The following is a 142,316-nucleotide window of genomic DNA, read 5'->3' on the forward strand; positions in this document are numbered from 1 at the left end:
AGAAGAGGAGGCAAAGCGCAAGCGAGAATCTAGAGAACAGCCTGCGCAAATATTACTCCAACACCGTGTCCACTTCCCGGACTCCGCCGAGAAGAGGCCATCACGGTAACACACTCAGTTGATTCATATTAATTAAGTTAAGGTTCAAGTTATCTACAACCGGACATTAACAAATTCCCATCTGCCCATAACCGCGGGCATGGCTTTAGAAAGTTCAAAACCCTGCAGGGGAGTCCCAACTTAGCCCATGACAAGCTCTCACGGTCAACAAAGGAATAGACCTCCTCCCAAGACGTTCCGATCAGACTCGGTATCTCGGTTACTCAAGACACTTCGACAGGTTAAAACAAGACCAGCAACACCGCCCGAATGTGCCGACAAATCCCGATAGGAGCTGCACATATCTCTTTCTTAGGGCACACTCAGATTGTCCTAGGTACGGGTAGGCCAGCCCAGAGTTGCCCCTGGTGGCCACCGGTAGCTGACAGGTGGACCAACACTCAGAGGAGCACTGGCCCGGGGGGTTTAAAATAAGATGACCCTCGGGGCTCCGGAAACCCAAGGGAAAAAGAGGCTAGGAGGCAAATGGTAAAAACCAAGGTTGGGCATTGCTGGAAAAGTTTAAATCAAGGCGAACTATCCAGGGGTTCCCATTATAACCCAACCGCGTAAGGAACGCAAAATTCGGGAACATAACACCGATATGACGGAAACTAGGACGGCAAGAGTGGAACAAAACACTAGGCGAGAGGCCGAGCCTTCCACCCTTTACCAAGTATATAGATGCATAAAGATAACAAGATAATATAATGATATCCCAGCAAGTAAATAAATGTTCCAACAAGGAACGGCCTTCAATCTTCACCTGCAACTAGCAACGCTATAAGAGGGGCTGAGCAAAGCGGTAACATAGCCAATCAACGGTTTGCTAGGACATGGAGGGTTAGAGGTTTGGCATGGAAATTTGGGAGGCTTGAAAGCAAGTGGTAGGCATCGTAGCAATGGCATAGCAAAAGAGCGAGCAATCTAGCATAGCAAAGATGGTAGTGATTTCGAGGGTATGATCATCTTGCCTGCACAGTTGTCAGAGTTGACTGGATCCTCGAAAACAAACTCAACGGGCTCCTCGATAGCAAACTCATCTCCTGGCTCTACCCAAACAAGACAAACAAGCAACAAGGACACAATCAACCACGTGCAAGGATCAAACAATATGATGCAAAGACGATATGCTATGCGGGATGCAATATGGGATGCATATGCAAGATTTGACAGGAAATGAAAGAACCTGGCCTCAACTTGGAAATCCAAGTGTGCCACTGGAAATATGAGATGAAATCGCTTGAAAACGATATAAAGAACGTCGGAATCGGAGTTACGGTTTGGAAATGGCAAGCGATTCAAATATGACACCAGTCTGCGATTTACAGCAAGTAGCCATCTAAATGCAATGAGATGAACATGCTATAGCACCCAAACATGACAACAAAATACATGGCAGGGATGCATACAAGATGCTTAACAAAAGTCTAGCACTGAGCTACGGCCAATTCATCCATTAATAGGTTCAAACAAGCATGGCAAAAATGCATATGACAAACAGATCTCAGACTTAGGGAAATTAACACTTGTCTGGAATTTCAGATCAGGTAGCACTCTTCGGAGCAACAAAACTTCATGCTACAGGACCTGAACATGGCAAAGTAAAGCATGGCATGGAGCTACTCAAAGAGCTTAACAAAAGTCCCTTAGTGACCTTGAGCCAAAAAGGACCAGAAAATACAATTGCAAGCATGTGAACATAGCAAAAACATAATCAGTTCTCAGACTTAGTGAAAACTGGAGCATGCTGAAAACAGATATCAAGTAGGCATGTTTACGAGCTCGATGCACTCACTACGGAGCAAGTCATGACCAACTAAGCATACATCTATCAAGAACACAAAAAATGCAAGCTAGACATGGCAAGAACAATAGCATAACATGCACGGATCAACTACAACAACATCGGCAAAATTGCAAACAAGTTGACAATCTGCCCAGATTCACAAAGTAGCAAAATTAGAACTCGATTGACTCAAGCTAGGGTGCTCCATAATTGCAAACAAAGACATGGATGGATAGAGCACTACAAGATTAACAAAACATCCTTACTGATCATCCTCAAAAGAGGCATGGATCACTAGGAAACAACGTGAACATATGAGCATATGAGATAAACAGCTCAAGGACTTAGTGAAAATGCTAAGTCCCTGAAATCAGAATTACCAAGTGCACCACTTTGCAAGCTTGCACTAGACACCACACACATCACAAAAATACATGGGTTGCACCTCTGGAAAGATGACAAAACCCTTAACAAAACATATGTAGCACTCAGGGGCATATCATGCACACAATAATCATGGCAAAAAAGACAAAAAGCTAAATGGAGTAGCAGATCTGACAATTATCTCAAGTAGCCCTCTTCTAACAGCATTTCGGGCATCAAGATGAACTCAAATGAAAATGATGCAATAGAATGAAATGATGTACTCTCTAAGATGAACATTTTGATATGCTATATGCATGAATCGGAGCTACGAATGCGGAGATACAAGGCTATGAACATGAGCATATGGACTAGAAAATTCCGGGGACTTAGTGAAAAAATCAACCTCTCTCAGATCTAGGGTTTGCACGGAATTCGAGGCGCGGTCGGGGCACTGTAGCCGGCCGGATCCGAAGCTCGCCGGCGACGAGACCACGTCGGAGGAAGGAGAGGCGGAGGGGGGGGCGGCCGGGGAGGACGCCGGATGGCGGCGGAGGCGGGCGCCGGACCTCCGGGGCGGTGTGGCGGCGCGAGGACGAGGCGGCGGTGGCGCGAGGCGGCCGGGGCGACGAGGTGGCGGCGGCGGCAGCGGGGCGGACCGCGGCGGCGCGACGCCGGAGTGGAGGGCGACGGCGGCGGGCGAAGGCACGAGGGCGCGGAGGAGATGGGACGCGGGGAGGGCCTCCCGCGGGCTCGGGCGGGCCTCGGGCGGCGGCGGCGATGTGGGGCTCGCCCGGGCCACGTGGCGGCGTCTGGTTGGCTGGAGGCGGCGGGCGGACAATGTCCGTCGGCGGGATTATGTCCGGTGCGCGCGATGACGAGTGGATCTAGGGTTTCGGGGGGGGGGGGGGGGAAGGAGAAGGAGATTTTCGGGGGATCTTTAAATAGGCATAGGAGGAGCTAGGAGAGTCCAAATGAGGTGCGGTTTTCGGCCACGCGATCGTGATCGAATGCTCTAGATGATAGAAGGGGTTTAGGTGGGTTTTGGGCCAACTTGGAGGGGTGTTGGTCTGCAACACACACGAGGCATTTTCGGTCCCTCGGTTAACCGTTGGAGTATCAAACGAAGTCCAAATGGTACGAAACTTGACAGGCGGTCTACGGTAGTAAACCAAGGCCGCTTGGCAAGTCTCGGTCCAATCCGGAAATGTTTAATCCCCACACACGAAAGAAAGCTAGAAATGACCACCGGAGGAGAATGAAGCGCCGGAATGCAAAACGGACAACGGGGAAAATGCTCGAATGCATGAGACGAACACGTATGCAAATGGAATGCACAAGATGACATGATATGAGATGCATGACAAGATAACAACACACGGAGACAAAAACCCGAACCCGAGCAAATAAAATAACTTAACACCGGAAACGGCAAGAGTTGGAGTACAAATTGGGAAAGTTACATCCGGGGTGTTACAGTTTACCAGAGAATAGCTCTAAACAAGACACATGACTTGGTTTGTAAAATCATGAAGAAGACCTCTAGGCATGTCACACAGAAGTACTAAGATAGTACTGAAGATCAAGGATCAAGTTGCCGACAAGCTATGTACCGGCAAGGCAAGACCAGCAAGCTCCCACTACCTCTCCACCTCAGCGACCAGCCAATCACTTGTCAATAGGCGTCGAGCAGGCATGTAGTTAGGCGAAGCTTGTCAAGGCATGTGTCAGCTCACCGCCGAAGAACCAACTTTATTGCCACCCATCCCAGAGGCGTGGCGAAGAAATATGGGGTAGCTGGACGAACGACATAGAAGGAGAGGTGTTCCTTGCCGGAGAACATCCCTAGCATGACACCTCACGACGCATTTAATGCTTTTGTCCTAATTCGGCAGGGTTAGGTATGATAGCTCTGTAGCCACTATTTACATGATGTAATTACCAATTTGCCATTGTGGTGACCCCTTAATCTATAAAAGGAGGCCCATGGCTACCTTTATAAAGGTCGACACTTTGTTCATTTACATGTGTACCTGCACTTCCCATGCATCCTTGCCGGAAAGCTGCACTCCTTTGTAACTTGAGCTCGAACACAATCAGCCCACCAAAGCATGAGTAGGGTTTTACACCTGATGGTGGCCCGAACCTGGCTAAATCTCTTTGTGTTGATTGCTGATTCTGCTCTTTGTGCTCTTCGATCCCCACAGTCAAACAACAAAGGGGCCGTTACCGGTCACATAGATCGTCATACGCACAACAGCGTTAGTGACATGTGTGCATGCAAGGGCTGAGATCATCACCTCGGGGTTGACCACGTTCAGATGCATTGTGCTCACGTGGACACTGCGACCATGGTCGGTGAAGACGGGAAGAAGGATAAGTGACAACATGTATGAGGCGCTACGTTGACATAGATAACATGGACCTCTGGAGGGGTCTTGAATCGTGCTTATTGTCATAGGAGCATGCGTTTCCTGTTCCAACAGACAGACTTGTTTGCTAGTAATGGCAGCGAGAGGCTACCATAGTAATTATAAGCTTTCCTCTAACATGGGTAAAAACAAAGTATCGAATAACTAGATTAGACACTGCATGTGTACGCCCCCTCCTCCCTGACCCCCCCCCAACACACAGAAAGTAATACAATGAATTTTTATTTAGTTTCCTTATCATAACCCATGAGTATTTCATCTAGGGGGATGGTGCAGATGGGATCCAAGGAGAGCATAGGGTGGAGGGAACCTACACCATGAGAATGCGCATCTCCTTCTCTTTGACCTTGATCTTTCGGATGATGGTGAGTAGCCTCATCTTGGTGGCGCATGAGGCTATGAATTTCCACCTCATTCCTTTGTTTTGAACTAGAATTTCCTTCTCACTCAAAGTCAACAAGAATAGAGTTGCGACTTTTTCTCACTCAAAATGGGGAAAAGGGTCCAGTGACCAACCACCTTTCATTCTGTCCTATGCTCAACTGGCCAGTCTATGTTAGGTCATGCACAAATCGAGAAAGCCCAGATATAAAAAAAATTCGAGAAGCTGAAAGACGAAGTGTTGGCATGCTTATGAAGGATGCATGTCTACTGGTTTTGTCCCACTAGGCACTCCCAAAACCTATTTAGCGCCTTTTACGCCTAGGAGTTTTGGCGCCCAAGCGCCCATAGCCATAGTTGTCTCCATTCACACTGCAACACTTGAAGCATTTTCTACTAGGGAAGCTTGGGGGACCTAAACTTGAAAAGGCTTTATATCGTGTCTGATTGCAAGGTGGTGATTGATAATATCAAGCAAAGTAGCGCAACCGTGTATGGAGCTATTATACATGAAATTATAGAGTACTATAGTGTTGGAAATATGCCCTAGAGGCAATAATAAATTGGTTATTGTTATATTTCCTTGTTCATGATAATCGTTTATTATCCATGCTAGAATTGTATTGATAGGAAACTCAGATACATGTGTGGATACATAGACAACACCATGTCCCTAGTAAGCCTCTAGTTGACTAGCTCGTTGATCGATAGATGGTTACGGTTTCCTGACCATGGACATTGGATGTCGTTGATAACGTGATCGCATCATTAGGAGAATGATGTGATGGACAAGACCCAATCCTAAGCCTAGCACAAAGATCGTGTAGTTCGTATGCTAAAGCTTTTCTAATGTCAAGTATCATTTCCTTAGACCATGAGATTGTGCAACTCCCAGATACCGTAGGAATACTTTGGGTGTGCCAAACGTCACAACGTAACTGGGTGGCTATAAAGGTACACTACAGGTATCTCCGAAAGTGTCTGTTGGGTTGGCACGAATCGAGACTGGGATTTGTCACTCCGTGTAAACGGAGAGGTATCTCTGGGCCCACTCGGTAGGACATCATCATAATGTGCACAATGTGACCAAGGAGTTGATCACGGGATGATGTGTTACGGAACGAGTAAAGAGACTTGCCGGTAACGAGATTGAACAAGGTATCGGGATACCGACGATCGAATCTCGGGCAAGTATCGTACCACTAGACAAAGGGAATTGTATACGGGATTGATTGAATCCTCGACATCGTGGTTCATCCGATGAGATCATCGTGGAACATGTGGGAGCCAACATGGGTATCCAGATCCTGCTGTTGGTTATTGGCCGGAGAGTTATCTCGGCCATGTCTGCATGACTCCCGAACCCGTAGGGTCTACACACTTAAGGTTCGATGACGCTAGGGTTATAGGGAATAGATATACGTGGTTACCGAATGTTGTTCGGAGTCCCGGATGAGATCCCGGACGTCACGAGGAGTTCCGGAATGGTCCGGAGGTAAAGATTAATATATAGGAAGTATGGTTTTGGCCACCGGAAGTGTTCCGGGCATCACCGGTAGTGTACCGGGACCACCGGAGGGGTCCGGGGGTCCACCAGGTGGGGCCACCAGCCCCGGAGGCCTACATGGGACAATAGTGGGAAGGGACCAGCCCCTAGTGGGCTGGGGCGCCTCCCCACCAAGGCCCATGCGCCTAAGGGGAAGAGGGGGCAAACCCTAAGGGCAGATGGGCCTTAAGGCCCATGCCTGGTGCGCCTCCCTCTCCCCCTCCACTTGGCCGCCACCCTAGATGGGATTGGGGCTGGCCGCCGCCCCTAGGGTGGAACCCTAGATGGGGCGCACCCTCCCTCTCCCCAATATATACTTGAGGACTTGGGGCTGCCAATAGATGAGTTCCTCTCCTTCTTGGCGCAGCCCTACCCCTCTCCTTCGTCGTCTCTTGCGGTGCTTGGCGAAGCCCTGCTGGAGTACCACGCTCCTCCACCACCACCACGCCGTCGTGCTGCTGCTGGATGGAGTCTTCCCCAACCTCTCCTTCTCCCCTTGTTGGATCAAGGCGTAGGAGACGTCACCGGGCTGTACGTGTGTTGAACACGGAGGTGCCGTCCGTTCGGCACTAGGATCTCCGGTGATTTGGATCATGACGAGTATGACTCCATCAACCCCGTTCACTTGAACGCTTCCGCTTAGCGATCTACAAGGATATGTAGATGCACTCTCCTTCCCTTCGTTGCTAGATTACTCCATAGATTGATCTTGGTGATGCGTAGAAAATTTTGAATTTCTGCTACGTTACCCATCATATAGTGCTTTTCATTTGTGTAATTTTGTTCGTGAATTTAGGATCTTGAATTTCGACGCACACAATCTAGCGAAGCATGCTATATATTTAGGAGTTGTCCATCATGCCTAGTTAGACCAACCGGGTGATCTTTTGTTCATCCCTATAAACATTCTGATGGTTCAATAAAGCTTCGCGAGATTGTCTGAAAAACTTGGTTCATTCGGTCAACGGTTGACCAATTGACCGTTCAACTGCCGACTTTTTCAAAAACGCATAAAAAAATCCCATATTGGAAAAAGTTCATGAATTCGGAAAAGTTCATGGACTTGAAAAAAGTTTGCAAAATTTGAATAAGTTCATGAATTCAAAAAGATACCGATTTTACAGAAAAAGTTCATCGATTTTGAAAAAAAGTTCATGAATTTGTAAAATGTTCATGGACTTTGAATAAGCCATAGCTTTTGAAAAAGTTCAAAGTTCACGAATTTAAAAAAAGTTCACTGATTCTGGAAAAACGGTCACGGGGTTGAAAAATGTTGTCACTTGTGAAAAAAAGGTTCAATGATTTTAAAAAGAAAGGTTCAATGATTGGAATAAAGTTCCAAACTTGAAAAGGTTCGTAATTTGAAAAAGTTAACAAAAATGAAAAACAGTTCACAAATTTGAAAAAGTTCGTAACTAGAATTTTATAAAAATTTCAGGTATATTCTCAAATTTAAAAAGGTTCATGGATTTTAGAAAACTTCATAAAAAGTTTAAAAACAAATCAGAAAAAGTTCAAGGATTTTTTAAAAGTTGAAGAATTTGATAGAACTGAAAAATGAAAAATAAATAAAAAAGTAAACTGAAACTAAAAAATAAAAATAAAAAGAGAAAAGAGGCAAAAAATCATGCTGGGAAAACCATATGAAAACCATCCGTCGGGAAAGACTATGAGTACAATCATTGGAAAGGTCTCGAAAAACCGGTGGAAAGAAAGACCAAAATGGCCCGTGCCATTTACATACATAGTGTAGTTTAGGGGTGTACTCCTTTTAGCGAATTATACTATAGCCTGCGCTTATGGCGCGGAAGAGGAACTGGGCTGGTTACAGTGCAATTGATGAACCGGTCCCCTCTCCACCTTGGGCTTCGGCCATTTGTAATTTCTTTGTCTTCGGCGCCCACAATTTTTGCTTCATTTCTGCCTCGCACGGTCTCTCATGAATGGACCCGCCCAGGTAAAGTGGTCACTGCCTTGCTTTTTCCAAATCGTGCCAACCTATATTGTGAAGCTTCCGGTTGGTTTTGGCAAGAACCTTCCGACCGTTTATTTTTGGGTTTCTTTTTGGTTTTTCCTTTTTCTCCTTTTTATTTCTTTTTTCATCTCTCTTTTAGTTGTTTCATGAAATTATCTTTCAAATGTGTGAACCTTTTCAAAATCATGAACTTTTGTTAAATCCAAGAATTATTTTTGAATGTGGGAACTTTTTTTGGAATTTGTGATTTTTTTTCGAGTCCATTGATTTTTTTGAACCCGTGAAATTTTTGAGTTGACAAACTTTTTTCAAATCCTCAAACTTATTTTAACTCATGATCTTTTTCGAATTATGCAAACTTTTTCAAGTTCGCAATTTTTTTTCAAATCCTCAAATGTTCTTTTATTTCTAAATCCATGTTTTTCTTAAATGCATGAACTTTCCATTTTTCTAAAAGTTCATATCGGTGAAACTTTTCGCAGAACTATTTTAAATCCATGATTGTTTTCTTCTAATTTTTAAGCGTCCTCCTGTCGCCTTGTTGGGCCAGACCCAGGTCTGCAATCGCGTGAGCGTCAGGGAACACAAGTGGAGCTAAACGGCTGTATTGGAGGTCTCCTACGTCAGACCATCCTAAAAAAAGGCACGTCCGACCGAAAAAAGGGCATGATTGTTTTGTGCAGGATAAGTAAAATTTTGAAATTTTCTTATGACTTTTCTTTTTTCATTTGTATTATATTCCAAAATGTTTCAAAGATATATATTTGGTATATTTATTTTTAATTTAAAATTTATAAAAGTGTTTCTTGTATTAAAAATGCCCATCGGGTATTAAGAAATGGTCAGCGTGTATTTAATTATGCTTAATGTATTTAAAATTGTTCCTCTTAAATTAGAGAAATGTTCGCTGCGTATTGAGAAGCTGTAAACTGTGATTTAAAAAATGTTCGCCTGTATAAGAATCATCGGATATTCAAAAAATTTATCTTGTATATTAAAAATGGCCATACAGTAATTCATCTTTTTTATCCTTTATTACAATTTTTCATATATTTTCTAAAACATTATGTACTTAAATTTCTTTTGCACATTTTAAAATGTTCATAACTTTTAGAAGTGTCTTCCTGCAAATTTTTAATAGTGTCCACACGTTTATTTATTTATTTATTTTTGAAAATGTTTGCATATTTATAAATGCTTATGTATTTTTCAAAAAAAAATCATACTTTTCAGAAAATGTTCACGTTGTTCATGAGAATGTTCACATGGCTAAAAGGCCTTTATATAGCTCTAGTAAAGTTAGTTTATTTTACCCCAGAGAAAAAAAAACAAAATTGGAAAAATGAGAAAATAATATGGAAAAACGAAAAGTTAAAAAACGTTGTATAGATGCAAAAGAATAGTTAGAAAAGGAACAGACGCAAGGAAAAGAAAAACAAAGAAAAAACATAAAAATCGAAATAAAAAACATAAAAAACAGGCGAATCCGAACATCAAAAACCTATATATGGGTAACCCGATCCCGAAATAACCAATGGGTCTTGGGTTTCCTTCCACCCGAATTGATTTTTAATAATATAACAAGTTAAAAAAATGTAAACATTTTTTGTAATAAACATGAGTATGCGTAATACTCACATGAAAATTTTCACGAAGGAACGACTAGCGTGGCTTTCTCTACGAAAAAATCAATACTATATAGAAGTTACTATTAACATTTTCTGGACATGTATTTGTTTTAATTTTTTCGCCTAGGATACCTTGAGAGTCATTCCTCCGCGAAACTTTCACATGAGTATTACACTAGGGCATGTTTGTTACAATTTTTTTTAAAGAAAGTTTGGACTTTATTTTTCAATTCATTTGCATTTGCCCTTATGTTCCAAAGATTTGTCACGACAAACCCAGGGGAAATCTCTACTACTTAAAAAGAACGTAAGGTTCACATTTCACCTTTTTTACTACCACCCCTTCGTCCAACCTTTCATGTATACGATAATCAATCACCTTAGTTTACTTGTCTTCTAAACCAATTCTACTTTAATTTACTTACCAAACTTCTAATCAAAATATAATGTAATTCACGGTTAAAATTTGATGAATATTTATTTACACAATCACATTATTATTGACAGGTAAATCACAAACTAACGTACTAGAATATTTATCCCGTTGCGATCATTGTTCTAGTAAACTTAAACAGGCACAAGAGAGACAAACCTCTCTATAATACAAAAAAGCATACCTTGACAGGGACTTGTTTCCCGTATAGTAAACTCGTGTCTTGTCTGATATGTGCACGACCTACTTGTGGCCTTGGAAAAAACATAAGTGCTTGTGTAATTGTTAGTACATCCGAGGGACCTAAACAATACATAAGAAAAAGTAGATACATAATTACTTTCGCATCGAAAATATTCACCCCGCCTAGTCTCTGTCTTGGTGGTGTGTCCAACATCTTTCGTAGGCGTGTGAAGGTGTGTCTCCGGCAGATTTGTCTTTGATGAATTTGCTCAGATCTGGTCTTAGTTAGTCTACATTTGTGCGTCTCAGGTTGGATACTTTCGATCTCCGCTAATCTTCAACGGTGGCGGTTGATGTTTTGGTGTGCTATAGCACGACGACTTCCCGTCTGTCTAATACAACAAGTTTTGTCCGGCTCTGGCGAGGGAGGGGTAATGCCGGCGGTGCACCTTCGGCTCGTTTCGGTGTTTGTAGTCGTCGATAGGTGGTCACGGATCTGGATGTAATTTTTATTATTTCTGATGTTCTTTTGTTTTTGCGAGAAAACTTTCGGTCCATTCAACTATCAAGATAGTACAAAGAACACCAGAAATAAAAATTACATCCAAGTCCATAGACCATCTGTACTACCAAGATTGAAGATGAATAGATAGGACCCGCAAAAGGGAAGAAGATGAATAGATAGAAGTTTTTTTTGAAAAATAGAATAAAATATTCATAAATGTTTTTTTGTCAGCTTGAGTACATAAAGCCTAAAGGCAAAATGTAGTTCGGCATCTGAAACAAAATATCACGGTGTCCAGATAAAGTCTGAAGCAATACTATTTAGGTGTAACCAAAATGGAGCAATTGTCACATGCACCTTACTTATGGTAGCTAGCTATAGCTAGCTAGTGCACTGCATTATTCCAATATTAATAGGGGAAACACGTCACCTGACATTGCATAATTGACAACCACCAGTGACAATGGCCAATGGGAAAGTGGCGCCTATATCAACTTTTTCGTACGAATTCTTACTTTTAAGTTATATTTTTTGTTATCTCATTACTTGTACAATGTCGCGCTTACGTTGGTATGTCGATGGCAGGGGTAGCCCACTTGTGAGTCGGTAAAGCTAATCATGGCGAACTACCACTCCTAACAATTCATAAAATGGCTCTAACCGTACCTGTTTTCCTTTCTTCAAAACTCATGAAAGAAATGTCAGAAGTACTCCTTTATTTCTTTAGCCACTTTCCCCACAACCTGGAGATAATTCATGTTTATTCCCAATCTCATGACCGGAGAGAGCTTTCTATGACCATGCAATCACCCGCTGCACCCGAGCGTACTATAAAGTACTCCCTCCGTCCCATAATATAAGAACGTTTTTGACATTATATTATAAGACGGAGGGAGTATATTTTACAAAAATACATACTTGATAGCTGCAACCTTAGATGTTCGCGATAACTCTGCTGAGCTAAGAAGTTTTGGAACCCTGACCACACCGTCGGTGTTTAACCAGACGAAGGAGGGGATGATGCCAATTCATCTTGCCCCTTACGCCCTCCGTGACACACATGCTATAATGTGTGGGACAAAGGGTCACAACCTTGCGAGGGTAAGCTAACTTCATAAACCCATCCCCAGTTTAGATTGCAGGCCGCATCTCGCCTGCAAAAAGCATGAATCGCTAGTTTTAGTGGATTTGACGAGATACGCTGATGGTTATGCATTTTTTATATGTATACATTATTTAGATATAGACAGGGCACTTGACCGGTTTCACAATATCTGATCATGACCCAAAGTCTCAGTTTCAAGATATTTGTCATCTGTTCAAACTTAGATTTGCTGTTTTGGTGGTATGTACATTTGACCGGCGGGTATATTTTACAGTTTGAAATGAGAAAAAATGTGAGTAGATAGGTCAATCGACCTGTATATGCCATCTTGTAGATATTCATATGACCATATCTTTCTGGAAATTTATGTTAGAACACTAAAACATAGCTAGATGCCATAACGGATGCCAAACATTTACTCGGTGGGAATGCCCAAAAGTGTTTTCTTTGAGATATATCGAGTAGGTCAATATGAAGGGCCTGTTCGGATCGAGTCCGCTCCACAGCTCTGCTCCAGAAGCGGACGGAGTGGTGCCGAACGGTACGACTCCGCGGAGTAGGGAGGGCGGAGCGGAGAAAACTGTAGCTCAATTCACGGAGTCGCTGAAACCGAGCTCCGCGAGCTGCTCCCCGCAAAACATACCGGAAGTGTGCATTTTACAAATACTAAACCAAAGAGTTAAACTTTTTCATCTTTGTTTAAATATTTGTGACATCAGATTTGCATTTAGCATTTAAAGATTTGTGTTACGACTGTCCATTTTTCAGGTGGAAAACTAACTTCTCGCTGCGGTGACTAGTCCCGCAATAGAAAACAAAAACTTCTTGTGCCTGCTAAACAAAAAAAACTAACTAGCCCTGCATGTTGAGTACGCTGTCAAAGTGATAATGACAACAAGTTAATGGTGAAAGAAAAGAGGCACGGGAGAAACGTTGCACTTCGTGAACGAATTGAAGCAGAATGTGTATATTGTATTTTTCGTTGCTGTTGAGTACATTTTTATTGAGGGCACCTCGTGACAGCAAAGGAGGGGCTACCTATATTATAATTACAGTGACTAACTGACCGGCCTCGGATTCTTACTGGAGGGCCGCAACTTGCACAGCGCGCTGTGTACAGAGCACGTGATGCATGCTGTAAACTTGTCGAGGATAATTAGATACTACCACATGCACGCGTGAGAGCATAATTGACATGGGTGCGGACGGTACCATCGCTAGGTAGCGACTGATGCTTATATTATTATCAGGCGGGCGTTTACTTTCGTGCTGGATCATCCGGACAAAAATGGCACGTCGCTTTACCCCAAAAGATCGGTCGATTCGACGGTCTGGGTGGCTGATGCCTACAGGTGACATCCAATAATGGAGTTAACAATGTGCCATATGTCTTGACTAGATGATACCTCACGCCGGTATGGATTGCAATGCATGTTGATTAGGTTTGGTTGTTTGGAATTTGGATATAATATTGGAAGCTGAAAATATATGTTATGATTTATTTTATTTTATCATTATATAGTTGTAATAGTTATAGAATATAAGTAGCATTTCATATGCATTTTTTAGGGAAAGTGATCCAGATCATTATCAAAGTTCATTGGAAGTATAAAGCACCTAAAGCATAATAAAATTACATCGAGATTCCGAGATGACCGAACGACCACTACCACCGTCAAAACGAGCCGACGATGAGCAGTTGTTGCCGCTGCCCTATCGGAGCCGGCTTGACCTTTTCGATGACAGCCGGAAAGTCTTCGTGCATGTGCCCGTAAGAACTAGCACCCTAGAGTCACAGTCGTCGTTGTTGAACTCTTGAATATGTCTGAAGTACCTGACACCAAATCTTGCCACACGACGAGAAACCCTAAACACACCGCTCCAAAGAGACAGCAGGAATCTAAGTACATCCAGATGGACAAACTGGAGGAGGATCGGAGTCCGGAAGACAAACTCGAAGAAGGAGCACGGCCATCCGCCCGAGCACTGCACCTGTGAGGACTAAAAAAAACCTACTCTAAACTACTAACAAGAGCGGAGGCACCGGGATTCCTCTCCTCGCCATTGGCCATCGGAGCGGTAGGCAGAGGGGAGGCGAATTCCCAGGCTCGCTGGTGAAACTTGGAGGGGAGAGTTTACCCTAGCCGCCAAGGGATAAGGGAGGAAAAGAGACCCTAGATTGGTTCTCACAGTCCTTTTATGTGTGGTGAGTTAGGATTTTTGTATGTTGAGAGAGAATATGAATAATATTCTACATGCATGGAAAAGACTGTGTACTATAGACCCAAGTGGTTGAACCTTTCCCGGACCCTGCGCATGCAAGTGGGAGCTACATGCACCGGGCTGCCCTTCTTCATCTACATGCATGGGGATAGAAATAATTAGTGGAGTATTGAACTCGCATGTGTGCATGTTTAGAGAAATAGAAGTAGTGGGATCAACTATTTAGCGCTATATATAGATGATACCCTGCATATTGCTACATGAATGTTTTGCCTATAGTACTAAAGAATTGAAAGCGGTTCCTGAGAGAATTCCGTCTATATTCATAATATTCAAGGCGGTTTAGTGGGAACTATCCAAGGGGTTTTTAGAATCAGCTCGAGTACTAGAAGTATTACCAACTATTTTCTAGAAATGGAACTCAAAATGGCAGGGAAATTGTGTGCGGGGGTCGGGGGGGGGGGGGGGGGTCTTAGTTAGTGTTTCCTTTTTTTTGAAATGGGAAGTGTTTCCTTTTTTGTTATATCCACCTACCTTTGTGTGCTTATGCCTTCCTTTTTTTTCTGTGCATGCAGTTGTTGTACCTTGGGACAAGATATTTTACCTTTGTTCCTTGATATAGAGGCACGACTATTTCGGCCAAGTATTCACATGACTAGGAGAAGGGGATCGTTGCAAGGAGTCCAACAAGCTACCCAACAAATTCAATTTCCCTTGTAGGTAACAGATAGTTGGTCCTATATGGCATGTGGGTTCTATGTTTGCGCACATATGAATGAGCGTGTCCATCGCAACAATTTGCGACGCACGAGCATTGTCCTAGTATAACTAAAAATCCACAAGTTATGTTTCCATCCGTTCTAACGTGTAAAGGTTGCAAGTGCTTAGCGACAAAGACAAGGTGATGCATATTAATTGTAAGTGGCTCCACATTGCACTTAATTTTGCAGAGACTTGGTGGAGTTGCAGATGAAGATAAAATACTCAGCATAGCACGAATAAGACATCAGCATCGAGCCATCGACTACATACTTAATTAATTTTCACCGCAATTCGACTAATTAAATTAAGGCATCCAAAGATCTTTCCTACTTCTTTGTCTTCTCCTTTTATCGAAGTGTCACTCTAAAGCGCGCGCGCCCGGCATGAGATTGTGATATTCACCAGGGACGAATTAGCACGAGAAATATTGTTAGCTCCAGAGATAAATGAGCTAGGTCAAATTAACACATCAAGCGTGGACATCAGCTCTTTTGTAGTTTAGTTTACCTAGCGTATTGTAGGGGGTGCAAAATATCATTTTCACCTGATTTAGGCGACATAACCAGATTTGGTTGAAAGGACTGTTTTCTCCCATGCATTATTGGCCTCTGGAAAGGGAGGAGCCATTCAGAGGCCTCTAGCATTGGAGCGACTGTCACTGCGGTGTCACTGCCCTATATCTATATAAGGCAAAACTTTCCGTTGTTTCTTTGGGTAGCGCTGCATGCTCACTAAATAATTTGGAGGGGACTTGCTAATCATAACATCTTCTGCAAGCTTAGGAAGGATTTGAGGTAAGTAGTGTACTGAGTTTGGACAAGACTCCTCTTATAGTAACGTACATACATGGATCTCTTTCTCCTTCTGTATTACATTCAGTTTGGTTTAGAAGGTTCTCGGAAACTTTTCAACCATCTATCTAGGTTAAACTGTGCTTTTTCTTTCCTAAGTAGAAGGTTCCTCTCCATTATTTGCATCCATCCAAATTAAGTAGGCAACATGGACGACTCCGCCCTGTTCATGGAATGGGCCATGGACACGCTGGAGCAGGAGCACCCAGACCCGGTGGTGGTCCACGTCAACGGCGACTCCGGCGAGGCAGCCTTTCCCTCGCTTCAGGCGCTCCGTGAGCAGCGTCTCCTCTTCGAAGAGCTGATTACGGGAGCCAATCCGGCAAACAGCGCGAGCTCCGGCGAAACTACAGACGGTAGCGGAGGTTCAGGCAATTTCTCGTCCCCGGCGGCCATGGAGCACGACGTCTGGCGCCCGTCCCCGAACTCGGCCAGGTGCGCTCCGAAGCTTTGCAGGAACGGTGGGGGCACCAGCCTTCCCGTGACGAGCTGGAATTTCTGCGCCGCCTCCGCGCTGCCGGCCAGTGACGGCACACTGGACAGCGGCAGCGCCGGGGCCGGGCCTGTCGTCCCGGAGATGGTGTACGGGTCCCAGCCGACGAGGAGGACCGCCGCAAGGAGCCCTACCAGCACCGGACCCGTGTCGTCGGGGCCGCCGTACGCGCAGGACCATATCATGGCGGAGCGGAAGCGCCGGGAGAAGATTAACCAGCGCTTCATCGAGCTCTCCACCGTCATCCCCGGCCTCAAGAAGGTGCGCGCTCCACTTTGAACACCCGCACTTAGTTCTTCTTCACCACGAAAATAAATCATCTCAGTGTAGATCCATATGATTGATTCAGATGGACAAGGCGACGATCCTTTCCGACGCGACGAGGCACGTCAAGGAGCTGCAAGAGAAGATCAAGGCCCTGGAGGCAGCCGCCGGCCGCAGCAGCAGGAGCAACGAGACCGTGGTACTCATCAAGAAGAAGCCGCGCCACGCCGACGCCGCCCTTTCAGACCAGAACGGCTTGACCTCGTCGGCGTCATCGGGGGCGCCTTCTGGGGGGAATAACCCGCTGCCGGAGATCGAGGTGCGGTTCTCGGAGACCGGCGTCATGGTGAGGATCCTCTGCCACGACGTCCAGGGGGTGGTGGTGAGGGTGCTGTCGGAGGTGGAAGAGGGGCTCCACCTCACCGTCACCCACGCCAATGTCATGCCCTTCACGGCCTGCACTGTCATCATAACCATCACGGCCAAGGCAAGTTTCATTCCTTGATTTCACATTTCCAACCAATTATTCACAGTAGGTAAATGATAGCAGCAAATATCTCCGCGGAACAAATGGATCATATATACATAAAAGTCAAGTAAGATGTTTCATCAACCCAACATATATGATGCTCCCTCCATTCACTATTATAAGATGTTTTGAATATTTCAATATAGACTATATATAGACTGAAATGAATGAACAAACACACTGCGTTTATATACATCTGAATCAGAAAAAAGTTAGAACATCTAGTTAACGGAGGGAGTATATTCCATTGATAATCAACCATTGTTACACTCGCTTCATAATGAGGTATTCTCAATATTAGCAATTATAATTATTTTGAATATAGTTGCCGGGCACGGAATTTCTAGACCCATTTCTACATGTATCTCAACATGTGGACATCAAACGGCTTAATTAGAGCATCGTCTTAGATATAGGACAATCTCAGATGACTTAGATTTAGCTAAACCGAAGTGATTAGCAACTTGGACCAAAAAGACATTCATGTTTCGAAGACAATGTGATTCCAATGCTCGAAAGTTTTGTTTTAAACTGGGCTATTTACACTAAAACTTATATTCATTGTTTTAAGCTGAATAGTTCGAACCATTCAACAAAATAAATATTGGCCCCGGCAAAACTTAAAAATTGGATATCGATCATACCGTCATAGTTGTACTACGATGGCCTTAACTAATGTTCTGTACAAAATACATAATCTATCCCGCATTGTGAGGAAGCTTCTTAATTTGCAAGGCATGGTCAACATGCTTAGAAAATTCCACAAACGTACTATCGTAGAGCCTACATATATATATTTGATGACGAGTAAAGCTACATTTACGGGGAATTTCTTATGGACTGTACGGACGAGCTGATATCGTGAGATTTGGTTGGAGAATAAAAGGGTAGGGGCCCTAACCCAGTGAAATTCAGGGCGGAGGGGGTATTTAATATTGAGTTTGGAAGGTTCCGTAGAATGTTTGTAAATGGTGTAGCACTTTCGTGTGATGACCATTAATTTTTATTGAACAAAAACATAATTGTCAATCTAGGCAATCATGCATGTTCCCCCGGGAAAAAGAGCTAATCATGTTTGTTCATACGTATTATATTCATCTGAATGAAGTAGGAGAATACAATGCTGGTCAATAGCTAGTTCGCATTTTGTTTTCAGGTGGATGAGGGCTTCACCGTTACGGCAGAGGAGATCGTAGGAAGACTCAACTCTGTGCTGCAATTGCATAGCAGCTGCACTTCTACCGATGAAAAATGAAACAAGAAAATATAACATGTCATATGTATAGTACGGAACACATTATCCTGTATAATTATATTTGGAAGTGGTGAGAGAGAGGGCATGCAGGCAGGCATGCATGTTTCTGACGAGAATGTCTAGCTGAACCATGCATTCGCATGTATCTGTTGGTGCAAGCTTGCTGAAATATCAAGCCAAGTAGACGATTCCAAACGAAAATGACTGGCGTCTGGCTGCATGCAAATTGTGGACATTGCTTTCTGAATATTCTGATAATAATATCCATTCATAAGGCGTGTACTATATATGTATACACTACCATAGGGAATCCTAGTTTTTCGGTCAGTCCATAGAGTTAGTTTTGGACGAAAAATTCAGCCAACACAAAATAACATGCATTCGCATGTATCTGTTGGTGCAACAACACCAACGGCAAAAGCTTGCTGAAATATCAAGCCAAGTAGACGATTCCAAACGAAAATGACTGGCGTCTGGCTGCATGCAAATTGTGGACATTGCTTTCTGAATATTCTGGTAATAATATCCATTCATAAGGCGTGTACTATATATGTATACACTACCACATGGAATCCTAGTTTTTCGGTCAGTCCATAGAGTTGGTTTTGGAGGAAAAATTCAGCCAACACAAAATAACATGCATTCGCATGTATCTGTTGGTGCAACAACACCAACGGCAAAAGCTTGCTGAAATATCAAGCCAAGTAGACGATTCCAAACGAAAATGACTGGCGTCTGGCTGCATGCAAATTGTGGACATTGCTTTCTGAATATTCTGATAATAATATCCATTCATAAGGCGTGTACTATATATGTATACACTACCACAGGGAATCCTAGTTTTTCGGTCAGTCCATAGAGTTGGTTTTGGAGAAAAAATTCAGCCAACACAAAATAACATGCATTCGCATGTATCTGTTGGTGCAACAACACCAACGGCAAAAGCTTGCTGAAATATCAAGCCAAGTAGACGATTCCAAACGAAAATGACTGGCGTCTGGCTGCATGCAAATTGTGGACATTGCTTTCTGAATATTCTGGTAATAATATCCATTCATAAGGCGTGTACTATATATGTATACACTACCACAGGGAATCCTAATTTTTCGGTCAGTCCATAGAGTTGGTTTTGGAGGAAAAATTCAGCCAACACAAAATAACATGCATTCGCATGTATCTGTTGGTGCAACAACACCAACGGCAAAAGCTTGCTGAAATATCAAGCCAAGTAGACGATTCCAAACGAAAATGACTGGCGTCTGGCTGCATGCAAATTGTGGACATTGCTTTCTGAATATTCTGGTAATAATATCCATTCATAAGGCGTGTACTATATATGTATACACTACCACAGGGAATCCTAGTTTATCGGTCAGTTCATAGAGTTGGTTTTGGAGGAAAAATTCAGCCAACACAAAATAACATGCATTCGCATGTATCTGTTGGTGCAACAACACCAACGGCAAAAGCTTGCTGAAATATCAAGCCAAGTAGACGATTCCAAACGAAAATGACTGGCGTCTGGCTGCATGCAAATTGTGGACATTGCTTTCTGAATATTCTGGTAATAATATCCATTCATAAGGCGTGTACTATATATGTATACACTACCACAGGGAATCCTAATTTTTCGGTCAGTCCATAGAGTTGGTTTTGGACGAAAAATTCAGCCAACACAAAATAATTACAAAAATCATTGGTTACGGATCTATGGGAAAACCGACTCAAAGAGTTCTTTCTTTAGGTTGGCTTGAAGAAACCAACTCAACAATTATTTAATTGCAAGTTGTAGAAAAAACTCAAGTGGTTTCTTATCCAACCATCTAGGATAATCCATGCCCAAAAAGCCAAACAACAAGGAAACCAATTATCCTCCCTCTCAAACCAAAACCCTAGTGTCATCTTCTCCCCTCCTGTCTCCCCAGCGACACAAACGAGCCCCTGTGCATCTGCATCTGCGATCCCATGCCTCCACCGTTAAAAGCCTCCATATAAAGTAATTTTGGCCCTCCAACAACACAATCTCAAGAATTATTCAAGACATCGTAGATGCATGCATGCAATGAAATTGGTTATTTTAAGGGAAAAACGTACATGACACCAAAATGCCATGCTGGAGTGGCCAATGGCACGAACCAAGGCATTAACATCAACCACCGTCCTTGACAACACCCAACTACGACAAATGTCATCCGACCAGTTAAGTTCAGATGAAAGATTTTCACCATGACGTAGCTCTGGTGAACCGGATTCGACTCCGACAAGCCCAAGCGGTAAGGTTGGTTCCTTATAAAAATGGAAGGTTATTGAGTTTCCGGATTTTTAAGTTGCATACGCTCACATGTGTTTTGGAGGACAACACATTGCTGCTCCTCCTACGTGTACTTCTACATTGTAATCGGAGTTTTAAAAAAGTCCACCTGGCCGGCGGCCGCCAAGAAATGGTGAGAAAAGAATGAAAAAACTAGTGGTACTGCAGTTGGAGGACAACACCGACACTTTCCCATTGTTGCATGAGCGGACTGATCAGTCAAGTTGTGATTTTGAAGGTTCAAACTTGTAAGTATCAGCTGACGTGACGGAAAGAACACTATTGCTACAACCAGGCCGCACAGGAAGTGCATTTGGTGCGCTCGCCCGGTTGGGCTGCATTTGCATGGCCCCTACCATACCCACCCACGTGGCCTTGTCCGTAATATGTCGAATACTATTACGCTAGTACGTAGTTAATTAACGCCGACCCCGTGTTTGCCACCTCGCTAGGGGAGCAGACCAACCCTTTTTCTGCACAGACCTGTAGGCTGTAGCCTGCAGCGTATAGTGTACCATGGTTTTCCGCAGGCATGCTCATAAGAGCATGTACAGCTGGCGGTGACAAATATGATTCCTCGAACGTCCGCGTTCGCGGACGCGTCGGCCGGTAATTGATCGGACATTTTTTTTTTGCGCATGTGCACTGCTCAAATAAACACAACTGCACCATGCATCCCATGCTAGATTTTCAAATCCATACAAAAACATGTAAACTTAGAAACCTACATACTAAGTAGATCATCTAGCTACTCCTAGTCGGAGATGTTGACAATCTTTGAGCACAGCTCGGTACATGGGCGGCAGCTGCAGCTCCGACGCCTTCGGTTGTTCCACTCTGGCCTCCTCCTCCTTCTCTATCTCCGCGTCGAGTTCGGCGGAGAGCGCGTCGGACGTCGCCTGCCCCTGGCGGAGGAACTGCTGGTTGGCCTCCACACATGCCTCATCCTGGATGGACTCCAGAATGGCCTGCTGCTCTGCCATCTCCGTGGCTTTGGCGACGGCCAACTTCGCCTCCGCGTCCGCCATGTTGAACCCCGCAGCAGGCTGCTCCGCCTCCTCCTCCTTCGGATACGCCACCTCCATCGGCTCCGGTAGCTGCCCTTCTTCCTCCTCCTCCGACTATTGCTGCTCCTCCTTTTCCAGCTCTAGCGAGTCTGTAGGCCGCCCAGCAGCGATGCGGGCAGCACGCCTCGCCTGGATCTACGCGATCTGCCTCCGGTGCTCCGGCTTCAGCATAGCGTATGCCGTGATCTTGCGCCGGACCATGACGATGCCGGAGAGCGTGGGAGAGCGGGAAAAAGGAGGCAGGCGAGCTCGGGTAGCGGCACAGAAAGGGAGGAGGTGGATGGGCTAGGGTTGGGGAACGCCGGCCAGCTTAAACAGCCGGATTTGTCTTCTGGCGGCGAGCTAGAGCGGTGTTACGTGATGTTCACACCGCGGTGACGGAGGAGGTGTCTGTCGGACCGTCGGGTTTTCGGACGATTCCGTGTGGGACCCCATCGTTAGTCCTGCGTGGCGGGCGCCCCCATATACCTCCCGTATTTGGGCTGGATATGAGGGTGTGGGTCAGCCCGAACGTTTCAGGCCAGTTTGAGGTGCCCGTCTGGGTCAGATTTTGGTGACCGAGCGGGCCGCCCAGACGTTTGAGGCCGGTTTGGTACGCCCGGCTATAGATGCTCTAAGTTGCTTTGGCTACACTGTGATGGTACTTGTTTCATCAAACTAGGGATGCAAGTGGAGCGTGTCGTATCCTCCATGGAGGCGCCGTCTTGGGAGGCTTAGGTGTTGTGGGGAGAGTTATCATGGGTGGTGGGCTCGGTGTGGCAGCTCCAGTCACGGCGACGGTGTGGAGGTTAGCAGGAGGAGCGGCGTTGGATCTACCGCGTCGACGACGACGAGTATTGGTGGCATGGTGCGGTTGAATCTCGATGACAGATGCGTCTGGATGGACGAGCGCATGGCGGTGACGCTGTTTGGCACCGTGGCGGCGTCGACGGCAGGCCTGGCAAGGTCATTACATGAGTGTCCACTCTGAAGATAGATTGGTGGAGGACGGCGGCGATGACCCATGAAAGTGCGTCAGACTAATTTGTGCCCTAGACCCGGTATGTGGCTTGGTTGAGGCCTCCGGTTTTAGATGTTAGGCATTTGGGCGATGTCTGTTTGGTATTAGGCTTAGACTATCAGCATCCCTTCATCAAATGAATAGAAATAGTGATAGATATTGCTAAGATGATGGCTTCGGACTATCCAACGTACTATTTTATAAAATCTTTATGAATAATTAATAAAATGACTGCATGCATCGCTCTAACACAGATAGCAAGGGTAATCTTCTTTTTCTAAAAAAAAGTGAACCGTGTCCCCGTACGTCCGCCCGCGACGGCCGGATACGAATTGATGATGTTCAAATTACACCCCTACGGATGTGTGCGCACACTGTCCGCCTGCATCCCTACATCAAACACACACTACTTGAGGAATCATGTAAAAAGGATGAGTTGGGAAAGAAAAGTTAATGCAATTTATCCTTCTTCTGATCACAATTAGTTTTATCCAATATATTTGGTCACAATTAGTTTTATCACACCTCACCATACATGGCACCTCATCAACCACACTACTTGTGTTTCTCCTTACATGTATGGGAAATGCTACTTACGGTATTTCTCTCAACATGCATGTTGTTGGGCTATATTCAAACTTTTCTTACTTTGAGTTCAAATATGTAGATTCGCGAGGTGAAAATATGCAGTGTGTGAAAGATAGACTTGTTATACAAACAATTTTTATTTTCTACAAATATGTTCCTATAAATATTAATGAGAACGATGTAAATATATAAACGGTGTTTATTGAAAAGATGGAGTAAATATTACATCATGTGAAGGGACAAGAATACTATCTAACTGACAATATCCCTGCTCCTTTTATGTAATCTTAGCATAATATAGCACTTTGCCGGTAGAGAAATACTTAGTATTTTGTTGTTGCCTTATAAAAAGTTGGAGTGGATCAATTTTCGAGCCGTTGGATTTTGATCGAACGGTTGGCATGCCTCTTCTTACTCAGCCTATCTTCCTCCAATGCCAGCCATACCATCGGCACAAACATGGCATCCCCCATCCGCACTGTCGCCCCGACCTGCCCCAGCCGTTGCCCCCGCCCAGCAATGCTCTTGACCTTCCCTATAAAGTCTAAACCTCACCATGATCTCCGGTGTGCAACGATCTGCACACCTCGTACTTGCACAGTAAAGTCTTGAACAACTGGGAAAATATCTGGTGCACCGGAGCTTGTGGTGCTAACGGTGCACCAAGCTCATATTGTGCTTTTAAAATATTCAAGAAATTCTGAAAAAATAGCACACTCACACAATATCAATGTAGGTTGTCACAATAATTCAAGTCGAAATTCGAAACATAACTCGAAAAACAAAAATGACAAATTCCACACTGAATAGTACATAACATAACTTGAGCTTTAGATTTGGCCCATTATCACAGTGATGTCAAATTTGTCATTTTTATATCTCAAAAAATATTTCAATTTTTTATATGAAATTTTGTGACATCATACATTGATATTGCATTAACATTGAATTTCAGATTTTTTAAAAATTTTTATGGCATCTGGTGAACCTCGGTAGCAAAGCAAGTGCGGGTGCACCGGATACATCCCCCACTTCAACTGGCTATGCGGTCTCCCGGCCGATCATTTTTTTTATGTGCGGGTCGTCAGGGCGGGTGCAGATGAGCTCGGGAGCATAAACGCCGCACCCATGTAACTCTCGTTTCATTTGGCACATTCAAAATCAGCAACTGTAGTTTGAAATGTGTGTGTGTGTTGGGGGGGGGGGGGGGGGGGGGGGGGCGTTACGTATGCATCACTATTTGCTTGGGCAACATGATTGCAAATGTTCTCGGTGCTGTGTGTTTGTGTCGACACAGCCTGATTCTGATCCAGTACTAACTTTTGTCCGGTGTTTCCGATCAAGAAAGATTCTGCTGATCTGAAATTAGTAGCGTGCGCTCGGTCGGTCTAAGATTGGTGCACACGGATGGCTATCTTCGGAAGATTAATTATTTTATTAGTTGCAAATTAGCATAGCACGTACTGTTCCAGATCTCCATACCTAATACTATCATGTCCGCCCAATTTGCTTGGCTTGCATGGAGATTTGCACGTTAGGTTATCCATCAGTGGCTTTAGCTGAATCAGTGACGTTGATTAGTACATGATATTGGGACAAGGTGCGGCCACATCATCGTATCATGGGTTGCTTGTATCTGCTGATCTGTGGGGTTAAGCGTATCTTTTTGGTGCGACTAGGCCGTATAATCGCTATCCCATGAAATATTTTTGTATTCCCTTTTGGTGGCCTTTGGAGAGAATGGGAAATTAATGAGCCTTCTTGTTTTGATTTTGAGTGAGCATCTAGAAAGTGTATTTGTTGTTGTTGGCGGAAAACAACGGTGGTTTGTCTTTTGTTGTGAAGAAGGGTTTGAATCTATTACAAAAATTCATAATACGTGCAAAGCAGCCTCAACGTAATAAAATTACGTCAAGGTCCTTGGATAACCAAACGACCGCTCTCCTGCTGGAGCCGGCGGAGTGGGTGGCGACACTTTTTCATGCCTTGCTCCTCGAGCTCCTTCTTCAACAAGCAACAACCAGCCAACTTTACTGCCGTTGGCGAGCTTGCGAGGTTAGGTCTCCCCGGATCTATCTAGATGGATTCAGAGTGGCCGTCCAACCTTCTTCTCCGAGACGCGAACTATTTCTCATATTATTGTTGTCGGTGTCTTCTAGTTTCGATCGTTGACTTCTCGGCTGCGACAACACTTCCCTTACTCCGATCATGTTTCAGAGGTCCAGAGATGGCGTCTAGCTTCACTCATGATGCATAGCTGGCGAGTGCAGAAGGAAGACTTCGTCGATTTTCCCAAGGATCTCTGTGTAACTTTTAATTTCTACAATGATGCTCTTGTAAGCGCTGATCGACGATAATATATGACGTTTGACCTTTAAAAAATCTCATGACGGCCGTAACTTGGCTAATTTTGTGACATATTAGGATTAAAAACACCGAGAAAAAAACAGTAAAGGTTAAGCATGCATAGGTTGTTTTCCTGTACCCGTAACATTTTCCGTCAAGCTCAGCCACTTGATAAACAATAGGGTCTGATGACCTTGTCTGCTTGTGATTGTACAAAAGGAATAATAAGGGAGCCTACTCACGCACTGATCGCATTTACAGTGACTAGTCTACCTCTGTCCTTTTTTCCATGAAAAAAGTACGCTATTTGACGTCCAGAATAGTAGTGCATGTGCACGCGGCCCCTCTATCTTTGCCACGATCGAGTGCATTTTGATATAAAAGCAAGCCGTTGTACGGAGAACTTGCAACTTGTCAGGAGCTAGCATAATCAGTCTTGCTAAACCTCGGTGGACTTAGACTTGATTACGTGTCAGCCGATGCTATATTCATAATATCTTACAAAATAGTATGTGAATTATTTTTCATTCTTATATGTTATGTCACTTAACTGAAACCTAGCATAACGACATCAATCACATTGACAATGGGGCATCGCATCGACATGAGAACCAATACGTGGTCCGATGGTTAGAAGGGCGATTGTATCCCATGTCTATCAGGGATCAAATCATATGTTTTAATATGTGTGTTGCATCAAGGCGGAGTATTCTTTAAATCCATAGCCTACCGATGTTTGTGGTGAATTCGTCAATCTCCATGAGAAAGTACCTTGTCCACATGTCCTATTGATGAAAATAGCTACCGAATTTTTTATAACTTTTTTGCGGGTAAAATTAACAACATGTATGCGAACCAACCTGTGATTGGATGGTTAGAGGGACTATGATATTCCCAGCCCATTAGGGTTCAAATCCCGATGCTCGCATTTATTTCTGGATTTATTTCAGGATTTCCGGCGATGCGCATTCAGTGGGAGGAGACGTTCCCGTCAATGACAAGGTGCCTACGGTGACTTTGTAAATTTCAAGATGATATGCCGGCTCAGTCTTTCGAAGGTGTTCATAGGGGTGAGTGTATGCGCGTGTATATGAGCGTTTGTGTCTGTACTGATATTAAAAAAAAATTAACAACATGTATGCAAATTAGATAAGACGTGGCGATGACCTGGCTCTACCACGACCTGCTGGAGCTATCTATAAATGTGACACGCCATAACATACATCCATGGAGAACGGCATAAAAGCGTGAGGCTGGATTGGGACAGGACGCGCCCAAATCTCAGCTGATTCGGATGGCTTGCTCTTGCTACGTCTCCATGCAATCATTTGCTCGCAGCCGGGCTCCCCGTCTTCTTCTCGCGAGGTAATTGTCTGCGGTTGCCGCTCCGTCGTCTTCTTGCACCGCCCTCCCCTGCCTTTTGAGCTCGCAGCAAGTGGCCGCCGGTCGCGTCCGGCTACCCCTAGATAAATAGAGCTGTCCAAGCTCTGCATTTTCATGTGATTTCTTTGGTGCGCGCAGCTCCTTCAGGTGCTAGCTACAAGCAGTATGTATCATCTGGAGACCATGGACGACTCCAGCTTGTTCATGCAGTGGGCCGTGGACACGCTGCAGCACGAGCACCCGCCGCTCGCCGCTGCCTACGCCGCCGGCGACAACTTCCCATCACTGGAAGAGCTCCGCCGCTCGGCGTTGCAGCACGGCACGGCTCCGGCGGGAATGGCGGTGCAAGATGGCCACCGTCACTTAGCCACCGATAGCTGGAGCTCTGGCGACAGCGGCCATGAAAACACGTCTGCCGCGGTCGTGGAGAACGACGCCAACTGCGCGACGACCTGCAGCGTCGGCAGCAGCAACAACTACCTGCCCATGAGCTGGAACTTCACCTCGGCCGTGGCGCAGCCGAGCAACGAGGCGGCGCCAAGCCCCGCCACCGCTCCCTCAGCTAGAGCGCTCGACGGCCCCGGCGTGGTGGAGCAGGCCCACGTGTCGCCGCCGTCGAGGAGAGCCTCCGCCAAGAGCGCCGCCAGGGCCGGGCACGCGCCGTACGCGCAGGACCACATCATGGCGGAGCGGAAGCGCCGGGAGAAGATCAACCGGCGGTTCATCGAGCTCTCCACCGTCATCCCCGGCCTCAAGAAGGTCCGCGTCCGCGCCTCTTCTTCCACATCCATACAGTATCCAACAAGGGAAATTTGTCAACTGATTCATTGGCCAACTAATTAACTCGCTCAGATGGACAAGGCGACGATCCTGTCGGACGCCGTGAGGTACGTCAAGGAGCAGCAGGAGAAGCTCAGGGCGCTCGAGGACCGCAACCGCAGGAGCGCCGCCGTCGACTCGGTGGTGCTCGTCAAGAAGTCGCGCGCCGCCGTGCCGGAAGACGATGACGTCGGCGGCTGCTGCCCGTCACCATCTGCAGGGGCGGTAGCCGGAAGCACGACGGCGACGACGACCGGGAGCGCGCTGCCGGAGATCGAGGCGAGGATCTCGGAGAGCGACGTGATGGTGAGGATCCACTGCGAGGACGCCAAGGGGGTGCTCGTCAGGCTGCTCGCCGAGGTGGAGGGGCTACACCTGAGCATCACCCACGCCAATGCCATCCCGTTCCCCGCTTGCACTCTGATCATAACAGTTACTGCAAAGGCAAGTTACTCCCAACAATCTGCTGCCCACGAGGAAATTTCGTTCTACCGTTGCGGCTTCGATTACATCGTCTTTGGACAGAAGTTCTTTTACTGTATTTTACACAATTCTCTACCAGCAATTGTTTCACTGAGTTTCTAGTGAGTGTTCTGTATTTTCTGCTTGTTTTTTTCTGGGACGCCGATAAATCCCAAGCATTCGAGATTTGCCGATTGCAAATGAAATGTTTTCTATGACAATTGATATACGCGAGGGGTGACAAATTTAGTTGACAAACACGGCAATTCCGAACGCTCGGGATTTATCATTTTGTTTTTCTTTCATGGTTTGTACTCCTAGACTGACATTGTGGTTTCAGTTAAATAAAATAGGAGAAGCAAAGCATGTTTTTTTTGTGTGGCAAAAGCAAAGCATGTTTTTTTTGCGGCAAAAGCAAATCATGTTTATCCTTACATTAAACAAATAGTTGTGGTTGAAATGCAACAGAACTGAACTGAGAAAACTTTATTTGGACACCAACTGACGGATGGAACGACATTGTTATCTTGTCAGGTGGACGACGGCTTCAGCGTCACGGCGGAGGACATTGTTGGCAAGCTAGAGGCGGCGTTGCCTGCAGCCACGTGATAGGGGCTCCGGGAGAGGTCAAGGTGCAAGACACACGAAGCGCTTCGTTCAAACATGCTGGAAGAGTGTCCGTCACGGCAAATTTCGTGCAGAGATCACGGCAAATTTCGTGCAGGGATCACGGCAAAACTGTCTCGCCATGCAAATAAATTACTTCTCGTCACGCGCGCATGATGCAACGAGTGCATCAGGCCATAGAATAATGAGAAAAGTGTGTTTTTGTTCCGACAAGTTCCCAAAAGTATAGACTTTGCCCCTCAAGATATCTTGATAGACATTTGGTCCTTCATCAAGTCTCGAAACAGGATAAATTTCGTCCAAAACCATATTTTGAACATGTTGACCGGATATGACCACCACGTAATCTGCTCTTGGTGAACAGAATCTGAATTGTTTTGGTATCCGATATCTTCAAGTGTGCAAGGTGCGTGCAAAATCTCATGGTCTTTGGACACTCGAGGACCTCATGGCAAAAAGATCTAGTCTAGATGAAGAATAAATTCAAAAAAATATGGAAAGACAGAAAAAAGAAAACATCTTAATAATTTTTGCATTCAAGATGCTCCAATGCACATTTCCTCGTGTTTGGAAATTCGAGAAGCTAGTGGCAAAAAAGAGAGCAAATTTGAGCCAACTTTTTTTTGCTAGAGCTCCTTGAATATTTGACAACAAAAAATTGCACGGGCATAGCACACCTAGTATCTTGGGTTCCAAAATGTTTTAGATTTTCTTAAAAATGGTTTGCATTTTTTAAAATTCACTGTTCACCTAAGTAGATTTATTGTTTTTTGGCCATGAGCTCCTTGAGTTTCCAGACACTACGAAATTTTGCACACACCTTGCCCAACCGTATTAGATGCCAAAAAAATAGATTTTTGTATTTTCTTATCTATTTTCTTTTCAAATTTACTCTTCATCAAGGGCAGATTACGTGGCGGTCAAACTGGCCACATGGTCAAAATCTGGTTTTGGATGAAACTTACCTGGTTTTTCGACTTCCTTCCCACACTGGCGGTCAGGCTTTGGAGCAAATTTCATACTCGATATTTCCGGCCTACAAAATTGAAGGCTACGAGGTCGTTGATGAAGCGAGCTCCATAAAGTATGGCGATCGGAAGCCATTGCGCTAAAGTATAATTTTAGACCGACATCATCATATTAATGGTTATTATGGTGATGTGATGGGCAAGCATGCCAAGCGTGCCGGTGACCGACGTGAATCTCGATTTGAATGTGATGTATTATGTCGGAACAGAAGCATACACAGTATGTGTACTTGCACACCGCTCAAATAATTGATCGCTTGGACGAAAATGACCGGTTATACGGAGTATAATATACACCTGCAAGTTGCGAGTTTCCATGCAAGTTGATCGCATGCTTAATTCAAGCAAGGACGGAACAAATACACTTTTGTTTGCTATGCGAGCGGCTTGTGTATCATCCACGTCGGCTAGCTAGACTTGATTAACGCTAAATTCAGATTGATCAGTACTCCCTTCGTCCCATAATATAAGAACGTTTTTAATATTGCTGTAATGTTAAAAACGTTCTTATATTTTGGGACAGAGGGAGTACTAATTGTGATCGGTTAGTGATTTGATGTTGTGTCTCGGCTTTTTACTGAGAGGGGATGTAAGTTGGCACGTGCTGTATCCGTATGCATCATCTCCTGCTACTGACATATCTTACCAAACCACGGAATATGCATGTTTTAGTATGCATGAGCTTACGTATAACTACGCGCCCTCTCCAAGTTGATTGGACACGCAAAGATATGACACCCCAATCCGATAATGGGTATACTGAGTTCTGTACGACCATATTTATAACAATAGTAACCCCGCAAAAAATTATAACATGGTATACGCAGATCAGGGAAAGGCGAGTAGGTAGAGTTTACCGGGTAGAGAAAAGTAATACTCAAAAGGGTATCTTAGGGCATCTCCAACGACCACCCGTAATTTTCCTCCTGCATCCATCCACGCACAGGGAGGACCAGTCCGCGGATCGAATGTTGGAGGGTCGTCATCCAACACTAGCCGCATACATTTCAAAAAAAAAATCAACAAACCGGATGAAATTGCAAAGTCGACGGATTTCATATAAACATGACGGGTTTCATACAAACCGGACGAAAACGGTTACATTTTAAACATATTTTCAACTAAAAACAAACCGGACTACGGCAGGTCTCCAACGTCGTCTCCATGACCGGCAGCGGTGAGCACCGAAGGTATAAGCTTCAACGCAAAGGAAGGCTCGCTTTCCCACCGCTCATCGGAGTGGAACCGTCGCCTGATGCTTCTGTCGAAGGGGAAGGGTCCCTACGCTGCACGGACCAAAGTTGGTTCTTGGGTAAGGGGACGTCGGTAGCCGGCGAGAAGGCAAGACACCGGTTGTGTACGCCGGCGGTGCCTCGACGGTGGCCTTCCTGGGACCCAAGCAATGGCGGCCTCCCGTGTTCTACTATTTCTCGATGATGGCGGCGAACACGGACGCGCTGGCCAGTGACTCGTCGACCTCTGCGCACCTAGATTATGTCCCTGCCTGCATGGCGCGGCCGCAAACACGGGAGACGCGGGACGACGGCAGCGAACGATGCTCGTACCGCCGTGCTAGCGTGGAGCAACTCGCCACTCCTCCTCGAGCTGGCCTGTAGCTACGAGTTGCTGAACCACGCGCCGACTTGGGGCGGCAACTGGCTCCATTAGACTAGGCGAGGGAGGTAGAGCAGCGAGTTTCCTCACTCGTATCCGGCAGGCTCGGCGGGCCATCCAGCCGGCTTTTATGCCGGAGAGCTACTCTTCATGCTCGTCAGAAGCCATTGAAAGAGTGAAGAAAATGATGGAAGGAGAAGATGGGGAGCGGCGAACTTGATGGTACGATTTTTGTCCGGCGTTTGACCTCGTTTAAATGGAGGGCTAAAGGAAGAAGCTTGCCCGGCGTTGCGTTTGCGTTTAATGCTGGCCCGATCGTAAACGGACGCGTAACCAGAGTAGGTTCCTCAGCTTTTACACGGGTTTAACAAAAATGTTTCAATGCGGTGATGAGACGATGGTCAGTCGAGCATGCAGCTGCGATGCGCGTGCAGCAGCGATGCCCTCGGCCAACACACCGCTCCAGTGACGGAGACAGTGAGAGGTCGGTCCTCACGGAGCATAGACAAATGTACACTTTCGAAAGTCCAGCATAGACAAATGATTCTCCAATCCCGAACGAGCAAATGTACGTAGTATACAACCCTGTGCATGCGTGTAATGAGGTAAATAATGGTGATGCGATGGGCAAAGGTAGCGTGCCGGTGACCGACGCGAATCTCGGCGCCACATCTTGAATGCAGGGTGTTGTGTCGGAGCAGAAGCATGCATGCACGGTGTGTGTAGTACTTGCACAGGCTCAAGATAATAATAATTGATCTGCAGATCGCTCGTACTCTACTTGCACAGCTCAAGATATAGTACTCCATATAGCAAGGACATGCACTACAAATACACTTTTGTTTGTTATGCATGCGAGCGGCCGTGCATCATACACGTCGACTAGCTAGACTTGATTAGTCCTAGATTGAGATTGATTAGTACTAAACGATATTTCTGCATTGCTAGTCAGATGCATCTTGGTACATCTCTCGGTTTTTCTAACTGAGAGAGGGTGTCAGTTGCACATACTGTATCCATCCGTATGTATGCATCATCTCCGGCCCGGCTGTGTAGGGACTGACATATCTTGTTCTTACCAAACGAAGAACTGGTGTGTGTTTATGATGCATGAGCTTACGTAACTACGCACTCTAAGAACTGGTGTGTGTTTATGATGCATGAGCTTACGTAAATATACTATATAACAATAGTACGCGAATCAGGGAGCACATTTGAGTGTAGTTGGTAGAGCCAGTGGCGGAGCTAGATGCAGACTACGTCTGGGGCTGTGCTATGTTGAGTGATAAACTTCTATGGTTTTCTATGCTTTGTATGAAGAAATTATAAAGGAAGTTGTTTCTAGGCCTGGGGCTATAGCCCTAACTGTCCCATGCCTGTCTCCGTCACTGGGTAGAGCTCACCGGAGACCTTTTTCTGCAAGGAAAAGACACTCAAAAGACCTCTTGAATCTGATATTTATCAAGAAAAACAGTGCTTTGTCCGGATGGATGGGAATATAAGCCGGACACGAGTTTCCAGGGCTTTGATTTTTCCGTGAAACTTTATGTAGACAAATAAAATATGAAGACGTATCCGTGCAACCATTTTCAGATTTTTTTTTTAGCATTTAGAATTATGTTTTCTGAAGTGGGTTCATATGTATCCGGTTCATTCATGCACTTTCCTAAAAATATCTCCTTACATTTGCCCTTGTTTTGAGGGAATCTTGTTACATTTCCCTATTCTACACTCTAAGCGATAAACTGCTGCCAAAACGCACACGCAAAAGCGTCAGGGCCCGGCCTGCTTCGCGGGCTACGAGTGTTAGCCGGTTCTGCTGTTCTTTTCCTTTTGCGGTTTTCTCTATTTTCTATCAGGCTTACAACGGTTTCCTAAGGCAAAAATATATATTAAGAAATGAAAACATGTACTATTTGAGGAAATGTTTCTCCCAAAATTTAAAGAGTATTCACTTATTTTAAAAGGTGTTCATTATTTTTGGAAAAAGTTCGCGATTATAAAAAAGGTCGCGAATTTGAGAATTTTTTTTGTGAACTTTAAAATTGTTTGCGAATTCTAACAAATGCTCACAGATTTTTAAAAGCGTTCAATTTTCTAACATGTTCACAATACTTTAAAAATATTTTTGTTTTTAAATGTTCACAAATATTAATTATGTTCATTATTTCGGAAAACAAATATATGGCTTTATAAAAGAAATTAAAACGAAAATACACACTAGCAGAAGGAAATATATGCAATAACATGGTAAGTACACATTGTGATACGATAAGTGCACCGGATAATATTGGAAGCACATGTAGTTGAAAAATTAGAGATGAAATAAGGTTCTCCCTGTGTAGCCCTCGTTTCGATGATGCTTTTAGTGACATCTGAGGGCGTGTGGAGGTTTGTCTCGGGCGGATCTCGCGGGATTCGTTCGGCGTTTGTCTTTGGTAGATCCGCTTGGATCCGATCTCCGTCCGTCTACGTTTGTGTGTCTACAGGTTGGATCATTCCGATCTACGCTTCTCTTCATCGACAGCGGTTGCTGCTTTGGTGTGTTGGTCCTCTAAGGTCTTAGCATGACGACTTTACGACTGTCTATTAAAAAATGTTTGTCTGGCTCCGGTGATGGAGGGCGATGACAGCGCCGCGCCTTTGTCTTGCTCCAGTGCTTGTGATCGTCGCTAGATGGTTTATGGACATGAATGTAATTTCTACTTCTGGCTTTTTATACGACTTTGACAGTTGATGAATAGATCTGAAGTTTTTCTGTAAAAAAATAGACTAAAAAACATGTAGTTAAAAAATACTGAAATCTATATAGGCATGGGATTTAGTTCCTAAGATATCAAAGCGAGGATTACAAGTGTGAAAACGGTTCATAATTCACACGGACGTTTCAAAATATATTGAGCATTCTATTTTACCAACTTGTCGACATTATTCCACATCAGTTAAAGCTTCAGTCCGCGTTGCACCGGCGTCAGTCATATCGACAAACAATACTACTAGTAGAGGTCAGTAAAAACGACTACATGAGGTCATTATGAAGTGTCTAACTGTCTATCAGTGTGAACGCTGAAGAGAAGAAGGAAAAAAGATCAATGGATGCCGCGCGGATTTTGTACTTGCGGCACTTGCAGGCATGCATGCATCCACCGTGAGTGAGTGAAACTAATTAAAATGCAGATGGGAAGGACGTGAAGTTTTTGCACCAGACCTCAAATGAGCTTGGGTGAAAAATAAAATCGATAAATGTCAAAAAACATGATCAAAAAAATCCGAATTTTTTATGGCAAACTTTGACGAATGTCCTACGAGCTCGGAAAGTTTCATCATGAAATTACATTTGTGGAAGTCATGAAGAAAAAAACGATACTCTGAAAATGCTATTTTCAAACTCATTTTGAAGCACTGATTTCCCCCCAACATTTTAGAGTGCGGATTCACTCATTTTGCTCCGTGTATAGTCCATATTGAAATCTTTAAAAGGACTTATATTTAGGAATTAAGGGAGCAGATTTAAGTCTATTTTAAGGAAAAAGGTACCTTTTGCCAACATTTTTGAAATTACTCTCTTCTCCATTTCATATTAGTTGCCGCTGATTTAGTATAAAGTACTTCCGCAAAAAAGGAGTATAAAGTAATCAATCAGCGCTTGGAACTGAAACTTTGACCGGTTTGCCTGCTGGCCGGGCACAAACAGAATCCATCGTACGTACTCTCCCTGCAAGTTGCTACTATAGCGAGGCACTGCACTGCACTCCTTGACTGATGCGCCCGACGTCCGTGTATTCTTACCCACCAACTAGACCGATCTCATTTAGTAGACTAATGAGAACTATTGAGTTGGTACTATGCATTACGCCCATGTTGCTATGCCATCTGTCAGATCTTTCTTGCCATCTTTGGGGGAAGATACTGTGTATGCATCCAGGATCGAGATATCTTACCAGCTGAAGGACGCACACATTTTCTTTGAGCAAAGAAATAGTTCATTTGCATCCCCGAGGCCGAGGGTGGACCGTCCATCTTGACCCTAGGTTAACCCTCGTTTAAGTTGCCGGCATCGTCATTTGATCTGGCATAGGCCGGAGGTGGACTCACTGTGGACACTGCAGAGGCGGTCATGCTAACACCTTTAGCTCCAAGTAACATAAAGTGCTCGACCATTGCTTTATATATGTTGGTAGGAAGTTACGAAATCTTATTCATCATCAATTTTGAATAATTTGCTTTGGAACTTGTGGAAACACAACAAACTTTTTTGGTGTGGGGGAAATAGTTATGCTCATAGAAAACGCAAAATCACTTTGTTTTGCTTTCATTGGGAGTTCAATTAAGAAAAAATATGCTCGTCGAAATGAAAAAAGGTAGATATAGGCCGGAGGTGGACTCACTGTGGACACTGCAGAGGCGGTCATGCTAACACCTTTAGCTCCAAGTAACATAAAGTGCTCGACCATTGCTTTATATATGTTGGTAGGAAGTTACGAAATCTTATTCATCATCAATTTTGAATAATTTGCTTTGGAACTTGTGGAAACACAACAAACTTTTTTGGTGTGGGGGAAATAGTTATGCTCATAGAAAACGCAAAATCACTTTGTTTTGCTTTCATTGGGAGTTCAATTAAGAAAAAATATGCTCGTCGAAATGAAAAAAGGTAGATATAGGCCGGAGGTGGACTCACTGTGGACACTGCAGAGGCGGTCATGCTAACACCTTTAGCTCCAAGTAACATAAAGTGCTCGACCATTGCTTTATATATGTTGGTAGGAAGTTACGAAATCTTATTCATCATCAATTTTGAATAATTTGCTTTGGAACTTGTGGAAACACAACAAACTTTTTTGGTGTGGGGGAAATAGTTATGCTCATAGAAAACGCAAAATCACTTTGTTTTGCTTTCATTGGGAGTTCAATTAAGAAAAAATATGCTCGTCGAAATGAAAAAAGGTAGATATATTTTCTTTCATTGAGAGTTGAACTCAAGACCTCCCGCTTACTAAGCGGGTGCTCTAACCAACTGATCTATGAAAGCTTCTTGCAAATAATTTTATTTGGCGAAACATGTGATCAATTTAGGCAGATACTAACCCCACCCACCCACCCACCCCAAAGTCACCATAGATGTGTTGCTATCGACATAAATGTCATCTCCTATGGAGATAATATCCCAGTTTAATAAGGTCGTCTTATACTAGAGGTAAGTTGAATACATAGCCGTCGTCTTCTTAGGGCGGCGAGGTTATGATTTCTTGTCTTGTGTGCACAACGGCAAGATCTGCCATCAGGTGCTTCGGAACGGTTCAAGGGTTCAACGATGACGCCTGCGATTCTAGGGCGGGTACTGTTCTTAGGGGCACGTGCACGAAGACTTCCCGATTGTCAAGGTCAAGCCGGCTTCAGCATGGGAGCAGCGACAACGGCGTGCCGATGGCTCGTTCTAGTGGCAGTACTGGTCGTTGGATAGTCCAGAGACCTCGACGTAAATTTTATTATGTTTGAGTTGCGTTGTACTTTCGGTGAACCTTTATAATAGACCTGCGTGTTTCGCATGAAAAAAATATATTCTTATTATGGAAAATCACAATATTTCAAGCAGATCCTAGTAGTTGGCATTGTGCTCTATGGGTGTTCTCGCAACAGAGATCACTCGACTTATGTCGTACAGAAGAAAACAATAGTCATTACTCGTGGAAATATGTGAAGTATGTAGGGGGGAAATGCTATGCTCGTATCAAACACCAAAAAAAATTATGTTGGTGGAAAATGCAAAGTCACTTTGATTTGCTTTCATTGAGAGCTCAAAATGGAAAATAAATTTGTTATGCCTCATGGGAAACTTTGGGGATGAAATATTTGTGCTGGTGGAAATGTAAAATCACTTTAATTTGCTTTCATTGAGAGCTCAACATGGGAAAATATGCCCCACTGAAAACTTTGGGGGTTGAAATTTTTATGTTGGTGGAAAATGAAAAATCACTTTGTTTTGCTTTCAGTTAAGAGCTCAACGTGGGAAACAAATTTGTTATGCCTAGTCAAAAACTATTGGGGTGAAATATTTATAATATTTATGTTGTGCAAATGCAAAATCACTTTGATTTGCTTTCATTGAGAGCTTAGTATGGGGGGGGGATGCTATGCTCACTGAAAACTTTGGGGGTGAAATATTTGTGCTGGTGGAAAATGCAAGATCACTTTGATTTGCTTTCATTTGGGGTGAAATATTTATGTTGTGCAAATGCAAAATCACTTTTATTTGCTGCTATGATCATTGAAAACTTTGGGGGTGAAATATTTGTGCTGGTGCAAAATGCAAGATCACTTTGATTTTCTTTCATTTGGGGTGAAATATTTATGTTGTGGAAATGCAAAATCACTTTGATTTGCTGCTATGATCATTGAAAACTTTGGGGGTGAAATATTTGTGCTGGTGGAAAATGCAAGATCATTTTGATTTGCTTTCATTGAGAGCTCAACATGGGGAACAAATAAAAGGAGCAAAAAAAATACAGAAATTGAAAACTTTGGGGGTGAAATATTTGTGCTGGTGCAAAATGCAAGATCACTTTGATTTTCTTTCATTTGGGGTGAAATATTTATGTTGTGGAAATGCAAAATCACTTTGATTTGCTGCTGTGATCATTGAAAACTTTGGGGGTGAAATATTTGTGCTGGTGGAAAATGCAAGATCATTTTGATTTGCTTTCATTGAGAGCTCAACATGGGGAACAAATAAAAGGAGCAAAAAAAATACAAAAATTGCTTTCATTGAGAGTTGAACTCAAGACCTCCCGCTTACTAAACGGGTGCTCTAACCAACTGAGCTATGAAAGCTTCTTGCAAATAATTTTATTTGGCGAAACATGTGATCAATTTAGGCAGATCCTAACCCCACCCCTCCCCCCAAGGTCACGATAGACGTGTTGCTATCGACAGAATGTCATCTCCTATGGACATAATATCTCAGTTTAATAAGGTCCCCTTATACTAGAGGTAAGTTGAATACATAGTCGTCGTCTTCTTAGGGCGGCGAGGTTAGGATTTCTTGTCTTGTGTGCACAACGGCAAGATCTGTCATCAGGTGCTTCGGAACGGTTCAAGGGTTCAACGATGACGCCTGCGATTCTAGGGCGGGTACTGTTCTTAGGGGCACGTGCACGAAGACTTCCCGACTGTCAAGGTCAAGCCGGCTTCAGCATGGGAGCAGCGACAACGGCGTGCCGATGGCTCGTTCTAGTGGCAGTACTGGTCGCTGGATAGTCCAGAGACCTCGACGCAAATTTTATTATGTTTGAGTTGCGTTGTACTTTCAGTGAACCTTTATAATAGACCTGCGTGTTTCGCATGAAAAAAATATATTCTTATTATGGAAAATCACAATATTTCAAGCAGATCCTAGTAGTTGGCATTGTGCTCTATGGGTGTTCTCGCAACAGAGATCACTCGACTTATGTCGTACAGAAGAAAACAATAGTCATTACTCGTGGAAATATGTGAAGTATGTAGGGGGGAAATGCTATGCTCGTATCAAACACCAAAAAAAATTATGTTGGTGGAAAATGCAAAGTCACTTTGATTTGCTTTCATTGAGAGCTCAAAATGGAAAATAAATTTGTTATGCCTCATGGGAAACTTTGGGGATGAAATATTTGTGCTGGTGGAAATGTAAAATCACTTTAATTTGCTTTCATTGAGAGCTCAACATGGGAAAATATGCCCCACTGAAAACTTTGGGGGTTGAAATTTTTATGTTGGTGGAAAATGAAAAATCACTTTGTTTTGCTTTGAGTTAAGAGCTCAACGTGGGAAACAAATTTGTTATGCCTAGTCAAAAACTATTGGGGTGAAATATTTATAATATTTATGTTGTGCAAATGCAAAATCACTTTGATTTGCTTTCATTGAGAGCTTAGTATGCGGGGGGGGGGGGATGCTATGCTCACTGAAAACTTTGGGGGTGAAATATTTGTGCTGGTGGAAAATGCAAGATCACTTTGATTTGCTTTCATTTGGGGTGAAATATTTATGTTGTGCAAATGCAAAATCACTTTTATTTGCTGCTATGATCATTGAAAACTTTGGGGTGAAATATTTGTGCTGGTGCAAAATGCAAGATCACTTTGATTTTCTTTCATTTGGGGTGAAATATTTATGTTGTGGAAATGCAAAATCACTTTGATTTGCTGCTATGATCATTGAAAACTTTGGGGGTGAAATATTTGTGCTGGTGGAAAATGCAAGATCATTTTGATTTGCTTTCATTGAGAGCTCAACATGGGGAACAAATAAAAGGAGCAAAAAAAATACAGAAATTGAAAACTTTGGGGGTGAAATATTTGTGCTGGTGCAAAATGCAAGATCACTTTGATTTTCTTTCATTTGGGGTGAAATATTTATGTTGTGGAAATGCAAAATCACTTTGATTTGCTGCTATGATCATTGAAAACTTTGGGGGTGAAATATTTGTGCTGGTGGAAAATGCAAGATCATTTTGATTTGCTTTCATTGAGAGCTCAACATGGGGAACAAATAAAAGGAGCAAAAAAAATACAGAAATTGAAAACTTTGGGGGTGAAATATTTGTGCTGGTGCAAAATGCAAGATCACTTTGATTTTCTTTCATTTGGGGTGAAATATTTATGTTGTGGAAATGCAAAATCACTTTGATTTGCTGCTGTGATCATTGAAAACTTTGGGGGTGAAATATTTGTGCTGGTGGAAAATGCAAGATCATTTTGATTTGCTTTCATTGAGAGCTCAACATGGGGAACAAATAAAAGGAGCAAAAAAAATACAAAAATTGCTTTCATTGAGAGTTGAACTCAAGACCTCCCGCTTACTAAACGGGTGCTCTAACCAACTGAGCTATGAAAGCTTCTTGCAAATAATTTTATTTGGCGAAACATGTGATCAATTTAGGCAGATCCTAACCCCACCCCTCCCCCCAAGGTCACGATAGACGTGTTGCTATCGACAGAATGTCATCTCCTATGGACATAATATCTCAGTTTAATAAGGTCCCCTTATACTAGAGGTAAGTTGAATACATAGTCGTCGTCTTCTTAGGGCGGCGAGGTTAGGATTTCTTGTCTTGTGTGCACAACGACAAGATCTGTCATCAGGTGCTTCGGAACGGTTCAAGGGTTCAACGATGACGCCTGCGATTCTAGGGCGGGTACTGTTCTTAGGGGCACGTGCACGAAGACTTCCCGACTGTCAAGGTCAAGCCGGCTTCAGCATGGGAGCAGCGACAACGGCGTGCCGATGGCTCGTTCTAGTGGCAGTACTGGTCGCTGGATAGTCCAGAGACCTCGACGCAAATTTTATTATGTTTGAGTTGCGTTGTACTTTCAGTGAACCTTTATAATAGACCTGCGTGTTTCGCATGAAAAAAATATATTCTTATTATGGAAAATCACAATATTTCAAGCAGATCCTAGTAGTTGGCATTGTGCTCTATGGGTGTTCTCGCAACAGAGATCACTCGACTTATGTCGTACAGAAGAAAACAATAGTCATTACTCGTGGAAATATGTGAAGTATGTAGGGGGGAAATGCTATGCTCGTATCAAACACCAAAAAAAATTATGTTGGTGGAAAATGCAAAGTCACTTTGATTTGCTTTCATTGAGAGCTCAAAATGGAAAATAAATTTGTTATGCCTCATGGGAAACTTTGGGGATGAAATATTTGTGCTGGTGGAAATGTAAAATCACTTTAATTTGCTTTCATTGAGAGCTCAACATGGGAAAATATGCCCCACTGAAAACTTTGGGGGTTGAAATTTTTATGTTGGTGGAAAATGAAAAATCACTTTGTTTTGCTTTCAGTTAAGAGCTCAACGTGGGAAAAAAATTTGTTATGCCTAGTCAAAAACTATTGGGGTGAAATATTTATAATATTTATGTTGTGCAAATGCAAAATCACTTTGATTTGCTTTCATTGAGAGCTTAGTATGGGGGGGGGGATGCTATGCTCACTGAAAACTTTGGGGGTGAAATATTTGTGCTGGTGGAAAATGCAAGATCACTTTGATTTGCTTTCATTTGGGGTGAAATATTTATGTTGTGCAAATGCAAAATCACTTTTATTTGCTGCTATGATCATTGAAAACTTTGGGGGTGAAATATTTGTGCTGGTGCAAAATGCAAGATCACTTTGATTTTCTTTCATTTGGGGTGAAATATTTATGTTGTGGAAATGCAAAATCACTTTGATTTGCTGCTATGATCATTGAAAACTTTGGGGGTGAAATATTTGTGCTGGTGGAAAATGCAAGATCATTTTGATTTGCTTTCATTGAGAGCTCAACATGGGGAACAAATAAAAGGAGCAAAAAAAATACAGAAATTGAAAACTTTGGGGGTGAAATATTTGTGCTGGTGCAAAATGCAAGATCACTTTGATTTTCTTTCATTTGGGGTGAAATATTTATGTTGTGGAAATGCAAAATCACTTTGATTTGCTGCTGTGATCATTGAAAACTTTGGGGGTGAAATATTTGTGCTGGTGGAAAATGCAAGATCATTTTGATTTGCTTTCATTGAGAGCTCAACATGGGGAACAAATAAAAGGAGCAAAAAAAATACAAAAATTGCTTTCATTGAGAGTTGAACTCAAGACCTCCCGCTTACTAAACGGGTGCTCTAACCAACTGAGCTATGAAAGCTTCTTGCAAATAATTTTATTTGGCGAAACATGTGATCAATTTAGGCAGATCCTAACCCCACCCCTCCCCCCAAGGTCACGATAGACGTGTTGCTATCGACAGAATGTCATCTCCTATGGACATAATATCTCAGTTTAATAAGGTCCCCTTATACTAGAGGTAAGTTGAATACATAGTCGTCGTCTTCTTAGGGCGGCGAGGTTAGGATTTCTTGTCTTGTGTGCACAACGGCAAGATCTGTCATCAGGTGCTTCGGAACGGTTCAAGGGTTCAACGATGACGCCTGCGATTCTAGGGCGGGTACTGTTCTTAGGGGCACGTGCACGAAGACTTCCCGACTGTCAAGGTCAAGCCGGCTTCAGCATGGGAGCAGCGACAACGGCGTGCCGATGGCTCGTTCTAGTGGCAGTACTGGTCGCTGGATAGTCCAGAGACCTCGACGCAAATTTTATTATGTTTGAGTTGCGTTGTACTTTCAGTGAACCTTTATAATAGACCTGCGTGTTTCGCATGAAAAAAATATATTCTTATTATGGAAAATCACAATATTTCAAGCAGATCCTAGTAGTTGGCATTGTGCTCTATGGGTGTTCTCGCAACAGAGATCACTCGACTTATGTCGTACAGAAGAAAACAATAGTCATTACTCGTGGAAATATGTGAAGTATGTAGGGGGGAAATGCTATGCTCGTATCAAACACCAAAAAAAATTATGTTGGTGGAAAATGCAAAGTCACTTTGATTTGCTTTCATTGAGAGCTCAAAATGGAAAATAAATTTGTTATGCCTCATGGGAAACTTTGGGGATGAAATATTTGTGCTGGTGGAAATGTAAAATCACTTTAATTTGCTTTCATTGAGAGCTCAACATGGGAAAATATGCCCCACTGAAAACTTTGGGGGTTGAAATTTTTATGTTGGTGGAAAATGAAAAATCACTTTGTTTTGCTTTCAGTTAAGAGCTCAACGTGGGAAACAAATTTGTTATGCCTAGTCAAAAACTATTGGGGTGAAATATTTATAATATTTATGTTGTGCAAATGCAAAATCACTTTGATTTGCTTTCATTGAGAGCTTAGTATGCGGGGGGGGGGGATGCTATGCTCACTGAAAACTTTGGGGGTGAAATATTTGTGCTGGTGGAAAATGCAAGATCACTTTGATTTGCTTTCATTTGGGGTGAAATATTTATGTTGTGCAAATGCAAAATCACTTTTATTTGCTGCTATGATCATTGAAAACTTTGGGGTGAAATATTTGTGCTGGTGCAAAATGCAAGATCACTTTGATTTTCTTTCATTTGGGGTGAAATATTTATGTTGTGGAAATGCAAAATCACTTTGATTTGCTGCTATGATCATTGAAAACTTTGGGGGTGAAATATTTGTGCTGGTGGAAAATGCAAGATCATTTTGATTTGCTTTCATTGAGAGCTCAACATGGGGAACAAATAAAAGGAGCAAAAAAAATACAGAAATTGAAAACTTTGGGGGTGAAATATTTGTGCTGGTGCAAAATGCAAGATCACTTTGATTTTCTTTCATTTGGGGTGAAATATTTATGTTGTGGAAATGCAAAATCACTTTGATTTGCTGCTATGATCATTGAAAACTTTGGGGGTGAAATATTTGTGCTGGTGGAAAATGCAAGATCATTTTGATTTGCTTTCATTGAGAGCTCAACATGGGGAACAAATAAAAGGAGCAAAAAAAATACAGAAATTGAAAACTTTGGGGGTGAAATATTTGTGCTGGTGCAAAATGCAAGATCACTTTGATTTTCTTTCATTTGGGGTGAAATATTTATGTTGTGGAAATGCAAAATCACTTTGATTTGCTGCTGTGATCATTGAAAACTTTGGGGGTGAAATATTTGTGCTGGTGGAAAATGCAAGATCATTTTGATTTGCTTTCATTGAGAGCTCAACATGGGGAACAAATAAAAGGAGCAAAAAAAATACAAAAATTGCTTTCATTGAGAGTTGAACTCAAGACCTCCCGCTTACTAAACGGGTGCTCTAACCAACTGAGCTATGAAAGCTTCTTGCAAATAATTTTATTTGGCGAAACATGTGATCAATTTAGGCAGATCCTAACCCCACCCCTCCCCCCAAGGTCACGATAGACGTGTTGCTATCGACAGAATGTCATCTCCTATGGACATAATATCTCAGTTTAATAAGGTCCCCTTATACTAGAGGTAAGTTGAATACATAGTCGTCGTCTTCTTAGGGCGGCGAGGTTAGGATTTCTTGTCTTGTGTGCACAACGGCAAGATCTGTCATCAGGTGCTTCGGAACGGTTCAAGGGTTCAACGATGACGCCTGCGATTCTAGGGCGGGTACTGTTCTTAGGGGCACGTGCACGAAGACTTCCCGACTGTCAAGGTCAAGCCGGCTTCAGCATGGGAGCAGCGACAACGGCGTGCCGATGGCTCGTTCTAGTGGCAGTACTGGTCGCTGGATAGTCCAGAGACCTCGACGCAAATTTTATTATGTTTGAGTTGCGTTGTACTTTCAGTGAACCTTTATAATAGACCTGCGTGTTTCGCATGAAAAAAATATATTCTTATTATGGAAAATCACAATATTTCAAGCAGATCCTAGTAGTTGGCATTGTGCTCTATGGGTGTTCTCGCAACAGAGATCACTCGACTTATGTCGTACAGAAGAAAACAATAGTCATTACTCGTGGAAATATGTGAAGTATGTAGGGGGGAAATGCTATGCTCGTATCAAACACCAAAAAAAATTATGTTGGTGGAAAATGCAAAGTCACTTTGATTTGCTTTCATTGAGAGCTCAAAATGGAAAATAAATTTGTTATGCCTCATGGGAAACTTTGGGGATGAAATATTTGTGCTGGTGGAAATGTAAAATCACTTTAATTTGCTTTCATTGAGAGCTCAACATGGGAAAATATGCCCCACTGAAAACTTTGGGGGTTGAAATTTTTATGTTGGTGGAAAATGAAAAATCACTTTGTTTTGCTTTCAGTTAAGAGCTCAACGTGGGAAACAAATTTGTTATGCCTAGTCAAAAACTATTGGGGTGAAATATTTATAATATTTATGTTGTGCAAATGCAAAATCACTTTGATTTGCTTTCATTGAGAGCTTAGTATGCGGGGGGGGGATGCTATGCTCACTGAAAACTTTGGGGGTGAAATATTTGTGCTGGTGGAAAATGCAAGATCACTTTGATTTGCTTTCATTTGGGGTGAAATATTTATGTTGTGCAAATGCAAAATCACTTTTATTTGCTGCTATGATCATTGAAAACTTTGGGGTGAAATATTTGTGCTGGTGCAAAATGCAAGATCACTTTGATTTTCTTTCATTTGGGGTGAAATATTTATGTTGTGGAAATGCAAAATCACTTTGATTTGCTGCTATGATCATTGAAAACTTTGGGGGTGAAATATTTGTGCTGGTGGAAAATGCAAGATCATTTTGATTTGCTTTCATTGAGAGCTCAACATGGGGAACAAATAAAAGGAGCAAAAAAAATTACAGAAATTGAAAACTTTGGGGGTGAAATATTTGTGCTGGTGCAAAATGCAAGATCACTTTGATTTTCTTTCATTTGGGGTGAAATATTTATGTTGTGGAAATGCAAAATCACTTTCATTTGCTGCTATGATCATTGAAAACTTTGGGGGTGAAATATTTGTGCTGGTGGAAAATGCAAGATCATTTTGATTTGCTTTCATTGAGAGCTCAACATGGGGAACAAATAAAAGGAGCAAAAAAATACAGAAATTGAAAACTTTGGGAGTTGAACTCAAGACCTCCCGCTTACTAAACGGGTGCTCTAACCAACTGAGCTATGAAAGCTTCTTGCAAATAATTTTAATTGGCAGAACATGTGATCAATTTAGGCAGATACTAACCCCACCCACCCACCCACCCCAAAGTCACCATAGATGTGTTGCTATCGACATAAATGTCATCTCCTATGGAGATAATATCCCAGTTTAATAAGGTCGTCTTATACTAGAGGTAAGTTGAATACATAGCCGTCGTCTTCTTAGGGCGGCGAGGTTATGATTTCTTGTCTTGTGTGCACAACGGCAAGATCTGTCATCAGGTGCTTCGGAACGGTTCAAGGGTTCAACGATGACGCCTGCGATTCTAGGGCGGGTACTGTTCTTAGGGGCACGTGCACGAAGACTTCCCGACTGTCAAGGTCAAGCCGGCTTCAGCATGGGAGCAGCGACAACGGCGTGCCGATGGCTCGTTCTAGTGGCAGTACTGGTCGCTGGATAGTCCAGAGACCTCGACGCAAATTTTATTATGTTTGAGTTGCGTTGTACTTTCGGTGAACCTTTATAATAGACCTGCGTGTTTCGCATGAAAAAAATATATTCTTATTATGGAAAATCACAATATTTCAAGCAGATCCTAGTAGTTGGCATTGTGCTCTATGGGTGTTCTCGCAACAGAGATCACTCGACTTATGTCGTACAGAAGAAAACAATAGTCATTACTCGTGGAAATATGTGAAGTATGTAGGGGGGAAATGCTATGCTCGTATCAAACACCAAAAAAAATTATGTTGGTGGAAAATGCAAAGTCACTTTGATTTGCTTTCATTGAGAGCTCAAAATGGAAAATAAATTTGTTATGCCTCATGGGAAACTTTGGGGATGAAATATTTGTGCTGGTGGAAATGTAAAATCACTTTAATTTGCTTTCATTGAGAGCTCAACATGGGAAAATATGCCCCACTGAAAACTTTGGGGGTTGAAATTTTTATGATGGTGGAAAATGAAAAATCACTTTGTTTTGCTTTCAGTTAAGAGCTGAACGTGGGAAACAAATTTGTTATGCCTAGTCAAAAACTATTGGGGTGAAATATTTATAATATTTATGTTGTGCAAATGCAAAATCACTTTGATTTGCTTTCATTGAGAGCTTAGTATGCGGGGGGGGGATGCTATGCTCACTGAAAACTTTGGGGGTGAAATATTTGTGCTGGTGGAAAATGCAAGATCACTTTGATTTGCTTTCATTTGGGGTGAAATATTTATGTTGTGCAAATGCAAAATCACTTTTATTTGCTGCTATGATCATTGAAAACTTTGGGGTGAAATATTTGTGCTGGTGCAAAATGCAAGATCACTTTGATTTTCTTTCATTTGGGGTGAAATATTTATGTTGTGGAAATGCAAAATCACTTTGATTTGCTGCTATGATCATTGAAAACTTTGGGGGTGAAATATTTGTGCTGGTGGAAAATGCAAGATCATTTTGGTTTGCTTTCATTGAGAGCTCAACATGGGGAACAAATAAAAGGAGCAAAAAAATACAGAAATTGAAAACTTTGGGGGTGAAATATTTGTGCTGGTGCAAAATGCAAGATCACTTTGATTTTCTTTCATTTGGGGTAAAGTATTTATGTTGTGGAAATACAAAATCACTTTGATTTGCTGCTATGATCATTGACAACTTTGGGGGTGAAATATTTGTGCTGGTGGAAAATGCAAGATCATTTTGGTTTGCTTTCATTGAGAGCTCAACATGGGGAACAAATAAAAGGAGCAAAAAAATACAGAAATTGAAAACTTTGGGGGTGAAATATTTGTGCTGGTGCAAAATGCAAGATCACTTTGATTTTCTTTCATTTGGGGTGAAATATTTATGTTGTGGAAATACAAAATCACTTTGATTTGCTGATCATTGACAACTTTGGGGGTGAAATATTTGTGCTGGTGGAAAATGCAAGATCATTTTGATTTGCTTTCATTGAGAGCTCAACATGGGGAACAAATAAAAGGAGCAAAAAAAATACAGAAATTGAAAACTTTGGGAGTTGAACTCAAGACCTCCCGCTTACTAAACGGGTGCTCTAACCAACTGAGCTATGAAAGCTTCTTGCAAATAATTTTAATTGGCAGAACATGTGATCAATTTAGGCAGATACTAACCCCACCCACCCACCCACCCCAAAGTCACCATAGATGTGTTGCTATCGACATAAATGTCATCTCCTATGGAGATAATATCCCAGTTTAATAAGGTCGTCTTATACTAGAGGTAAGTTGAATACATAGCCGTCGTCTTCTTAGGGCGGCGAGGTTAGGATTTCTTGTCTTGTGTGCACAACGGCAAGATCTGTCATCAGGTGCTTCGGAACGGTTCAAGGGTTCAACGATGACGCCTGCGATTCTAGGGCGGGTACTGTTCTTAGGGGCACGTGCACGAAGACTTCCCGACTGTCAAGGTCTAGCCGGCTTCAGCATGGGAGCAGCGACAACGGCGTGCCGATGGCTCATTCTAGTGGCAGTACTGGTCGCTGGATAGTCCAGAGACCTCGACGCAAATTTTATTATGTTTGAGTTGCGTTGTACTTTCGGTGAACCTTTATAATAGACCTGCGTGTTTCGCATGAAAAAAATATATTCTTATTATGGAAAATCACAATATTTCAAGCAGATCCTAGTAGTTGGCATTGTGCTCTATGGGTGTTCTCGCAACAGAGATCACTCGACTTATGTCGTACAGAAGAAAACAATAGTCATTACTCGTGGAAATATGTGAAGTATGTAGGGGGGAAATGCTATGCTCGTATCAAACACCAAAAAAAATTATGTTGGTGGAAAATGCAAAGTCACTTTGATTTGCTTTCATTGAGAGCTCAAAATGGAAAATAAATTTGTTATGCCTCATGGGAAACTTTGGGGATGAAATATTTGTGCTGGTGGAAATGTAAAATCACTTTAATTTGCTTTCATTGAGAGCTCAACATGGGAAAATATGCCCCACTGAAAACTTTGGGGGTTGAAATTTTTATGTTGGTGGAAAATGAAAAATCACTTTGTTTTGCTTTGAGTTAAGAGCTCAACGTGGGAAACAAATTTGTTATGCCTAGTCAAAAACTATTGGGGTGAAATATTTATAATATTTATGTTGTGCAAATGCAAAATCACTTTGATTTGCTTTCATTGAGAGCTTAGTATGCGGGGGGGGGGGATGCTATGCTCACTGAAAACTTTGGGGGTGAAATATTTGTGCTGGTGGAAAATGCAAGATCACTTTGATTTGCTTTCATTTGGGGTGAAATATTTATGTTGTGCAAATGCAAAATCACTTTTATTTGCTGCTATGATCATTGAAAACTTTGGGGTGAAATATTTGTGCTGGTGCAAAATGCAAGATCACTTTGATTTTCTTTCATTTGGGGTGAAATATTTATGTTGTGGAAATGCAAAATCACTTTGATTTGCTGCTATGATCATTGAAAACTTTGGGGGTGAAATATTTGTGCTGGTGGAAAATGCAAGATCATTTTGATTTGCTTTCATTGAGAGCTCAACATGGGGAACAAATAAAAGGAACAAAAAAATACAGAAATTGAAAACTTTGGGGGTGAAATATTTGTGCTGGTGCAAAATGCAAGATCACTTTGATTTTCTTTCATTTGGGGTGAAATATTTATGTTGTGGAAATGCAAAATCACTTTGATTTGCTGCTATGATCATTGAAAACTTTGGGGGTGAAATATTTGTGCTGGTGGAAAATGCAAGATCATTTTGATTTGCTTTCATTGAGAGCTCAACATGGGGAACAAATAAAAGGAGCAAAAAAAATACAGAAATTGAAAACTTTGGGGGTGAAATATTTGTGCTGGTGCAAAATGCAAGATCACTTTGATTTTCTTTCATTTGGGGTGAAATATTTATGTTGTGGAAATGCAAAATCACTTTGATTTGCTGCTATGATCATTGAAAACTTTGGGGGTGAAATATTTGTGCTGGTGGAAAATGCAAGATCATTTTGATTTGCTTTCATTGAGAGCTCAACATGGGGAACAAATAAAAGGAGCAAAAAAATACAGAAATTGAAAACTTTGGGGGTGAAATATTTGTGCTGGTGCAAAATGCAAGATCACTTTGATTTTCTTTCATTTGGGGTGAAATATTTATGTTGTGGAAATGCAAAATCACTTTGATTTGCTGCTATGATCATTGAAAACTTTGGGGGTGAAATATTTGTGCTGGTGGAAAATGCAAGATCATTTTGATTTGCTTTCATTGAGAGCTCATCATGGGGAACAAATAAAAGGAGCAAAAAAATACAGAAATTGCTTTCATTGAGAGTTGAACTCAAGACCTCCCGCTTACTAAACGGGTGCTCTAACCAACTGAGCTATGAAAGCTTCTTGCAAATAATTTTATTTGGCGAAACATGTGATCAATTTAGGCAGATCCTAACCCCACCCCCTCCCCCCAAAGTCACGATAGACGTGTTGCTATCGACAGAATGTCATCTCCTATGGACATAATATCTCAGTTTAATAAGGTCCCCTTATACTAGAGGTAAGTTGAATACATAGTGGTCGTCTCCTTGGGACGACGAGGTTAGGATTTCTTCTCTTGCTTGCACAATCGCGAGATCTGTTATCATGTGCTTCAGAATGGTTCAAGGGTTCAACGATGACACCTACTACTCTAGTGCGGGTATTGTTCTTAGGGGCACGTACACGAAGACTTCCCGGTTGTCAAGGTCAGGCCGGCTCCAGCATGGGAGCAGCAACAACGACGTGTCGATGGCTCGTTCTAGCGACAGTACTGGTCGGCCGATAGTCCAGAGACCTCGACGTAAATTTTATTATGTTTGAGATGCTTTGTACTTTCGATGAACCTTTATAATAGATCTGTGTGTTTCGCACGAAAAAACATATTCTTACTATGGAAAATCACAATATTTCAAGCAGAGCTAGTAATTATCATTGTGCTCTATGGGTGTTCTGGCAACAGAGATCACTCGACTTATGTCGTACAGAAGAAAACAATAGTCCTTACTCGTGGAAACATGTGAAGTATGCAGGGAAAAAAATGCTATGCTCGTAACAAACACCAAAAAAATCATGTTGGTGGAAAATGCAAAGTCACTTTGATTTGCTTTCATTGAGAGCTCAACATCCAGGAGAGGGGGGGGGTGCTATGCTCATTGAAAACTTTGGGGAAGAAATATTTGTGCTGGTGGAAAATACAAAATCACTTTGATTTTGCTTTCATTGAGAGCCCAACATGGGGAACAAATAAAAGGAGCAAAAAAAATTAATAAATTGCTTTCATTGAGAGCTCAACATCCAGGAGAGGGGGGGGTGCTATGCTCATTGAAAACTTTGGGGAAGAAATATTTGTGCTGGTGGAAAATACAAAATCACTTTGATTTTGCTTTCATTGAGAGCCCAACATGGGGAACAAATAAAAGGAGCAAAAAAAATTAATAAATTGCTTTCATTGAGAGCTCAACATCCAGGAGAGGGGGGGGGTGCTATGCTCATTGAAAACTTTGGGGAAGAAATATTTGTGCTGGTGGAAAATACAAAATCACTTTGATTTTGCTTTCATTGAGAGCCCAACATGGGGAACAAATAAAAGGAGCAAAAAAAATTAATAAATTGCTTTCATTGAGAGTTGAACTCAAGACCTCCCGCTTACTAAACGGGTGCTCTAACCAACTGAGCTATGAAAGCTTGTTATTCAAGATATTCTTTTCCTTTTCTTGTCCAAGTATTTCCTGCCCTTTCGTGCCCAAATACTTCGGTGCCTAACCCGCCGAAGTAGTCCTTCGTTGTGTAGTGCTAGATGATGGAAAAGTTTGAATGCACGCAACATCTTGTATTTTGAAACGAACAACAAAACGAAAGGCAGATCCTAGCTTAGTCGTCCACAAGTTTTTGTTGGAACTATGAATTGCAGAGATGTTTTAGAATATATCGAAAACAAGGCTCTTAACTCATAGTGATTACTGTATTAGTTTGCTCACAGTAATTTAGTTTATGTCAGTACGTAGTCGTGCCCTTAGTACTGAAATTCATCTTTAAAAAAATGTAGCACTAATATGCCAAGAATTTGCGCTTAATACACTTCCCTGAATGAATTGGGCCATCTGAGGCAGTACGCAGATCAAACAAATACTTCTACCTTCAAAAAGAACCCCCAAAAAACACATACGAAAGTGGAAGGCAGTAACAGTTATCAACATGATCATATATCCCACACTGGACAGCGAAAACACGTAATGCATGCACAAATACACAAACTGTTCTTCACTCCAGCACATTTGCCGTAACCTTGGTATAGTTACAGCTAGCCTAGTCCACCAATCGGACCTGAATGGATTGGTACACTGATGATGTGGCAGCAGCACAAAGTTGGTTCAGATCCGAGTCGGCCACGACCAAGACGGAGTCCCCAGGTTTCACCGAGCCCTTGGACTTCAGGAGCTTGATGGTCTGCTTGAAGTTGTCGTCCATGCTATTCAACAGCGGGAGCTGGAGCGGGATCACCCCCCAGTAAAGGTTCATGCTCTTTCTCGTGTTGGCGTCGTCGGTGAACGCAAAGATGGGAGGGTTGGGTCGGTTGCGTGACAGGAGCGACGCCATGTGGCCATGCTTTGTGTAAACGAAGATGGCGTCCACGGCAAGGTTGTTTGCTGCATGGAGCCATGGAGTATATACAACAGGTGAGTTTTGCTGGAACGATAAAAATTGGATATGGAGTTTGCACAGGAAAACAAAATAGCCATTACCCATTTCCACAGCACTGCTGCATATTTGCTCCGAAATCCGGTCAGGCAGAGCTATCGCAAGCTGATACTGTGGAAGAAGTCTTTGCATGTTTTCCTCGCGGCTCCATGATTCCATCCTCTCACTAGCAGCACGTAGGACAGACAGAGCTTTCTCGGGATATGCACCTATGGCAGACTCGGCTGACAGCATTATCGCATCTGCGTATTGCCGCACTGCTTCAGAAACATCTGCCACCTTCATACAGGCAACGGGAGTTCATCAAGTGAATGCGAGAATAAGAGGGTAAAGTAGATGAAATATAATTCAATTTTCAGAAATAAGATTTCATAAAAAATAGTTCAGGTTACCTCTGCACGAGTAGGCGTTGGGTATTCAACCATTGATTCCAGAAGCTGCGAAGCAACTATCACAGGCTTGTTCAGGTTTCTACATAATTCAACAATCGCCTCTTGGATGGCTGGGATTTGTTCTAGAGGAACCTGAACTCCAAGATCACCACGCGCAACCATGACTCCATCTGATGCCTCTATGATGTCTTTAAGGTTCTTGAGAGATTCCAGACTCTCGATCTTTGCAAATATCTTAATGTGTCTGTTATACAAGTAGATTGTATTACGATATCAGGTACCCCCCAAAAAAAGAACAGTAATGTAACTCTCAAGTCCTAATGAATATGTATACCATCTTTTAATGGATAGAATTGTATCATTTGCTAAGTTTGGCGTATATCATATCACAGGCAAAAGTCCTAAAGTGCCATTTTAGTTGGATAAATAACAGACTCCCACTTCATATGCTCTATCGTCAAACAATGGAGTCAATTTCTATTGCTACGCCATTCCACATTTTCCAAGTTAGATATAGCAAATAGCATGCTCTAAACTACAAAAGGATCCTGCACTTATTGGAAGCTGTACAACAGCAGTCAGAGACTCAGAAGTCAGAACCCTGCTGCTGGTAATTTCTATGATCGAAGTTCTAACTTGAACAATCCTAGACACTACAGACACCTCTGGGGAACAAATATGTGTATCACCAACTTATGTTTAGGTCCTTTAAGAATTGCAGTTCTGCTCACTCTAATGATCTTCTGGAGAGGTAAGTTTTCAGGGACTTAATGTCATTAGCATCCTTTACAAATGAAAGAGCAATACAATCGACTCCTTCAGTTATGCCAAATTCAATGTCAGCCCAATCCTACAATACAATATAGGCAGTTAGCAAGCAAGAAGATACTAGTTTCAGTAAGTAATATAAGAATAAAAAATTAAGAATATTAGCCAAAAAAATTGTCATGCCATCAAACTGATAATTACAAAAAATATGGTTTGTTCTTAATGAGTGAGAAAATTAAAATGGAACTATCAAAAATGAAATACAAGAGCTACAAGAATAATAAGTGTGCATTATAAGTTAACCTTTGTCGATAATGTAGGAAGCCCAAAGTTCCTTTCAACTAATTTTCCGTCCCTCCAGAATGACAACTTGGCTCGAGGAAGAAGCAAACCTGGATCTGTGCACTTACAGCGCAGATCACTCCCGATCTTCTCTGTAACTTGAAATGTCGCCATTCCACCATCTATGACAAGCTCATCACCAACTAGAATGCCTGTACAGTGCCGTAATTACATTGTGAATAAGGCAATAAGCTGTTTTTAAAAGTCATATTATGGACAACCAACAAGCAACTCATGTTCATCTTCAGACCTTCAGAAAACTTATCAAAGTTCACGTGCATTGTAAATGGGTGAGCTTTATCTGTTTTTTTACTGGTAAATAACCATTCAGAGCAATCCTGCAATGTACCATCAAAGGAAGAAAAGATATCAGGATCTCCATCTTCGATGAAAGACAAGGCATAGAGGACTAAAACATATAATTATACAGATCACGGGCGATGTCAAACTCTCAGACTGGCCTGTCATCTAGTACAATTCACTTGTTTTCGTCAGGAGCTCAAAATCAAACACTCCCACTTATAGTAAAACACCCAGTCAATCTAAGTCAGCATGAAAACAGTGTGCTGTTCAATGTATGAGTAGCACAACTGATTGATACTCCAGTCTAATCAAATCACATATTGTCACTGTGGGATTCCACTGTTAGAAAATAATGTGATCAAATGACTAAGTTAACTATGACCTAAAAGGCACCATAAGTAATTGTGAGATTAAAAATCTCATTAGGGATTAATTAATTAACGAGCATGTAATGGGCGCTACACACAAATCCATGTAAATAGAGGGTGCGGCCCTGGACATGATTAACCACAAAACTAATCAAGGTTACGAGTGCTCCCAATCTTGCATCAATCCAAACCAATCTGGATAGCACACCGTCAGCAAACCCACCAGGTTCATGATCGACTCTGCTTCTTCTACTACATTGACTACAAAGATGGCTTCACCACCACCACCACCACCACCACCACCAACAACAACAACAACAACAACAAAGCCTTTAGTCCCAAACAAGTTGGGGTAGGCTAGAGGTGAAACCCATAAGATCTCGCAACCAACTCATGACTCGGGCACATGGATAGCAAGCTTCCACGCACCCCTGTCCATAGCTAGCTCTCTTCACCAAACTCAGGTTAGTCTAGTTAATTCCGCTGTAATTGCATTTGTGATGCGGTTAGTCTAGTTAGTTTGTATGTGCATGCAGCCATACGCCCATTATTATGACCCTCATTACAGTTTGTTTCTCTTAGACGCTTAGTAGTCATCATGTGCAATTAATGAGTGAAACGAAGTTTCTTATTTCCGTAGTCAAATTTTGAGAATCTCGTTATCAAAAGTAATTAAGTATCCAACGACCAATAGTTATAGGATTCCCATTAGACCCATGCCAGCAATATGTGTTCGAAAGAGACTTGCTATTGCAAGCAACCTTCAGTGAGGAGATCAGCAAGAATAGACATAGTGCTTGTATACTCAATGTCAATTGCTTGATCTTGGAGTCTTTTTTTCACACAATGATTGTTACTGCCAATGTATGTGTTTGGCGACACATGAGTTGTTGTACAAAAAGGAAACTACGGCTTGGTTATCGCACAATATTGTCAGTCGCTTAGCGATGTTGTCTACCAAACTGAGTCACGATTTCTCGTGGATCGAATAGAACTTTTTACTTCTGGTTACTGCATGATCTCTGATCAGACTACCCCACAGCAGAAAGTCAAACTCAGTACAAACCACGAAACCAGCACACCCATATGTAGCGCCCGAATCTGATGGGCGCAAATTTGTTTATCATTACAGTTTCTTATGGCCCTCATTACAGTTTGTTTCTCTTATTAGTCATCATGTGCACTTACCACCTAGTGAGTGACACAAACTTATTACCATAATGAAATTTTGAGAATCTAGCGATGTTGTTGCAGAATATTGTCAGTGGCTTAGTGATGCTATCTACTACCAAAATGAGTCCCAATTCCCCAGACAAAACTAGAGATTAATATGAGATCGAGTAGAATTTTTTACTTCTGGTCACTGCATGATCCCTGATCAGACTACTCCACAGCAGCGCAAAAGTCAAACACCGTACAAACCACGACCCGACCACACCCATGTGTAGCGCCTGAATCTGACCGACGCAATTGCAGAAAACAGCATACATGCCCGGCAGACACACCTCGGCCTTGACGGATGCGGCGCCGCCGTGGTCGGCGAAGAGGAGCTGGGAGCCCTCGGTGTCGACCATGAGGGAGACGCAGAAGCCCTCCTCGTCGTTGAGCCTGCGCACCTCGCGCATGGCGGCGCGGTGCCAGTCGCGGCCGCCGTGGCAGAGGTTGACCCGCGCCACGCCCATCCCGCCGCGCGCCAGCGCCGGCAGCGCGTCCACGCACGCCGGCCCCACCGTGCACACGAGCTTCGTCTTGCGCATGCCCATGAACCCCTTCTCCCTGAGCTCCGCCTCCGACACCACGTCCATCACCCCCTCCGCCGCCGCCCGGGCCGGACGGGCCCCGCTGCGGCGGGAGGCGTGGGCCGGGACAAGGTAGGAGGGGAACGAGCTGGCGGCGGCGGAGGTGGCCATCGGGGCTAGGGTTTTCGAGCCGGCGGCGGCGGCGGCGGCGGCGATGGTGGTGGGCGGACGATGCGAGGGAGGGAGACTCCTTCCTGCGGAGGGTGGTGGCGCACAGTGACAGGTGGGTCCCACTCCCACCTGGCAAGTGGACGACGGATTGGGCGAGCTGTCCCTGACAAGTGGGGCCGGCCGGCCGAACTAATGTTTGAGTTTTTTTCCCGCCCCTGATTGGTACCCGCTTTCCCCAAATTATCCTTTTTCACGAGTTGTTGTTTTTATCATTTCTTTGTACTAGCGATCGGTGTGTGATAAAAGAAGTTCATGAATTATGTTTATCATTTCATTTTGTATTCGACATGTTGTCTGTAGGTTATACACCATTTTTTGTACAGTCATTTTTAAACGATATTACATAGGCACACGGAAATGTACTGAATATGAAGTTGATGTCCGTTTGGGTTCATGTGTGTGTGTGTGTGTTCTATTGGCACTTTGAAATAAATTCAACAGCCATATATCATTTTGTGGATCAATACTGGATTATGTAAGCACATGAACAAAATGCACCGAGCAGCTATATCAAAGTCCAACTCATTAACTATTTGTGGAGTCTCATAAGATAAAAACAATTTTATTTTGCAATAGTGAGAAATAGAAAAGGGAAAGACAAACCAACTATTAAGTTGGCGTTCTACAAAAACATAGAAGTGTCAAACAATGCAATAGTCATTTCTTTATCGTACACACGTGAAACCTTCTTTTTTGCGGGTATATTAGAAACTTTGCTGATGCACAGATCCAAAGCGTTGAAATCCTCTGGAAGTGAGGCAAAATAGATGACAGACAGACCACCAGTAAAACAAAATATGTCAAGCACAACAATATCAACCTGAAATTTTATTTGGCATGTCAGGCAAACTACAGCCCATCTGCTTCTATGCTTGAAAATCAGTGCTTTGTATTTCACAAATGAGAAGTACAAGATGAGATATCCATTTGACAATGCTAAGTTAGCTGGTTGGTCTAGAAAACTGACATTAGAACCAAAAAAAAAGGTAATATCAATATAGAAGGGCTAAACATAAGTTCAAATCTGTGAGTTCATAACCGACGATCAATTGTACCAACTGATCTAGGTCCGCTGGTACACAGCGCCATAGAACAGAGTATCATCCTCCAAGTACTAGAAATGACAAGAATTATCCAAGTTCTCCATGTACTGGACCCATCATTTCACATACATATGGACAAACAAAGTCACAAAGCAAGAATGTTGTTAGCAATAGATGAGATGTCTTGTCCACATCCATAAAAAATCGAATCTATTGGGATCAACTCTCAGTATGGAACATAACAGCAGAGGTTCACAAGATTCATCATCTCAATCAGAGAACAATACAAGGTGTCCACAATCACTCGTGCAGTTTCAAAAGCAATCTCAAACTACAAACATAAATCCTCCTAATAATCAATTGCGCAGAACATAACAGCAGAAAGCTGTCGGTTATCAATCATCATATCTGTCGGAGCACTAACTAGACTCGGCCTCGGGTGATTTGACACTCCGCAGCCTGCTGGAGCGCCGGACCGGGGTCATCGCCTCATCATCCTTGTTCCTCTGCAAAAACAAGTTCACAAGCTATAAGTTACATGCATATATCACATTTGAAATTGACTGAGCCGAGAAGATGGACAAGAAGAATCAAAGCTTACGTTCTTGGCAGCGATCTTCTCATAGGTCGTGAAGCTGCCATAGGATGATGTGGAGTATGACATGGACTCCCTCTTGGACGCGGGCTCGAGGCCGACGTTCTCTTCCTCCTTGGTCTTCCCCCTGCCATGGCCATGGCCAGACGACAAGCTGCTGCTGTACTGAGAGAAACCAGAGTCACCAAATCGCTCAGTTTCTTCTGCCACAGAACCTTTGACAACACGATGGCCCTCACTGCTTGCTGAACCAGATCGAGTCTCAGCCTCCTCGGCTTGACCCTGCTCAGCTGGTACATTGGCACCTGTGGCAACCTGAGCTTGCTTCTTCCACATGGAAAGGGCGGCAACGCCTGCTGAAAGAATGACCACAACGAGAGCAACACCTACTGCTGCAGCAGGCTTTGAGATTCTGTCCAAGTAGCTTGGCGACATGCTCGAGTCCGACTCAAGGCCAAGATGCGGCTCCTGGCCCTCCTTGCCACTGCCGTGGTTGTCCTCGGGCTCTTCACTCTCAACATCCTGTTCATGCTGCTCAGCAGGTTGAGATGGGGTGCCCAAATCCTGACTGATCTCTTCGCCACTGATGCTACCTGGAGCTGCTTCTGATGCCCCAACATCAAGCTCATCTACTGCCTTGGAGTAGTCTGCATCAGATTCTTCTACCACTGCAGCAACACCCTCTGATTCTGCAATCAAGTCAGCACTGCTTGCTTCAGAAACTGCATCCTGGATCTTCAACTGCTCCTCCAGGACACTGGCACCATAGCTGCTACCAGGAGCTTCTTCTGGCATTCCAACATCAAGCTCAACTACCACCATGTCGTAGTAGTCTGATGCATCATATTTTTCTCCCACTCCAGCATCATCAACTGATTCTTCTTCCGGCTCTGCAGTCAAGGCATTGGCACTGCTAATAGGCTCTTCACTCGGCACTGGCCATGCCTCAGCAAAGTTGTAGTAGAAATCAGCAGCAGCAGCATGGTTGTCACCATCGGCAGCCGCCGCACTCCAGTTGGCTGCAAAGTGCGGACCAAAGTACTCTTGCTTTTGCGTGGATGTAGAGGCCAAGGCCTCCCAGTAAGACGTGATCGAATCCAACGAACTGCTTGACCATTGCTTGAGCCAAGCAGCCAACTCCACAGGGTGTGATTCTTGAACTGAAAGAAAGCCTGACGCCTTCGACAAGGCGGTGTTTGACATGATCGGCGAATCCGGTTGCAGCAGCACGCACACGGAAGCAGCGGACATGAGCAGAACGAAAGCAAGGGGAAGCAGGAACCTCAACGAGGACCCCTTCTTCGCTGGAGCTCGCACCCCATGCTCCGGCTCCGGCGTCAGTGCACGAGCTCGCGGAGGAGTCGCCCTAGGCTCCGGTGCAGAGACGCGAGCCGGCTCGGGCGTCACCGCAGCAGCCTCTGATGGCAGCAGCAGAGCAGCCCGCGGTGAACCCGGCGTGGGATCTGGCGCCAGGACGCAAGCCTCGGCGGCTTCGGATGGAGCGGCGAGAGCTGGCTGCTCCCGTGGCAGGTGATTCTGCTGTGCTTGCTCTTGCTCCTCCTCCGTGAGGTCGTCCTCCGTGGTGGCAGTGGCGTCGGTTTCGTCGCTGCTCTCGGAGGCGGAGGCGGAGGCGAAGCCGTCCTCGAGGCGCCTGACGCCAGCGCGGCCGTGGCGGTAGATGTCGACGCGGGGGTTGGGCTTGTAGTGGAGGAAGCGCGGCCTCGGCGAAGTGTAGTTGGTCTTGGGGTCGTACAGGGCCGCCCGGGACGGCTCCGCGTCCACCGGATCGGCCGCCGCGTGCGGGTGGTTCACGCCCACGGGATCCTCCAACCCCGCGTCGTCGTCATCTCCAGCGAGCGGGCCGTGCCATGCGGCGGCCGCGGGAGGGGGCTCGAACGAGTGCCGCAGGCTGCGCTCCGCGCCCACCGTCTCGGCCGCCGCGCGCACGGGAATCTCCGTCCCCGCGTCGTCATCTCCAGCGGGAGCGAGAGGGGCGTCGAAGGAGAGGCGCAGGCGGCGCGGGTCGGGGGTTCCTCCCGCCTTGGGCTTGTGCGCGAGGTTGGCGGGGGAGAAGGGCGCGAGGTGAGGCGTGTCGTGGTTCCGCTCCCCGAGCACCTTGCTGGTGTTCCTGGGCGAGGCGGCCTTGGACGCGGCGGAGATGGTGAGCGCCATGAAGTTCTTCGGGCCGCCTGTGCGCGCCGCGGGCTTGGGGGTGCGGTCCCGCGGCTCGTTCTCCTTCTCCCCGAAGGAGGAGGAGAGGGGCCTCCGCCGCGGCGAGGGCGAGGAGGCGTGGTGGCACCCGCACCCGCCGCCAACGCCCTTGGAGCTGGCGCTCCTCTGCGAGGGGCAATCTGCAGACCAGGGACGGGGATTCAGCCAGAGCTCGTAGTCGAACAAACGCGACGAGAGAAGAAATCCAACGGAAATTAAGGGAAACCAGCGGAGGGGAGGGGAATTACCTGCGGGCTTGAAGGGGTTGGAGTCGGCGCTCCTCCGCATGGCGGGGCAGGGCCTGGCCGCGGCCGGCGACGGCGACGGGGACCTGGCCACCGCTGCCATCTCGGGGGAGGGAGAGCAGAGAGGATCACGGCGCGGCGGAGAGGGGGTCTCTTTTTTTCCCCGTTCGTTCTCTGGCTGATTTCGAAATCCGTTTGTTCTCTTCGCTTCTCGGGGGAATGGAATGAAAATGAAATGTGCGGAGAGTGGGGCGGGGATGGGCGCGGGTGGAGTTAAGAGGAGGGGGAGCGGTTTCTGTTGGGTGCAATGGCTAGATTTCGGGGAGGAAGCCGTTGGCGAGGTGTTCATTATTACCGCCCCCACCGACGGCCCCGCCTGGAAGAGGGATGGAGCCCGATGGATTCTCTCTTCTGCCCGTTGCCTTCAGGCTCCAGCTCACCCAGCCGACCGTTGCCACAGCTTTGTGGTGCCATTTTGAAACCGAGCCGCCGCGCTTGCCTCCTCCTCCTTCTCCTCATAGCAACTCTAGCATTTTCCCGACCTGCATGGAGACAGTTATGCAGGCCAAAATTTACGGCGGCAGATTAGAAACCGCAAACAAACCATTAAACTTTAAAAAAAGTTGTTTCGTGCGAGGAATTTAAGCAACAGCTCGCCGGAGCTCGCTCGCATAGATGGTTCTTCTTCGCATATAAGTTCATACAAGCCACATACATGCATAAAGGTTAGATATGATAGACAGGGCCTACACTGCCGCACCACTGCAACAAAATTGAGCTCACCGGAGCTCCTGCGGTAGCTGCCCACCGGCGGCGATCAGTCGGAGTCGGAGTCGAGGTCGACGAAGAGCTTCTCCTGCTCCTCCTTCATCACGCGCAGGTCGGCCTCCTTCTATGCGTGCTCCTGCGATGCCGTGAGGCCCGTCTCGAGGAAGAGCCGCTTGTACTCGAGCTCGCGCCGGATGCGCTCTTCCATCTCCTCCTGATCCCTCGCCGACCACTCGAGGAGCTCCTCCTGCCCCGGTGGGAGGTAGTCCTCGGGTCCGATGACGCCTCGGCGCGGCGACGCATCGGGCACGGCCTCCTCCGGCTCCCTCTTCACCGGAACGAGCCGCGAGCTCGATGCGCTCGCGGATGAGCACCCCGCGGAGACGTGGCCGGATGAGCTCCCCGCGGACCAGTTGCCGAAGGAGGCACGACGGCGACGGGCGCGCTCGAGCTCGAACTCGTCGAGCTCGCGCCGGTCGAATGCCGGCGACGGCCGGGCACCATGGTTGAGCCACCTACGTGCCACCCGCTTGCGCGCGGCGTCAGATCTGGCACGGCGGCGGCGGGAGGATGGGTTTCGACCCGCATCTGCCCCGCAAACCCGCAGTTATAGTGGCTCGGGGGTTGCATTTGCGGGCTGCGGCAAAAAAATTTACGGGTCGGACACCGATGCGGGCTCTGGTCTAATCAGAAAAATAGGTCAAGCCCGTATAATCTGCGGAATTATGCGGGTTTGCGCTGGATGCGGGGTCTGCTAAAGTTGCTCTCACAAGTCACAGCCCACGTCGTGACATCCAACAGCTCGTGCGGACAAGGCCCATCCAGCTCTACAAGACCTTGAATGCCGGTCTAATTTTTTTTACAGGTTTTGTCATCTCTGTTTTTTTTACGCCAGACAGAGTTTCGGGGAACTTCATCAATCAAGATGCAAACCGTCGAGCTAAAGATGACGGCGTGAAAATTTCCACCAGGAACTCCTTTTTAGTGTTTCTTTAGCATGAAACAACGGGGGATGGCCCCTATTGCGACTCATTTTTTTTTATTTTGCATAAAGATCAATGTTCCATCCTGTACCAGGAGATAACCCGAAGTTCTGGTTCAAGTCACGGTTGAAGAAAATGTGTGGGAGGCCTTGAGTGGCAAGGACACCAAAAGGATGAAATTTTGCATGATTTAAATGAAACTAATTCGGGCTGATGTTATTTTTAGCAGAATTGTCATAGTATTATTTTTGTGCGGAAATAAAACTGCTCGAAATTGGACAGGGATTCTTGGACAATTATTTCAGAAATATATGAAGATTTATGGAATGAAGATGGACCAGAGGGAGCCCACCAGGCCGTGAGGCCACCCCCTGCCCGCGCCCCTTGTGACGCTCTCGATTCAATCGTACACTAATCATACACGCAAATGTGTACGATCAAGATCAAGGACTCACGGAAAGATATCACAACACAACTCTAGACATAAATGAAAATAATACAAGCTTTATATTACAAGCCAGGGGCCTCGAGGGCTCAAATACATAAGCTCGAAGACACAAGAGTCAGCGGAAACAACAATATCTGAGTACATACATAAGTTAGACAAGATTGCCTTAAGAAGGCTAGCACAAAAAAGCAACAATGATCGAAAAGGCAAGGCCTCCTGCCTGGGAGCCTCCTAACTACTCCAAATCGTCAGTGGTCTTCACGTAGTAGTAGGCATCCTCCGGGTAGTAGTAGTCATCGGTGGCGTCATCTGGCTCCTGGGATCCGTCATCTGGTCGCAACAATCAGGTATGGGGGGAAAAGAAGTAGCAAAGCAACCGTGAGTACTCATCCAAAGTACTCGCAAGACTTACTTCAGATCTAAACTAAGTATGCATCTGTATCAAACGAATGGGTTGTATCTGTGGACTAAACTGCAGAATGCCAGAATAGAGAGAAGGCCTAGTCCTATCGAAGACTAGCATCTTCTGGAAACCACCATCTTGCAGCAACAAGAGAAAGTAGTGTAGTATAAAGTAAAGTAGCAGAAATGTTATCAACCTCGGCCAGAGATCCTTTCTCGACTCCCTGCGAGAAAGCAATCCCAGAGCCATACTATCCAGTCATCATCTCATATCCAAGTCTCATCTCCAGTACTTATCCAAAGTATCCAGTTCTAGTTGTATCGATCGGGATACAACTTCAAGTGTCCGTTACCATAGGACAGGCTATCGATAGTTGTTTTCTTTCCTGCAGGGGTGCACCAACTTACCCACCACGCTCGATTAACTCCGGCCGGACACACTTTCCTGGGTCATGCCCGGCCTCGGAAGATCAACACGTCGCAGCCCTACCTAGGCATAACAGAGAGGTCAGCACGCCGGTCTAAATCCTATGGCGCAGGGGTCTGGGCCCATCGCCCTTTGCACACCTGCACATTGCGAACGCGGCCGGAAGCAGAACTAGCCCCCTTAATACAAGAGCAGGCTTACGGTCCAATCCGGCGCGCGCCGCTCAGTCGCTGACGTCACGAAGGCTTCGGCTGATACCACGACGTCGAGTGCCCATAACTGTCCCCACGTAGATGGTTAGTGCGTATAGGCCAGAGGCCCCTCAGATCAAATATCCAAATCGTAGTGGATTAGGAACGCGCGGTAACGAGCAGAGACTCACGATCGATGTGACCCCGTCGCCCCGTCTCGAGTACTTGCGGCAAGGGCTAAGAATGCCCGGCCACGCCTCGTAAGTATCTCGCAGGCACCTTCCAGGTCAACCCGACTCCACATCACTCGTAATTAAGCTCGCGCGGGTACCACTCAGGGTCAACCCGTCTTTAGTCACATGGTTCAGTGCAAAGTCATAGTGACCATAGTAACTGTGTGTCTAACACCAAGGGGAAAAACCGAGGAATCACCCCCGGTGAATTCCACTCAATGTTGTCATCAAGGTGAACGTAAGAGGATCCACCCTCGAGGTTCACGTTTGATGGGTTGCACAATAGAGCCGTAACGGAAGTGGTTAAGGAGGAAATCACCCTCGATGACCTCGACCGTAAAGCTACACTACGGAGATCTCATCAGGAGTGATGTAAGAGGTTCCACCCTCGACACTCGATGGTAACTCTGCAGAGTCGTACAACTAAGGGGGGGTGATGTGCGGTGTCAGGGCCTGGGCGTCGATCACGTTGATCGAGTCATCGAACATAAAGCGGGGCAACTGGGACAAGGTGGGGGTCACTGATGGATCACTAACCATCCTATTCTAAGCAGTTTAGGATAAGCAGGTAAGGTATGAAAGCAGGTAACAACAACAGGCTATGCATCAAAGTAGGATCATACAGAAAACAATAGCAGTTCTAATGCAAGCATGAGAGGGAAAGAAATGGGCGATATCGGAATGCTCATGGGGGTTTGCTTGCCTGGTTGCTCTGGCAAGGAGGGGTCATCGTCGACGTAGTCGATCACAAGGGCAGCATCGGTCTCGGGGTCTACCGGAGAGAAGAGGGGGAAGAAACAGTAAATATAACGCAAACATAGCACCACAAAGCATAACATGGCAATAAGATGTGCCGGGTGTGACCTAACGCGGTAGGAGGTGATACCGGCGAAGGGGGAAAACATCCGGGAAAGTATCCCCGGTGTTTCGCGTTTTCGGACAGATGAACCGAAGGGGAAAAGTTGCGTGTTCGCTATGCTAAGAATGTGTGGCGGACGAACGGGCTGCGTATCCGGGTTCGTCTCGTCGTTCTGAGCAACTTTCATGTACAAAGCTTTTTTCATCCGAACTGCGGTTTATTTTATAATGATTTTTTTAAAGTTTAATTGAATTCTTGGGATTATTATATTTAACTTAAACCGAATCGACTAAGTTAATTTTGACTAGTCAAAGGGCAGGTGTGGCCCACATGTCATAGACTATTTACCTAAATAAATCTAACTTATTTAAAAGGGCCTACATGTCATCTACTACTAGACTAACTTAACACTAATTAAACCTAGTACTCCCTCCGTCCGAAAAAAGTTGTCACCATGTACATTTTGCAAAAAACACCCTCAGCTTCCCCCGACACAATCCGCACTCCAGCCGCCCATTCTTCCCCTCGCTACCCCATTCTTTCACTGCTTGCTCGCCGGCGACGCCGTGACATCGCGCTGCCTCGATCCCTTCCTCCCCCTCCCGCCCCACGTCGCCTTGCCCCTCCCTCCCCACCTCTGCCCACGCCAGTGCCACCTTCTTCCCCCATGCCTTGTTTGAAGCTTGGAATTTTGCCCGAAGGTTGGATTTTTGTGCGGCGGCCTAGCGAGGTGTCCATCCCCGAGGACCACTAGCCATGGCGGCCGCCGTCCATGTCTACCTCCTCCGTCAGCCTCCTCCTCGAGTGCCCCCTCCTCCGTCTGCCGCCTCGTCAACCCGGTCTCTTCTCCTCGCCGTGGCGCTCCCCCCTCTCCGCTCCTCCCTCCGCGTCGGCACCTGCCAACTACCCAGCGACCCCTGCTGGCCCTCTCGTCCGACCACCTGCTCGCTGTCAACCATGAAGCCCTCCCCCTCCATGGACGTCGTCGACCCAAGCACTGGGAAGCACGGGTGGTCAAGGTGGAGGAGCTCGCCGGAGCACTACGCGCTCAAGGTGTCCACAACACCTCCACGTGCTCAAGTCCAGAGCTCGCCGGAGCTTCAGATCCAGAGTAAACTCAAGTTCATGCTATAGTTCTGAACTGAAGTTTATTTGTACTGATAGATGTTGAAGACAGTAGACAATTAGCAAATGTTGAAGACAGTAGACAGATTTGGACTGAATTTTGCTCAATGAATATGGAAAATTATGGTGCACCAGCATAGGGAAAATTTAGCTACTACCTGAGCTTTTGTGTAATCTTGGTCAATGTTGAAGACAGTAGACAGATTTGGACTGATTTTTTCTTTAGTAATCTTGGTCAATGTCAAAACTTTGAAAACTGAAAACAAATTCAGCAATCTTGGTCAATGTCAATGAGAAACCAGTAACTATGGAAGTCAAAATTCAGTAATTTTGATCTTTTACTACTGGAAAGTATGATTTTTGATCTTTTATGCTGCATTGCTGAAAATTGACAGTAATTTTTCATGTACTGAAGTGAAGGCTCAATGCTGCATTGTTGACTGGCACATCAGGGGCAACCAGCAGACCATAAAATTACAAATGATTTCTCCGCGGAGCGGAAGATTGGTGGAGGTCCATTCGGAAACGTTTATAAGGTTTGGTTATTTTCCTTTAACATCTTCTATCCTTTCCACCAATGTCCATTCGGAGTACTCATATCTTTGTATCTATGGGATTAATAATACAGCGTGTTGTGCCAGATGATGGCAGAGTGATTGCGGGGAAGAAACATCAGCAAAACGCACCGATGCCGCCTGACAAGACATTCAACAATGAGGTTCAGAACATTAGGGCATTGCCTTTAGATTTTTCTACACTTCCATGTTTGGAGCTAGGACATTTTGATCTCCAAATGCTAGTTTGACATTTCACTAGCAATTCTGAAATACTCATGCTAAAGATTGCAGGAAAATGCTTTTCTCTCTATAGTTTGAGCCACATCTATAGTGTGATCCTTTAAATTCAGATCATGTATTCCTGGGAGTTGTCTGAATTTTTTTGTTAGAACTTGGGAGTCGTACATGACCTATAGAACATCTAAAGTTCCGTTAGAAGATTCTGTAGTTCAAGGTTTGGTCCTCGGCCGTCTGTTTCTGCTATCTCCAAATATTAAATGTGTGTAGTTTGCTCCACGGCAACTACACATACTGTCAAAACTGACAAGATGTTATACTATTGTCAAAACTGAAAACTGCTGTCATTTTAACTGAATTTCTCTAAAGACATAATTGAAGTGGCAAGTCCTGGATATTGGTGAGAATCAGTCTTGTGGTTGAAATTCTACACACACTAGAGTCACTACTGATGTGTAAATTTTGAAGTAACTCGAGAAAAGTGAGCTAGAAAATTTAGTACAAGATCATTGAAATTTTGAAAATTCAGTTTCGAAGCTTCAGTTTTGCATCTCAAGTCTGATTGCCACTAAATTGAGTACAAGATCACTGAAATTTTGTTTGAAGCTTCAGTGTAAATGTTCTATTTTTAGAGTACAAGATCACTAAATACAGTTTCTCGGGGTCCTATTTTTCAGTGTAAAATTTTGTTTAGAAGGGCCCCTTATTTTTTCAGATTCTTCTATGATCATGCAGAGACTAATGAAGATAATGGATAGTGCAAAGGAGTCTATTTGGATAATGGAAGGGGAATCAGATTGCCTCGGGGGACAAATTTGACTAAGGTAATTTATGTTGAGCATATCACTGATGTTGTTAGTCTTCTCCTGGCTCTCCTCCCTCTGCTCCTAGTCAGAGAGAATGCCAATGTGATATGGTTTCAGTCAAAGAGCATCTGAAAATTCTCTTTCTGAATTACAGTTTCTCAGATATGCCAGCCAAGCAAATTCATGTTGTTAAATTCACTGAAAATTTAGCTAATTTGACTTTATTGAAACTAAATTCAGTTAACTCCTTACAGTAAATTCAGTTAACTCCTTACAATAATTTGAAATTTGACAGCAAGAATGTTCCAATGAAACATTTTTTAGATGACCCATAAGACTAACTGGAAATATTTGGAAATATACTCCAGCCTTGAGTAATCTGGTGGAATCATATTAATTGTTTCCAAAATAAATTGATAGATTGTGGACTGAAATTATTTGGAAATAAGATAGCAATTGATCTAGCTGATTATATCTATCAACTTTCAGAAATGCCTGTTTAGGAAAGAGGATTGTTTTGTTGTTATGTTATCTAGAAATGTCTGAGCTAATCTAAACATGTGACCACTATAATTTGTTCATCATTCAGTAGCAGTGCAATACTTGAAACCACTATACATGTTTCTCAGCAGCAATGTCTGAACTAATCTGACCACTATAATCTGTTCATCATTCAGCCTTAGTTGTTGTTGCTGCTACAATTTCAGCAAGCAAGCATTTCATCAAAGACACACATACACAAACATAAATGCAGTCTTGTGGATCCACACAGGCTGCTGCAGTTGAAGACCACACTGGAATTTGGACTTCAGTTTAAATTTTAGCTTCAAGTTCATCAGAAGTTGGGAGCACATGCAGCATCACTGAATTTAAATGTGTACACTGAACTTTTACAGGCAGCAGCACTGAACTTTAACTCTTGCGGCACAGGCGGGCAGCAGCGGCGAGGGGTGGGGCGGCAAAAGGCAGCGGTGGCGGGGCTCGATCAGGCACCCGGTCGTCTCGCCGGTGGGCAGGCCCGCGTGGCCCTGCCTGCCGGAGTCGCCAGAGAGAGGAGCGGTGGCCGCGGGCGCGAGGAAGCAGCCTGGGACGTGAGCAGCAGCATGCACTCCTGGTCCAGGCGATCGACACCCAGGAGCACGCAGAGCTCGAGGAGGACGACCTCAACCGGATCACAGTGGGAGGCTCCGGCGACGCTCGGGGGGGGGGGGGGGGGGGGGGGGATCTTGGCAGGAGGGGAACGCGCAGAGGGGATCGTGGCTGGAGGGGAACGCGTGGAGGTGGTCGTGGAGTGAGGGGAATGCGTCGGCGCGGTTCCTCAGCAGCAGCGGAGCAGTTCCTGGCCGGCGCACGTCCTGGCCAGCGCAGGTGAAGAATCCTACGACGGCACCTTTGGCGACGCGCGGAATCGTGCAGGTGCAGATGGGTGGCGGCGGTGGAATCAGAGGCGCAGGTGGCGGGCGGGCGGCGGAATCAGAGGCGCAAGTGGGCTCGTGCTAGTGGACGGCAGTGAAATCAGCTGGTTGCGCCTGGCCAGGCGATGCACGGGGACGACCGAGGAAGAAGATGGAGACATGAATCTATTTGAGATAGTTTTAAAACTCGGAGGGCTTTTTTGCAAAAACACCAGTACACTTCGCGTTGGACAACTTTTTCCGGACGGAGGGAGTAGTACTAATCTAAGCTAGGGCCGGCCACTAATGGGCATAGCCCAACCGGCCACACGCATGATGCACACATACACACACAGGAGCACACGGCCATGGCCAACTGTACGCACACACACTATGCAGAACACACACTCACCCACAAATAGCTCTGTTTTCTGCTAACAAAAGATAGCATTTTGTGATTTTCATCAAATTTAATCTATGCACTAAAAGGATTTGGTCCAATGGAAACATTTGAGCATTGTCAAGTGTACTACCTCCCCATAATTTTTTTAGTCCTGTTAGTAGCTGTTTAGCCTGAGTTTAGGGGCTGTTTAGGGGCTTAGTCAACGTAGAAATCCAAAAGCTAACTAGTAGCAGCTACAGTAGGTAGTAGTAGTACAATAGAGCAGCGAGCAGCATGGGCAGTGGCATGGCTCGGGCGCCATACGCGTTCGGGCGCGGCAGCCGCAACGGCAGGCGAGGCCATACTCGGGCGGGCGCGGGGTGCGGCTCAATGGGCGCGGTGAGGCTGGCCGACAGCAGCAGGCACGGCCGTGGGCGAGCAGGCGGCAGCACACAGTGCCATCAGGGGCGAGCAGCGAGGACGCAACAGCAGCAAAGCATCAGCAGCAGCCGAGCAAGTGCGGGGATGGCTCGGGCGCGGCCGGCGCGAGGACTGGGCGGCAGCGGCAGGCGCGGGCCACAGCAGCAGCAGCGTCGCAAGCAAAGCAGCGCAGCAGCTGCACGCATGTACGCGTACGCGAGAGTTCGAGCACGACGGTGATGGCGGCCTACGGCATGCAAACGAAGGGGAGGGACAGAGGGATTGGACGGGCGGCTCACTGGGATCCCGTAGGGGTGCAAAGGCGGGCTCAGGGAGGATCGACAGCGCCGGAGTCGTTGACGAACGGCGACGTCCGAAGGAGGAAGGAGAGCTCGATCCCCGCGATGTGGGGCTCTCCATCTTGGTCTCGTGGATCCAGGCGACGAAGCAGACCACGGCGGGGCGGAGGGACATGTCCTTAGGCATCGGGGAGGAGGGTAGCCATGCCGGCGAGGGCAACCCTGGCGACGACGGCGTCGGACGCGGTTGGATCTGGAGGAGGGGGTGTAGCGAGAGGGGGGAGAGGAGGAGGGGGAGCGCGAGGGCAAGTGGGAAGGGCTCGGCGCAGCTATATAGGGCAGGGGAGCCGGGGATGCTCGACGCGTGCGGCGCCGGCCATGGAGATGGCGCCACGGCTGCCCTGGCTGCTCCTGTAGCTGGTAAGAGAGGATTGGGGGTGGGTTGGGCCAAAACTACTACCTTAAGGCCCAGAGGCATAGTGATAGGTTTCCCTTTTTTTCAGTTTACTTTACTGTTTGCCTTTGCTCCTGTTTTGCATTATTTTGTGATACTAAATGATTTTTGTAAAAGATGAAATTTGACACATAATTACTTGGCAATATACTGAGTTGGCTCAAAAAGGTTGAGGCTGGTTGGAAACCATTTAAATTTCCTTTAAATAGAAAAGGGGTTAAAAGTTGTTGTTTTGACATTGTTTTAAAGAGGTTAGGGGCAATTTAATAATTCAAATAATATCGGTTTCTACATGAAAATTACTTAGTAATTATTTTCAACCTAACCAACAATTTTTTTTAAAGTTGCAGAAACAATAAATTTGACTTGAGAATTTAATTGGAATTTGACTTCAGAGTTGATCAAGTGATAGCTAGCTCAGTAAAGCATGGTTACATGGCATCATTAACAGAGGGTTACTGTACCATGACACTAGGGGTGTTACACCCCTGGCCGTGTGGGTCCCTCGGGCACCGCCTTACGATGATTCCACTGCCCAAAAATCGTAATATATATATATATACTAGAAAAAATCACAGAAAATCATCGGCGTGTTTTATGACACAGAGCCACCGCCACCTCCTCTTCTTCCTCTGGAGATCTGGTCTGAAGTCCGTTTTTGGCTCTAGAGAGGGGGATTCTTCGCCATCGTCATCATCAATCCTTCTCCAACAACAATTTCATGATGCTCTCATCCATGTGTGAGTAATTCATCTGCAAGCACATGGAGGTAGATGGGAATTGGATGAGATTTGCTATGTAATAGATGTCAGATTTGTTAGGGCTTGACGCCTAATATCCATTATGTTCTGAGGCTGATGTTGCTATGACTTTGTTATGCCCAATGCTTGTCATTAGAGTCCGAGTGCCATGATTTCACATCTAAACTCTCTTTGTTTTTCTGAATATATTTACGTTCTTGATTTTATCTACAAGTTGTATGCACCTGTTATTGTTCTAAAGTCTGGCCTTCGAAGTGACAATAACTGAGATATTAACAAGGATGACTTTACCTCGAGGATTACATGTATTCACCGTATGTTAATGTTTTGATCTGTCTCTCTATTAAAAGGAGTGTCTTAATTATCCTTGGTTTCCGTTAGGATCTCACTGCCACGGGAGGGTAGGACTAAAGATGTTGTGCATGTTGTGGAAGTTCTTATCGCAAGCACGTACAACTAGTTATGAAATGCATGCCTATATATAATTGATGAATTGGAGCTAGTTTACTAATGCTCTATGTTATGACTTTTACATAATGAATCTCATCTGAAGAAAAAAAAACCACTATCTAATTCCATGCATGCGCTTTTCATTATTGTTGCTTCTTTTAAAGTTACTGATGTTGCACCCTGGTACTACTCTATGTAATACTGCTACTTGTTAGTCTTATTGTTGTTGTAACTATATCACTACAACCATCATAGAACTATGCTACTAATACATTGTTGCAAGCAAGTTATCTGTCTAGGTGTGGTTGAATTGACATCTCAACTGCTAAGGATTATAAATATTCGTTGACTTCCTTTGTGTCAAATCAAAAAATGGGTTGAAATGCTTCGCTCGAAGACTGTTGTGATCCCCAACACTTGTGGGTCATCAACGGCGTGGTCTTCTTGCAGCACCGACCACCACCGGTCCCAGCATCAGTGACCGTCGGTACCAGCTATGGTGATCGTCAGTTGTAGCTACCAGCGTTGCGGTTGTATCTCTGCCAGAGCCACCATCGTCGGGGAGAAGGGGTTGGGCGACAGCCACGACACCACGGGTCAAAGGGGGGAGGTCAGCAGCGATGCGTGTGTGGTTCTCTGAGAGTCCGAGGAGGTTGTAGCCGCTACATCGTCTGTGTGCTAGCTATTCGCGGCACCCACGACCATCACACGAGCGACGCCCTCGCCTCTCGCAAGGAAGCGCGGCTGTGTACACGAGGGCGGCGCGCGAGCGCTATTGGGTAGGAAGGGAGGAAGAAGCACGCGAAGGTGCGCGGGGCGTTGTGTGTGTGTGTGTGTGTGGTGGGGGGGGGGGGGGGGGGAGGAGCACGCGGGGTGCGTCCGGAGGTAGGAGATGTGTGTGTGCGCTCGCGCACGCGAGAGAGAGAGAGGATTGCATGAAGAAAAAGGGGCAATGTTGACATTTGCTGGGGCGGGTGGCAATTGGAAACATTTTGACGGCAATATATATTGTTGCATGGATGTTAATTTTAATTTGTAAGCACGGCAATTTTTACCAGCGGAAAACAAAACTATAGCAGACTGCAGTTGCCATGCTCGCTAGCAAAAATTGCCATCCTCGGCCAGCACAAAATGCAATAAAAAACGTTCGCAAGTGTCATCAACTGAGTGAATGTTCGCTGATTATAGTGGTTCCCCATTCGATGTAGCGTGCAACAGGACTGAAGCGAGATGATAGCCGGTCAGCCAATTTTGTACTTTTTCCTAATCCCATATAGCCTAACATTACAGCGCAGACTGAACTAAGTTTTAAGTTGTCCATCGACCATTGCAAGTCAGTTTTCAAGGGTGGACGTGATGACGTAGGTGTGTTTACAAGGGTGGACCCGGAATTTCCATTGAGACGGTTCCAATGAGACGATACTTATTTGATATCCACTCTCTTATATTTCAAATGCAAGTGTATTATTTTTTTCAAGTTTAATTTCTCTAACTTTGACTATATTTTTTAAACCTTGGCTAAAATTCTATCGAGAATCAACGTGTACAATAGCAAATCATTATTTTTAAATTCATATGGAACATATTTATATATTTTATTTATCTACTAGTTTAGATGTTGATATACTTTACTACCCCTTCAATCCAAATAAGTGTCACAGTTTTGAAACAAGGTTAGTTAAACCTTAGTAAAAAACTGTGACACTTACCATTTATTATGGATCAGAGGGAGTACTAAAAACTTGGTCAAATATAGAAACTTTTAAACTTTTGGAAAACTACTCTAACTTTTTTTTTTGAAAAATGAAAGAAGTGGAACAGACGGTTTTATTTGACCGTTTTAGCATAAACTTATTTCTACGAGGTAATTTACGAGCGCTAGTAAATTCGTTCTAGTAATTACCGGTGGCGTGCAGCACTATGGTCTCAACGGAAATTCCCGGTCCGAGCCCCAGTAGCACACCCAGGCCGTCACGTCCAACCCCAAGCTCTCCGCGGCGTCGCCGTATCTCGTCGAGCACAAAGATCACCGTCGGCCCAGACATGTTCCCGTACTCGCTCAGCACATGGCGGCTTGCCGCCAGCTTCTCGGAGTCCAGCCGGAGCACCGCCTCCACGCCGTCCAAGATTGCTCGCCCCCCTGGATGCACCGCCCAGAAGAGACGGTTCCAGCCACCGCTCAGGCCGAGCGGCGCCAGCGCCTCTACCAGGCACTGCTCGACGTTCTCGCGAATCAGCGTTGTCATCTCAACGGCGGGGCGGAAGAGGAGCCCGTCTTCGCCGAGCCGTCCGGCCGCGGCGCGCTCAGACTCCGGTATCACGGCCTGCGACGCGGCCACCATCTCGAAGAGCGGGCACTCGACAGAGCCGCGGTTCACGTCTGCGCCGACGATCACGGCGGCCGCTCCGTCACCGAACAGGGCCTGCATGATGAGCGTGGCCTTGTCGGCCTCGTCCTCGGGGGCGCGGAGCAGGATGAGAGTGAGCTCGGCGCAGACCACGAGGACGCGCGCGCCGCGGTTGTTCTCGGCGATGTCCTTGGCGACCCGGAGCGCGGTGGCGCCGCTGTTGCAGCCGTTGAGGTAGAGCATGGTGCGGCGGACGGAGGGGGCGAGGCCGAGGAGGGAAGCCAGCCGGACGTCGGCGCCCGGCATGTGCGCGCCGCAGTAGGTGCCGACGATGAGGTGGGTCACGTCGGTGGCCGGGCGCCCCCACTCCGCCATAGCCTTGGTCGCGGCAGCTGCCGCGAGCTCGGGAACGGCGGTGGTGGCTATGCCCATCCGGGTGTCCAGGGATGGCAATGTCCGGTCTATGAGCTCAGGATGGTCTCGCAGCATCTCGTCGGTGTGGTAGAAGTAACGCTTCTTGATGGCCGAGCTTTTACCTGAATATAGAACACGCTACGATGAACAGTTTGCCAAGTCTCAATCGATACTATATTCGTAAGATATTATATTAAGATTCACATAAAAAATTAGTTTTTTCTTTTTCTCTTTTGCATATTATGTCATTTGACTGAGACTTGATTATATCTCAATCGACTGACTAAAACTAGTTACATCTTATCATGAATGAATAGAAGTAAGCAAAACAGAACCGAGGGGAAGAGCTTAATAATTACTCCCTTCGTTACAAATTACTCATCGCAGAAATGAATGTATTTAAAACTAAAATACATCTAGATATATCCATATCTGTGACAAGTAATTTGAAATGAAGGAAGTACATACAGATTCTGTGAAGCTTGGATTTGAGCTTGGTGTCGTGCTCTGCGTTGGTGACCCGGAAGTAGTAGTCGGCGTACTCTTGCTGCAGCACGCAGTTGGCCGGGTTGGCCGTGCCGATGGCGAGCACGGACGCAGGGCCGTCTGCGCGCTGCGCCTGCCGGATGACGGCGGCCGCCGGACTTGCCGTGAGGTTCCCGAGCAGCACCATCTTGGTCTCGGCTGGGAGAACTGCTCTGCTGTCCAGCTTGTACAGTGAAGACGGAAAGAGTACGGGTATTAAGTACAGAGACAAGATGGTCACGTTTTTTTTTTTTTAGCAAAGATGGTCACGTTTTGGACCCGAGAATTGGCAGCGAAACCGACGAGCACGAGCCTGTCACGTGAATTCCATGTACGTAGTATGCTGTTTAGTTGGAAGTTGGCCAGCATTGTTCAGCTTCCAATTCGTTGTGGTATTAAACTTGGTTTGGAGGAGGGATTACGTACACACAACCCCCGCACTTGAGCTACTCCCGGTGCACTCACGTTTTTTAGCATCCCTAAATAGGTAATTAGAAGTGTGGAAAAAAATACTCAATGCTTATGTATCTCATGTTACAAAAATTGAAAACTTTTCGACCGGCTGATCTCTCTCTCCTACAAACCGTCTCCTCCGTTTGACACATGCCTCCCATGGGGCCCGCCAACAGCCCACCGCATCCACTCCCAGCCTTATCCTCTCAGACCCCAACCGCTCGTTGTTTCCTTTCTCTCGAATCCAGCCATGACGTCTTCTTCCCCTCTCTCTCTCTCTCTCTCTCTCTCTCTCTCTCTCTCTCTCCCCTCTCGCCATCCGCTCGAGAGGAGACGATTCCATGGCGACGCCGGACACCCCCTGTTGCGAACCGACAGAAACAACAACAACCATCGCCTGCTACTCCCCCACTGCAGCAGCTGTTGTTGCTGCAAATGAAGGGCTCAACACCGGTAATCCGCGTTGCTGCGTGGTGAAGTCCATGTACGCACACCGTCGTGGTGATGTACCCCGTGGATGCAAAACACAAATTGCTGCGAGGAGGGCAGCGTACGCAACTCGCCGGCGGTGCTACACAATTTGTCGTTGTTGCTGCTCAAATCGCCGCCCGCCGCGGCCGCCGTCACAACAACTTCTGTGGCGCTGCGTGGCTACAATGGAGCGCTCGTCGGACGCACCCTACCGGCGCTGCATTGGACCGCTCACCGGCGCTCCCTCCCGGCGCTGCAATGGAGCACTCACCCGCGCTTCCTCCTAGAGTTGCAACGAAGAGCTCACATGCGCTTCAATGGAGCGCTCATCGGCGCTCCAGACGCTGCAATGGAGCAGTGACTAGCGGTCTCGGTCTGCGATGTAGCTCTCGGCGGTACAATGAAGGCTCGCTGGTGTTGCTTAGCAGCATCTAGCGGAGGATGCAGCCAGCAGCACCGGCGGCGCTGGTGCTGCAATCAGGGGGAAGCGGGTGGCTAGCTGATGATACGAACAGAGACCAATGCTTGGGAGGGGGTGTGCGCTGCAAGAGAGCTATTCAGGATCCACGAGAGGGCAAAGTGACGGCTGCGATTGTGCATATCAAAGGGTTGTGGAGGCGGCTTATGTTTACCACAAATCAATCCTGTGGTGACTGACGACCACACTGTGCATGTTATTGTTACTTTTCCCTTTTTTTGTTCCTTTTATTTTTATTTTTATTCATTTTCCTGTTAATTTTCCCCATTTCAAACCCATGAAAATTTTCGGTTTTGTTGCAACTTTTTTCTTCAAATTCGTGAACTTTTTTCCAAATCCCTGGTAAGATACCATGAACAATGAATTATTTTTTTTCAAATCCGGAAACTTCTTTCAAATCTTTGCTTTTTAAAAAAAATTATATAATTTGTTTTCAAAATCTATAAGCTTTTTTTAAAGTACCTGAACTTTGTTAATAAATTGATGAACCTTTTTCAAAATCAATAATTGTTTTTTCAAATTCAGCAAACTTTTTCCAAATTGGATAAACATTTATAAATACATTTGATTTTTATCAAATTTATGAAATTATTTAGAATTTGATGAATATTTTATCAAAATATTTTTTTTACTAATTTGTGAACATTCTTTCAAAATTAGATTACCTTTTTCCAAAATTAAAGATCTTTTTTTAAAATTCATGAACTATTTTAAGTTTGTGATTTTTTTTAAAAAATCATGAACATATTTGAATTCATGATTTTTATATATTTTTATTACTTTTTAAGAGTCAACAGTTGACCCGTTAACTAGTCAACCATCGATCGGTCAAATGTGAGCAAGCAAACTTTTTTTTTTGAGAAAACTAGGCGACATGTGAGCAAGGGAACTAGGCGTCATGGGACGAGCAAACAGTGCTACTAGGCCGGCCCAGATAAGCGCCGACTTGGAGGTCTGAGCAGAATGCCCAGTTGGGCAAATCTTTAATGGCGCCTTAAGCACCCGTTCCTTGCTTTCTCGCAAAGGGCGCAGACCCTTTCCTCCGCGCTGGCCAGCCCATCTTCCCTTTTTTCTCTTTTTTTAACACCAAAAAACTGCGAGACATTTGAGTTTAGAACACAAAAATCGATGAAGTTTTCCAAAAAATATCGATGACCTTTTAAAAAAATTGAACAATTTTTTTCCAAAATCAATGACTTTTTAATAATCTGTTAATTTTTTCAAAATCAATGAACATTTTTTGAAAATCAATGATTTTTTCAAAATCAATGAAAGTATTACAAAAACATTGTTTTTTGGGGATAAGAGAACCTTGAAAAATATCATGACATGCTGTGTTATTCTTCATAATATGATTCTTGAAGATGAGAGAAGAATGAACTTGGAATCTTCTACGACAATGTGGGTAGCCGTGTCAAACCAGCTAGAGACCCTAACCACATTAGAGCTTTTCTTCAGACATACAAGGAGATTGAAAAGGCAAACACACACTTCCAATTTCAGGAGGATCTTATTGAGCACCATTGGCAAAGAGCTGGACAGTGACTCATTTTTGTATTCATTTGTATTTGCATTCATCATAAGTTTTGTATTGCATTATTTAACTTTGCTTCGGTAATTTGAATAATTATTTGTAATGTGGATGATTGTTGTATTATGTTGGATTTGAATAATTATTTAGTTTGCTTCCGTTTGTTGTATTATGTTGCATTTGATATTTGCGGCCGATGAGATGCGGGATGTAGCGATGCAAGAGCAGACACCGCAAAGCCGACCCGTATAAAAGCATATTCCACGAATATACTTTTATACGGGTCCGTTTGAGGATTTGTATCTGCGGCCGTCCTTGCTGGCCCGCAAAGATCATTTTTCACGAACTGCAAACGCGTTTTGCGGGCCGGCGGGATGTCGGGTGTGCCAGAGTTTCTCTAAAGAAGTTGGTTTGGAGGAGTGAGTACGTACACACAACCCCCGCACTTGATCTACTCCCGGTGCACTCACGCTTTTTAGCATCCCTAAAAAAGTAATTAGAAGTGTGGAAAAATACTCAATGCTAATGTATCTCATGTTACAAAAATGGAAAACTTTTCGACCGGCTGATCTCTCTCTCCTACAAACCGCCTCGTGCGTTTGACACATGCCTCCTGAGGGGCCCGCCCACAGCCCACCGCGTCCACTCCCAGCCTTATCCTCTTAGACCACAACCGTTCGTTGTTTCCTTTCTCTCGCGGTGTCTTCTTCCTCTCATCTCTCTTCCCTATCGCCCTCCGCTCAAGAGGAGACGATTCCATGGCGAAGCCATCCACCCCCAGCGGTGTTGCGAACCACAGAAACAATGGCGACCATTGCTTGCTACTCTCCCACTTCAGCAGTTGTTGTTGCTCCAAATGAAGGGCTCAACACCGGTCATCCGCGTTGCTGCGTGGTGAAGTCCATGTACGCACACCGTCGTGGTGATGTACCCTGTGGATACAGAACATAATTTGCTGCAAGCGGGGCAGCGTATGCAACTCGCCGCCGGTGCTGCACAATTTGTCGTCGCTGCTGCTCAAGTCACCGCCCGCCGCGGCCGCCGTCACAACAACTTTTGCTGCGTTGCGTGGCTACAATGGAGCGTTCATTAGACGCACCCTACCGGCGCTGCAATGGTGATGAGGACATTAATACCATTGTTACACCCACAACCCTGCTGCTATACATACTGAACCAAGTACTAGAGCTCGCGCACGCCAATGGAATTATCAGGTACTTTCGTTTCTTGGTAACGATTCTAATGTTCATGAGAATATGATGCTGCCTAAATTGGATACATTTGTTTTGCTTACAAATGAAGGGCCTAGCTTGGACAAAAATATGAACCTTGGAGCAAGTTCAAGCATGGAGATGATGGCATGCGCAAGGGGATCAAGAACGGAGTTACAAGTGATGATTTCAGGACTTTGAAGCCACCATAAGGAGTGCATGAAGCCTTGGACGAAATATACAAGATGCCACTTCATAAATTTCGTCCAGAGGCTATTTTAGGTGCTGCGTCACCTTATTATTAGGCCAGGCCCATGTATTTTTCGAAATACTTAAGTATAGGCTATTTTTAGAGTCCATATGTGTGGGGAAACAAGAGTTAGGGTTGTTTCCGAACCCTCCTCCAAGGGCCACGAAATCCCCCATCTTCCTCCATATATACAACCCTTAGGGCGTCGTTTAGACTTTGGGTTTTGTTTAGATTAAAAGTTCGCCATAGCTGCAACTTCGCGTACTTCGTTTGTGTCCAGCGACCAGACCAAGACGTCACAGAACCCCACCTTGATCAATAAAGCTTTCATCTTATATTCGCAATATCCAGATTGCAATCTTAGTTTCTTGCTTATTCTTCGTTTGCTCGCAGGAAACAAGCCCTCATGGTCAGGTTGATCATGCTCCAGCGTGGTCAATAACCCCCCGGAGTTGGTTTAGCGATTGCTAAGGCGTGGCGTCCTCGCACGTTCGTAGTCGGATCATCAAAGTCTACTTCCTCTAAAACGATAGCCACCATCTCATTGAAAGACGGGACACCTTTGCCTCTATCAAGTGGTATCAGATTTCCAGGTTGCTCGGTGAGATTTTACAGTTTTTTGTAGTTTAGATCGAGTCTGTTCTTCATACCTATAGTCCACGAAAAAGCCAAAAAAATTAGGGTTAGTTCATCCTGTCCGAACCAATCTGAGCCTTTGCATAATCTTTTCTGTATTTGCTTTGTTGAATTTGCGGTTGCATCGTCGTGTCAAGTTACTGGTCTTAGCGTCTAGTCCTTTAGAGTTTCGAGTTCTGTTCACAGGTTGTCACGTCGCCGCTACCATATATCACCACCGCATCATCATCATCACTGCTGCCATATACCACCACCGCACCAACTTCATCGCCGCTGCCATATACCACCACCACATAATCACACCAGTTCGAGTCCACCTGCAACATATATCTGCCACCAGTCTGAGTTACACCAGATTCATCTCCGCCACCAGTCCAAAATTCCACCAGATTCATCTCCATCACCAGTCCTAGTCCGAGTCTAGTAATTGTTGCTTTGTTTTCGATTTCCAGATTACACGATACTCCGAGTCGTGACAAAGTAGGACTCCCCAACTTCCGAGCCATCCGCAGAAGAAAAATAATTCCAAACTAAAAAAACTAAGTCTGGAAAATTCTGGCTAGGCAGTTCTTAGGACATATGTAGACTTTTTCGAAAAAAAATTGTTGCGGAGCAAAAAAAGGAAAAAAGTGCAAAAAAGGAAAAAAAAATCAGAGAGTGCTCCTCCCTTGTTTACGTGTCGCACGGTGATTTTGTTCATGTTCTAGGCTCGCGTCTCTAGTACGGTCTAGCCTAGGACCAGCACAGTACCGTCGTTGAGCGTTTATTCAACTTTGCATCTCTGAATTGATTATTGCTGACATTTTTGCTACCATATCATAAGCCTTCCCAGCTCCACATACATCTACATCGTGCGTTTGACACCTCCTAGCAATGGCTCTATCCAATCTTTGAGAGTTTTGACTACGACGGTTGCCGATCACCACCCGCTGTTGGGTAAGAATTGGTAAGAATTTGAGATTCGCTTGCCGAATTTGTCCTACACCACCACCACCACTTCCTAGTAGTTTGTAGGATCATATTCTTGTGTGTTTCTATTGCTGCTAACCATGGTAGGATCACAAGCCGATGAGACAGATTGGGAGAACATGACGAACGAAGAGCTACATGATAAATTTCAGCAAATGATGAGTGGACAGGTGCAAGATGTGCTAAACAGAGTTGAAGAGGCCATGGAGAAGATAGATGGCATGGAGAAGACGTTCGAAACAAATCTCGATAACAAGTTTAATGAATTGCTCGCGCGTCTTCCACCACCACCACCAGCTACACCTAACGCACCTCTACAACAACAACAACAACAACAACAACAACAACAACATCGCCTTCCAAATCAAGTGGGACGGGCACTGCGCATTCCCCTTGAGCCTGGTCAAAATTCTGGTGCCGCTGTTGATGCTTCTGTAGCTCCTGCTGCTACTGCAGAGGTGGAGGACCATTACGAGGATGAGGTTGATCAAAATCAGAACTACGTGCAACCACCAGCACCACCACCACCAGGTCGTCCTCAAGCATATCATCGCAATGGTAGGGCTACACAACCACCTCAGGTACGTGATCATGACCATCTCCCTAAACTGAAATTGAACATTCCACCGTTTGAGGGTAGATATGTTCCTGATATATATCTTACTTGGGAGTTAGAAACTGAATAACGATTTACATGTTTACAATATCCTGAGGAGAGACGTGTTCCTGCTGCTGTTTGTGGTTTCACTAGCTTTGCATGTGTTTGGTGGTCTGAACATTGTAGATCATATCCTATTCCAGCTACTTGGGCTGCTTTGAAAACTGCTATGCGTACTCGTTGGGTTTCACCATATTATCAACGTGAATTACTTCAAAAATTGCAGCGTTTAAGACAAGGAATTTTTTTTGTAGAAGAATATTATCAAGAATTACATACTGGCATGATTAGATGTGGTATTGTTGAGGAGAATGAAGCTATGATTGCACGTTTTATGGGTGGATTAAATAGAGAGATTCAGACCATTATAGAGTATAAGAAGTATACTAATATCACTCGTTTATTCCATCTTGCTTGTAAAGCTGAACGTGAAGTGCAGGATCGACAGGCATTGGCGCGAACTAACTTTTCTGCAGGTCGATCTTCATCATGGACACCACGTGCATCCTCTATTTCCACTGCACAAGCACCTCCATCAGGTGCCACTGCTATCTCTTGAGCACTGCGTTAGATTTCCCCGAAGAGGAGAGGATGATGCAGCAAAGTAGCGTAAGTATTTCCCTCAGTTTTTTAGAACCAAGGTATCAATCCAGTAGGAGGCTACACGTGAGTCCCTCGTACCTACACAAAAACAATAGCTCAACGCAACCAACGCGCTTAGGGGTTGTTAATCCCTTCACGGTCACTTACGAAAGTGAGATCTGATAGAGATGATAAATAATATTTTTGGTATTTTTGGTATAGAGATGCAAAGTAAAAAGTAAAAGGCAAAGTAAAAGCAAAGCAATAATAAAGTGATGGAGATTGATATGATGAGAAAGAGACCCGGGGGCCATAGGTTTCACTAGTGGCTTATCTCAAGAGCATAAGTATTCTATGGTGGATGAACAAATTACTATTGAGCAATTGACAGAATTGAGCATAGTTATGAGAATATCTAGGTATGATCATGTATATAGGCATCACGTCCGAGACAAGTAGACCGACTCCTGCCTGCATCTACTACTATTACTCCACTCATCGACCACTATCCAGCATGCATCTAGAGTATTAAGTTAAAAACAGAGTAACGCCTTAAGCAAGATGACATGATGTAGAGGGATAGTTTCATGCAATATGATAAAAAACCCATCTTGTTATCCTCGATGGCAATGATACAATACGTGCCTTGCTGCCCATTCTGTCACTGGGAAAGGACACCGCAAGATCGAACCCAAAGCTAAGCACTTCTCCCATGGCAAGAACAACCAATCTAGTAGGCCAAACCAAACTGATAATTCAAAGAGACTTGCAAAGATAACCAATCATACATAAAAGAATTCAGAGAAGATTCAAATATTATTCATAGATAGACTGGATCATAAACCCACAATTCATCGGTCTCAACAAACACACCGCAAAAAGAAGATTACATCGAATAGATCTCCACAAGAGAGGGGGAGAACATTGTATTGAGATCCAAAAAGAGAGAAGAAGCCATCTAGCTACTAACTATGGACCCGTAGGTCTGAAATAAACTACTCACACTTCATCGGAGGGGCTTGGATGATGATGTAGAAGCCCTCTGTGATCGATGCCCCCTCCGGCGGAGCTCCGGAACAGGCCCCAAGATGGGATCTCGTGGATACATAAAGTTGCGGCGGTGGAATTAGGTTTTTGGCTCCGTCCCCGATCGTTTGGGGGTACGTGGATATATATGGGAGGAAGAAGTACGTCGATGGAGCTTCGAGGGGCCCACAAGGCAGGGGGCGCGCCCTGGGGGGGGGGGGCGCCCTCCACCCTCGTGGTCGCCTCGTGGCTTTCTTGACGAAGGGTCCAAGTCTCTTGGATCTTATCTGATGAGAAAATCACGTTTCCGAAGGTTTCATTCCGTTTGGACTCTGTTTGATATTCTGTTTCTCCGAAACACCGAAATAGGCAAAAAACAACAATTCTGGGCTGGGCCTCCGGTTAATAGGTTAGTCCCAAAAATAATATATAAGTGGAAAATAAAGCCCAATATAGTCCAAAACAGTAGATAATATAGCATGGAGCAATCAAAAATTATAGATACGTTGGAGACGTATCAAGCATCCCCAAGCTTAATTCCTGCTCGTCCTCGAGTAGGTAAATGATAAAAACAGAATTTTTGATGCGGAGTGCTACTTGGCATAATTTTAATGTAATTCTTCTTAATTGTGGTATGAATATTTAGATCTGAAAGATTCAAGACAAAAGTTCATATTGACATAAAAATGATAATACTTCAAGCATACTAACTAAGCAATTATGTCTTCTCAAAATAACATGGCCAAAGAAAGTTCATCCCTACAAAATCATATAGTTTAGTCATGTTTCATTTTCATCACACAAGAATGCTCTCATCATGCACAACCCCGATGACAAGCCAAGCAATTGTTTCATACTTTAGTAATCTCAAACCTATAAAAACTTTCACGCAATATATGAGCGCGAGCCATGGACATAGCACTATAGGTGGAATAGAATATAATGAGGGGGTTATGTGGAGAATACAAAAAGGGAGAAAGTCTCACATCAACGAGGCTAATCAATGGGCTATGGAGATGCCCACCGATTGATGTTAATGCAAGGAGTAGGGATTGCCATGCAACGGATGCACTAGAGCTATAAATGTATGAAAGCTCAACAAAAGAAACTAGTGGGTGTGCATCCAACTTGCTTGCTCACGAATACCTAGGGCACTTGAGGAGGCCCATTGTTAGAATATACAAGCCAAGTTCTATAATGAAAAATTCCCACTAGTATATGAAAGTGATAACATGAGAGACTCTCTACTATGAAGATCATGGTGCTACTTTGAAGCACAAGTATGGTAAAAGGATAGTAACATTGTCCCTTCTCTCTTTTTCTCTCATTTTTTGGGCCTTTTCTTTTTTTATGGCCTTTCTCTTTTTTTGGGCCTTCTCTTTTTTATGGCCTTTCTCTCTTTTTTGGGCCTTCTCTTTTTTATGGCCTTTCTCTCTTTTTTTATATTCCTCACTTGGAACAATGCTCTAATAATGATGATCATCACACTTCTATTTATTTACAACTCAATGATTACAACTCGATACTAGAACAAAGATGACTCTATATGAATGCCTCCGGCGGTGTACCGGGATATGCAATGAACCAAGAGTGACATGTGTGAAAGAATTATGAACGGTGGCTTTGCCACAGATACTATGTCAACTACATGATCATGCTAAGCAATATGACAATGATGAATGTGTCATGATGAACGGAATGATGGAAAGTTGCATGGCAATATATCTCGGAATGGCTATGGAAATGCCATAATAGGTAGGTATGGTGGCTGTTTTGAGGAAGATATAAGGAGGTTTATGTGTGAAAGAGCGGATCATATCACGGGGTTTGGATGCACCGGCGAAGTTTGCGCCAACTCTCAATGTGAGAAAGGGCAATGCACGATACCGAAGAGGCTAGCAAGGATGGAAGGGTGAGAGTGCGTATAATCCATGGACTCAACATTAGTCATAAAGAACTCACATACTTATTGCAAAAATCTACAAGTCATCAAAAACCTCGGCACTACGCGCATGCTCCTAGGGGGATAGATTGGTAGGAAAAGACCATCGCTCGTCCCCGACCGCCACTCATAAGGAAGACAATCAAATAACACCTCATGTTTCAAATTTGTTGCATAACGTTTACCATACGTGCATGCTACGGGACTTGCAAACCTCAACACAAGTATTTCTCAATTTCACAACTACTCAACTAGCATGACTTTGATATTATTATCTCCATATCTCAAAACAATCATCAATCATCAAACTTTTCTTAGTATTCAACACACTCATACAATTTTTTTATTATTAATCTTGCATACCAAGCATATTAGGATTTTAAGCAACTTACCATGCTATTTAGACTCTCAAAATAATCTAAGTGAAGCATGAGAGATCAATAGTTTCTATAAAACAAATCCACCACCGTGCTCTAAAAGATATAAGTGAAGCACTAGAGCAAAACTATAAAGCTCAAAAGATATAAGTGAAGCACATAGAGTATTCTATCAAATTCCAAATCATATATGGCTCTCTGAAAAGGTGTGTACAGCAAGGATGATTGTGGTAGACTAACAAGCAAAGACTCAAATCATAAAAGACGCTCTAAGCAAAACACATATCATGTGGTGAATAAAAATATAGCTCCAAGTAAAGTTACCGATAGAAGTAGACGAAAGAGGGGATGCCTTCCGGGGCATCCCCAAGCTTTGGCTCTTAGGTGTCCTTAGATTATCTTGGGGGTGCCATGGGCACCCCCAAGCTTAGGCTCTTGCGAACTTCACAACACAAAACTTAAAGTAGAAAACTCGTGAGCTCCGTTAGCAAAAGAAAACAAAAGACCACTTCAAGGTACTGTAATGAACTCATTCTTTATTTATACTAGATGATGCCCCGCACGTTGTTGCGGGAATATTTTGCAATATTTCAATGAGGTTTTTGATTACACGAAACATCAATATTTGAAATAATAGTTTTTGAAAGTATATAAGAATTTGATGTAAATAGCATAATAGAATGGAATTTTACATGCACGCATGGGTGCATGGTGAAGTGGATTTTTAATATGTACAGTTGCATGTTGAGGTGGGCCTTTTTTATGCATGTTGAATGATGAGGTGTCATGCTTGCATGTTGAGAGAAATATGTTAGTGGGGGCTAGCTATTTAGATATAGAATATTGGTGTTAAACCTACTGTATTCCAACTTCTCTATGGATTGTAAACTATTTTACTAGCCATAGATTCATCAAAAGAAGCAAACAACACACGGAAAACAGAATCTGTCAAAAACAGAACAGTCTGTAGTAATCTGTAGCTAGCGCAAGATCTGGAACCCCAAAAATTCTAAAATAAATTTCTGGACGTGAGGAATTTATCTATGAATCATATTAAAAAATAATTAACTAAATACTACTTTCCAAATAAAAATGACAGCAGTTCTCATGAGCGCTAAAGTTTCTGTTTTTTACAGCAAGTTCAACAAGACTTTCCCCAAGTCTTCCCAATGGTTCTACTTGGCACAAACACTAATTAAACACAAATAACACAACCAAAACAGAGGCTAGATAATTTATTTATTACTAAACAGTAGCAAAAAGCAAGGAATAAAAATAAAATTGGGTTGCCTCCCAACAAGCGCTATCGTTTAACGCCCCTAGCTAGGCATAACAAGCAAGAATAGATCTAGGTATTGCCATCTTTGGTAGGCAATCCATAAGTGGCTCTCATGATAGATTCATATGGTAATTCTATTTTCTTTCTAGGGAAGTGTTCCATGCCCTTTTTTAATGGAAATTGAAATCTAATATTCCCTTCCTTCATATCAATAACTGCACCAACCGTTCTAAGGAAAGGTCTACCGAGAATAATAGGGCAAGAAGGATTGCAATCTATATCAAGAACGATAAAATCTACGGTCACATAATCCCTATTTGCAACAATAAGAACATCATTAATTCTTCCCATAGGTTTCTTAATAGTGGAATCCTCAAGATGCAAGTTTAGAGAGCAATCATCAAAATCACGGAAATCTAGCAAATCACACAAAGTTTTGGGAATAGTAGAGACAGGAGCACCCAAATCACACAAAGCATAAAACTCATAATTTTTAATTTTAATTTTAATAGTAGGTTCCCACTCATCATAAAGTTTTCTAGGGATAGAAACTTTCAACTCAAGTTTTTCTTCATAAGATTGCATCAAGGCATCAACGATATGTTCGGTAAAGGCTTTATTTTGACTATAAGCATGAGGAGATCTTACCAAGGATTGCAACAAGGAAATACAATCAATTAAAGAGCAATTTTCATAATTAAATTCCTTGAAATCCAATATAGTGGGTTTCGCATCATCTAGGGTTTTATTTCTTTTAATCCCACTTCTATCAATTTCATCATCAAGATCTAAATACTCCGAATTTTTAGAACACCTTCTAGGTAAAGGTGGATCATATTCAGTCCCATTATTATCAAGATTAATATTGCAAAACAAAGATTTAATAGGGGACACATCAATAAATTTTAGATCTTCATCATTATTTTCATAGGAATCCGGTTTAGCGGCCATCTTATTTACTAAGGTAGCTTGCATATCCGAAATTTCAGCAGTTAATTTTTCAAGATGAGCAATTTGGGATCTTATACCATCAAATTCTTTAGACATATCATCGAGTTCTTTATTCATATAATTCATGAAACCTTTTTGTTCCTTAAGCTCATTTCTAAAGAAATTATTATGCTCAAATTGCAAAACCATAAACTTCCCGACGTTGTTTTCGATCTCCTCTAACCTTTTAAGGTGAACATCACCAAATTGAGGTAGAGCCATCACGACAAACAAGCAATCGAACACACGAGCAAACAAAAAGAAAACGGGTGAGTCCCTCGTACCTACACAAAAACAATAGCTCAACGCAACCAACGTGCTTAGGGGTTGTCAATCCCTTCACGGTCACTTACGAAAGTGAGATCTGATAGAGATGATAAATAATATTTTTGGTATTTTGGTATAGAGATGCAAAGTAAAAAGAAAGGCAAAGTAAAAGCAAAGCAATAATAAAGTGATGGAGATTGACATGATGAGAAAGAGACCCGGGGGCCATAGGTTTCACTAGTGGCTTCTCTCAAGAGCATAAGTATTCTACGGTGGGTGAACAAATTACTGTTGAGCAATTGACAGAACTGAGCATAGTTATGAGAATATCTAGGTATGATCATGTATATATGCATCACGTCTGAGAAAAGTAGACCGACTCCTGCCTGCATCTACTACTATTACTCCACTCATCGACCGCTATCCAGCATGCATCTAGAGTATTAAGTTAAAAACATAGTAACGCCTTAAGCAAGATGACATGATGTAGAGGGATAGTTTCATGCAATATGATAAAAACCCCATCTTGTTATCCTCGATGGCAACGATACAATACGTGCCTTGCTGCCCCTTCTGTCATGGGAAAGGACACCGCTGTTGTAAATATGCCCTAGAGGCAATAATAAATTGGTTATTATTATATTTCCTTGTTCATGATAATTGTTTATTATCCATGCTAGAATTGTATTGATAGGAAACTTAGATACATGTGTGGATACATACAACACCATGTCCCTAGTAATCCTCTAGTTGACTAGCTCGTTGATCAATAGATGGTTACGGTTTCATGACCATGGACATTGGATGTCGTTGATAACGGGATCACATCATTAGGAGAATGATGTGATGGACAAGACCCGATCCTAAGCCTAGCACAAGATCGTGTAGTTCGTATGCTAAAGCTGTTCTAATGTCAAGTATCATTTCCTTAGACCATGAGATTGTGCAACTCCCGGATACCGTAGGAATGCTTTGGGTGTACCAAATGTCACAACATAACTAGGTGGCTATAAAGGTGCACTACAGGTATCTCTGAAAGTGTTTGTTGGGTTGGCACGAATCGAGACTGGGATTTGTCACTCCGTGTAACGGAGAGGTATCTCTGGGCCCACTCGGTAGGACATCATCATAATGTGCACAATGTGACCAAGGAGTTGATCACAGGATGATGTGTTACGAAAAGAGTAAAGAGACTTGCCGGTAACGAGATTGAACAAGGTATTGGGATACCGACGATCGAATCTTGGGCAAGTATCATACCAGTAAACAAAGGGAATTGTATACGGGATTGATTGAATCCTTGACATCGTGGTTCATCCGATGAGATCATCGTGGAACATGTGGGAGCCAACATGGGTATCCAGATCCCGTTGTTGGTTATTGACTAGTGAGATGTCTCGGTCATGTATGCACGATTCCCGAGCCCGTAGGGTCTACACACTTAAGGTTCGATGACGCTAGGGTTATAGGGAAAGTATGTACGCGGTTACTGAATGTTGTTCGGAGTCCCAGATGAGATCCCGGACGTCACGAGGAGTTCCGGAATGGTCCGGAGGTAAAGATTGATATATAGGAAGTGTGGATTTGGCCAGCGGAAGTGTTCCGGGCATCACCGGTAATGTGCCGGGACCACCGGAAGGATTTCGGGGGTCCACCGGGAGGTGCCACCAGCCCCGGAGGCTTGCATGGGCCAAGAGTGGGAAGGGACCAGCCCCTAGGTGGGCTGGGGCGCCTCCCACCAAGGCCCAAGGCGCCCTCAAGAGGAGAGGGGGCAAACCCTAGGGGCAGATGGGCCCTAAGGCCCACCCTAGGTGCGCCCCCTCTCTCTCCCCCTTGGCCGCCACCCAGATGGGATCTGGGGGATGCCGCCACCCCTAGGGAGGGAACCCTAGGTGGGGGCGCAGTCCCTCCCCTCCCCTATATATAGTGGAGGTTTTGTGGTTGCCCAACACGCGAGTCTCTCTCCCAAGGCGCAGCCATACCTCTCTCCCTCCTCGTCTCTCGTAGTGCTTGGCGAAGCCCTGCTGGAGTACCGCGCTCCTCCACCACCACCACGCCGTCGTGCTACTGCTGGACGGAGTCTTCCCCAACCTCTCCCTCTCTCCTTGCTGGATCAAGGCATGGGAGACGTCACTGGGATGCACGTGTGTTGAACGCGAAGGCGCCGTTATTCGGTGCTTAGATCGGAATTGACCGCGATCTGAATCGCCACGAGTACGACTACCTCATCCGCGTTCTTGCAACGCTTCCGCTTAGCGATCTACAAGGGTATGTAGATGCACTCCCCTTCCCCTCGTTGCTAGATTACTCCATAGATTGATCTTGGTGATGCGTAGAAAATTTTAAATTTCTGCTATGATCCCCAACAGTGGTATCAGAGCTAGTCTATGCGTAGTTTCTATGCACGAGTAGAACACAAGTTGTTGTGGGCGCCGATTTTGTCAATTTACTTGCCGTTACTAGTCTTATCTTGATTCGACGACATCGTGGGATGAAGCGGCCCGGACTGACCTTACACGTACTCTTGCGTGAGACAGGTTCCACCGACTGACATGCACTAGTTGCATAAGGTGGCTAGCGGGTGTTTGTCTCTCCCACTTTAGTCGGATCGGATTCGATGAAAAGGGTCCTTATGAAGGGTAAATAGAAATTGGCATATCACGTTGTGGTTTTGGCGTAGGTAAGAAACGTTCTTGCTAAGAAACCTATAGCAGCCACGTAAAATTTGCAACAACAATTAGAGGACGTCTAACTTGTCTTTGCAGCATATGCCGTGTGATGTGATATGGCCAAAAGGATGTGATGAATGATATATGTGATGTATGAGATTGATCATGTTCTTGTAATAGGAATCACGACTTGCATGTCGATCAGTATGACAACCGGCAGGAGCCATAGGAGTTGTCTTAATTTATTTATGACCTGCGTGTCAACATAAACGTCATGTAATTACTTTACTTTATTGCTAACCGTTAGCCGTAGTAGTAGAAGTAATAGTTGGCGAGACAACTTCACGAAGACACAATGATGTATATCATGATGATGGAGATCATGGTGTCATGCCGGTGACAACGATGATCATGGCGCCCCGAAGATGGAGATCAAAAGGAGCAAAATGATATTGGCCATATCATGTCACTATTTCATTGCATGTGATGTTTATCATGTTTTACATCTTATCTGCTTAGAACGACGGTAGCATAAATAAGATGATCCCTCGCAATAATTTCAAGAAAGTGTTCCCCCTGACTGTGCACCGTTGCGAAGGTTCGTTGTTTCGAAGCACCACGTGAAGATCGGGTGTGATAGATTCTAACGTTCGAATACAACGGGTGTTGACGAGCCTAGCATGTACAGACATGGCCTCGAGACACATGCGAAACACTTAGGTTGACTTGACGAGCCTAGCATGTACAGACATGGCCTCGGAACACGGAAGACCGAAAGGTCGAACATGAGTCGTATAGAAGATACGATCAACATGAGATGTTCACCATTGATGACTAGTCCGTCTCACGTGATGATCGGACACGGCCTAGTCGATTCGGATCATGTTTCACTTAGATGACTAGAGGGATGTCTATCTGAGTGGGAGTTCATTAAATAATTTGATTAGATGAACTCAATTATCATGAACATAGTCTAAATTGTCTTTGCAAATATGTTGTAGATAAATAGCTCACGTTGTAGCTCCCTATTTCAATACGTTCCTAGAGAAAGATTAAGTTGAAAGATATTGTAAGCAATGATGCGGACTAGGTCCGTAGTCCGAGGAGTGTCCTCACTGCTACACAGAAGGCTTACGTCTTTGATGCACCGCTCGATGTGCAAACCCCTACAACGTCGTCTGTGGATGTTGTGAACACCTGACATACACATCCTGATGACTACTTGATAGTTTAGTGCACCATACTTTACGGCTTAGAATCGGGATTCCAATGACGTTTTGAACGCCATAGAACATATGAGATGTTCCAAGAGCTGAAATTGGGATTTCAGGCTCATGCCCGTGTTGAGAGGTATGAGACCTCTGACAAGTTCTTTGCCTACAAGATGGAGGAGAATAGCTCAGCTAGTGAGCATGTGCTCAGAATGTCTGGGTGCTACAATCACTTAAATCAAGTGGGAGTTAAACTTCCAGATAAGATAGTGATTGATAGAGTTCTCTAGTCACTATCACTAAGCTACTAGATCTTCGTGATGAACTATGACATGCAAGGGATGGAGACGATCCCGGAGCTGTTCGCGGTGCTTAAGACCGCAAAAGGTAGAAATCAAGAAGGAGCATCAAGTGTTGATGGTTTAACAAGACCACTGGTTTCAAGAAGGGCAAGGGCTAGAAGGGAAACTTCATGAATGGCAAACCAGATGCCGCTCCAGTAAAGGAACCCAAGGTTGAACCCAAACCCGAGACTAAGTGCTTCTATTGTAAGGGGAACGGTCACTGGTAGCGGAATTACCCCAAATGCATGGTAGATAAGAAGGTTGGCAACTTCAACAAAGTATATACGTGTTATTAATGTGTACCTTGCTAGTACTCCTGGTAGCACCTGGGTATTGGATACCGGTTCAGTTGCTATTATTGGTGACTTGAAGCAAAAGCTACGGACTAAACGGAGACTGGCTAAGGGCGAGGTGACGATGTGTGTTGGAAATGTTTCCAAAGTTGATGAGATCACCATCGCACGCTCCATTTGCCTTCGGGATTAGTATTGAACCTAGATAAATATTATCAGGTGTCTACGTTGAGCATGAATATGATTAGATCATGTTCATTGCAATACGGTTATTCATTTAAGTTAGAGAATAATGGTTATTCTGTTTACATGAATAATACCTTTCAAGGTCATGCACCCTATGTAAATGGTTCATTGAATCTCGGTCGTGGTAATACACATGTTCACGCCAAAAGATGTAGAGTTAATAATGATAGTACCACTTTCTTGTGGCACTGCCGCTTAGGTCATATTGGCGTAAGTTGCATGAAGAAAGTCCATGTCGATGGATGTTTGGAGTCACTTGATTTTGAATTGCTTGACACATGTGAGCCATGCCTCATGGGGAGGATGACTAAGACCCCGTTTTCAGGTACAATGAAATGGGCAAGTGACTTGTTGGAAATCGTACATGCTGATGTGTGTGATCCAATAAGAATTGAGGCGTGCGGTGGACATCGCTATTTTCTCATCTTCACTGACGATTTGAGTAGATATGGGTATATTTACTTAATGAAGCACAAGTCTGAAACGTTTGAAAAGTTCAAGCAATTTCAGAGTGAAGTTAAGAACCATCATAACAATAAGATCAAATTCCTATGATTTGATCGATGGAGAATTTCTGAGTTATGAGTTTGGCAATCACTTAACACATTGTGAAATTGTTTCATAGTTGACACCACCTGGAACACCACAGCGTAATGGCGTGTCCGGACGTCGTAATCAAACCTTATGAGATATGGTGCGATCTATGATGTCTCTTACCGATCTACCGCAATCATTGTGAGGTTATGCGTTAGAGACAGTTGCATTCACTTTAGATAGGGCACCATCTAAGTCCGTTGAGACGACTTCGTATGAACATTGGTTTGGCAAGAAACCAAAGTTGTCGTTTCTTAATATTTGGTGCTGCGATGCTTAAGGCTTCAGCCGAAAAAGCTCGAACCGAAAGCGGACAAATACATCTTCATAGGATACCCAAAGGTAATAGTTGGGTATACCTTCTATCTTAGATCCGATGGCAAAGTGTTTTTCGCTAAGAACGGGTCCTTTCTCGAGAAGGAGTTTCTCTCGAAAGAATTGAGTGGGAGGAAGATAGAACTTGATGAGGTTGTTGAACCTCTACTTCCGGAAAGTGGTGCAACACAGAAAGATGTTTCTGTGGCGCCTACGTCTGTTGAAGAGGAAGTTAGTGATAGTGATCATGAAGCTTCGGATCAAGTTGCTATCGAACCTCGTAGGTCGACAAGGATATGTACTACTCCTGAGTGGTACGGTAATCCTGTCTTAGATATCATGTTGTTAGACAACAATGAACCTACGAGCTATGGAGAAGCGATGGTGGGCCTGTATTCCGACAAATGGTTAGAAGCCATGAAATCCGAGATAGGATCCATGTATCAGAACAAAGTATGGACTTTGGTGGACTTGCCCGTTGATCGGCAAGCCATTGAAATAAATGGATCTTTAAGAAGAAGATGGACGTGGACGGTAATGTTACCGTTTATGAAGCTCGACTTGTGGCAAAGAGTCTTTTCACAAGTTCAAGGAGTTGACTACGGTGAGATTTTCTCACCTGTAGCGATGCTTAAGTCCGTCGGAATCATGTTAGCATTAGCTATATTTTTCGATTATGAAATCTGACAGATGGAAGTAAAAACAAGTTTTCTTACCAGTTTTCATAAGAAAAAGTTGTATGTGATACAATAAAAGGTTTTGTCGATCCTAAGGATGCTAAAAGGTATGCTGGCTCTAGCAATCCTTCTATGGACTAGAGCAAGCATCTCGGAGTCGGAATATATGCTTTGACAGAGTGATCAAAGCTTTTAGGTTTATACAATGTTTGCTAGAAACTTGTATTTACAAGAAAGTGAGTGGGAGCACTACAACATTTCTGATAAGCATATGTGGATGACATATTGTTGATCTGAAATAATGTAGAATTTCTGGAAAGCATAAACGGTTGTTTGAAGAGTGATTTTCAAAGGAAGACCTGGATAAAGCTGCTTACATATTGGGCATCAAGATCTATAGAGATAGATCAAAACGCCTGATGATACTTTCAAAGAACGCACACCTTGACATGATTTTGAAGGAGTTCAAAATAGATCAGTCAAAGAAGGGGATTCTTACCTGAGTTGTAAGGTGTGAAGTTGAGTAAGACTCAAAGCTTGACCACGGCAGAAGAAAGAGGAATGACGAAGGTCGTCCCCTATGCTTTTTCATAGGCTCTATACGGCATGCCATGCTGAGTACCGCACCTGATTTGTTCCTTGCCACATGTCTGGCAAGAGGGTACAAATGTGATCCAGGAGTGGATAACTGGACAGTGGTCAAAATTATCCTTAGAGGAATAAGGAAATATTTCTCGGTTATGGAGGTGATAAAGAGTTCGACGTTAAGAGTTACGTCGATGCAAAGCTTTATCACCTATCCGGATGACTATGAGTAGAAAAACCGGATACGTATAATGGAGCAACCATTTGGAATAGCTCCAAGTGGAACGTGGTAGCAGCATCTACGATATGACATAAAGTTTTGCGAAGTACATGCGGATTTGATTGTTGCAGACCCGTTAACTATAACCTCTCTCACAAGCATAACATGAATGATGTGAACTGGATTATTGACTCTAGTAAACTCTTGGGTGTTAGTCACATGGCGATGTGACCTATGAGTGTTAATCACATAGCGATGTGAACTAGATTATTGACTCTAGTGCAAGTGGGAGATTGTTGGAAATATGCCCTAGAGGCAATAATAAATTGGTTATTATTATATTTCCTTGTTCATTATAATCGTTTATTATCCATGCTAGAATTGTATTGATAGGAAACTCAGATACATGTGTGGATACATAGACAACACCATGTCCCTAGGAAGCCTCTAGTTGACTAGCTCGTTGATCAATAGATGGTTACGGTTTCCTGACCATGGACATTGGATGTCGTTGATAACGGGATCACATCATTAGGAAAATGATGTGATGGACAAGACCCAATCCTAAGCCTAGCAAAAGATCGTGTAGTTCGTATGCTAAAGCTTTTCTAATGTCAAGTATCATTTCCTTAGACCATGAGATTGTGCAACTCCCGGATACCGTAGGAATGCTTTGGGTGTACCAAACGTCACAAAGTAACTAGGTGGATATAAAGGTGCACTACGGGTATCTCCGAAAGTGTCTGTTGGGTTGGTACGAATCGAGACTGGGATTTATCACTCCATGTAACGGAGAGGTATCTCTGGGCCCACTCGGTAGGACATCATCATAATGTGCACAATATGACCAAGGAGTTGATCATGGGATGATGTGTTACGGAAAGAGTAAAGAGACTTGCCGGTATCGAGATTGAACAAGGTATCGGGATACCGACGATCGAATCTCGGGCAAGTATCATACCAGTAAACAAAGGGAATTGTATACGGGATTGATTGAATCCTTGACATCGTGGTTCATCCGATGAGATCATCATGGAACATGTGGGAGCCAACATGGGTACCCAGATCCCGTTGTTGGTTATTGACCAGATAGATGTCTCGGTCTTGTCACTAGTAGAAAACAGGGCTATGGTCACGGGGCAATTTTCACATTAGTCCCGGTTCAGTCACGAACCGGGACTAATGTGAGCATTTATCCCGGTTCGTACGGCTAAGTCATTAGTCCCGGTTCACCTGGGCCCTTTAGTCCCGGTTCGTGCCACGAACCGGGACTAAAGGGTGTGATGCCCATTAGTCCCGGTTGGTGGCACCAACCGGGACTAAACGTTAGACCTTTAGTCCCGGTTTGAGGCACGAACCGGGACTAATGGGGTTGAGACCTTTAGTCCCGGTTCGTGCCACGAACTGATACTAAATGTCCCATTTTCAAACTCTACCCCCCTGTGGATCGCCTTTTCAGTTTTTTAAAAAATAAAAGAAAATGATGGAAATGTCAAAAAAATAAAAGAAAATAAGTTTCCCATGTGATATGTGGTCTAGTTATTGGGAAAAATCTGCAAATGTGAATTTTGACTTTATTTGCAAAATCTCTCTGAAATTTGTAAAAATGGGCATAACTTTTGCATACTAACTCGGATGAAAAAGTTTTTTATATGAAAAATCATCTACTCGGATGAAAAATTAGTCCCGGTTCACCTGGGCCCTTTAGTCCCGGTTCGTGCCACGAACCGGGACTAAAGGGTGTGATGCCCATTAGTCCCGGTTGGTGGCACCAACCGGGACTAAAGGTTAGACCTTTAGTCCCGGTTTGAGGCACGAACCGGGACTAATGGGGTTGAGACCTTTAGTCCAGGTTCGTGCCACGAACCGGTACTAAAGGTCCCATTTTCAAACTCTACCCCCCCCAGTGGATCGCCTTTTCAGTTTTTTAAAAAATAAAAGAAAATGATGGAAATGTCAAAAAAATAAAAGAAAATAAGTTTCCCATGTGATATGTGGTCTAGTTGTTGGGAAAATTTGCAAATGTGAATTTTGACTTTATTTGCAAAATCTCTCTGAAATTTGTAAAAATGGGCATAACTTTTGCATACTAACTCGGATGAAAAAGTTTTTTATATGAAAAATCATCTACTCGGATGAAAAATTAGTCCCGGTTCACCTGGGCCCTTTAGTCCCGGCTCGTGCCACGAACCGGGACTAAAGGGTGTGATGCCCATTAGTCCCGGTTGGTGGCACCAACCGGGACTAAAGGTCTAACCTTTAGTCCCGGTTTGAGGCATGAACCGGGACTAATGGGGTTGAGTCCTTTAGTCCCGGTTCGTGCCACGAACCGGCACTAAAGGTCCCATTTTCAAACTCTACCCACCCCCCCGCCGTGGATCGCCTTTTCAGTTTTTTAAAAAATAAAAGAAAATGATGGAAATGTCAAAAAAATAAAAGAAAATAAGTTTCCCATGTGATATGTGGTCTAGTTATTGGGAAAAATCTGCAAATGTGAATTTTGACTTTATTTGCAAAATCTCTCTGAAATTTGTAAAAATGGGCATAACTTTTGCAAACTAACTCGGATGAAAAAGTTTTTTATATGAAAAATCATCTACTCGGATGAAAAATTAGTCCCGGTTCACCTGGGCCCTTTAGTCCCGGTTCGTGCCACGAACCGGGACTAAAGGGTGTGATTCCCATTAGTCCCGGTTGGTGGCACCAACCGGGACTAAAGGTTGAGGCACGAACCGGGACTAATGGGGTTGAGACCTTAAGTCCCGGTTCGTGCCACGAACCAGTACTAAAGGTCCCATTTTCAAACTCTACACCCCCCCTGTGGATCGCCTTTTCAGTTTTTAAAAAAATAAAAAAAAATGATGGAAATGTCAAAAAAATAAAAGAAAATAAGTTTCCCATGTGATATGTGGTCTAGTTGTTGGGAAAATTTGCAAATGTGAATTTTGACTTTATTTTCAAAATCTCTCTGAAATTTGTAAAAATGGGCATAACTTTTGCATACTAACTCGGATGAAAAAGTTTTTTATATGAAAAATCATCTACTCGGATGAAAAATTAGTCCCGGTTCACCTGGGCCCTTTAGTCCCGGTTCGTGCCACGAACCGGGACTAAAGGGTGTGATGCCCATTAGTCCCGGTTGGTGGCACCAACCGGGACTAAAGGTTAGACCTTTAGTCCCGGTTTGAGGCACGAACCGGGACTAATGGGGTTGAGACCTTTAGTCCAGGTTCGTGCCACGAACCGGTACTAAAGGTCCCATTTTCAAACTCTACCCCCCCCCCCCCCCGTGGATCGCCTTTTCAGTTTAAAAAATAAATAAAAGAAAATGATGGAAATGTCAAAAAAATAAAAGAAAATAAGTTTCCCATGTGATATGTGGTCTAGTTGTTGGGAAAATTTGCAAATGTGAATTTTGACTTTATTTGCAAAATCTCTCTGAAATTTGTAAAAATGGGCATAACTTTTGCATACTAACTCGGATGAAAAAGTTTTTTATATGAAAAATCATCTACTCGGATGAAAAATTAGTCCCGGTTCACCTGGGCCCTTTAGTCCCGGTTCGTGCCACGAACCGGGAGTAAAGGGTGTGATGCCCATTAGTCCCGGTTGGTGGCACCAACCGGGACTAAATGTTAGACCTTTAGTCCCGGTTTGAGGCACGAACCGGGACTAAAGGTTAGACCTTTAGTCCCGGTTTGAGGCACGAACCGGGACTAATGGGGTTGAGACCTTTAGTCCCGGTTCGTGCCACGAACCGGTACTAAAGGTCCCATTTTCAAACTCTACCCCCCCGGTAGATCGCCTTTTTTGTTTTAAAAAAAATAAAAGAAAATGATGGAAATGTCAAAAAAATAAAAGAAAATAAGTTTCCCATGTGATATGTGGTCTAGTTGTTGGGAAAATTTGGAAATGTGAATTTTGACTTTATTTGCAAAATCTCTCTGAAATTTGTAAAAATGGGCATAACTTTTGCATACTTACTCGGATGAAAAAGTTTTTTATATGAAAAATCATCTACTCGGATGAAAAATTAGTCCCGGTTCGTGCCACGAACCGGGACTAAAGGGTGTGATGCCCATTAGTCCCAGTTGGTGGCACCAACCGGGACTAAAGGTTAGACCTTTAGTCCCGGTTTGAGGCACGAACCGGGACTAATGGGGTTCAGACCTTTAGTCCCGGTTCGTGCCACGAACCGGTACTAAAGGTCCCATTTTCAAACTCTACCCCCCCTGTGGATCGCCTTTTCAGTTTTAAAAAAAATAAAAGAAAATGATGGAAATGTCAAAAAATAATAGAAAATAAGTTTCCCATGTGATATGTGGTCTAGTTGTTGGGAAAATTTGCAAATGTGAATTTTGACTTTATTTGCAAAATCTCTCTGAAATTTGTAAAAATGGGCATAGCTTTTGCATACTAACTCGGATGGAAAAGTTTTTTATATGAAAAATCATCTAGTCGGATGAAAAATTAGTCCCGGTTCACCTGGGCCCTTTAGTCCCGGCTCGTGCCACGAACCGGGACTAAAGGGTGTGATGCCCATTAGTCCCGGTTGGTGGCACCAACCGGGACTAAAGGTTAGACCTTTAGTCCCGGTTTGAGGCACGAACCGGGACTAATGGGTTGAGACCTTTAGTCCCGGTTCGTGCCACGAACCGGTACTAAAGGTCCCATTTTCAAACTCTACCCCCCCCCCCCCCGTGGATCGGGCTTTTAGTTTAAAAAATAAATAAAAGAAAATGATGGAAATGTCAAAAAAATAAAAGAAAATAAGTTTCCCATGTGATATGTGGTCTAGTTGTTGGGAAAATTTGCAAATGTGAATTTTGACTTTATTTGCAAAATCTCTCTGAAATTTGTAAAAATGGGCATAACTTTTGCATACTAACTCGGATGAAAAAGTTTTTATGAAAAATCATCTACTCGGATGAAAAATTAGTCCCGGTTCACCTGGGCCCTTTAGTCCCGGTTCGTGCCACGAACCGGGACTAAAGGGTGTGATGCCCATTAGTCCCGGTTGCTGGCACCAACCGGGACTAAAGGTTAGACCTTTAGTCCCGGTTTGAGGCACGAACCGGGACTAAAGGTTAGACCTTCAGTCCCGGTTTGAGGCACGAACCGGGACTAATGGGGTTGAGACCTTTAGTCCCGGTTCGTGCCACGAACCGGTACTAAAGGTCCCATTTTCAAACTCTACCCCCCCTGTAGATCGCCTTTTTTGTTTTAAAAAAAATAAAAGAAAATGATGGAAATGTCAAAAAAAATAAAAGAAAATAAGTTTCCCATGTGATATGTGGTCTAGTTGTTGGGAAAATTTGCAAATATGAATTTTGACTTTATGTTCAAAATCTCTCTGAAATTTGTAAAAATGGGCATAACTTTTGCATACTAACTCGGATGAAAAAGTTTTTTATGTGAAAAATCATCTACTCGGATGAAAAATTAGTCCCGGTTCGTGCCACGAACCGGGACTAAAGGGTGTGATGCCCATTAGTCCCAGTTGGTGGCACCAACCGGGACTAAAGGTTAGACCTTTAGTCCCGGTTTGAGGCACGAACCGGGACTAATGGGGTTCAGACCTTTAGTCCCGGTTCGTGCCACGAACCGGTACTAAAGGTCCCATTTTCAAACTCTACCCCCCCTGTGGATCGCCTTTTCAGTTTTAAAAAAAATAAAAGAAAATGATGGAAATGTCAAAAAATAATAGAAAATAAGTTTCCCATGTGATATGTGGTCTAGTTGTTGGGAAAATTTGCAAATGTGAATTTTGACTTTATTTGCAAAATCTCTCTGAAATTTGTAAAAATGGGCATAGCTTTTGCATACTAACTCGGATGGAAAAGTTTTTTATATGAAAAATCATCTAGTCGGATGAAAAATTAGTCCCGGTTCACCTGGGCCCTTTAGTCCCGGCTCGTGCCACGAACCGGGACTAAAGGGTGTGATGCCCATTAGTCCCGGTTGGTGGCACCAACCGGGACTAAAGGTTAGACCTTTAGTCCCGGTTTGAGGCACGAACCGGGACTAATGGGTTGAGACCTTTAGTCCCGGTTCGTGCCACGAACCGGTACTAAAGGTCCCATTTTCAAACTCTACCCCCCCCCCCCCGTGGATCGGGCTTTTAGTTTAAAAAATAAATAAAAGAAAATGATGGAAATGTCAAAAAAATAAAAGAAAATAAGTTTCCCATGTGATATGTGGTCTAGTTGTTGGGAAAATTTGCAAATGTGAATTTTGACTTTATTTGCAAAATCTCTCTGAAATTTGTAAAAATGGGCATAACTTTTGCATACTAACTCGGATGAAAAAGTTTTTATGAAAAATCATCTACTCGGATGAAAAATTAGTCCCGGTTCACCTGGGCCCTTTAGTCCCGGTTCGTGCCACGAACCGGGACTAAAGGGTGTGATGCCCATTAGTCCCGGTTGCTGGCACCAACCGGGACTAAAGGTTAGACCTTTAGTCCCGGTTTGAGGCACGAACCGGGACTAAAGGTTAGACCTTCAGTCCCGGTTTGAGGCACGAACCGGGACTAATGGGGTTGAGACCTTTAGTCCCGGTTCGTGCCACGAACCGGTACTAAAGGTCCCATTTTCAAACTCTACCCCCCCTGTAGATCGCCTTTTTTGTTTTAAAAAAAATAAAAGAAAATGATGGAAATGTCAAAAAAAATAAAAGAAAATAAGTTTCCCATGTGATATGTGGTCTAGTTGTTGGGAAAATTTGCAAATATGAATTTTGACTTTATGTTCAAAATCTCTCTGAAATTTGTAAAAATGGGCATAACTTTTGCATACTAACTCGGATGAAAAAGTTTTTTATGTGAAAAATCATCTACTCGGATGAAAAATTAGTCCCGGTTCACCTGGGCCCTTTAGTCCCGGTTCGTGCCACGAACCGGGACTAAAGGGTGTGATGCCCATTAGTCCCGGTTGGTGGCACCAACCGGGACTAGTCCCGGTTTGAGGCACGAACCGGGACTAATGGGGTTGAGACCTTTAGTCCCGGTTCGTGCCACGAACCGGTACTAAAGGTCCCATTTTCAAACTCTACCCCCCCCCCCGTGGATCGCCTTTTCAGTTTAAAAAATAAATAAAAGAAAATGATGGAAATGTCAAAAAAATAAAAGAAAATAAGTTTCCCATGTGATATGTGGTCTAGTTGTTGGGAAAATTTGCAAATGTGAATTTTGACTTTATTTGCAAAATCTCTCTGAAATTTGTAAAAATGGGCATAACTTTTGCATACTAACTCGGATGAAAAAGTTTTTTATATGAAAAATCATCTACTCGGATGAAAAATTAGTCCCGGTTCACCTGGTGATGCCCATTAGTCCCGGTTGCTGGCACCAACCGGGACTAAAGGTTAGACCTTTAGTCCCGGTTTGAGGCACGAACCGGGACTAATGGGGTTGAGACCTTTAGTCCCGGTTCGTGCCACGAACCAGTACTAAAGGTGCCATTTTCAAACTCTACCCCCCCTGTAGATCGCCTTTTTTGTTTTAAAAAAAAATAAAAGAAAATGATGGAAATTTCAAAAAAAATAAAAGAAAATAAGTTTCCCATGTGATATGTGGTCTAGTTGTTGGGAAAATTTGCAAATGTGAATTTTGCCTTTATTTGCAAAATCTCTCTGAAATTTGTAAAAATGGGCATAACTTTTGCATACTTACTCGGATGAAAAAGTTTTTTATATGAAAAATCATCTACTCGGATGAAAAATTAGTCCCGGTTCACCTGGGCCCTTTAGTCCCGGTTCGTGCCACGAACCGGGACTAAAGGGTGTGATGCCCATTAGTCCCGGTTCCTGGCACCAACCGGGACTAAAGGTTAGACCTTTAGTCCCGGTTTGAGGCACGAACCGGGACTAAAGGTTAGACCTTTAGTCCCGGTTTGAGGCACGAACCGGGACTAATGGGGTTGAGACCTTTAGTCCCGGTTCGTGCCACGAACCGGTACTAAAGGTCCCATTTTCAAACTCTACCACCCCTGTAGATCGCCTTTTTTGTTTTAAAAAAATAAAAGAAAATGATGGAAATGTCAAAAAAAATAAAAGAAAATAAGTTTCCCATGTGATATGTGGTCTAGTTGTTGGGAAAATTTGCAAATGTGAATTTTGACTTTATTTGCAAAATCTCTCTGAAATTTGTAAAAATGGGCATAACTTTTGCATACTAACTCGGATGAAAAAGTTTTTATGAAAAATCATCTACTCGGATGAAAAATTAGTCCCGGTTCACCTGGGCCATTTAGTCCCGGTTCGTGCCACGAACCGGGACTAAAGGGTGTGATGCCCATTAGTCCCGGTTGCTGGCACCAACCGGGACTAAAGGTTAGACCTTTAGTCCCGGTTTGAGGCACGAACCGGGACTAAAGGTTAGACCTTCAGTCCCGGTTTGAGGCACGAACCGGGACTAATGGGGTTGAGACCTTTAGTCCCGGTTCGTGCCACGAACCGGTACTAAAGGTCCCATTTTCAAACTCTACCCCCCCTGTAGATCGCCTTTTTTGTTTTAAAAAAAATAAAAGAAAATGATGGAAATGTCAAAAAAAATAAAAGAAAATAAGTTTCCCATGTGATATGTGGTCTAGTTGTTGGGAAAATTTGCAAATATGAATTTTGACTTTATGTTCAAAATCTCTCTGAAATTTGTAAAAATGGGCATAACTTTTGCATACTAACTCGGATGAAAAAGTTTTTTATATGAAAAATCATCTACTCGGATGAAAAATTAGTCCCGGTTCACCTGGGCCCTTTAGTCCCGGTTCGTGCCACGAACCGGGACTAAAGGGTGTGATGCCCATTAGTCCCGGTTGGTGGCACCAACCGGGACTAGTCCCGGTTTGAGGCACGAACCGGGACTAATGGGGTTGAGACCTTTAGTCCCGGTTCGTGCCACGAACCGGTACTAAAGGTCCCATTTTCAAACTCTACCCCCCCCCCCCCCCGTGGATCGCCTTTTCAGTTTAAAAAATAAATAAAAGAAAATGATGGAAATGTCAAAAAAATAAAAGAAAATAAGTTTCCCATGTGATATGTGGTCTAGTTGTTGGGAAAATTTGCAAATGTGAATTTTGACTTTATTTGCAAAATCTCTCTGAAATTTGTAAAAATGGGCATAACTTTTGCATACTAACTCGGATGAAAAAGTTTTTTATATGAAAAATCATCTACTCGGATGAAAAATTAGTCCCGGTTCACCTGGTGATGCCCATTAGTCCCGGTTGGTGGCACCAACCGAGACTAAAGGTTAGACCTTTATTCCGGTTTGAGGCACGAACCGGGACTAATGGGGTTGAGACCTTTAGTCCCGGTTCGTGCCACGAACCGGGACTAAAGGTCCCATTTTCAAACACTACCCCCCCCCACCCGTGGATCGCCTTTTCAGTTTAAAAAATAAATAAAAGAAAATGATGGAAATGTCAAAAAAATAAAAGAAAATAAGTTTCCTATGTGATATGTGGTCTAGTTGTTGGGAAAATTTGCAAATGTGAATTTTGACTTTATTTGCAAAATCTCTCTGAAATTTGTAAAAATGGGCATAACTTTTGCATACTAACTCGGATGAAAAAGTTTTTTATATGAAAAATCATCTACTCGGATGAAAAATTAGTCCCGGTTCACCTGGGCCCTTTAGTCCCGGTTCGTGCCACGAACCGGGACTAAAGGGTGTGATGCCCATTAGTCCCGGTTGCTGGCACCAACCAGGACTAAAGGTTAGACCTTTAGTCCCGGTTTGAGGCACGAACCGGGACTAAAGGTTAGACCTTTAGTCCCGGTTTGAGGCACGAACCGGGACTAATGGGTTGAGAACTTTAGTCCCGGTTCGTGCCACGAACAGGTACTAAAGGTCCCATTTTCAAACTCTACCCCCCTGTAGATCGCCTTTTCTGTTTTTAAAAAAAATAAAAGAAAATGATGGAAATGTCAAAAAAATAAAAGAAAATAAGTTTCCCATGCGATATGTGGTCTAGTTGTTGGGAAAATTTGCAAATGTGAATTTTGACTTTATTTGCAAAATCTCTCTGAAATTTGTAAAAATGGGCATAACTTTTGCATACTCACTCGGATGAAAAAGTTTTTTATATGAAAAATCATCTACTTGGATGAAAAATTAGTCCCGGTTCACCTGGGCCCTTTAGTCCCGGTTCGTGCCATGAACCGGGACTAAAGGGTGTGATGCCCATTAGTCCCGGTTGGTGGCACCAACCGGGACTAAAGGTTAGACCTTTAGTCCCTGTTTGAGGCACGAACCGGGACTAATGGGGTTGAGACCTTTAGTCCCGGTTCGTGCCACGAACCGGTACTAAAGGTCTCATTTTCAAACTCTTCCCACCCCCCCTGTGGATCGCCTTTTCAGTTTTAAAAAAAATAAAAAAAAATGATGGAAATGTCAAAAAATAAAAGAAAATAAGTTTCCCATGAGATTTGTGGTCTAGTTGTTGGGAAAATTTGCAAATGTGAATTTTGACTTTATTTGCAAAATCTGTGTGAAATTTGTAAAAATGGGCATAACTTTTGCATACTAACTCGGATGAAAAAGTTTTTTATATGAAAAATCATCTACTCGGATGAAAAATTAGTCCCGGTTCACCTGGGCCCCTTAGTCCCGGTTCGTGCCACGAACCGGGACTAAAGGGTGTGATGCCCATTAGTCCCGCTTGGTGGCACCAACCGGGACTAAAGGTTAGACCTTTAGTCCCGGTTTGAGGCACGAACCGGGACTAATGGGGTTGAGACCTTTAGTCCCGGTTCGTGCCACGAACCGATACTTAAGGTCCCATTTTCAAACTCTACCCCCCCCCCCCGCCCCGTGGATCGCCTTTTCAGTTAAAAAAATAAAAGAAAATGATGGAAATGTCAAAAAAATAAAAGAAAATAAGTTTCCCATGTGATATGTGGTCTAGTTGTTGGGAAAATTTGCAAATGTGAATTTTGACTTTATTTGCAAAATCTCTCTGAAATTTGTAAAAATGGGCATAACTTTTGCATACTAACTCGGACGAAAAAGTTTTTTATATGAAAAATCATCTACTCGGATGAAAAATGAGTCCCGGTTCACCTGGGCCCTTTAGTCCCGGTTCGTGCCACGAACCGGTACTAAAGGTCCCATTTTCAAACTCTACCCCCCGGTAGCTCGCCTTTTCAGTTGAAAAAAAAAGAAAATGATGGAAATGTCAAAAAAATAAAAGAAAATAAGTTTCCCATGTGATATGTGGTCTAGTTGTTGGGAAAATTTGCAAATGTGAATTTTCACTTTATTTGCAAAATCTCTCTGAAATTTGTAAAAATGGGCATAACTTTTGCATACTAACTCGGATGAAAAAGTTTTTTATATGAAAAATCATCTACTCAGATGAAAAATTAGTCCCGGTTCACCTGGGCCCTTTAGTCCCGGTTCGTGCCACGAACCGGGAGTAAAGGGTGTGATGCCCATTAGTCCCGGTTGGTGGCACCAACCGGGACTAAAGGTTAGACCTTTAGTCCCGGTTTGAGGCACGAACCGGGACTAATGGGGTTGAGACCTTTAGTCCCGGTTCGTACCACGAACCGGTACTAAAGGTCCCATTTTCAAACTCTACCCCCCCCCCCCCCCCGTGGATTGCCTTTTCAGTTTAAAAAATAAATAAAAGAAAATGATGGAAATGTCAAAAAAATAAAAGAAAATAAGTTTCCCATGTGATATGTGGTCTAGTTGTTGGGAAAATTTGCAAATGTGAATTTTGACTTTATTTGCAAAATCTCTCTGAAATTTGTAAAAATGGGCATAACTTTTGCATACTAACTCGGATGAAAAAGTTTTTTATATGAAAAATCATCTACTCGGATGAAAAATTAGTCCCGGTTCACCTGGGCCCTTTAGTCCCGGTTCGTGCCACGAACCGGGAGTAAAGGGTGTGATGCCCATTAGTCCCGGTTGGTGGCACCAACCGGGACTAAAGGTTAGACCTTTAGTCCCGGTTTGAGGCACGAACCGGGACTAATGGGGTTGAGACCTTTAGTCCCGGTTCGTACCACGAACCAGTACTAAAGGTCCCATTTTCAAACTCTACCCCCCCTGTGGATCGCCTTTTCAATTTAAAAAATAAATAAAAGAAAATGATGTAAATGTCAAAAAAATAAAAGAAAATAAGTTTCCCATGTGATATGTGGTCTAGTTGTTGGGAAAATTTGCAAATGTGAATTTTGACTTTATTTGCAAAATCTTTGTGAAATTTGTAAAAATGGGCATAACTTTTGCATACTAACTCGGATGAAAAAGTTTTTTATATGAAAAATCATCTACTCGGATGAAAAATTAGTCCCGGTTCACCTGGGCCCTTTAGTCCCGGTTCGTGCCACGAACCGGGACTAAAGGGTGTGATGCCCATTAGTCCCGGTTGGTGGCACCAACCGGGACTAAATGTTAGACCTTTAGTCCCGGTTTGAGGCACGAACCGGGACTAATGGGGTTGAGACCTTTAGTCCCGGTTCATGCCACGAACCGGTACTAAAGGTCCCATTTTCAAACTCTACCCCCCCTTTGGATCGCCTTTTCAGTTTTAAAAAAATAAAAGAAAATGATGGAAATGTCAAAAAAATAAAAGAAAATAAGTTTCCCATGTGATATGTGGTCTAGTTGTTGGGAAAATTTGCAAATGTGAATTTTGACTTTATTTGCAAAATCTCTCTGAAATTTGTAAAAATGGGCATAACTTTTGCATACTAACTCGGATGAAAAAGTTTTTTTATATGAAAAATCATCTACTCGAAAAGTTACATCCGAATAGTGGAGGTTTTGTGGTTGCCCAACACGCGAGTCTCTCTTTCCTAAGGCGCAGCCCTACCTCTCTCCCTCCTCGTCTCTCATAGTGCTTGGCGAAGCCCTGCTGGTGTACCGCGCTCCTCCACCACCACCACGCCGTCGTGCTGCTGCTGGACAGAGTTTTCCCCAACGTCTCCCTCTCTCCTTGCTGGATCAAGGCATGGGAGACGTCACCAGGCTGCACGTGTGTTGAATGCGGAGGCGCCATTGTTCGAAGCTTAGATCGGAATCGACCGCGATCTGAATCGCCACGAGTACGACTATCTCATCCGCGTTCTTGCAACGCTTCCGCTTAACGATCTACAAGGGTATGTAGATGAACTCCCCTTCCCCTGTTGCTAGATTACTCCATAGATTGATCTTGGTGATGCGTAGAAAATTTTAAATTTCTGCTACGATCCTCAACAACAGCAAGATCGAACCCAAAGCTAAGCACTTCTCCCATGGCAAGAACAACCAATCTAGTAGGCCAAACCAAACTGATAATTCGAAGATACTTGCAAAGATAACCATCATACATAAAAGAATTCAGAGAAGATTCAAATATTATTCATAGATAGACTGGATCATAAACCCACAATTCATCGGTCTCAACAAACACACCGCAAAAAGAAGATTACATCGAATAGATCTCCACAAGAGAGGGGGAGAACATTGTATTGAGATACAAAAAGAGAGAAGAATCCATCTAGCTACTAACTATGGACCCGTAGGTCTGAAATAAACTACTCACACTTCATCGAAGGGGCTTGGATGATGATGTAGAAGCCCTCCGTGATCGATGCCCCCTCCGGCGGAGCTCCGGAACAGGACCCAAGATGGGATCTCGTGGATATAGAAAGTTGCGGCGGTGGAATTAGGTTTTTGGCTCCGTCCCCGATCGTTTGGGGGTACGTGGATATATATGGGAGGAAGAAGTACGTCGGTGGAGCTTCAAGGGGCCCACGAGGCAGGGGGGCGCCCCCCTCGTGGCCGCCTCATGGCTTTCTTGACGGAGGGTCCAAGTCTCTTGGATCTTATCTTATGAGAAAATCACGTTTCCGAAGGTTTCATTCTGTTTGGACTCCGTTTGTTATTCTGTTTCTCCGAAACACTGAAATAGGCAAAAAACAACAATTCTGGGCTGGGCCTCCGGTGAATAGGTTAGTCCCAAAAATAATATAAAAGTGGAAAATAAAGCCCAATATAGTCCAAAACAGTAGATAATATAGCATGGAGCAATAAAAAATTATAGATACGTTGGAGACGTATCAGCCACCTCCAGTCGTGATACAAGAAAGCAAGCACAACCACCACTATCTGCCAAGAGCACACCTGCTGGGCCTGCACAGAGTTCTCCTTCTTCCATGGCATCAACAGGGCACACAAGTGATATTATTTGTCGTCGTTGTAAGGGAAGAGGACATTTTGCGAGAGAATGCAAATCTCAGCGTGTGATGATTGTTACTGAGGATGGTGGGTATGAGTCCGCTAGTGACTATGATGAGGAGACTTTGGCTGTTATTACACATGGAGAACACGGTGGAGAAGCTACCTCTCACCACAAGACCACATCCACATCCTTACTACATCCAATGGTTCAACAACAGCGGCAAGGTTAAGGTAACACGTACTGTTCGTGTGCATTTTAGTATCTCTACATATGCAGATTATGTTGATTGTGATGTGGTACCTATGCAAGCATGTTCCTTATTACTTGGTAGACCATGACAATTTGATAAAAAATTTGTACACCATGGTAGAAACAATCAGTATACTCTTGTTCATAAGGATAAAAATACTACTTTGCTTCCTATGAATCCTGATTCCATTTTGAAAGATGATATTAATAGAGCTAATAAAGCAAAACAGGAGAAAAATAAGAGTGAAAATCAGATTGTGACAAAAGAATTTGAGCAACAAATGAAGCCTAATAATAAACCATCTAGTGTTGTTTCTGAAATTAAATTTAAAAGTGCATGTTTACTTGCCACCAAATCTGATATTGATGATCTAGATTTTAGCAAATCTATTTTCTATGCTTTTGTGTGCAAAGAGGCATTATTTTCATTCGAGGACGTGCCTTCCTCTTTGCCTCCTGCTGTCACTAACATTTTGCAGGAGTTCGTTGATGTCTTTCCATAAGACGTGCCACCGGGATTACCACCTATTAGAGGGATTGAGCATCAAATTAACTTAATTCCCGATGCATCATTACCCAACCATGCACCATACCGTACCAATCCAGAGGAGACGAAGGAGATTATGCGTCAAGTACAAGAACTGCTCGACAAAGGTTATATACGCGAATCCCTTAGTCCTTGTGTTGTTCCTATCATTTTAGTGCTGAAAAAGGATGGTGTGTCGCGCATGTGCGTTGATTGTAGAGGCATTAATAATATTACTATTTGTTATCATCATCCTATTCCTAGGCTAGATGATATGCTTGATGAATTGAGTGGCTCTACAATATTCTCCAAAGTTGATTTGCGTAGTGGATACCATCAAATTCGTATGAAATTGGGAGATGAATGGAAAACAACATTTAAAACTAAGTTTGGATTATATGAGTGGTTAGTCATGCCTTTTGGGTTAACTAATGCACCTAGTACTTTCATGAGATTAATGAACAAAGTTTTACGTGCTTTCATTGGACGATTTGTGGTAGTTTACTTTGATGACATTTTGATTTATAGCAAATCTTTGGAGGAACATTTGGAACATTTACGTGTTGTTTTCATTGCTCTATGTGATGCAAGTTTGTTTGGTAACCTTGGAAAGTGCACCTTTTGCACCGACCGAGTATCTTTTCTTGGCTATGTTGTTACTCCACAGGGAATTGAAGTTGATAAAGCCAAGATTGAAGCTATTGAGAGTTGGCCACAGCCCAAAACGGTCACACTAGTGAGGAGTTTCCTTGGTCTTGCCGGATTCTATAGGCGTTTTGTGAGAGATTTCAGCACCATTGCTGCACCTCTCAACGAGCTTACAAAGAAGGGTGTGCCTTTTGTTTGGGGTACCGCACAGGAAGAAGCCTTCACGGTATTGAAAGATAAGTTGACACATGCTCCTTTACTCTAACTTCCTGATGTTAATAAGACTTTTGAGCTTGAATGTGATGCTAGTGGAATTGGATTAGGAGGTGTGTTATTACAAGATGGCAAACCTGTTGCATACTTTTCTGAAAAAATGAGTGGGCCTAGTCTGAAATATTCTACTTATGATAAAGAATTATATGCTCTTGTTCGGACCTTAGAAACATGGCAACATTATTTTTGGCCCAAGGAATTTGTTATACATTCTGATCATGAATCTTTGAAACACATTAAAAGTCAAGCAAAACTGAACCGTAGACATGCTAAATGGGTTGAATTCATTGAGACTTTCCCTTATGTCATTTTACACAAGAAGGGTAAAGAAAATGTTATTGTTGATGCTTTGTATCGTCGTTATACTATGCTTTCACAACTTGACTTTAAAATATTTGGTTTGGAGACCATCAAAGATCAATATGTGCATGATGCTAAATTTAAAGATGTATTGCAGAATTGTAAGGAAGGGAGAACTTGTAACAAGTTCATTCTTAATGATGGATTTGTGTTTTGTGCTAACAAGCTATGCATTCCAGCTAGCTCCGTTCATCTTTTGTTGTTGCAGGAGGCGCATGGAGGAGGATTAATGTGACACTTTGGAGTCAAGAAGATGGAGGATATACTTGCTACACATTTCTTTTGGCCAAAGATGAGACGGGATGTTGAGCGTTTTGTTGCTCGCTGCACTACATGTCAAAAAGCTAAGTCATGACTCAATCCTCATGGTTTATATATGCCTTTGCCTGTACCTAGTGTTCCTTGGGAGGATATATCTATGGACTTTGTTTTAGGTTTAACTCGAACAAAGAAGGGGAGGGATAGCATATTTGTTGTCGTGGATAGGTTCTCGAAAATGGCACACTTTATACCATGCCATAAAAGCGATGATGTTGTTAATGTTGCTGATTTGTTCTTTCGTGAAATTATTCGCTTGCATGGTGTGCCAAATACTATTGTTTCAGATCATGATACTAAATTTCTTAGCCACTTTTGGAGATGTTTATGGGCTAATTTGGGGACTAAACTGCTTTTTAGTACAACTTGTCACCCCCAAACTGATGGACAAACTGAAGTAGTCAATAGAACATTGTCTACTATGCTTAGGGCTCTTTTGAAGAATAACAAGAAAATGTGGGAAGAATGCTTGCCTCATATTGAATTTGCTTATAATCGTTCATTGCATTCTACTACTAAGATGTGCCCTTTTGAAATTGTGTATAGTTTCCTACCTCGTGCACCTATTGATTTGTTGCCTCTTCCATCTTCGGAGAAGGTTAATTTTGATGCTAAAGAACGTGCTGAATTGATTTTAAAAATGCATGAGTTAACTAAGGAAAACATTGAGCATATGAATGCTAAATATAAACTTGCTGGAGATAAGGGTAGAAAACATGTTGTGTTTGCACCTGGAGATCTTGTTTGGCTACATTTGCGTAAGGATAGATTTCCTAATTTGCGCAAATCAAAGCTAATGCCACGTGCTGATGGTCCTTTTAAGGTGTTAGAGAAAATAAATGATAATGCATATAAACTTGAGATGCCTGTAGATTTTGGTGCTAGTCCCACTTTTAACATTGCAGATTTGAATCCTTATTTGGGTGAGGACGATGAACTTTCATCGAGGACGACTTCATTTCAAGAAGGGGAGGATGATGAGGACATCAATACCATTGTTACACCCACAGCCCCTGCTGCTATACATACTGGACCAATTACTAGAGCTCGCGCACGCTAATTGAATTATCAGGTACTTTTGTTTCTTGGTAACGATTCTAATGTTCATGATAATATGATGTTGCCTAAATTGGATACATTTGTTTTGCTTACAAATGAAGGGCCTAGCTTGGACAAGAAAGATGAACCTTGTGAAGGAAATATGCCCTAGAGGCAATAATAAAGTTATTATTTATTTCCTTATATCATGATAAATGTTTATTATTCATGCTAGAATTGTATTAACCGGAAACATAATACATGTGTGAATACATAGACAAACAGAGTGTCACTAGTATGCCTCTACTTGACTAGCTCGTTGATCAAAGATGGTTATGTTTCCTAACCATAGACATGAGTTGTCATTTGATTAACGGGATCTCATCATTAGGAGAATGATGTGATTGACTTGACCCATTCCGTTAGCTTAGCACTTGATCGTTTAGTTTGTTGCTATTGCTTTATTCATAACTTATACATGTTCCTATGACTATGAGATTATGCAACTCCCGTTTACCGGAGGAACACTTTGTATGCTACCAAACGTCACAACGTAACTAGGTGATTATAAAGGTGCTCTACAGGTGTTTCCGAAGGTACTTGTTGGGTTGGCGTATTTCGAGATTAGGATTTGTCACTCCGATTGTCGGAGAGGTATCTCTGGGCCCTCTCGGTAATGCACATCACTCAAGCCTTGCAAGCATTGCAACTAATAAGTTAGTTGCAGGATGATGTATTACGGAACGAGTAAAGAGACTTGCCAGTAACGAGATTGAACCTGGTATTGAGATACCGACGATCGAATCTCGGGCAAGTAACATACCGATGATAAAGGGAACAACGTATGTTGTTATGCGGTCTGACCGATAAAGATCTTCGTAGAATATGTAGGAGCCAATATGAGCATCCAGGTTCCGCTATTGGTTATTGACCGGAGACGTGTCTCGGTCATGTCTACATAGTTCTCGAACCCGTAGGGTCCGCACGCTTAAAGTTCGGTGACGATCGTAATTAGGGTTTTTGTGTTTTGATGTACCGAAGGTTTTTCGGAGTCCCGGATGTGATCACGGACATGACGAGGAGTCTCGAAATGGTCGAGACATAAATATTGATATATTGGAAGCCTATATTTGGATATCGGAAACGTTCCGGATGAAATCGGGATTTTACCGGAGTACTGGGGGGTTACCGGAACCCCCCGGGGTTATTGGGCCTACATGGGCCATAAGGGATTAGTTTTGGACCTAAATCATTGTTATTTGGTACCAGCGTTGAGCATGAACATTATATCTGGATCTTGTTTGATGCGAGACGGTTATTCATTTAAATCAGAGAATAATGGTTGTTCTATTTATATGAGTAATATCTTTTATGGTCATGCACCCTTGAAGAGTGGTCTATTTTTGATGAATCTCGATAGTAGTGATACACATATTCATAATGTTGAAATCAAAAGATGCAGAGTTGATAATGATAGTGCAACTTATTTGTGGCACTGCCGTTTAGGTCATATCGGTGTAAAGCGCATGAAGATACTCCATACTGATGGACTTTTGGAATTACTTGATTATGAATCAGTTGATGCTTGCGAACCATGCCTCATGGGAAAGATGACTAAGACTCCGTTCTCCAGAACAATGGAGTGAGCAACAGATTTGTTGGAAATCATACATACTGATGTGTGTGGTCCGACGAATATTGAGGCTCACGGCAGGTATCATTATTTTCTGATCTTCATAGATGATCTGAGCAGATATGAGTATATCTACTTGATGAAACACAGTCTGAAACATTTGAAAAGTTCAAAGAATTTCAGAGTGAAGTGGAGAATCATCGTAACAAAAATAAAAAGTTTCTACGATATGATCGCAGAAGTAAAATATTTGAGTTACGAGTTTGGCCTTCAGTTAAAAACAATGTGAAATAGTTTCACTACTCACGCCACCTGGAACACCACAGTGTAATGGTGTGTCCGAACGTCGTAACCGTACTTTATTAAATATGGTGCGATCTATGATGTCTCTTACCGATTTACCACTATCGTTTTGGGGTTATGCATTAGAGACAGCTACATTCACGTTAAATAGGGCACCATCTAAATTCGTTGAGACGACACCGTATGAACTATGGTTTGGCAAGAAACCTAAGCTGTTGTTTCTTAAAGTTTGAGGTTGCAATGCTTATGTGAAAAAGTTTCAACCTAATAAGCTCAAACCCAAATCGGAGAAGTGCGTCTTCATAGGATACCCAAAAAGAAATATTGGGTACACCTTCTATCACAGATCCGAAGGCAAGACATTCGTTGCTAAGAATGGATCCTTTCTAGAGAAGGAGTTTCTCTCGAAAGAAGTGAGTGGGAGGAAAGTAGAACTTGATGAGGTAACTGTACCTGCTCCCTTATTGGAAAGTAGTTCATCACAGAAATCTGTTCCTATGACTACTACACCAATTAGTGAGGAAGCTAATGATGAAGATCATGTAACTTCAGATCAAGTTACTACCGAAACCTCATAGGTAAACCAGAGTGAGATCCGCACCAGAATGGTACGGTAATCCTGTTCTGGAGGTCATGTTACTTGACCATGACGAGCCTACGTACTATGAGGAAGCGATGATGAGCCCAGATTCCGCGAAATGGCTTGAGGCCATGAAATCTGAGATAAGATCCATGTATGAGAACAAAGTATGGACTTTGATTGACTTGCCCAATGATCGGCGAGCCATTGAGATTAAATGGATCTTCAAGAGGAAGACAGACACTGATAGTAGTGTTACTATCTACAAAGCTAGAATTGTCGCAAAAAGGTTTTCGACAAGTTCAAGGTGTTGACTACGATGAGAGTTTCTCACTCGTATCTATGCTTAAGTCTGTCCGAATCATGTTAGCAATTGCCGTATTTTATGAAATCTGGCAAATGGATAAACAAAACTACATTCCTTAATGGATTTATTAAAGAAGAGTTGTATATGATGCAACCAGAAGGTTTTGTCAATCCTAAAGGTACTAACAAAATATGCAAGCCCCAGCGATCCATCTATGGACTGGTGCAAGCATCTCGGAGTTGGAATATACGCTTTCATAAGTTAATCAAAGCATATAGTTTTATACAGACTTGCGGTGAAGCCTGTATTTACAAGAAAGTGAGTGGGAGCACTACAACATTTCTGATAAGTATATGTGTATGACATATTGTTGATCGGAAATAATGTAGAATTATTCTGCAAAGCATAAAGGAGTGTTTGAAAGGAGTTTTTTCAAAGAAAGACCTCAGTGAAGCTGCTTACATATTGAGCATCAAGATCTATAGAGATAGATCAAGACGCTTGATAAGTTTTTCAATGAGTACATACCTTGACAAGATTTTGAACTAGTTCAAAATGGAACAGTCAAAAAGGAGTTCTTGCCTGTGTTACAAGGTGTGAAGTTGAGTAAGACTCAAAACCCGACCACGGCAGAAGATAGAGAGAGAATGAAAGCCATTCCCTATGCCTCAGCCATAGGTTCTATAAAGTATGCCATGCTGTGTACCAGACCTATTGTATACCCTGCCCTGAGTTTGGCAAGGGAGTACAATAGTGATCTAGGAGTAGATCATTGGACATTGGTCAACATTATCCTTAGTGGAATAGGGATATGTTTCTCGATCATGGAGGTGACAAAAGGTTCATTTTAAAGGGTTACGTCGATGCAAGTTTTGACACTGATCCAGATGACTCTAAGTCTCAAACTGGATAAATATTGAAAGTGGGAGCAATTAGCTAGAGTATATCCATGCAGAGCATTGTTGACATAGAAATTTGCAAAATACTTACGGATCTGAATGTGGCAGACCCATTGACTAAACTTCTCTCACAAGCAAAACATGATCACACCTCAGTACTCTTTGGGTGTTAATCACATAGCGATGTGAACTAGATTATTGACTCTAGTAAACCCTTTGGGTGTTGGTCACATGTCGATGTGAACTATGGGTGTTAATCACATGGTGATGTGAACAATTGATGTTAAATCACATGGCGATGTGAACTAGATTATTGACTCTAGTGCAAGTGGGAGACTGAAGGAAATATGCCCTAGAGGCAATAATAAAGTTATTATTTATTTCCTTATATCATGATAAATGTTTATTATTCATGCTAGAATTGTATTAACCGGAAACATAATACATGTGTGAATACATAGACAAACAGAGTGTCACTAGTATGCCTCTACTTGACTAGCTCGTTGATCAAAGATGGTTATGTTTCCTAACCATAGACATGAGTTGTCATTTGATTAACGGGATCTCATCATTAGGAGAATGATGTGATTGACTTAACCCATTCCGTTAGCTTAGCACTTGATTGTTTAGTTTGTTGCTATTGCTTTCTTCATAACTTATACATGTTCCTATGACTATGAGATTATGCAACTCCCGTTTACCGGAGGAACACTTTGTGTGCTACCAAACTTCACAACGTAACTAGGTGATTATAAAGGTGCTCTACAGGTGTCTCCGAAGGTACTTGTTGGGTTGGCGTATTTCGAGATTAGGATTTGTCACTCCGATTGTCGGAGAGGTATCTCTGGGCCCTCTCGGTAATGCACATCACTCAAGCCTTGCAAGCATTGCAACTAATAAGTTAGTTGCAGGATGATGTATTACGGAACGAGTAAAGAGACTTGCCGGTAACGAGATTGAACTAGGTATTGAGATACCGACGATCGAATCTCGGGCAAGTAACATACCGATGACAAAGGGAACAACGTATGTTGTTATGCGGTCTGACCGATAAAGATCTTCGTAGAATATGTAGGAGCCAATATGAGCATCCAGGTTCCGCTATTGGTTATTGACCGGAGACGTGTCTCGGTCATGTCTACATAGTTCTCGAACCCGTAGGGTCCGCACGCTTAAAGTTCGGTGACGATCGTAATTAGGGTTTTTGTGTTTTGATGTACCGAAGGTTTTTCGGAGTCCCGGATGTGATCACGGACATGACGAGGAGTCTCGAAATGGTCGAGACATAAATATTGATATATTGGAAGCCTATATTTGGATATCGGAAACGTTCCGGGTGAAATCGGGATTTTACCTGAGTACCGGAACCCCCCGCCCCCCGGGGGGGTTTATTGGGCCTACATGGGCCATAAGGGAGAAGAGGAGGGCAGGCCGCGCGGCCCCTCCCCCCTAATCCGAATAGGACAAGGAGGGGGGCGGCGCCCCCCTTTCCTCTTTCTCCCTTCCTCCTTCCTTTTCCAACAAGGCAAGAGGGGGGAGTCCTACTCCCGGTTGGAGTAGGACTCCTCCAGGCGCACCCATAGGGCCGGCCGCACCTCCCCCTCTCCCTCCTTTATATACTGAGGCAAGGGGGCACCCCATGACACACAAGTTGATCCTTGTGATCGTTCCTTAGCCGTGTGCGGTGCCCCCTTCCACCATATTCACCTCGGTCATATCGTAGCGGTGCTTAGGCGAAGTCCTACGTCAGTAGAACATCATCACCGTCATCACGCCATCGTACTGACGAAACTCTCCCTCAACGTTTTGCTGGATAGGAACTCGAGGGACGTCACCGAGTTGAACGTGTGCAGAACTCGGAGGTGTCGTACGTTCGGTACTTGGATCGGTCGGATCGGGAAGACGTACGACTACTTCCTCTATGTTGTGTCAACACTTCCGTTGCCGGTCTATGAGGGTACATAGACAATACTCTCCCCTCTCGTTGCTATGCATCACCATGATCTTGTGTGTGCGTAGGAATTTTTTTGAAATTACTACGTTCCCCAACACCTTGGAGCAAGTTCAAGCTTGGAGATGAAGGAAATATGCCCTAGAGGCAATAATAAAGTTATTATTTATTTCCTTATTTCATGATAAATGTTTATTATTCATGCTAGAATTGTATTAACCGGAAACATGATACATGTGTGAATACATAGACAAACAGAGTGTCACTAGTATGCCTCTACTTGACTAGCTCGTTGATCAAAGATGGTTATGTTTCCTAGCCATAGACATGAGTTGTCATTTGATTAACGGCATCACATCATTAGGAGAATGATGTGATTGACATGACCCATTCCGTTAGCTTAGCACCTAATCGTTTAGTATGTTGCTATTGCTTTCTTCATGACTTATACATGTTCCTATGACTATGAGATTATGCAACTCCTGTTTACCGGAGGAACACTTTGTGTGCTACCAAACGTCACAACGTAACTGGGTGATTATAAAGGAGCTCTACAGGTGTCTCCAAAGGTACATGTTGGGTTGGTGTATTTCGAGATTAGGATTTGTCACTCCGATTGTCGGAGAGGTATCTCTGGGCCCTCTCGGTAATGCACATCACATAAGCCTTGCAAGCATTGTAACTAATGAGTTAGTTGCGAGATGATGTATTACTAAACGAGTAAAGAGACTTTCCGGTAACGAGATTGAACTAGGTATTGAGATACCGACGATCGAATCTCGGGCAAGTAACATACCGATGACAAAGGGAACAAAGTATGTTGTTATGCGGTCTGGCCGATAAAAGATCTTCGTAGAATATGTGGGAGCCAATATGAGCATCCAGGTTCCGCTATTGGTTATTGACCGGAGACATGTCTTGGTCATGTCTACATTTTTCTCGAACCCGTAGGGTCCGCACGCTTAAAGTTACGATGACAGTTTCATTATGAGTTTATATATTTTGATGTACCGAAGTTTTTTCGGAGTCCCGGATGTGATCACGGACATGACGAGGAGTCTCGAAATGGTCGAGACATAAAAATTGATATATTGGACGGCTATATTCGGACACCGGAAGTGTTCCGGGTGATTTCGGAGAAAACCGGAGTGCCGGAGGATTACCGGAACCCCCCCGGGAGAAGTAATGGGCCTTATGGGCCCTAGTGGAGATAGAGAGGGGCGGCCAGGGTGGGCCGCGCGCCCCCTTCCCCTCTGGTCCGAATTGGACTAGGAGAGGGGGGGCGGCACCCCCTTTCCTTCTCCCTCTCCCCCTTCCTTTCCCCCTCCTAGTAGGAGAAGGAAAGAGGGGAGTCCTACTCCTACTAGGAGGAGGACTCCTCCTCCTTGGCGCGCCCAAGGGCCGGCCAGCCTCCCCCCTTGCTCCTTTATATACGAGGGCAGGGGGCACCTCTAGACACACAAGTTGATCCTCATGATCGTTTCTTAGCCGTGTGCGGTGCCCCCCTCCACCATACTCCTCGATAATATTGTAGCGGTGCTTAGGCGAAGCCCTGCGACGGTAGAACATCAAGATCGTCACCACGCCGTCGTGCTGACGGAACTCTTCCCCGACACTTTACTGGATCGGAGTCCGGGGATCGTCATCGAGCTGGACGTGTGCTAAAACTCGGAGGTGTCGTAGTTTCGGTGCTTGATCGGTCGGGCCGTGAAGACGTACGACTACATCAACCGTGTTGTCATAACATTTCCGCTGTCGGTCTACGAGGGTACGTAGACTACACTCTCCCCTCTCGTTGCTATGCATCACCATGATCTTGCGTGTGCGTAGGAATTTTTTTGAAATTACTACGTTCCCCAACAGTGGCATCCGAGCCTAGGTTTTATATGTTGATGTTATATGCACGAGTAGAACACAAGTGAGTTGTGGGTGATATAAGTCATACTGCTTACCAGCATGTCATACTTTGGTTCAGCGGTATTGTTGGATGAAGCGGCCCGGACCGACATTACGTGTACGCTTACGTGAGACTGGTTCTACCGACGTGCTTTGCACACAGGTGGCTGGCGGGTGTCAGTTTCTCCAACTTTAGTTGAACCGAGTGTGGCTACGCCCGGTCCTTGCGAAGGTTAAAACAGCACCAACTTGACAAACTATCGTTGTGGTTTTGATGCGTAGGTAAGAACGATTCTTGCTAAGCCCGTAGCAGCCACGTAAAACTTGCAACAACAAAGTAGAGGACGTCTAACTTGTTTTGCAGGGCATGTTGTGATGTGATATGGTCAAGACGTGATGAGATATAAGTTGTTGTATAAGATGATCATGATTTGTTGAAGTTATCGGCAACTGGCAAAAGCCTTATGGTTGTCTCTCTATTGCATAAGATGCAAGCGCCAAATAATTGCTTTACTTTATCGCTATGCGATAGCAATAGTTGCAAGAGCAATTGTTGGCGAGACGACCATGTGACGACACATTGATATAGATCAAGATGATGGAGATCATGGTGTCATGCCGGTGACGATGGAGATCATGACGGTACTTTGGAGATGGAGATCAAAGGCGCAAGATGATCATGGCCATATCATGTCACATATTTTTTTGATTGCATGTGATGTTTATCATTTATACATCTTATTTTGCTTAGTTCGACGGTAGCTTTATAAGATGATATCTCACCAAATTATCAAGGTATAAGTGTTCTCCTTGAGTATGCACCGTTGCGAAAGTTCTTCGTGCTGAGACACCACGTGATGATCGGGTGTGATAGGCTCTACATTCAAATACAATGGGTGCAAAACAGTTGCACACGCGGAATACTCAGGTTAAACTTGACAAGCCTAGCATATAACAGATTTGGCCTCGGAACACGGAGACCGAAAGGTCGGGCGTGGATCATATAGTAGATATGATCAACATAGTGATGTTCACCGTTGAAACTACTCCATCTCACGTGATGATCGGACATGGTTTAGTTGATATGGATCACGTGATCACTTAGAAGATTAGAGGGATGTCTATCTAAGTGGGAGTTCTTAAGTAATATGATTAACTGAACTTAAATTTATCATGAACTTAGTCCTGATAGTATTTTGCAAATTATGTTGTAGATCAATAGCTTGTGTTGTTGCTTCCCTATGTTTATTTTGATATGTTCCTAGAGAAAAAATATGTTGAAAGATGTTAGTAGCAATGATGCGGATTGGATCCGTGATCTAAGGTTTATCCTCATTGCTGCACAGAAGAATTATGTCCTTGATGCACCGCTAGGTGACAGACCTATTGCATGAGCAAATGCAGACGTTATGAACGTCTGGCTACCTCAATATGATGACTACTAGATAGTTTAGTGCACCATGCTTAACGGCTTAGAATCGGGACTTCAAAGACGTTTTGAACGTCATGGACCATATGAGATGTTCCAAGAAGTTAAAGTTAATATTTCAAGCAAATACCCGAGTTGAGAGATATGAAGTCTCCAACAAGTTCTATAGCTAAAAGATGGAGGAGAATAGCTCAAGCAGTGAGCATGTGCTCAGATTGTCTGGGTACTACAATCGCTTGAATCAAGTGGGAGTTAATCTTCCAGATAAAATAGTGACTGGCAAAATTCTCTAGTCACCATCACCAAGTTAGTAGAACTTCGTGATGAACTATAGTATGCAAGGGATGACGAAAACAATTCCCAAGCTCTTCGCAATGCTAAAATCAGCGAAGGTAGAAATCAAGAAAAACATCAAGTGTTGATGGTTGACAAGACCACTAGTTTCAAGAAAGGGGCAAAGGGAAGAAGGGGAACTTCAAGAAGAACGGCAAGCAAGTTGCTGCTCAAGTGAAGAAGCCCAAGTCTGGAACCAAGCCTGAGACTGAGTGCTTCTACTGCAAAGGGACTGGTCACTAGAAGCAGAACTACCCCAAGTAATTGGTGGATAAGAAGGATGGCAAAGTGAACAAAGGTATATTCGATATACATGTTATTGATGTGTACTTTACTAGTGTTTATAGCAACCCCTCGGTATTTGATACTGGTTCAGTTGCTAAAAATAGTAACTCGAAACGGGAGTTGCAGAATAAACAGAAACTAGTAAAAGTCGAGGTGACGATGTGTGTTGGAAGTAGTTCCAAGATTGATATGATCATCATCGCACTCCCCCTATACTTTCGGGATTAGTGTTGAAACTAAATAAGTGTTATTTGGTGTTTGCGTTGAGCATGAATATGATTTGATCATGTTTATTGCAATACAGTTATTCATTTAAGTTAGAGAACAATTGTTGTTCTGTTTACATGAATAAAACCTTCTATGGTCATACACACCAACGAAAATGATTTGTTGGATCTCGATCGTAGTGATACACATATTCATAATATTGAAGCCAAAAGATGCAAAGTTAATAATGATAATGCAACTTATTTGTGGCACTGCCGTTTAGGTCATATCAGTGTAAAGCGCATGAAGAAACTCCATACTGATGGACTTTTGGAACCACTTGATTATGAATCACTTGGTACTTGCGAACCGTGCCTTATGGGCAAGATGACCAGAACACCGTTCTCCGGTACTATGAAGAGAGCAATAGATTTGTTGGAAATCATACATACAGATGTATGTGGTCCGATGAATGTTGAGGCTCGTGGCGGATATCGTTATTTTCTCACCTTCACAGATGACTTAAGCAGATATGGGTATATCTACTTAATGAAACATAAGTCTGAAACATTTGAAAAGTTCAAAGAATTTCAGAGTGAAGTTGAAAATCATCGTAACAAGAAAATAAAATTCCTACGATCTGATCGTGCAGGAGAATATTTGAGTTACGAGTTTGGTGTACATTTGAAACAATGCGGAATAGTTTCGCAACTCACGCCACCCGGAACACCACAGCGTAATGGTGTGTCCGAACGTCGTAATCGTACTTTACTAGATATGGTGCGATCTATGATGTCTCTTACTGATTTACCGCTATCATTTTGGGGTTATGCTTTAGAGACGACCGCATTCACGTTAAATAGGGCACCATCAAAATCCGTTGAGACAACGCCTTATGAACTGTGGTTTGGCAAGCAACCAAAGTTGTCGTTTCTTAAAGTTTGGGATTGCGATGCTTATAAGAAAAAGTTTCATCATGATAAGCTCAAACCCAAATCGGAGAAATGTGTCTTCATAGGATATCCAAAGGAAACTATTGGATACACCTTCTATCACAGATCCGAAGGCAATACATTTGTTGCTATATTCGGAAACTTTCTAGAGAAGGAGTTTCTCTCGAAAGAAGTGAGTGGGTGGAAAGTAGAACTTGATGAGGTAACTGTACCTGCTCCCTTATTGGAAAGTAGTACATCACAGAAACCGGTTTCTGTGACACCTACACCAATTAGTGAGGAAGCTAATGATGGTGATCATGAAACTTCAGAACAAGATACTACTAAACCTCGTAGATCAACCAAAGTAAGATCCGCACCAGAGTGGTACGGTAATCCTGTTCTGGAAGTCATGCTACTAGATCATGATGAACCTACGAACTATGGAGAAGCGATGGTGAGCCCAGATTTCGCAAAATGGCTTGAAGCCATGAAATCTGAGATGGGATCCATGTATGAGAACAAAGTGTGGACTTTGGTTGACTTGCCCAAAGATCGGCAAGCAATTGAGAATAAATGGATCTTCAAGAAGAAGACTGACGCTGACGGTAATGTTACTGTCTACAAAGCTCGACTTGTCGCAAAAGGTTTTCGACAAGTTCAAGGGATTGACTACGATGAGACCTTCTCACCCGTAGCGATGCTTAAGTCTGTCCGAATCATGTTAGCAATTGCCGCATTTTATGAAATCTGGCAAATGGATAAACAAAACTGCATTCCTTAATGGATTTATTAAAGAAGAGTTGTATATGATGAAACCAGAAGGTTTTGTCAATCCTAAAGGTGTTAACAAAATGTGTGAGCTCCAGCGATCCATCTATGGACTGGTGCAAGCATCTCAGAGTTGGAATATATGCTTTGATAAGTTGATCAAAGCATATAGTTTTATACAGACTTGCGGTGAAGCCTGTATTTACAAGAAAGTGAGTGGGAGCACTACAACATTTCTGATAAGTATATGTGAATGACATATTGTTGATCGGAAATAATGTAGAATTATTCTGCAAAGCATAAAGGAGTGTTTGAAAGGAGTTTTTCAATGAAAGACCTCGGTGAAGCTGCTTACATATTGAGCATCAAGATCTATAGAGATAGATCAAAACGCTTGATAAGTTTTTTCAATGAGTACATACCTTGACAAGATTTTGAAGTAAGTTCAAAATGGAACAGTCAAAGAAAGAGTTCTTGCCTATGTTACAAGGTGTGAAATTGAGTAAGACTCAAAGCCCGACCACGGCAGAAGATAGAAAGAGAATGAAAGTCATTCCCTATGCCTTGGCCATAGGGTCTATAAAGTATGCCATGCTGTGTACCAGATCTATTGTATACCCTACACTGATTTTGGCAAGGGAGTACAGTAGTGATCTAGGAGTAGATCACTGGACAGCGGTCAAAATTATCCTTAGTGGAATAGGGATATGTTTCTCGATTATGGAAGCGACAAAAAGGTTCGTCGTAAAGGGTTACGTCGATGCAAGTTTTGACACTGATCCAGATGACTCTAAGTCTCAATCTGGATACATATTGAAAGTGGGAGCAATTAGCTAGAGTAGCTCCGTGCAGAGCATTGTTGACATAGAAATTTGCAAAATACATACGGATCTGAATGTGGCAGACCCATTGACTAAACTTCTCTCACAAGCAAAACATGATCACACCTTAGTACTCTTTGGGTTTTAATCACATAGCGATGTGAACTAGATTATTGACTCTAGTAAACCCTTTGGGTGTTGGTCACATGTCGGTGTGAACTCTGGGTGTTAACCACATAAAGATGTGAACTATTGATGTTAAATCACATGGCGATGTGAACTAGATTATTGACTCTAGTGCAAGTGGGAGACTGAAGGAAATATGCCCTAGAGGCAATAATAAAGTTATTATTTATTTCCTTATTTCATGATAAATGTTTATTATTCATGCTAGAATTGTATTAACTCGAAACATGATACATGTGTGAATACATAGACAAACAGAGTGTCACTAGTATGCCTCTACTTGACTAGCTCGTTGATCAAAGATGGTTATGTTTCCTAGCCATAGACATGAGTTGTCATTTGATTAATGGGATCACATCATTAGGAGAATGATGTGATTGACATGACCCATTCCGTTAGCTTAGCACCTGATCATTTAGTATGTTGCTATTGCTTTCTTCATGACTTATACATGTTCCTATGACTATGAGATTATGCAACTCCCGTTTACCGAAGGAACACTTTGTGTGCTACCAAACGTCACAACGTAACTGGGTGATTATAAAGGAGCTCTACAGGTGTCTCCAAAGGTACATGTTGGGTTGGCGTATTTCGAGATTAGGATTTGTCACTCTGATTGTCGGAGAGGTATCTCTGGGCCCTCTCGGTAATGCACATCACATAAGCCTTGCAAGCATTGCAACTAATGAGTTAGTTGCGAGATGATGTATTACGAAACGAGTAAAGAGACTTGCCGGTAACGAGATTGAACTAGGTATTGAGATACCGACGATCGAATCTCGGGCAAGTAACATACCGATGACAAAGGGAACAAAGTATGTTGTTATGCGGTCTGACCGATAAAAGATCTTCGTAGAGTATGTGGGAGCCAATATGAGCATCCAGGTTCCGCTATTGGTTATTGACCGGAGACATGTCTCGGTCATGTCTACATTGTGCTCGAACCCGTAGGGTCCGCACGCTTAACATTACGATGACAGTTTCATTATGAGTTTATATATTTTGATGTACCAAAGTTTGTTCGGAGTCCCGGATGTGATCACGGACATGACGAGGAGTCTCAAAATGGTCGAGACATAAAGATTGATATATTGGACGGCTATATTCGGACACCAGAAGTGTTCCGGGTGATTTCGGAGAAAACCGGAGTGCCGGAGGGTTACCGGAACCCCCCCCCCCCCCGGGAGAAGTAATGGGCCTTATGGGCCCTAGTGGAGAGAGAGAGGGGCGGCCAGGGTGGGCCGCGCGCCCCCTTCCCCTCTGGTCCGAATTGGACTAGGAGAGGGGGGGCGCGGCGCCCCCCTTTCCTTCTCCCTCTCCCCCTTCCTTTCCCCCTCCTAGTAGGAGTAGGAAAGAGGGGAGTCCTACTCCTACTAGGAGGAGGACTCCTCCTCCTTGGCGCGCCCAAGGGCCGGCCGGCCTCCCCCCTTGCTCCTTTATATACGGGGGCAGGGGGCACCTCTAGACACACAAGTTGATCCTCGTGATCATTTTCTTAGCCGTGTGCGGTGCCCCCCTCCACCATACTCCTCGATAATATTGTAGCGGTGCTTAGGCGAAGCCCTGCGACGGTAGAACATCAAGATCGTCACCACGCTGTCGTGCTGACGGAACTCTTCCCCGACACTTTGCTGGATCGGAGTCCGGGGATCGTCATCGAGCTGAACGTGTGCTAAAACTCGGAGGTGCCGTAGTTTCGGTGCTTGATCGGTCGGGCCGTGAAGACGTACGACTACATCAACCGCGTTGTCATAACGCTTCCGCTGTCGGTCTACGAGGGTACGTAGACTACACTCTCCCCTCTTGTTGCTATGCATCACCATGATCTTGCGTGTGCGTAGGAATTTTTTTGAAATTACTACGTTCCCCAACAGGAGATGATGGCATGCGCAAGGGGATCAAGAACGGAGTTACAAGTGATGATTTCAGGACTTTGAAGCCACCATAAGGAGTGCATGAAGCCTTGGATGAAATATACAAGATGCCACTTCATAAATTTTGTCCAGAGGCTATTTTAGGTGTTGCATCACCTTATTATTGGGCCAGACCCATGTATTTTCGATATACTTAAGTATATGCTGTTTTTAGAGTCCGGATGTGTGGGGAAACAAGAGTTAGGGTTGGTTTCGGACCCCTCCTCCAAGGGCCACGAAATCCCCCCCTCTTCCTCCATATATACAGCCCTTAGGGCGTCGTTTAGACTTTTGGTTTTGTTTAGATTAAAAGTTCGCCATAGCTGCAACTTCGCGTACTTCGTTTATGTCCAGCGACCAGACCAAGACATCACAGAACCCCACCTTGATCAATAAATCTTTCATCTTATATTCGCAATATCCAGATTGCAATCTCAGTTTCTTGCTTGTTCTTCGTTTGCTCGCAGGAAACAGACCCTCGTGGTCAGGTTGATCGTGCTCCGGCGTGGTCAATAACCCCTCGGAGTTGGATTAGCGATTGCTAAGGCGCGACGTCCTCGCACGTTCGTAGTCGGATCGTCAAAGTCGACTTCCTCTAAAACGATAGCCACCATCTCATCGAAAAACGGGACACCTTTGCCTCTATCAAATGGACCGCTCATCGGCGCTCCCTCCCGGCGCTGCAATGGAGCACTCGCCGGCGCTCCCTCCTAGCGCTGCAACGAAGAGCTCACACGCGCTTCAATGGAGCGCTCGTCGGCGCTCCAGATGCTGCAATGGAGCGCTGACTAGCGGTCGCGGTCTGTGGTGTAGCTCCCGGCGGTACAATGGAGGCTCGTCGGTGTTGCTTTGCAGCATCTAGCGGAGGATGCGGCCAGTAGCACCGGCGGCGTCGGTGCTGCAATCAGGGGCAAGCGGGTGGCTGGTTGCTGATACGAACAGAGACCGATGCTTGGGAGGGGGCGTGTGTTGCAGGAGATCTATTCAGGATCCACGAGAGGCCAAAGTGACGGTTGCGATTGTGCATATCAAAGGATTGTGGAGGCGGCTTATGTTTACCACAAATCAATCCTGTGGTGACTCACGACCACACCGTGCCTGTTACTGTTACTTTTCCCTTTTTCTTGTTTGTTCCTTTTATTTTTATTTTTATTCCCTTTTCCTGTTACTTTTCCCAATTTCAAACCCATTAACTTTTTCGGTTTTGTTGCAACTTTTTTCTTCAAATTCGTGAACTTTTTTTCAAATCCTTGGTAAAAAACATAAACAATGAATTACTTTTTTCAAATCCGCAAACTTCTTTCAAATCTCAGTTTTTTTCTAAAAAAATTGATAATATGTTTTCAAAATCGATAAGCTTTATTTAAAGTATGTGAACTTTGTTAATAAATTGATGAACCTTTTTCAAAATCAATAATTGTTTTTTTCAAATTCGGTAAACATTTTCCAAATTGGATAAACATTTATAATTATATTTGTTTTTTTTCAAATTTATGAAATTCTTTACAATTTGATGAATATTTTGTCAAAATAGATTTTTTTACTAATTTGTGAACATTCTTTCAAAATTAGATTAACTTTTCCCAAAATTAAAGATTTTTTTAAATTCATGAACTTTTTTAAGTTTGCGGTTTTTTTTAAAAATTCATGAAAATATTTGAATTCATGATTTTTTATTACTTTTTAAAAGTCAATAGTTGACCGTGAACTAGTCAACCATCGATAGGTCAAATTTGAGCAAGCGAACTAGGAGAGCAACTAGTTAACGAGCGCTCCTGCGGGAGCGTTGCAACGATCAGCGTCACTTGGCGCGGTCTCAACCGCCCGCCACGTGTCGCGTTGTGGACGCTCCCTTCGGATTTTATTTTTTTATTTTTTCGCACAAATTTTTGGCTTTTTGAATGGGGTTTTTTCCGTTTTGTTTTACGTTTCAGTTTTCCACCTATCTTCCTTAGCTTTTGGGTCATAAAAAATTTAAAAAAAATCACGAAAAAACACGTTTTTTTTTCATGAGTCACGGTTTTGCTTCCGTGAAAAGCACGGTTGTGCTTTCACTAGTGTCACAGCCGTGCCTTTCGAAAACGAAAAAACGCATTTTCTGTTTTTTTCCTTTCGCAAGAGGCACAGTTTTGCTTCCGCGAGAGGCACTGTTGTGCTTTCGCGAGAGTCACGGACGTGCCTTTCGAAAAAGAAAAAAAAATTCTGTTTTTCTCTTTCGCGATAGGCACGGTTTTGCTTCCGCGAGAGGCACGGTTGTGCTTTCGCGAGAGTCACGGCCGTGCCTCTCGGAAACTAAAAAAACACGTTTTCTATTTTTTCCTTCTACGAGAGGTTCGGTTGTGCTTTCGCGAGAGTCACAACCGTGTCTTTCGGAAAGACAAAAAAAGTGTTTTCTAATTTTTTTCTTCCGCGAGAGGCACGGTTTTGCTTCCGCATGAGGTAAGGTTGTGTTTTCGCGAGAGTCAAGGCCGTGCCTCTCGGAAACGGAAAAAAATACGTTTTCTGTTTTTTCCTTCCGCGAGATGCACGGTTTTGCTTCCGCGAGACGCATGGTTGTGCTTTCGCGGGAGGCACGGGCGTGCTTCTTTCGTAAAGGGGGAAAACTCATACTCCCAGTTCAATTTTTTCGTCTGGTTTATTTCATCCGTTTTTTGGTGAAAAAAAAGTTCGTTAAATCGTATCAACATGGGATCTAGTTTTGAAGATCTCGACACGAGCAATTCAATGGTGAAAATGGTTCGAGATTTGGATGCACGGTTTAAGAGATAAAACGTTTTGAATAAACAGATCTACGAAAAAAGGGAAAATTCATAGGTTGCAACAAGTGGCACACATGTAGCACATCACTTGTCGCAACCTGAAGAGGTGAGAGTGATCTTTATAACAAGTACTCCTCAACTAGTTATTTCGGCATCCTAAAAAAACTAGTTATGTCGGCGAACTATGCGACATAGGACGAGCAAACAGTGCTACCGGGCCGGCCCAGATAAGCGCCGACTAGGAGGTCCAAGCAGAACCCCCAGTTGGGCAAATCTTTAATGGCGCGTTAGGCTGAAATTACTAATTGAGGAGTACTCGTTGCAAAGATAACTCCAATTCCTCTGGTTGCGACAAGTGGCGCATATGCAGCACGTCACTTGTCGTAACCTGTGAGTTTTCTCTTTTTTCGTAGATTCGTTTATTCAAAATATTTTATCTCTCAAACCGTGCGTCTAAATCTCCTCGCGTCGAGATCTTCAAAACTAGATCCCATGTTGATAGGTTTTGATGAACTTTTTTCATGAAAAAAAACAAACGAAAAAACCGGGTGAAAAAACCGAACCAGGACCACGGGTTTTTTCCCTTTCCGAAAGAGGCACACCCGTGCCTCTCACGAAATCATAACTGTGTCTCTCGCAGAAGCAAAACCGTGACTCTCGCGGAAGGAAAAAAGAAAGAGAAAGCACGTTTTTTTCGTTTTCGATGAGGCACGGCCGTGACTCCCGTGAAAGCACAACTGTACCCCTTGCGGAAGCAAAACCATGACTCTCATGAAAGAAAAAAAAATAGAAAACGCTTTTTTCCCTTTCTGAAAGGCACAGCCGTGACTCTCACGAAAGCACAACCGTGCCTCCCGCGGAAGCAAAACCGTGACTCTCGCGAAAGAAAAAAAAATAGAAAACACATTTTTTTTGTTTCCGAGAGGCACGGCCGTGACTCTCGCGAAAGCACATCCGTGCCTCTCGCGGAAGGAAAACCATGACTTTCGCGAAAGAAAAAAAAACAGAAAATGCATTTTTTACGTTATCGAGAGGCACGGCCGTGACTCTCGCGAAAGCAAAACCGTGCCTCTCGCGGAAGCAAAACCATGACTCTCGCAAAAGGAAAAAAACACGTTTTTTCGCGCAATTTTTTTTAAATTTTTTTATTGAGAAGTTAGGGAAGACCGGTGAAAATTCAAAAACGTCAAAAAAACCCAGGAAAATACCGTTTAAAAAGCCAAAAATGCATGCCAAGAAATAAAAAAACAAAATCCGGAGGGAGCACCCAGAGCGCGACACATGACGAATGGCTGATAGCACGCCAAGTGACGCTGATCGTTGCAAGGCTCCCGAAGGAGCACTCGTTAACTAGTTGCTCCCGCCTTAAGCACCCGTTCCTTGCTTTCTCACAAACGGGCGCTGACCCTTTCCTCCGTGCTGGCCAGCCCATCTTCCCTTTTTTCTTTCTTTTTTAACACCAAAAAACTACGTGACATTTGAGTTTGGAACACAAAAATCGATGAAGTTTTCCAAAAAAAGATCAATGAACTTTTTAAAAAATTGGACGATTTTTTTTCAAAATCAATGTTTTTTAATAATCTGTTAATATTTTTCAAAATCAATGAACATTTTTTGAAAATCAATGATTGTTTTCAAAATCAATGAAAGTATTAAAAAATCATTGTTTTTTTAAAATTGATGCCTTTTCTCCAAAAATGACGAGCTTTTCTCAAAATCAATGTACTTTTGAAAATTCACGTTTTTCTAAATAATTTAAAAATCTAAGTGATGCAGTATAAATAGCGTGTACACAGTAGTTCTAATATTATTGGCGCTATTTTTCAGTTTGTGCAATTGAGTAGATCTAGTTTTTTTGTGAGGCAAATTGAGTAGATCTAGTGGTTAACAAAATTTGTACAAGAGTCCAACGGTGCGATTTGGAATCCTGGACAAAGGCAAATTGTTTGCGCTTTTTCCGCGCTGTAAACTTGCTACACTCGCGTCTTGTGGGTCGGCCCAACTGTGTGCTGCAGTGAGCACCAGTTGGTTCCCTGGCGCAGAGGGCACCCTATAAGAGCTCCTGCCCAGTTGTGCATGCCCAGGCTGCCAGCAACTGAGCCAGCCGTCAACCTTTTGCTTTTGAGATAAGGCCAGACCGTCCTAAGCTATTGTGCTCATGGGCAAAGAGGAAAAAAGAATTGTTTGACACTAAAAAGGAAAAAAACAATTGATTTTGACTTTAGATGTATGCTTAACTTTGAACAAGTTCTTTCCTTAGTCTATGAAGAATGTTCTTTCCTTAGTCAAAAGTTCTCTTCTGTTACTTTTAATCATTGTTCTAGAGAGGCCAATATGGTGGCGAACGTTTTAGCCAGCAAGGCGGGGTGCGATCGATCGATCCATTGTTTGACAATCGGAGTCTCCAGATTTTCTTGTTGATGTTTTAGCATACGATGTATTCATATTCTGGCATGAAATATAAATCGTCATGATGGTGTATTCCCCTAAAAAAACTTTGAACGCGTTCGAAATAGAAGGAATGAACTATAGAAAAAAGAGTAGAGAGAGATAGTAAAATCATTGAGTATAATAACTCTCTATTTTCTTAATGTTATTCCGCATTTTGCCCCTTGCTTTGATCAATCTTTTTTCCACTCAATTTTCTATCCGCATGATATGACCACACTGAATGAATGACCCGCTAAGCACAATGCACAATGGGATGCACACGACCGATACGTTCAATAGAATAAAAAAAAGAGGTGAAGCTAGGCAACAGCCGACTGGCGCAATGTTCGATCGGTCGCCCATAAGGAACGTTTCCAAAAAAAGTCAATAAAGCATGTTTTACTACATAAATGTTGTGGTGGTGGGAACATATCCTATCCTAATCTTCACTATCTTATTTACGTTGACATGCAACATATCCAGTTCATCAAATAGGTCCATCATGTAAAAATATTTTCCCACTAACTCTGCATGCACATACTCCCAGTGACCCTTCATGCGCATGCAACCTACCACAAATAACCATTAACGATCTTTTTCATGTACTCTCAATCAACCATGCATGTCATCCAAGATTTCTTTTACTATTTGTATATTTTTTGTTGTCATCGGATCCACTCCTGACATCCAACACGAGTCACGTTCAACCATTCATGAGTCCTTGTCCAACCAGTCGGTTAGACTTCTTCTGTTGTTAATGCGATCATCTGATTCTGAAAGCCCAAACCATCGGCTTTTCTCATTTCAATTCTCCTGAGATTCTTGTCCATGCCACTTTTCTCCCCATAGGCCACATAGTTGCATTGGGAGCCTTCGTTCCTTCGAACCGCCGGTGTTCCAAGTAACCTTTTGATCCCAATTAATTCCGTTGTGTACAGTGATGTTGCTCATCAAGTTTATTTTTATTTTTTAACAATCCATTGTCCCCATGCAACCTTTTAATTTCAATTTGGTTCATTGTATACACTCAAGTAGCTAATAAGGTTTTTTTTATGATAGAACTAATCTTCCACTATTGCGGAAGCATGCATGGTTTCACACCAGACAAGACAAGCAAAAAGAATTAGAGCTACATTAGTATATTATGGTGAATGGCTGTAGACCTGTAGTACACTCACATGGTTGATCCGGTGTGAGAAGCATGATTTACTCGAGAGTGGGCCTTTTGATTTAAAAGCAACTTTCTTTTTTGTGGAAAATCAAATTATGAGTGAACTCGTGTTTTATTATTTTGTGTGAGCTATGTTTCTTCATGAATGCACATCTGTAATTGCTATCGTAGTTTTATGTTTAGCGAATGGTTGAGATGCCTCTACTTTATCTAATGAATAATATTTTCATCTCATATCGTCTCGCTCATATATTGTAAGGCAATAAATTAACAGAACAAAATTCAGACTCATATTTGGCTTTTTCATCAAATTTTCTGTAGATGCTCACTCTAAATAATATTTTTTCAAACAAAATTTGTTATCATCAACTTATGGTATTATTTTTCATAAACTTTGTCATCTTTTTAAACATTTAAACATCAAATTATTTGTTAACAGTCCCGCGGCAACGGGCAGGATAACATCTAGTTCATACAAGAACTTAATACCCTGGAAAAGTAGCCCCTGAACTCTAATGATGTAACATTTGTGTACAAATCTGTCTGAATTATTCGTCCTCAGTCGTGCGCACTGAATAGAAATTAAGAAATGCATGCCCCTACAATTTTGCATATACTTGTCGACGCCTTCCTAACCACTGCGCAACCCCCCCCCCCCCCCCCACCACCACCACCACAAAGTTGCCCGAACAAATCAATTATTCGTCTTCAGTCGTGCGCACTGAATAGAAATTAAGAAATGCATGCCCCTACAATTTTGCATATACTTGTCGACGCCTTCCTAACCACTGCGCACCCCCCCCCCCCCCTCTCTCTCTCTCTCTTCATCTCCTCCTCAACGTCTCCAAGATGACCGAGGGCGACGTCGTCTTGGGGGTTGACGCTGGCAATCAAAGATGCCACGGAGCCATCGCTTCGGGATCCAGGGGAGTTCCCTCCTGAGTACGGTATGTACGGAATACATGTATTTGTTCCGCAATTGGGAATCCCTTTACGCGGGTTTGGTTAAGTTTAGGAGGAACGGGTGATCAATCCCGTTCGTCATGCCTTCGGTCGAAAGTAGTTTTTTTGTGCGGATTGGAACGAGTTGTTTATGAGGAACTGGTGGTGGACCTTGGTTCTCGGTATTCATGTAGGCCGGGGAGTTAATTTGAGGGGGGGGGGGGGGGGGGAGAACGAATCATACATGTAAAGAGAGGGGATTTTAGCGTTCAAATGTTGCCGATGAATGAAACATTTGTATCCAAGCAGTTGTGCATGTGTTCGGTGCAATGCATTGTTGACATATTTGTCGAATTTTAATTAAAATAATGTTGACTACATTTTCAGTTACACGCATGTTTAATAAATATGTTATTTTCATCTTCCGTTATGAAAGTGTTCAGTGCATGTTTTTGACCGTAACTGAAAATGCACTCCATAATATGTTCGCTGCGTTTTCATTTATGACAGTGTGTGCGCTCCATTGTCAGGCACTTGCACTGCATATGCATATGTTCAGTGCATGTTTTCAGTTTCAATATGTTCAGTGCATGTGTTCGGGGCATTTTCCGTTACAAATATGTTCACTAAATATGTTGGAAGCTATGAAAATGTTCACTCCATATGGTAAGTGCATATGTTCATTTTCATTTACAGATCTCTTTTGTGCCTATGTGCTTTTTCAGTTATAGATTTCTCCAGTGTAAATGTCGAGTTCATGTGACACCACTAGGACCATTACCAGAGAAATTAACTTTTCTAGTAGATGCTAGAGACATAATTCCTCAAAGAACAAGAACTACAACAACCAACAGTGGAAGGGTGAGAGCCAGCTAAGCAACAACAAAAAACACATCTAGATGAGACAGGGACAAGTGCACAAGCAGGAAGACCAAGAAAAAGAACAAAAACATGAAGAACTTCTGAAAGAGGAGCTCGCGGAGGAGGAACAAGAGCAAGAGGAGTTGGGAGTGGAGCTGGTAGAGGAGGAGCTGGGAGTGGAGCTGTCAGAGGAGGAACTAACACTACAGTTGTGGGTGCATTGTATAGACTCATGTTTGAGGATGATGAAGCTAGGCGGACCATCCCTGATCTCAATGCTCAAATGATTCCAGACCTGAATGTAATTGATGAAATAAAAGTATCACATAATGCACCTCCAGGGGGTGAGTGCTAGACTGCAGTGAGTTCATGAATGAACTTCGTGCTTATTTGTAGAAGTTCATGTTTGAACGTGAAGCTATGGCCTTAAGAGCCCATTTTGTAATGAACTTTATGTCCCAGTGTACCTTTTCCTGGTGTTATGACTGCAACAACTCATTTTGTGAACTTGATGTAATGAAATTGAGCAAAGAAATCTATTGCTTTCTTGTGAAATGATGTTGCGTTATTTTTCTTTTGCTTTTGCTTTGTTGTCTTGGTCATTATATTCAGCTAAAATGATGTGCCATGATATTCAGTGAAAGATATGCAGTGTATATTCAGTGAAAATGATGTGCCATTTTGCTTTTACTTTGTTCTCTTGGTCATTGTATTCCGTGCAATTTCTATGTTAGATGTCAATACAGACAAAATTTTCGCAATGCTATGAATGTTGTCAAGTTATGTAAAAAACTTGAGAGAATTTGTGTGAACAATGGCAATGGTGAGAACTGTCTACTGAGCAGCTCTGTGAATTGTGTGAAACTGTGAATTTGAATGATAATCTCTGCTGAAAAAGGACCTCAATTCATGTCTGAATGATACTCCAAAAATATCGATTTGCAACAAGAATAACAAAGTCTAGCCTAGTGACTGAGATGGAGGAAACGTGGCAGTGCACCGCATGGTTCCCACGGACTGCCACGAGCCGCCTGCCGGCCTCAGCGATGTCATCCAATCGACAGCGGCCGGTTTGGACCCTTTGCTCCATGGACGCCACGAGCCCTGCACTGCACTAGCATTGCAGCCGGCCACATGCACACTCCCCTGTTTCTCGCGAGGCCACGGCTCGGCGACGCAGAGCACACGGAGAGCGAGCGCGTCTCCCCAGCTGAGCATCGTCTCTCCCCAGGCGCAGGTGAGGCGGCCAGGGTAAAAAGCAAGCACTGTGTACCTGACCGACCGATCAACGCACGTCAAGATCCCGTGCAGGCAGCGTAGAGCTAGCGTAGCACAGTGACCAGACCAGGCCGGAGTAGGAGTAGGTCAGACCGGTCCAAAAGGCCTCTGATGGCTGACCGGAGAGAGACAGCCAGCCGGCCGGCCACATCCAGGGGGGCGACGTGACTCGACTGGCCGGACGGGACTCCACAGAGACGCCGGGATCAATGCATGATAGACAATACCAGTACATTTGATCGATCGATGGATCGACCGGACGAACACCGATTCGATGGGTCCAAACTCCGGCGGCCCCATCTGGTCTGCACCTGCTCGTAGGCATGCATGATCCTTGGTTCGTTCAGTGTAAAAAATCACTGGCTGCATGCCCACAGCCGCGCCTGCCGTGGCATTCCAATGGCGAGGCAGAGCTGTCTACTTGCGAAAAACAGGGGGAGATTGCTTGCATCCAGGAGTCTGGGTTAATCAAGTCATTAACTTCAGATAATAACCTAGCACTACTACTACTAGTACCACAAACCCTAGCTACTCTGCTCGCTAGACCAAGCTAGGCGAGATCAAGCTCGAAACAAAACGAGAATACAGTAAGTTTTGCACGGCAGCCAAAGGTTGTGGTACCACAGTAGACCACGTCGGGAAGAAAAGAAGCCATGGGCGCGGTGCCGTTCTCTTACTTTTAGGCGCGCACCCCATAGGCCACACCAGTGCTGTGCCGTGCACCGCTCCTCTGGCATTGGCAATGGCAATGGCCACCACCGATGCACAGTGCGAGCCAGAAGGGCTTTTCAGTTTTCCTCTTGGAGCAAAACCAAATGCTTCCTCCCACCTGCCACTCCTGTTCTGCACTGCGCTCGCAAGGAATCACACCTTTCGTCTCTGATCGGCAGCTACCTCTTGGAGCACGGCACACAGACAGCTTGTTTTGCTTTCCTTCCTTGCGTCTCCACTCTCCACACATGCTCTCTCTGCGCCTCTCTCTCTATCTCTCTCAACATTTCTCTGCAGCTCCCTTCATCTCTCTCTCTCTCTGCAGTGCTGCACTCGCTTGCAATCTCAGTTCAGCAGCAGCAGTTTGCACATTTCGGCCGTTGTGTGTAAGTTGGACTGCTGCTGCTGCTGCTGCAGCTGGAAAGAAAAGAGCTTTCAATTTTTGACAGGACAATTCACGCTGGGGGCTAGCTGTGGCGTGTCCGTGTGACTAAACATGCATGCATGACAGGGGGAAGAACAAAGACTTGTCCCCCCACACGAGTAGCATATTGCATCGCCGAGGCACTGACGTTTCCAAGGAACGGCCCCTAAATAAATGCCTCCTCTCCTTTCACAGCCGTTTCCAAAGCCTATAGCTGGATTGTACAGGATCTAGATCAATAGAATTACCGCGAAACAAGGAATCCAAGCAAGACATGTCTTGTCCGGTTTACAGAGTCAAGTCAAAGTCTCAAATACGGGCAGTTAAGGGCCTGTTTGGTTTTAAATAAGTCACCAACTTATAAGTCGAAAAGTGAAAAAAGCGACTTATTTTACTAAACAGACCCAACTTATAAGTCACCTCAACTTATAAGTCATAAGTTGCTCCACCCCAACTTAAAACTTATAAGTCACCTTCTTTTGCATGAGTCCCACCACCTTTACATAAAAAAGTAAAATGGGAAGATGTGCTCAGATGACTTATAAGTCAGGTGACAAACAAATAGGTACAAATGAGAGCATGAAAAAGCTAGCAACAAAACGGGCAAAACTGCTGGTTCCTTCCTTCGCGTCTGCATTGCATGATCAACACCGCAAACTCGTTACAAAAACTGATTAGCCCTCTACGTACATCTTGGAACAAGAACGGGACACCAAGTTCCTCAAGATTTCATCATCTCCGGTCAACATCAACCAAACAGACAAAAGGATCGACCGACCACCAGTGTCGCATAAGAAAGTCAAACAAGATCCACCAAAAAAACCCCAAAAGATGGCTATACTATTAGTAGTCTAGAACTATGTCGTGCATTTCATGGGCTCAGTATCAAGCGCCCGCACTTGCACCTCCAGCTCAACGGCTTGTAGTTGGAGTGGTCGTCGTAGGAGGACGGCATTGCTCTCCCACCACCACCACCACCGGCTGCAGCAGCCCGGCTGCCATGGCGCCCAAGCTCCATCCTCCTCTTCTTCTTCCCCGGCTCCTGTGGAGAAATGGGCACCTGCACGGCCTCGCAGTGCCCGCAGGACCGGCACCGCCCCGCGCAGCTCGGCGGCCTCGACCCTATCACGCCCCTGATCCCCGCAATGCGCTTGTCCTGCAGGCAGAGGGCGAGGAGGCAGGAACAGGATCAGAACCCCAACCGCACCGCAAGCGAGGAAGCGAATCGTGCATTGACCGTGCGTGTAGTGAGCTGCACGTACGTACCTCGGCGAAGGCGGCGGCGCTGGCGTGGAAGGCGGCGCGGGTGGAAGCGAGGAGGAGGGCCAGTAGGAGCAGGAGAAGATGGCCCATCTGATGATGGGCGGGATGGAAGCTTGGAAGCGAAAAGGCTAGCGGCGGCGGCGGGAGGGGCGGCGGGGGCTGGTGATGATGGGGGCGAAAGGCAAAAGTTGGCGACCGGCTGGCTCGTTGGTGGCGATGCGCGTGCGGGCGTTTTATCCGCGCGTGTAGATTCGCAGAGGAAGAGGACGGGCAGGTGATACAAAACAGCCGGGCGGCTCCCCTGTTGGCTCCTTTTGGCGGATTGCTAGCTTCCGGCGTACAGTGCGTAGTGCATGAATGAATGCTTGTCCAATGAATCTACGGGCGTCTTTGCACGGATTATGGTACTAGGATTTCTCGGAGTAGATGATTTTGAGAGCAAATGAATTTGCAAAATTATGTGCCTGATTCACATGAATAGAAAAAACACAGGACTTCTAAACTCAAATGATAAGAGCATCTCCAACAACCGCGCAACGCATCGCAAGTTAAAAGTCACGGTACGATGCCGGGTTAGCCAGTTTTTACGCGCGACGGTGCGCTGGCTCCAACTGCCGCCGCAAATTAAAGCGCGTCCACGCCGCTCCAGCAGGCACGCTATATTTCAGTTTTTTCCTACTACGATTCGATACATATTTGGTTTCGTAGATAGTTCTCCTACTACTACTACTCGTCCGACTCGGACTCGGTCTCGGTGATGTCCTCCTCCGACGTCGGAGCGTAGGCGTCGAGGAACCGCTCGTCGGCGGAGTTCCAGGAGGACGCATCTCCTAGCGCTTGGTTGTATTTAGCGACCTCCTTTCGCGTTCGCTTGTCCTCGCGATAGTCGGCTCGTTCCTCCCTCCTCTTCGCCCTCCTCTGGGCGAAAAACTATTCCTCGTTGGTGTCTTCCGGAAAGCGATGGCTCCACAACGCCATGGCTTGCTCGTCCATCTCAGCCAGCCTGAGACGATGCTCCCGCCTTCGGTGATTGCGACGATCCTCGTCGGTGAGAAGCCGCGGGAAAGGCGCCACCTCCGGTGTGTGCTCCCGCGTCGCCACGTCGGCGAAGTTCATGTTCTGACGGGACCGCAGGAGGCGCCACGCCGCAGCGTCGTATGCGCGGGCACCCTCCTGGGCGGTGTCGAAGGTTCCGAGACGGAGCCGCATGCCGCCGCCCCACCGAATCTCGGCAGAGTAGGTGTCGGACGGACGCACGCGGACGCCGCGGTAGCCCGTACCTCCCCAGCGGCGAGGCGGCATGGTGGCGCGGTGGTGGCGTGTCGGCGGCAGAGGGCGATGGAGAGATGGAGAGAGCGGCAGAAGGCGCTGCAATTTATAGGCGCGCCGGATGCGGCGCGTCAAATGTAGCGCGCGAGCTGCCGCCTTTTTCCGCGCGTGCTAGTTTTCCGCCATCGCTGGAGCGCGCGAAAACGTCCCACGCATGCTAAAAAGCTAATTTACCCCGCGCGCACGTCTTTTGGCACGGCTGTTGGAGATGCTCTAAGTGGCACACTTGTGGCATAAAGTAACACCACCCTGACGATTTTTACAATTAAAATTGTCATGAAAAAACCCCTCAAAAACTGAAATTTACCATCCAAACAGAAAGTTGTCATACTTCACAACTAAAGTTTTGTCATCCCCAAGCAACTAAACTTGCCATCAAAAACTTGCCAACTGATTTTTTTTCCTTGCCAAAATAGTGTGCAAGGTGGTTGGACAAGAAAGCTCTAGTGTGAAAAGGAAACCGTAGCCTTCTCGTCATCCGTGTGGGCGACTCAAGCGGCCACTCGGTCCACTCTTTTCGGGAGCCGTCGTCGTGCCCCCCTCCTCCCAGCTGACGGTGCGGGACTCCATTCCGCTGGTGTCAGGCGATGCACTGGCGACGGTCAGACGTCATGGTGAAGGCGAACATTGTATTGATGGCGTCTATTCGTGTTTGGGCGGCGACCTGATATCTTCCTCTCCCCTGATGGCATTGTTGAAAGCATGAGGCAGGTGCGCCAAGCGGCGGAGGTCACCCGTAACCGCCGGGACCAACATGGCATTGTCGCCCACCCGCTGGATCAGTGCAAGACCCCCTGCTCTAGTTCGGAAATCGATGATCTGGCCAGGGAGCTGCTGGGCGGTGCCGAACGAGGATGACTACCTGACACTACCTCCATGGTCACCACATCAGCC

General features: G+C 43.9%; 8 protein-coding genes and 7 non-coding genes across 20 annotated transcripts; 3 read left to right on the top strand and 12 right to left on the bottom strand.

The window, feature by feature from the left end:
• The first annotated feature begins 16,069 nt into the window (after nt 1-16,069).
• LOC125550258 (transcription factor NAI1) lies at nt 16,070-19,103 on the top strand. Of its 3 annotated transcripts, none has more exons than XM_048713214.2 (4): nt 16,070-16,218; nt 16,378-17,029; nt 17,118-17,519; nt 18,718-19,103. In XM_048713214.2, the coding sequence occupies exons 2-4, from the start codon at nt 16,424-16,426 to the stop codon at nt 18,814-18,816; spliced, it is 1,107 nt and encodes a 368-aa protein (XP_048569171.1). In that variant the 5' UTR covers nt 16,070-16,218; nt 16,378-16,423; the 3' UTR covers nt 18,817-19,103. The 3 variants fall into 3 exon arrangements, with proteins under 3 accessions (XP_048569171.1, XP_048569173.1, XP_048569172.1); XM_048713216.2 differs by having other exon boundaries at nt 16,116-16,218; nt 16,419-17,029; XM_048713215.2 differs by having other exon boundaries at nt 16,129-16,218; nt 16,375-17,029.
• An 8,260-nt stretch (nt 19,104-27,363) lies between these two features.
• LOC125553409 (transcription factor NAI1) lies at nt 27,364-29,694 on the top strand. 2 transcript variants are annotated; one of them, XM_048717194.2, is made up of 4 exons: nt 27,364-27,493; nt 27,650-28,270; nt 28,364-28,774; nt 29,327-29,694. In XM_048717194.2, the coding sequence occupies exons 2-4, from the start codon at nt 27,677-27,679 to the stop codon at nt 29,399-29,401; spliced, it is 1,080 nt and encodes a 359-aa protein (XP_048573151.1). In that variant the 5' UTR covers nt 27,364-27,493; nt 27,650-27,676; the 3' UTR covers nt 29,402-29,694. The 2 variants fall into 2 exon arrangements, with proteins under 2 accessions (XP_048573151.1, XP_087373601.1); XM_087517475.1 differs by lacking the exon at nt 29,327-29,694 and having other exon boundaries at nt 28,364-29,309.
• Nucleotides 29,695-37,019: 7,325 nt separating this feature from the next.
• On the bottom strand, nt 37,020-37,093 carry TRNAT-AGU (transfer RNA threonine (anticodon AGU)). Its single transcript has one exon. It is a non-coding gene; the product is annotated as a tRNA-Thr (tRNA).
• Nucleotides 37,094-38,818: 1,725 nt separating this feature from the next.
• Nucleotides 38,819-38,892, bottom strand: TRNAT-AGU (transfer RNA threonine (anticodon AGU)). Its single transcript has one exon. It is a non-coding gene; the product is annotated as a tRNA-Thr (tRNA).
• Nucleotides 38,893-40,859: 1,967 nt separating this feature from the next.
• TRNAT-AGU (transfer RNA threonine (anticodon AGU)) lies at nt 40,860-40,933 on the bottom strand. Its single transcript has one exon. It is a non-coding gene; the product is annotated as a tRNA-Thr (tRNA).
• Nucleotides 40,934-42,653: 1,720 nt separating this feature from the next.
• Nucleotides 42,654-42,727, bottom strand: TRNAT-AGU (transfer RNA threonine (anticodon AGU)). Its single transcript has one exon. It is a non-coding gene; the product is annotated as a tRNA-Thr (tRNA).
• Nucleotides 42,728-44,693: 1,966 nt separating this feature from the next.
• On the bottom strand, nt 44,694-44,767 carry TRNAT-AGU (transfer RNA threonine (anticodon AGU)). The gene has a single exon. It is a non-coding gene; the product is annotated as a tRNA-Thr (tRNA).
• Nucleotides 44,768-50,811: 6,044 nt separating this feature from the next.
• On the bottom strand, nt 50,812-50,885 carry TRNAT-AGU (transfer RNA threonine (anticodon AGU)). The gene has a single exon. It is a non-coding gene; the product is annotated as a tRNA-Thr (tRNA).
• A 1,252-nt stretch (nt 50,886-52,137) lies between these two features.
• Nucleotides 52,138-52,211, bottom strand: TRNAT-AGU (transfer RNA threonine (anticodon AGU)). Its single transcript has one exon. It is a non-coding gene; the product is annotated as a tRNA-Thr (tRNA).
• Nucleotides 52,212-52,580: 369 nt separating this feature from the next.
• On the bottom strand, nt 52,581-57,536 carry LOC125550257 (pyruvate kinase isozyme A, chloroplastic). The gene is made up of 7 exons (XM_048713213.2): nt 56,904-57,536; nt 54,978-55,065; nt 54,689-54,879; nt 54,349-54,467; nt 53,618-53,861; nt 53,270-53,504; nt 52,581-53,173 (listed from the first exon to the last, which is right to left on the bottom strand). Exons 1-7 carry the CDS (start codon nt 57,306-57,308, stop codon nt 52,833-52,835), a joined length of 1,623 nt encoding a protein of 540 aa, XP_048569170.1. The 5' UTR covers nt 57,309-57,536; the 3' UTR covers nt 52,581-52,832.
• Nucleotides 57,537-58,608: 1,072 nt separating this feature from the next.
• On the bottom strand, nt 58,609-61,831 carry LOC125550256 (uncharacterized). The gene is made up of 3 exons (XM_048713212.2): nt 61,466-61,831; nt 59,013-61,357; nt 58,609-58,917 (listed from the first exon to the last, which is right to left on the bottom strand). Exons 1-3 carry the CDS (start codon nt 61,809-61,811, stop codon nt 58,831-58,833), a joined length of 2,778 nt encoding a protein of 925 aa, XP_048569169.2. The 5' UTR covers nt 61,812-61,831; the 3' UTR covers nt 58,609-58,830.
• A 4,598-nt stretch (nt 61,832-66,429) lies between these two features.
• On the top strand, nt 66,430-69,694 carry LOC125550255 (uncharacterized). Of its 2 annotated transcripts, none has more exons than XM_087517476.1 (5): nt 66,430-66,884; nt 67,314-67,434; nt 67,527-67,616; nt 68,428-68,516; nt 69,395-69,694. In XM_087517476.1, exons 1-3 carry the CDS (start codon nt 66,530-66,532, stop codon nt 67,552-67,554), a joined length of 504 nt encoding a protein of 167 aa, XP_087373602.1. In that variant the 5' UTR covers nt 66,430-66,529; the 3' UTR covers nt 67,555-67,616; nt 68,428-68,516; nt 69,395-69,694. The 2 variants fall into 2 exon arrangements, with proteins under 2 accessions (XP_087373602.1, XP_087373603.1); XM_087517477.1 differs by having other exon boundaries at nt 67,540-67,616.
• A 2,160-nt stretch (nt 69,695-71,854) lies between these two features.
• LOC125553407 (bisdemethoxycurcumin synthase) lies at nt 71,855-76,143 on the bottom strand. 2 transcript variants are annotated; one of them, XM_048717193.2, is made up of 3 exons: nt 75,889-76,143; nt 74,562-75,542; nt 71,855-72,200 (listed from the first exon to the last, which is right to left on the bottom strand). In XM_048717193.2, exons 1-3 carry the CDS (start codon nt 76,091-76,093, stop codon nt 72,178-72,180), a joined length of 1,209 nt encoding a protein of 402 aa, XP_048573150.1. In that variant the 5' UTR covers nt 76,094-76,143; the 3' UTR covers nt 71,855-72,177. The 2 variants fall into 2 exon arrangements, with proteins under 2 accessions (XP_048573150.1, XP_087373604.1); XM_087517478.1 differs by lacking the exon at nt 71,855-72,200 and having other exon boundaries at nt 73,613-75,542.
• A 63,295-nt stretch (nt 76,144-139,438) lies between these two features.
• Nucleotides 139,439-140,367, bottom strand: LOC125553390 (EPIDERMAL PATTERNING FACTOR-like protein 2). The gene is made up of 2 exons (XM_048717177.2): nt 140,097-140,367; nt 139,439-139,986 (listed from the first exon to the last, which is right to left on the bottom strand). The coding sequence occupies exons 1-2, from the start codon at nt 140,181-140,183 to the stop codon at nt 139,702-139,704; spliced, it is 372 nt and encodes a 123-aa protein (XP_048573134.1). The 5' UTR covers nt 140,184-140,367; the 3' UTR covers nt 139,439-139,701.
• Nucleotides 140,368-141,023: 656 nt separating this feature from the next.
• On the bottom strand, nt 141,024-141,395 carry LOC147974425 (pathogenesis-related genes transcriptional activator PTI5-like). The gene has a single exon (XM_087520040.1). The coding sequence runs from the start codon at nt 141,393-141,395 to the stop codon at nt 141,024-141,026; it is 372 nt and encodes a 123-aa protein (XP_087376166.1).
• Between the last annotated feature and the right edge of the window lie 921 nt (nt 141,396-142,316).

The sequence above is a fragment of the Triticum urartu genome, chromosome 4A (genome assembly GCF_056163025.1).
Source record: "Triticum urartu cultivar PI428250 chromosome 4A, HENAU_Tu73, whole genome shotgun sequence".
NCBI lineage: Eukaryota > Viridiplantae > Streptophyta > Magnoliopsida > Poales > Poaceae > Triticum > Triticum urartu.

Bases quoted from the DNA above. Each gene is read 5' to 3' on its own strand.
- LOC125550257 (XM_048713213.2), bottom strand. From the start codon at position 57,308: ATGGCCACCTCCGCCGCCGCCAGCTCGTTCCCCTCCTACCTTGTCCCG. The intron at 54,468-54,688 runs GTTAACTTATAA...ATTGTATTGTAG, and splicing joins TTCCTACATTATCGACAAAG to GATTGGGCTGACATTGAATT. The intron at 53,505-53,617 runs GTAACCTGAACT...GCCTGTATGAAG, and splicing joins CAACGCCTACTCGTGCAGAG to GTGGCAGATGTTTCTGAAGC.
- LOC125553390 (XM_048717177.2), bottom strand. From the start codon at position 140,183: ATGGGCCATCTTCTCCTGCTCCTACTGGCCCTCCTCCTCGCTTCCACC. The intron at 139,987-140,096 runs GTACGTACGTGC...CTCTGCCTGCAG, and splicing joins GCGCCGCCGCCTTCGCCGAG to GACAAGCGCATTGCGGGGAT.
- LOC147974425 (XM_087520040.1), bottom strand. From the start codon at position 141,395: ATGCCGCCTCGCCGCTGGGGAGGTACGGGCTACCGCGGCGTCCGCGTG.
- LOC125550256 (XM_048713212.2), bottom strand. From the start codon at position 61,811: ATGAACACCTCGCCAACGGCTTCCTCCCCGAAATCTAGCCATTGCACC. The intron at 61,358-61,465 runs GTAATTCCCCTC...CCTGGTCTGCAG, and splicing joins CAACCCCTTCAAGCCCGCAG to ATTGCCCCTCGCAGAGGAGC. The intron at 58,918-59,012 runs GTAAGCTTTGAT...TTGTTTTTGCAG, and splicing joins AGAAGATCGCTGCCAAGAAC to AGGAACAAGGATGATGAGGC.
- LOC125553407 (XM_048717193.2), bottom strand. From the start codon at position 76,093: ATGGTGCTGCTCGGGAACCTCACGGCAAGTCCGGCGGCCGCCGTCATC. The intron at 75,543-75,888 runs GTATGTACTTCC...TTCTATATTCAG, and splicing joins ATCCAAGCTTCACAGAATCT to GTAAAAGCTCGGCCATCAAG. The intron at 72,201-74,561 runs GTAATTACTAGA...ATGTGCTTGCAG, and splicing joins CATAGTGCTGCACGCCACCG to ATGAATTACTCACACATGGA.
- LOC125550258 (XM_048713214.2), top strand. From the start codon at position 16,424: ATGGACGACTCCGCCCTGTTCATGGAATGGGCCATGGACACGCTGGAG. The intron at 17,030-17,117 runs GTGCGCGCTCCA...TGATTGATTCAG, and splicing joins TCATCCCCGGCCTCAAGAAG to ATGGACAAGGCGACGATCCT. The intron at 17,520-18,717 runs GCAAGTTTCATT...TTTTGTTTTCAG, and splicing joins TCATAACCATCACGGCCAAG to GTGGATGAGGGCTTCACCGT.
- LOC125550255 (XM_087517476.1), top strand. From the start codon at position 66,530: ATGGCGGCCGCCGTCCATGTCTACCTCCTCCGTCAGCCTCCTCCTCGA. The intron at 66,885-67,313 runs GTAAACTCAAGT...CATGTACTGAAG, and splicing joins GCCGGAGCTTCAGATCCAGA to TGAAGGCTCAATGCTGCATT. The intron at 67,435-67,526 runs GTTTGGTTATTT...TTAATAATACAG, and splicing joins CATTCGGAAACGTTTATAAG to CGTGTTGTGCCAGATGATGG.
- LOC125553409 (XM_087517475.1), top strand. From the start codon at position 27,677: ATGTATCATCTGGAGACCATGGACGACTCCAGCTTGTTCATGCAGTGG. The intron at 28,271-28,363 runs GTCCGCGTCCGC...TAACTCGCTCAG, and splicing joins TCATCCCCGGCCTCAAGAAG to ATGGACAAGGCGACGATCCT.